This window comes from Crotalus tigris, unplaced genomic scaffold (genome assembly GCF_016545835.1).
Source record: "Crotalus tigris isolate CLP2741 ecotype Arizona unplaced genomic scaffold, ASM1654583v1 scf7180000017744.3724543626:3957646, whole genome shotgun sequence".
Lineage (NCBI taxonomy): Eukaryota > Metazoa > Chordata > Lepidosauria > Squamata > Viperidae > Crotalus > Crotalus tigris.
Window position 1 is genome coordinate 1,012,803 of NW_024096611.1, and position 144,179 is coordinate 1,156,981.

The 144,179-nt window shown below is 38.1% G+C and overlaps 2 protein-coding genes across 7 annotated transcripts; one reads left to right on the top strand and one right to left on the bottom strand.

The window, feature by feature from the left end:
• Nucleotides 1-536: 536 nt before the first annotated feature.
• On the top strand, nt 537-67,504 carry USP47 (ubiquitin specific peptidase 47). Of its 6 annotated transcripts, none has more exons than XM_039340310.1 (30): nt 539-835; nt 9,807-9,866; nt 15,561-15,764; nt 16,892-17,005; nt 17,693-17,831; nt 18,640-18,736; nt 19,804-19,949; nt 20,708-20,787; nt 22,792-22,941; nt 43,466-43,561; nt 43,657-43,809; nt 44,323-44,490; nt 46,029-46,160; nt 47,619-47,695; nt 48,461-48,516; nt 49,320-49,432; nt 50,370-50,474; nt 51,039-51,246; nt 51,440-51,555; nt 51,642-51,761; nt 51,959-52,117; nt 52,247-52,739; nt 53,941-54,116; nt 55,255-55,335; nt 57,223-57,338; nt 57,789-57,907; nt 59,285-59,415; nt 62,616-62,663; nt 63,356-63,486; nt 66,048-67,504. In XM_039340310.1, exons 1-30 carry the CDS (start codon nt 797-799, stop codon nt 66,220-66,222), a joined length of 4,002 nt encoding a protein of 1,333 aa, XP_039196244.1. In that variant the 5' UTR covers nt 539-796; the 3' UTR covers nt 66,223-67,504. The 6 variants fall into 6 exon arrangements, with proteins under 6 accessions (XP_039196241.1, XP_039196239.1, XP_039196244.1 ...); XM_039340309.1 differs by having other exon boundaries at nt 540-835; nt 52,244-52,739; XM_039340307.1 differs by having other exon boundaries at nt 537-835; nt 44,326-44,490; nt 51,959-52,739; nt 66,048-66,222.
• On the bottom strand, nt 67,502-106,393 carry DKK3 (dickkopf WNT signaling pathway inhibitor 3). Its single transcript, XM_039340313.1, has 8 exons — nt 106,059-106,393; nt 102,760-102,996; nt 95,211-95,348; nt 93,366-93,446; nt 85,788-85,880; nt 79,690-79,834; nt 72,470-72,626; nt 67,502-69,065 (listed from the first exon to the last, which is right to left on the bottom strand). Exons 2-8 carry the CDS (start codon nt 102,970-102,972, stop codon nt 68,840-68,842), a joined length of 1,053 nt encoding a protein of 350 aa, XP_039196247.1. The 5' UTR covers nt 102,973-102,996; nt 106,059-106,393; the 3' UTR covers nt 67,502-68,839.
• Between the last annotated feature and the right edge of the window lie 37,786 nt (nt 106,394-144,179).

The following is a 144,179-nucleotide window of genomic DNA, read 5'->3' on the forward strand; positions in this document are numbered from 1 at the left end:
ACGTGTTAGAAGAGTAACGTGTAAGAAGAGTAACATGTATAATTTCATTTAAAGAGTTAATGCTAAATAAAGCGGTCTCCCATTACTTGCACTTGAAAAATGTGTGCGTTTGTGCGCGCGCGTGTGTGTACAGATATAATTTAGCTCCCTAATTGTAACTTGCAACACATTGAAGACCTGCATAGTGCTTTTCTTTGAAGGCAGTGAGACATGGAAGCGTTGGTAGGTATCCTAACGTGAGAGGGAAATAAACTTCAATAAATAAATAAGACTACGCTTGTTCGCCTGAGAGGGCTAGACGTCATCCTGTTTATTTAATTAGCAAGCGAGGCTAACTTGCCCGTGTTTTTCCAGAGAGAGAGCGCCGCCCCGTCACCCACGGCAGCGGAACTAGCTGCACTCCGGATAAGCAGGAACGGTTCGGAGCCTCCGCTACCACGCGGGGGGGGGGAAGAGGGGGGAGAAACAGGTCGCGAGAGGCAGAACCGGGACCGCCGGGAGAAACGACTCCGGCGACTTCTCGCGAGAAAGCTGTCGTCGGCCATTTTGCCATTGATTGGCGCAGACGGCGAGGGGGAGGGTGCCTTCGCTAAGTGGAAGGGTAGGGGCCAGGCAGGGGAAGGACGGCGGTTAGAAAGAGACAAGCGGAGGGAGGAACATGAGGATGAGTCTCCCGCGACACCCTTCGCCGCCTTCTCCCTCCTCCACCTCCTTCTCTTCCTCCGGAGGCTCCTCTTGCTGACGACGACTCGCCGCCCGATTCCCCCGCCGGCCCTAGGCTGCTGCGCCACTGGCCATGGTGCCCAGCGAAGACAACCAGCTGGTCCCTAAAGAGGTGAGCGCTCCTTCGCGCACGCTTCTTCGGGACAGGCAGCGCGCTTGCGGGCGGCAAAGAGGGAGAGGCCAAGCGACGCCTCTGCCGCGCAGGAGAAGCCGGGCGGAGGGCGAAGAGGCGCGCAGGGAAGGCCTGTTTTGGGGGGGGGGGGTTAGGTAAAGGAGTGCCAGGCGGCTTGGCTGAGAATCCCCTCGCCACAAGCGAGCTGGCGAGTGGTGGAGACGGACTCGCTGCGAAGCCTGGCAGTCGGGCGGAGAGAAGCGGCTAGGTTCCAGCGAGCGGCATCTTAGGAAAGGCCTAGCCGCTTGGAGAGGCCCTGCGGCAGGCGCTGGAAAAAGGACGCTTGAGAGAACATTATCGCAAGAGGCGGCAGGCCGGAGGGTTTAGGGGAAGAAGGGAACCCCTTGGGTGAGCAGACAGAGATTAGGGGTTGTCATTCCGGCTAGGGAGGTAAGGAAAGACCTTTGGGAGACTTTCCGTTTTTCTCCTCAAGGGCAGCTTTGATGAGAAAGAGCAGTTAAAACGGAGAATCGTTTGCTGGCTTTGCGTTCACCCCAAAGAGATAGAAAAGCATCCTTGGAAGAGTTGAAGGCAATTATGGTTAATGAGAACTCCAAAAAAACAAAGCCACGGGCTTGCTCTCTTGGTGTTTGCAGGTGTTTTGCAGGTGTGGATAACAGTTGAAGGCCTGTTGGAAAGGGGAGCTTCTTTTTCAGTTAGTTTAAGAACTAAAGGATGTGAATTACAGTGGATAGTTTTTGTATTTTTAAAAAATATATGTTTATATTCTTGCAATTGATACCACATCAGTTAAAGTGAGCTTTAAGCTTATAAATTGCACTTATTTTTGTGAGTATCATTATCAAGGTTATTGATTTTATCCCTGATAGTTTTATTGACAATTCAATGATGTAAATAGTATTGGAGTCAGATTGGTCTAGTGGTTAAGGGGGTGGATTGAGAGACCATGGAAGCCTTGAGTTTTCATCCTGCTTTAGGCACAGAAGCTGACTAGATGTCTTTAAGCTAGACTATCTCTTTCAGCCCTAGGAAAAAGATACTGGCAAGCCATTTCTGATAATGTTGCCAGAAAAACTGCATGGACTTGTTCCTGCAGTCACTGGGAATCAGACTTGATAGATAGACCGTAACAACAAAACTGTAGTAGTAGTAGAAGCAGCAGCAACCACATCAGTGTTCCACATAAAACTGTAGCTGTCAGATTTTATCTTTTGAAGGGATCTTATCTATTCAACTTGTCCGCCATAGAATTACTATGAATAGTAAAGGATACTGTGATTTCTTCAGTGGCCTATAGAATGTGTGCTTAGTTCCCTGAGTTGGAATTAGGCTTAGTGCAGACATGTCAAACTCATGATGTTGTGCAACATATCGGAACTTTTTCCCCATTGCCGGCAATGGGGTGGGCACGGTTTCATCAGGACGTGTCCAGCCCGCGGGCCAGCAGTTTGACACCCCTGGCTTGCTGGATCTCATATTTGTCCCTTGTGATTGAAAGTTCATTTGAGAAGACAAATATTATTATACGCAACAATGTGAAATCACAGGTGCCAGTTCTTTAGCCAGTGTTGGCTTCGAATTCACTTTGAATTCTTCCCAGGAACCTAAAATGTCATAAGGTACTGGCGTAACATATATGCAGTTCCAAGCAATGTGACCTTTTGTAATTGAAAAAATGGAAATTTTCTCAATGCACAGATTTTCTAAGTGTTGTCCAGGCTTTTTGATATGGCACCCAGTTCCTGATAACCACTAGAACCACCACTGCCAATTTATGCCATAATCTTTCAACTTTGATTTTTCAGATCTTGATACATTGTGATCTTCTCCAATTCTCTCTCCTCTATTCTACATCCTTTGGTATTATCCACACTTTCTACTTTTCAACCATAATTAAATCTGATGTGTTGTGCTCTGAAACTTTATCAGTTTGATAAAGCAGAACATAGCAGAACATCCAGATTCAGCCATACTTTCATTCCATACAGCATTAATTTTGTGAACTCTCACGCTTCTTCCTTCCATTATATATTCAAGATGGTCAGTATTTAATATTTATTTGTTATGTATATGTAGGGGTGTGGGTCTATACATACGTTGTGTATAGTATGTTTAGGTGTGTCTCATGTATGTGAGAGCAGGCAATTAAATTTCATTCTTGATGTGTGCTGTTGTGCTTACAGTAAAAAAATGACAAAGGTTATCTTATCTAGACATGTAATATTTATTAAGAGATGGTTGGATAGTGTCATTGAGACAATGAACATGAATTTGGGCAAACTCTGGGAAACAGTGGAGGACAAGGAAACCTGGAATGCTATGGTCCATGGAGTTGCGAAGAATTGAACACAACGTGGTGAACAACATTATTATTAGATTTTTATCTTTTTGATATACAATATATTTGATCATTTCAGAGTGACAAACATATCTAAATTACTTGCCTCCTATTTTCTATGAAGTGTGTTGGGCTGAGAGATAATGATTGACCCAAAGTCACCCAGAAGGCCAAAGGGAGGCCTAGAGCTCATAATCCCCTAGTTCCTAAAACAGCACCTTAACCACTACATCAAACTGAGTCTCAGTTTACATTCCCTCTCCAACTTTATCATATAGAAAAATAATCAGATTATAAGCAATGTAATAATTCTCAGGAAAGCTGATATCCTGATTTAATCTTTTTTATTTGTAAACTGCCCAGGTCACTTAGGTGAGATGTATGGTGTAGAAATTAGATAAATACATTTTGTTATTCATAAGTCCTGGTTCCCATAAGCACATTTCAAAGAAAAAAATAGCGTAATCATCTGTAGAGGTCACTTGTACATCAGACTAAATATGTTGCCACTTTAAAAGAAAATGTAGGTTAAGTATACAGAACTACTGTCAATACCCTTGCATGGTAACATATTGGGTCAAATATGCAGAAATCTTATATTAGGTTTTGATATTGAAGCAACTTATAGATGTGTGACAGCTTAATATAGTAAGTGAATTTTACTGTAAATATAGTGTCATATTTATTTTGATACCAGAGAGAATGGGGGGATATTTAATATTTAGATGATGACACAACGTATAATTACAGTTCATTACTGGAATTCTGATTCCAAACTTATTAATGTATTTAGTAAAATACATCTGTTTTATGGCATTAATGTAAAGACGTTTCATAAAAAGCACATAAAGTAGCTGTTTCTGTAAACAGTAGTTTCCTGTTGTTCCACCATATGCACTATAATATTGTTACATCTTGTTTATCTTGATGTTGTAGTATTGTGTATTTCTTAAACTCTAGCCAGCATTATTCAGCATATTTCGGTCTATACCAGTGGTTCTCAACCTTTTTAATGCCGCGACCCCCCAACCGGTCGTAAGTCGAGGACTACTCAACCGGTCGTAAGTCGAGGACTACTCAACTGATGCAGCACCGTTTGCAGAATGGGACTTTTGGTGGGCTCAGCAGGGCAGAGACAGCCTGGACAATTCCTATTGGCTTTTGAAAGCCAATAGAATTAGACTCTATTCAAGAGAGTCTATTCTATTGGCTTTCAAAATCCAATAGAATAAAAGGGAGTAGCACAGCTAAGGAAAAGGGGGAAAAAATGGCGGACTGCATTGTTTGGCGACCCCCGTGAAATGGTCGTTCGACCCCAAATGGGGTCCCAACCCACAGGTTGAGAACCACTGGTCTATACCTTAATTCAACACATTGGTATTAAATCAATCTTCTCCAACTATGATTCATTCCAGGTGTATGCACTTCAGTTTCTAGAATTTTCAGCAGTGACCGTGCTAGCCGGGGACTTCAGAGAATTGAAGTCCACCCATCTGGAAAGTGCCCAACTTGGGTAATGCTGTACTAAATGATAGCGAGGACATTATTTTGGCTGCACTTTTAGTTTTAAAAGTAATGGACAGCTCTGCCTATAAAGTTTAAAACCTTAATAATATGTAATGATTATCTAGAGACATACATAGATCACAGATATATACTGAATGAGAGAGAAACGAATAATAGTTAAGCATTACTTGGTGTCCAAGGAGTAAAGGGATTGTTTGGCAGTAATTATAGATAACTAGCCTAGGCTGGAATGATTAATGGTAGAGTCTGGCTGTGATCATTGTGCTTCTAGTTATAAAAGATAGCATTTAGACTATCAATTTAAACAGCATGAGCCATGAGGATTTCAAATGCTTTCCCTTTTTTGGGAAAGGGATTCTGGAGAAAACAGGAAATAGTAATTTTCCCAAATCATAGATTTTGAAGAAATCAGTTACTTATATCTATAAATAATATAAAGAAAGAAATACTTTATAATGTTTCATAATGTTATCGTTCTGGTTTTCTTAATTTGAGGTAATCCTGCTTTAAAATTAATCCCATGTATGTTTATTGAGAAATAACATCAGAATTTATGAATTATAAATTCATAGCCAAATTATAAAAAATATTTTTAAATTCAGCAGAGCTTACACTATTCCATATTTGAATAATGATAGTGACAGGAAAAACATGGAGTGTGATGCTTTACTTTCTCCCTTTAATGATTGCTTAAGAAACATGGTAAAAGCTTCATAACAACCAAGAATGCTTTTATTTAATATATTCATGTGTAATTAATTCTTAAGCATTCGTTCAGAGTCCATGTATTAAACTTTGAATACCTGTTTCACAACATGATTGAAAACAAATTATTGATTTCTTTTTGAAGTTTAACTAATCCTGAGGTAGCAAAAGAAATACCACTATAAAGAAAAAGACACTTTGATATAACTAGTAACTACCATATATTGTAGCAGGGTTTGTATCTGAAAGCACCAGGGAGGTGTAGAATTGTTCTTTGCATCCTATGCATTTATGCAGTAATGGTGAAATGAGGCTAGTATGAATGTTTATAAAATAGACCCTGGAGAAGCATGTGATTTGTTATTTCTGTGTGTCCAGTCATACAGACATCATCTCTTTGGGTAGGAAATCTTCCTGTATTGGCCTTCAAGGATAGCTGAAGGGAGGACATGGCATCATGCCAGGGTAAAGATCTGATTTTGTGTGGTTAAATACTTCGAGTTTAGTTAAATATGTCATAAGGGAGGCAAAGTATCTGTTGGATTCACTGGCAATAAAGGTAGGAACTTGTCTATATCAAATCGGTGCTCTCTACTGCTTTGAACTGTTTAATGAGTGCTTTGGCCTGATAACATCCCATGCTTTGTAGAACACCTGGGTTATCAGATAAGAGTACACCACACACTATCCTCTACTTTGATGAGGTCTATCTCTAGTCTCAGAGTGGCCATTATAGACCCCTTTTTGGATTTGAAGAGCCAGTCTTAGAAATTTGGATTGAACAAGCTCTAATAGTGCAAAATTGGTGAAGAGGCCATAAAGAAGCTATCCAGTTGGCTTGGCGTCAAATGATATGAATGCTGCAGGTATATGTTTTGAGAAATTTAAGGATGGCAGATCATCGTCTACATAAAGTAGAACAGAGTGTCTTCCAGCAAGTTTTGGAGAGTGAAAGTTGTGTTAATATAGAAATTGAATAACAGTGAAGTTAATATAGAAATTGAATAACAGTGGGACCAATATGCAGCCTTGCTTGATGCCTTTCTCAGTTCTAATTGCAATGAGGTCCCTTTATATAACATATATATTAGATATAATAAACATCAGGCATTGAAGATTACCTCCAGTTTTTCCCATAATTTAGCTCAAAATACAAAAACAAAAGCTACTTTGAAGTTCGTGAAGGCAGCATGAAGAGAGGTATTGCAGGAGGATATTTTTCAAGTAGATGTAGGAATACTAGGCAGTAATAAATAGTGGATTGGTCTTCCCTAAAGCTGGCTTGCTTTTCTATAACTATATTTTCCTGTCCCAACCAATCTTGGAATTTTCATTGTATGTGTTTTGCATAGACTTTGCTGATTGTGTTGAAGAGGCTGATCCATTTATAACTAGCAGCATCATCCTTTTCCCTTTTTTTATATAGAGAGAAATGATCAAAAGTCTCTAATCCTTGGGGATTCAGCTATAGATGTCAATGCAGGTAAAAAGTGAAGCCAGAGTGGGGAATAGAAGCCCAAGTTGTTTTTAATGGATTTTGAAGAGATTAAATCTTCTAAGACCTTCTCTAGTCTTAGTTACGCATCAGAATTCTTGATCTCTGTCATTGTCGCTGGTGCGCATATTGGCAGATTTTCTTAGTTTGGCTAGGATGTCTACTTCCAACAGAGATGCCATGTAGAATTTCTGAAAATATGCCTTTCAGGTCCCATGGGGTATGTGACAGTCCTCTATAGAATGGCCATTTCTTTGGAAGCTTGATGTGACATGCCAAAATGAATTGGGTCCAGTTATTTTTTATTGGCTTCTTTTTTGTTATATGCCAGAAGTTGCTTGTAGTATCTCTTCTGCTGGAGGAGGTCCACTGCAGTTGTCAACTTAATATTGGATACATACACCTGTAATGTTAACAAGAGGTTTTTGGCATTAACACAGTCATTAAACCATGGCTTGAGTAGTGCTATTTTTGCTTCAAGGGCGCATTGTTACTATGAGTTAGATGCTGGTGGAGAGGTAAGGATGTTAGAATTTTCCAAGAGTGCTTCAGGAGATTCATCTGATATCGGGGCAAACTGAAGGCTTTGTAGGTGATGTGAAGTCACTAGCTCAGTTATTATTTGATTTTGAGCAGGGGGTCTACTTTGCATGGTACTAATTCCTTCTTGTTGGCATTAGAGAGGATTGGTGGCAGTCCTCAGTATGTATTTCTTGAGTGAAGACATTTAACTGAAGAAGGGTTGTCAAATTTAGGCATAACTTTTAGAATTTTCTAAGAAGAGAAATTTACACCCAGTTTGCAAATATTAATTGATATGACTTTCTAAGAGTAAGGTCCTATGGTTAATTATTGGTTGTGTAAGGTGCAGATGGCCTGGCCATGGACCAAATTGGGCAGGGACTGAGGGGAAAGTTTCTGGAGGGGTAAGTGTGGGCTATAACATCTAGTGATAAGCAAGGGGAAATATGATAGGATATGGGGTGGGCTGCTGTTGAGGACTGTGCTACAAGAATATTGTTCCTAGGTGCCTTCCAACATACACCCACTCTCATTCCCAAGCCCCGTTTGGCAGATCTCCAAAACTCTTAAGTTGTTGATTGCTGTTGCTGAATCTTAGATTTGTCTATAAGGCCACCCTTATCCATGACTTGATCTATGAATGAAAGAGCTGACCTGGTATATATCATTGAAATCAAAATAGGACCAAAATGGAAGGTTACCCTTTCTGAGATATGCCCTGTTGAGTTTGGAGTGTGGCATCAGCTGAGACTGCAGGATAGAGGTGGTGCAGTGGCAATGGTCATCCACAATAATTGAGAGACATTCAGTGGCACTATCCAATAGATTACTGGATGTGAGACCCTATTAGGTTGGGCTCTAGGATTCAGTTGGGATTATTGCTATTCTGCCAGTTTCCTTGCTGTGTGGCAATATTCCTTTCTGATTTCCTTAATAATATAATAATAATAGTAAAGTTGGAAGGGACCTTGGAGGTCATCTAGTCCAACCCCCTGCTCAAGCAGGAAACCCTGCTCAGGCAGGACAAATGGCTGTCCAGTCTCTTCTTAAAAACTTCCAGTGTTGGAGCATTCACCGCTTCTGGAGGCAGGTTGTTCCATTGGTTAATTATTCTAACTGTCAGGAAGTTTCTCCTTAGTTCTAGGTTCCTTGACTCCAGATTAGTGGTAGAGTTTCTCTAATTTATGGTCTTGAAGGACTTCAATTTGCCTTCTTCAGGAATGGACTTGAAAGTTCATGGGCCTATAGCAAGTCATACATGGCTAATATATAATAATAGTCATGTATGTGACCTTTTATTTCTGCCTGAATAGCGCCAAGTTGTTCAGAATTGGGGAGATGCTGGTTTCTCCCCTGTCATAGTCAAACCACAGTTCTGAACTTGTAGTTCTCTGGTGTCACTCACCCCTCCTTATACAGAGGCTGGAGTGACCTTTTATTTATATTAGTCCATACCAGACAACTAGTGGATCTGGTTGGGTTTCAGAGGGGGCTTAAGGTTATTCCAGACGGTCTGCTGAAGCAGTTGGCTTGTTTAGTGATCATGCAGTTACGATGATGGTAAAAAAATGAATGAATTGCTACTTCCAAGCAAGAACTGCCTGTACTGTTGAGAAAGCTGTCCAAACTCTTTCAAATGTATAGAATACTGGGGTTGCTAGTATGTTTTGGGCTTTTCCTGACCCATTTTGGAGATACACAAAAGTATTTTAGGAGGTTTAGTATTTCAAGTGGTATTCCAGTTTCTTCACTTATTTTAGTATATCAACTTTGGTAAATTTTCTATATCTTTAGCTTTTTAGTCCTATATTAAACGCCCATATATAGGTAGTCCTCGACTTCCAACAGTTCAAAGTTTCAACAGCACTGAAAAAAGTGACTTAGGACCATTTTTCACACTTATGACCATTGCAGCATTCCCATGGTCCCGTGAACAAAATTCAGACGCTTGGCAACTGACTTATATTTGTGACGGTTGCAGTGTTCCGGCGTCATGTGACCACCTTTTGCAACTTGCTGAATAGCAAAGTCAGTGGGAAAGTCAGATTCACTTAACAACCATGTTACTAATTTAACAACTGCAGTGATTCAACTGGCAAGAAAGGTCATAAAATGGGACAAAACTCACTTAACAAATGTCTTGCTTAACCATCAAAATTTTGGGCTCAGTTGTAATCGTAAATTGAGGACTACCTGAACTTTTTTGTAGAATTAAACCATTCTTCTCCCTTTTTTTGATATTAAATGTTCATTTGTGTGAGAAAATGAATTTTACATTGACTTACATTAGTTTTTTTAAAAGGTGAATTTTTAGGTAAATATTTGATACCATAATCATACTATTTTGTGTTTATATATCTTAGGAGATGCTTTGGAGATGCAGACAGAATATATTTGATGAAATGAAGAAGAAATTTTCCCAGGTAGTTAGTTGAAGTGAATGTTTAAAACAGTTCAGTTTGGATAGCATGTAATTAGCACTGCACGAATAAAATGGTTTGCAAATGCATTAGAGTACTAATTTTTAATACATTGTGGAAGATGATTTGGCATCTATTATATGAAACTCTAAGCTTTCATTTTAATATCTACAAAAATCAAAAGCATGGTTTTGAAACTTCTAATAAATGATAATTTGCATGATTTCAACTTCAAAAGTTATTGTTTCAAAACCTGTACTAACTTAAGGTATTCTGGATAATTTAAAAATTATCATTTTTTAATTCATTTAGTAAAGGTATTGCTCTAATACTGTTTTTGGAATTCTAGTCAAAACAGCTTACTTTGTTTTTTATATTAAGTTGTATTTTAGTTACTGGCAAATGTGAAGTATGAAATAGTTGACAAAAGTACCTTGTGTGTTTTATTTCTACTTTTTCCAAAGGTTAGAGTGCTTATATTTATATTTCAGTATACAAATACTTTTGCTCTTTCTGTTTGGTGCAGGACTTTTCTACCAATAGAATAGACATAATATATTTTTTAAAATAAAATAGCAATTCTCTTATTAGCTTCTTCAATGTCTTCTGTGCTATTTTTTAATGATTGGACTATTTTACAGATAGTCCTCATTTAACAACCACAATTTGGAATAGCAATTATCTCATTAAGCGAAGCGTTTGCTAAGTGAAATTGCAGCTGTGCTTATGGTCTCATTTCAATTTTTCTCTGCTTTTTGGAAGTTGTAAATATGTGGAATAGTTATAAAGTTACTTTTTCATCACTGTCATAACTGAACAGTCACTAAACAAAGACTATGTAATGAGATGCTTTTACTGCAGGGTTAATAGTTTTAATATGTCATTGCATAGTATTTCAAATTAGAAAAAATGAAGTATGAGGATGAACACAATCCTGAAATTACCCATTCTGAAAGGTACCGTAAATGCCGGCGTACAAGGCGACCCGGCGTATAAGACGACCCCCGTCTTTATAGCCGGGCCGCATTCCTAGAATGTCGTCTTATACGCCGGAAACTACCAGTATTTCCGGCGTATAAGACGACTCGGCGTATAAGACGACCCCCGTCTTTGGCGCCGATTTCAGCGCTCGCGGAAGTCACCTTATACGCCGGCATTTACGGTAATCCATATGATCAATTTTTAATAAATATGTGTTTTAATTTTTAATTCCCTCTTGTCTTTGTGTAATTCATCATTCATCAGTTCGTTCCTAATCAGAAAGAACGAAACAGAAAGGGGCCTAGGAGAGTACTATTTTTTTCAAAGTGAAGCAAGTCTCTGTATGTATAATTATCTTCGTTTTCAAAGTGACCATTTTGATAATCTAATTACATTAATAGCATTATTAGATTCTCAGAGAGAACTTTGTAATGTCTTACTTAATAACTATAAAACAACATGCAATTTTGGGCAAAATGGCTTTTTTCTAGATGATATGTTACTTTTTTTAGAAAGGACATAGTGATATTAAGTCTCAGTTAATTTTTTTCATTTCTAAGCCCAGCCTAAATGTGAAGATACATTATTTGACTTACTTAGAAGTACACTTGCTTAGTTCTGTAGAATCTAAAAATATGATGTCTTGCCTTTGGGTTTCTCATTTTCTAGTTTTCTGTTTGGATTTTTAATAATTAGTTTCTCATACTATATTAAGTTATTGACAAATAGCATTTTTTATTGTAGGCACCATTCCTCTCTGCAAGAAAAAAAGCACCTTTAAGGTGGTCCTCCTTATAAATTCTTCTGATTTTCAGAGAAGGCTTAGGGCAGGGCTTTTCAAACAGTGGTATGGGTACCACCTGTGGTACATTGGCACCTGGCAGATGGTATGTGAACATCCTAAAAAAGTGGTAGTGGGGGAGGGGAATGAGCTGAACCGTTGGCAGCACCGCACAAGTCTGAGCGAGAGATGGCTGGAGCTGCAGGGCTGTCAGGGCTCAGCGGAAGCGCCAGAATCAGCGCCAGTCTCCAGCTGGAGCTCGGCGCTGATCCTGGTGCTTCTGCTGAGCCCAGAAGACGTGCCAATCAGCTGGAATGTTGCAGCATCTCCAGGGTCTTGTGATTTACATTCAGATGCTTGGCAACTGATTCATATTTATGATGGTCACAGTGTCCCAGGGTCATATGAAGTGACCAAAACCTGCTGCAACCACCCAGCAGACAGGGAGAATAAAAACCAAATACCCTCACCCCACCCCCGCTGCCAATCCTCAGCAGAAATGCTCACAACAATGGAAACCTTAGACAGGAGGAAGAGCGCCGCCGGGTGGGCAGGCAGGCGTCTTGCTCGGCTGTGGCTTGAGGGGGCACTTTTTTCAGTGCCATTGTAACTTCGAACAGTCACTAAGTGAACTGTTATAAATTGAGGACTACCTGTACTTTATCACTTTTTTCCTTTCTTTTTTTTGTCATCAAATTTCTGACACCTTGTTAGGCGGCTGGTGGTACTCGGATATTGCCATATCCTAAAAGTGGTACAATGGGTGAAAAGGTTGAAAAGCCCTGGCTTAGGGAACTTCCCAGTGAATTAGTGGACAGCTTGATTATGTACCTAGTCAACCTCGCTCCATCACTATTCTGTTCTGTTCTGTTCTGTTCTGTTCTATTTTCAAATGGTTCATCAGATTTTGGCTTTTATTGATCTTGATCTTTCTCCTTGATAGGATGGGGAGCTCCGAGATATGAAACAACAAAATAAACGCCTAGAATGATGTTACCACAGAACAGTGTTTCTCAACCTTGACAATTTTAAGGCATATGGACTTCAACTCCCAGAATTCCACAGCCAGCAATGCTAGCTGTGGAATTCTGGGAGTTGAAGTCCACATGCCTTTAAATTGTCAAGGTTGAGAAACACTGCCACAGAACAAAGAACAAATGCAATGAACATGAAATAAATCCAGATCTATGCCTTACATGATTGTGGTTAGGACAGAATAACATTGTTATTACTCAATCCTATTACATCTGTAGACTACTGTCCAGCAGCTTTATTCAAAACAACCTGGGTTTTGATGAAACGGAATACTCTACCTTGAGTGAGTTAGATTCTTGCCCCTATTAGCTCAACCAAAGAGAACACAAGAAGATGGATTAAAGATATGATGAATGTCTCTCAAATGGAACTCTCTTCAAAGAGGCAGTGGTATACTCCTTTCTTAAGAGACTCATTCCACCCAGCCATCTTGAACAACTTCTGCCTGATCTTTCCTTTTTAGAATAGATGTCAAAGAAAGTGATTCGCTTTCTTCAGAATGACATAGATGCAAAGTACTTGGATCCATTCAAGATTTAAGATTTGGGATTAAAGATATGATGAATGTCTCTCAAATGGAACTCTCTTCAAAGAGGCAGTGGTATACTCCTTTCTTAAGAGACTCATTCCACCCAGCCATCTTGAACAACTTCTGCCTGATCTTTCCTTTTTAGAATAGATGTCAAAGAAAGTGATTCGCTTTCTTCAGAATGACATAGATGCAAAGTACTTGGATCCATTCAAGATTTAAGATTTGGGATTAAAGATATGATGAATGTCTCTCAAATGGAACTCTCTTCAAAGAGGCAGTGGTATACTCCTTTCTTAAGAGACTCATTCCACCCAGCCATCTTGAACAACTTTTGCCTGATCTTTCCTTTTTAGAATAGATGTCAAAGAAAGTGATTCGCTTTCTTCAGAATGACATAGATGCAAAGTACTTGGATCCATTCAAGATTTAAGATTTGGGCATGGGTAGAAAATTGGTAATCTCCTTCTGAGTTGTCAGTATTGGTTAGGATTTAGAAGTGCTGTTCTGAAGAGTTGGTCACCTTGGTCACTGAGCAGGGGGTAAGGGGAATGAGAGATGAAATCATTGGCCATTTCATTGTGGTGAGTTCCTAGTTCCACCCCCTCCCTTATATTGACCTCTGTATGAAACTTATGGAATCTTGGCATATGTAAGGTATCAAAATGTAGGTTAGGGGTGTCAAACTACTGGCCCACGGACCGGATGCATCATGCCAAAACGCGCCCACCCCATTGCCAACAATGGAAAAAAAGTTGTGAGTAGTGCTAACTGCACTACTCTTGGAATGGGATGAATTAGGTATATTCATTTAGGCTCTTGTTATCTGTTGGTTGCATTCTTGCAATTCCTTCTACATGATCTGCCTTTGAAGACATCTCAAAAACTTCATGTGGTACAAAATGCAACGGCCTGCTTGAAGATGAGACCTATTAGAGCCATGTTATATTATTTCAGCAACTTTATGGCTGCCACTTTGTTTGCAGGGTTAGGGTTAGGGTTATGATTTGAATCTTGGATATTTTTGAGACATATACCCATATAGAATGTGCCTGCCTAATACAGTCATGTCCCCACTCTTTGGGAGATAGATGGAATGGAGACCTAGAAACAAGCTTACTTTCTGAAACAATGTGTCACCCCAGAGTTAGGTTGATTAATCACCTGCAGACTAAACACCTTCTTAACAATCTGTATCATTTACAGTATTTTGAGTACTTCATATAATTTTCTCATTTATAACGTGATAACAAATATATGTATAGCAACCAAAATCAGTGTGTTTTCTTATTAAAAAAGACTTTAGGCTTTTGTTTGCAAAAATAATAGATTGTTAAAAGGCCAGGTAATAAGTTAAAGCTCTAAGTCAGGGGCGTCAAACTGCCGGCCTATGGGCAGGATGCGTCATGCCGAAACTGCATCCACCCAATTGCCGGCAATGGACAAAAAGTCGCGATACGTCGCGACACGCGACGTTGTGAGTTTGACATCCCTGCTCTAATTCATTCTTAGTATAATACTATTAATAGAGAGCAGTGATGGTGAACCTTTTAGAGACCGAGTGCCCGAACCGCAATCCCAAACCCATTTATTTATTGCAAAGTACCAAGGCCACATCAGTTTCCGGCGTATAAGACGACGTTCTAGGAATGCGGCTCGGCGATAAAGACGGGGGTCGTCTTATACGCCGGGTCGCCTAATACGCCGGCATATACGGTAGAAACTTAATCCAGCATGGAGTTTTAATATAGAATATCTGTGCTACATTTGAATATGTCATAGTCATGAACTGAGTTTATGCTTCAGTCTTCCTGCCAGCAGGCATGACTTTGTGGTTTGTTCAGCATTGATTTCTGACTTGTGTCTTCTTAATATATTTGTATGGGCTTCCCCTATAATAATTTTGTGTGCGGAAAAAACTACATTAAAGAAGAATTCATTTTCATTTGAATCTAGATTTGGTTTGATAGTATAAGCTATGCAGATTCTATGTAATAGTGTCTATATTTAGTAAGCATTGAAGCAGCTGCATACTGTTCCAGTCAACATTTCCTAACTGACTTTGAATATAATCAGTACAAAATTTTGGTTTTATAAGAATTGATGATATAAAATTGGTTAACAGATATTCTGATTGAAGCTGTAGAGCTTGGATGATATAGTTTTTAACAAGGACAACTAGGACCGAATAGCTGCATTCAAGGGAACCTGTTGATGTCCTTCTGTTTTTGAAAATCATTCATATTATTTTGTTTAGATTTCTTAAATTGAAGTGTTCCATCTGTGTTAAAAACTGAAATTGCATAGTTAAGAGAAATGATTTTCTAAAATAGAACATACTTTTGTTATCTATTTGTCCCTTTCATTTCAGATTGAAAGCGCTGCTGATGAACTTAGAGTGCTTTGTATAGTACAAGATACTACTAATGCTAAGACAGTGAATGAGCGCATCACATTGAATTTGCCAGCTTCCACACCAGTAAAAAAACTATTTGAAGATATAGCCTCCAAAGTGGGCTATGTTAATGGAACCTTTGATTTAATTTGGGAAAATGGAGTCAGTGTTGCTAATACGGTAAAAATAAAAATCTATTACTTTTAGACGTTTGGGGAGAATACTTTTAAATGGCTGATGTACAATATTTTGTTCATTTTCATGGTATTTCTCATATTACTTTGTTTTCCCTTAATAATCCTTTTTTGTTCAAGATTGCCTTTTGTTTTCTGTGGTTGGAAGTGATGTAGGAAAAGATTTTAATGCCATTTTTTCATAAAATCATAGCACAAAAGATAACAGATAAAATATTTATTTTAAATTATTTCTTTAATTCATTTTTATTTTCTGACTTAATTGTTTTCTGAAGATGACAACATCTGCCCCAATTTTTTCTGATATCTTAAAAATATAATGCTTTGCATTAATGTGGGTATAAACACAACTAAAGTTTTATAATCCTGTAGTAGTTTTGCTTGAAAGAACAAGTAGTGCTTTTTGTTAGAAAGCATTTTTTAAATCAAGACATAGAAAATAGTTGGTAAACTCTACTGAAAATATCTATCTTTTAAAATGGGTTTCTGCCAATTATCTTCTTAAATTTACCTGTTCCATACCCTGAGTCAGTCTATCTATGATGTAATACCTGTAACATCTTTTATGAACTGATAAGAATGGAATAAAGATTTATTTATTCTATTCTATTCATTTTTATTTTTCTATTTTTAATAAGATCAAATTAATGTTCGTATTTAAAGCATAAAATAATTAGGAAATTGATGAGTTAAATGCTCTGACCTGTAGTTTTATTCTTTTACCTTCTCTTTAAAGGCCCTAGTTATACTGCACTTTCAATACCTGTGAACTTTATTTTTAGTATTTAAGTCCCAGTATGTTACCATTTAGGTCATTGGGAGCTTTATTAAATAATCATTCTAAATTAAATGACAGGCAAGCATATATTGTAATAAATGTTTAAATTGTTATTAATTTTTGGCAGAATCTTGAGAAGTACGGAAAATATTGTGTTATCTGTCTCATTTATGCTTAAGATAAAGAAAATTTGTTAATTGACAGTGATATTTCAGTATATTTATATTACTTCTATAGAGTTAAAGGAAATATGCAGCTATTCTTCTAATATCTGAATTTGGAAAATGTATAATCACAATTCTATGAAATAAACAATTTTATTTTATTTACTGTAGACACCATTGGATCCTTCGAGTGATAAATCTGTTGTTGATGCTGGTTTTGAGCCTGGGAAAAAGAATTTTCTGCATTTGACAGATAAAGATGGAGAACAACCTCAAGTAGTAGTGGTAATGATATATTCATTTGCTCCTTCTATGTCTTACCATGTTAAGATTGGTTTTTGTTCTGAGTGTTCTAATGTTTATCTTCGATTTTCATAGCCAGTAAGTAAATCCTTTCTAAGAAACAAAACTGGTCTCGTTCTCAAACATGCACTACAAAGCAGACATTTCTAATACAGTTGGAACAGCATTATGTGTCTTCAGACTGAGCTCGTTAAATAGGAGCTGCTTGTTCTGACCTTGAAACAGGAGTTTCCAGGGTCAGGATGTTCAAGAATTGCAGTGTTGTGCACACTTTGGCTATATAATGCATTTTAGAGCTAGACCAAGAACATGCAATTCTGTTGGCACTCTCCTGGTACTTGTTTTGCCTCTTGAAATCTTAAGCTTAATCGCTCTGTTAAAAAAAATACCAAACTTTTTTATCTCATGTGTTTGGAGTTCTATAGATAGCAAAACTAGTATATGCACTTCTTGCAATTCTTACTCTTAAATTCAATCTACATTCAGCTCCCCATCTGCTTCTGTAACTCATTTCCTTTTTTGTGTCTTTTGTGAAACTACCTGTAATACCAAGGATGGGATTACTATTGTGAAATGTCTTGTGAGACCATGGACTTTCTTTAATAAGCTATTTTTCATTAGTTAACTGTAAACTTGGAGATACATTAATAGATGTGTCCAATGTTTTAGGAGGAGCCTGGTGGATCAGATGACCACAATCCTGATAGATTTATAGGTCCTCTACCAAGAGAAGGTTCAGTTGGCTGTTCCAATGATTACGTCAGTCAGAATTACTCCTATTCGTCAATTCTGAACAAATCAGAAACAGGTATGGAGATGTCTTTTGTCCTTTTCCACTGGATATAGCAATATTATAATACTATTTTAAAACAACTTATGATACTATCTTAAAAAAATTTAAGTATAGGCAAAACGAGTTGTAAATCCCACTGTTCGTGTAAGGTTTTGAATGAGAAATAAGGGTTGCATAACTGGTGGAACTATAATTGCTGTCAACTATAGTTGCAGATGTGTAAGGAGACAAAATAACTCCTAGACACGGTTGTGGTTTATTTTTTCTTCCTACAGATTGTTACAAGTAATCTTTAACTAATGGGGTAATAGTCCTTACTTAGAAGAAATCCATTTTCATACTCCCCTACGCAGTTCACCTTTACTGTTGTGAATCTAATAATTAGATTCTAATAACTAATACTCTTTAAAATGCAATCATACTAGAAGGAAATGAAATTTGCTAGTATCTAGTATTTTTTCTAAGTTGTAAAGATAAGTAAAGATAAATAATTAATTAGCATTGAAGTGACACATCATACTGTGCTAAATTACAAAGTGTTTAATATCCTAATCCAGCACTGTAGTTTATTCAGATGTCCTGTTTAAGCCATGGTTTTGCTTATATGTTTCAGAATTCTGAAGAAATGTGTTTTTTGAATATCCAATAAAGCTTTAAAGTATTGTTGTTCTGAGTAGTTATTAATAGCAAAAATTTTGATTTTGAAAATTTGCAATAGAAATAATAATCAATATGCCCAATAATGCAATGTTAATTCTTCTTAAGTCTTAGTGTTATTGCTTTTTAAGATGAGCATTATTACTAACGTTATACTATTTTTTAGGATATGTGGGTCTAGTAAATCAGGCAATGACCTGTTATTTGAACAGTCTTCTACAAACTCTTTACATGACTCCTGAATTTAGAAATGCATTATATAGGTAAGTAGATGGATTTGATTAATTTTGTTATTGCCTTTTCTTGAATTATGAAAGTCTTACTAAACACCTGAGAGACTATTGCAGTTACAAAATATTTTCCTACCTACATAGGTATTTGTAATCTATTCAGTGTTCTAATGTTAATTATTGTTGAGAATAGCTCCACATACATACATACACACACACACACACACACACACACACACACACACACACACACACACTTCTGGACTTAATCCATACTCTTTAAAGCAGAGTATGACATAATAATCATCATTAATTTTCAAGGCAAGGATTTCCTGGAACATACCTGTAAAACTATTTGATATGTCATTAGTTGTAGGACAGATGCAGTGATTTATAGGGAGATTTCCTTTGCAGTCTTTTTTTCCCCTTAAACTTAAATGTGGATTCATAGTAGAGTTTAAAATTGCAGAGAAATAATAAAAATAGTTCATAACAAATAATTATAAAAACTAAAATCTTGTTGTTATAAAAGGATTTTAAAGGACTTACTACAGTCCTATTGTAAATATTTCCTGTATTTTATAGTTCAGTTAAAATTGGAGTAGGTTCTTATTTGTTATCCACTATGTGATTATGTAGCTATATTTTGGAATGTAGGAATGGAGGTATGTCTATGGAGATTCTCAGTCATCCAGCTCATGGTTGTCCTAAAAGTGCTTTTTTCAAAAACAAAGTCCAGCTGCCTTTTGAAAAAGCACCTTTGGGAATGTAGGTAGTGTTAACTTTTGCAAGAATATCTCTTAAGAATGCAGTATGATTTGATGAATGATGGCATCTCATAATATTTATACTAGAAAATGTTCTGAGTATGGAATGGGGATTATCTCTTTTAAAAAGTTTTAATATTGGGCTATAAAGATCATATATTTGGTCTTTAGCTTTTTTCAAATTGTATCTTGAAGAAATATTTCCATATCAACTTTCCTTTCAGATATTGTTTTTTACTACAAATGAATGTTAGGAACATTTCATTTTCAACAGGATGCTCTAAAATAATTTCTTTTTTTCTGTTGGTACTAATGTTTGTATTTTTTTAATAGATGGGAATTTGAAGACTCTGAGGAAGATCCAGTAACAAGCATCCCTTATCAGCTTCAAAGATTGTTTGTTTTATTGCAGACCAGCAAAAAGAGAGCAATTGAAACTACAGATGTTACACGAAGCTTTGGATGGGATAGTAGTGAGGGTAATGATAACCAAATACTTGGTTAAATTATAATTATATTAGGACATATATTGACTGACAGTTCTGATTATTAGTTATGTACTTGGTCAGGATATGAATGATTCCTACTTGGTCATATATTAGCATTCCTGTATAACTGGAGTAAGAAAAAAGCCACATATCTATTATACTGTCATATCTCAAAAACCTCTGATTAATAGCATTCAAAAAGTATCAATAGCTTAAAACTGGCTTGTGCATTTACCCTTATTTACATAGCTGTTGAGAATCGACCAAATTTAATAAATTATTATTACAAACTATTAGCCAAAATTCTCAGTTTACAATAACAGAATAATAAAAGTATAGGAAGATAATTTATAGTTTAATATTAGAAAAGATTACTTGACAACAGTAAGAGTTGTCCAAGAATAAATGGTGGACTTTTACTTTCTGCAAGCAGGTTGGAAGACATTTCTTGAGGATGGTTTAGTATGTTTTCCTGCATTAAGCAGAGTTGATGGCCTAATTTCTTGGTTCTATTATTTAGTTTGCTTAACATCGTGACAAAGATGTTAAACTATAGTTGTGAATCGCTGTTGTTTTTTAAAAAAATAATGTTTGAAAATAATTTTGAGGTCAGCCAAATGACATAGGTAGAGAATTTTCAGCAGTAAAATAAATTTAGCATAATGTGCTTTTGTAACTGGGCTAACAAATTGCTGTGATGGGATGTATGCTTGTATTAATTAAATAAGGTCACTTTTGTTTTACAATAGCATGGCAGCAGCACGATGTGCAGGAACTCTGTAGAGTCATGTTTGATGCTTTGGAACAAAAATGGAAACAAACGGAGCAGGTATAATATTTTTGGGTTTGTTCTTGAGATCACAAGAAATAACAAATAATTAGAATAGTTAATAAAACAGTGCTATACTAATCCTAGATTTAAAGGCTAGTTTTAAACATTGAGGTGAAATGGAAAAATTGTGCATTGTTTATCCAGAACTGTTGAAATTTGAGGAATTAATTTTGTATACATTTTATATGAAGTGTCATTGTTTTGCAATATAATACTCTGAGAGGCATCTTTAAGTGGATTGTAGTCTCTTTCCATCACGGGAAAGGAAGAGTTATGTGATCCTTCTGGAACTTGTATCTTACTTCCTTTCTTCAAGTTGAAGTCTCCTGGTAAAATCTCCTTTACTCAGGAGCCATCCTAATTCTTTTGAGGTTGTCTTTTTTTCCCTCACAGCCTTTGAAATTCAGTCTATCTTGTAAAAAAGATATAAAAATATATAAAAAGAACTTTGTTATTCCTTTTTTTGTGTTTTTGCCAAAAGCTGCAACTTGCTACTTCCAGACTTGTTCCTATGGGTCTCATAGTGCTTCTGTATATATATGCCTATAGAGACCTCCCCCCTCCACTACCATCAGTTTTCAGATGTGAAATCTCAATACTTAATGTGAAAGCAAGCATTGTTGCTGGAGGAAACAATTGATAACATCAGTTGAGCACTAATGGGCAATTCAATTCAGTTGTGATATTGCTCACAGAAAACTCTGGTAGTCTATGCTATTCAGCACTGTCTCCATCATGCTGTGCTTCAAATAGATGATTTCCATTTAACATATTTACACTTCTACAAATGCAAAATAGTGTCAAAGCTGTTGTCCAAAGGAGATCTTGCAATATCTCCTACAATATCTTCTACCTGATCTTAATCACAATATGGACTCCTTGCACAAAGTGGTCTTTGATCTTTAATTAAAGGTGTCTGAACCAGTCAGTAGACTGATATTTAGCTACTATGCAGAAGTTCCTTAAAAAGCTATTACTTGTGAGTCCTTTATATTCATGAAATCTATATATGGGTAGTTCTTGACTTGCAGTCATTTGTTTAGCTACTATTCAAAGTTACAACAGCACTGAAAAAAGTGACTGGAGACGGGTCTAGATTCTTTATGGCAATTCAGCATTGAATCTGGATCACATGACTCCTGCTTTTCCCTTTTTGTATATATCCATTATGTCAATCTTTATTAATTTTCCACTGTTTCTTGTCCTGCTCAAGAATGTATACATTTTGAAATGTATATATTTGAGTAAAATATATTTGCTTATGTATTTCAAGTAAAAGTATGTTAAAATCATTTTATATATGAATATGAACTGTAAAAAAGGACTTAAAATGTGAACACCATATGTATTCATGAATATATATGAAATTGATATGGGCTTTCAGGGGAATTAGGCATTTATTTTTAATTAGAATTGAAATAAGCAGAATTCTCATTAAACACGATTAAGACAAATTGGATAAATAAATATCTGCCATGAAATGTTCAATTCTATTTTCAGTTTAAAAAGTAACTGAAAATAGGCTGATATAATGAATACCAGAGCAATAGCTCTGAATTTTAAATATATTCTATTTTTTTTGTTTAGTTTAAAGCAGTGGTTCTCAACCTTTCTAATGCCGTGACCCCATAATACAGTTCCCCATGTTGTGGTGACCCCCAACCACTTATACATCACCGGGTGCCAGGGGCGTGGCCAAAGAAAGGGGGGAAAAAATGGCGGACAGTCTTGTTTGGCAACCCCCATGAAATGGTCGTTTGACCCCAAATGGGGTCCTGACCCACAGGTTGAGAACCACTGGTTTAAAGAATGCTATTAATAAGCTTAAGGATGAAAGGCACAATTTAGAATACATATCCTGAACTACTATTATAAAGTATTTTTTTGCAGTTTAGAATATGTTAGCCAGCTAAACTTAAATTCTTCAGGAAATAACGCTTCATAAAGGTTAACAAATTTGTTTTTGGAATATTGAAATATTTTTTTTTTCCTTAAATGCAGGCTGATCTCATAAATCAGCTCTACCAAGGCAAGCTGAAGGACTATGTAAGATGCCTGGAATGTGGCTATGAGAGCTGGAGAATTGATACTTACCTGGATATTCCATTGGTTATTCGACCTTACGGCGCCAATCAGGCCTTTGCTAGTGTGGTGTGTATGTTAAACTGAATGCTACTGTGTCTTTCTATATAATAATGACACAGTACTGTCACTTCTTTAAAGGTAAGCATCATCCTGGAAACTCCATCTTGGGTTGTCCGTCTTTGTGCAGTAGACCAACTAGCAAGCTTTAGAACACCCTTCAATGAGTTCTACTAGTGCATGTTTGGGAAAAGGAAAGCAGTCGATTAACATGTGAAATCTTAACATTCCAGATGCAATAAAACAACCCATCTTCTGCCTTTCTTGTAGAAAAATGTACTTTTGAAACATATTATGGGGTTTATATGAATTAATTATTCTGAAACTATTGGTAAATATTACAGCAAATAGGAAAGGAATTCCTATTTGGAATTCCAGATAGGCTTTTGATTGGATTAGGGAAAGATAACTTTAAATTGGCAGTATTAAGATGCCTCTGGAATATTCACTAAAGTCCCAATAAACTATTATGCATGGAGTTTGAGACCAAATTTTCTCTGATTGGACCCATATTACCAAATCAGTAATTGAGCACTATCTAGTTCCCTCCAACCTCTCATACTAGCCATCTTGCTTTATTCAGGATGCTTAGACTGGGATAACCAGTGATTATCTGTTTATAAGGGCGACTCATACTGACTAATATAAGTGAGACGGGAAGGATTACTTTGAATTGAAAATAGACACGCTAATCACTCCAGTTTTCTTAACTACCTTCCCATCATGGCACTATGCAGGCAACAAAGGGTGGATTTAAAAAAAAAAAACCTCACAGTTCTTTGAATCAATCTGATTCCTGTTGAAAACATGGCCAGATCCATACAGTTTTCTGTCAGTATTTTCAGAAGTTTGCCATTCCGTTTTACCTAGAGCTGAGAAAGAGTGATTAGCAAAAGTCATTAGATGTCTTTGTCTCCAAGAGAGCTGGTACATTTCCCTGTCTGCCTTTCTGAATTGTAACTTTTTAATGATATTCCTAAATTGATACTTTTTACAGTGTATAACTTAAATTTGATTTTTTTTTTACCAATAGAGTTTGTATGGTTAAGGTTTCAAAACAAGACTTTATAGACAGCTTTAAAAACAAGGGAATTAAATTAGTATTTAAATCAGTGGTTCTCAACCTTCCTAATGCCGCGACCCCCAACCATGTGGTCGTAAGTCGAGGTCTACCTGTATTTCCCTGCAGGCGGGACAGGAGGAGGCGCACACACTCCACCTCCTCTCCTGCGGCTGGAGCGCACACTGGGCAGGCCGAGGGTGCATGAAGGCCGTCGTCCAGCAACCGCCTTGGCCCGGGAGCACCGCACATGCATGGTGCCGCCCCCTGCACCGGCCGAGGCATAGCTGGCAAGCGGCAGCGACGGCGCAGGCCGACTACTGGCTGGGCCGCCAGCTGGCCCAGCCCAAGACAGGTAAGCCACCCGCCAGGCCCCACGCACGCCAGCAACCCTCCCTGCACCTGCCGCTGCCCCGCTAGCCTTACCTTGGCCACTGCATGTTTGGTGCGGCAGGCAGGCCAGGTGCTCCTGGGCGGCCATGGCACGCGGCAGCGAGGGCGTAGGGCGACCACCGGCTGGGCCACCAGCTGGCCCAGCCCGCCGGGCCCCACGCACGCCAGCAACCTCCCTGCGCCTGCTGGCCTCCCACCCCTGGCCCTCTTTTACTTACATTTAGTAGTTGCTCAGCAGGGAGGGGTGGAAACGTCCAGAAAGCTCACCTTAGCTGCAGACAACTTGCAACACCGTTTGCAGACTGGGACTTTTGGCGGGCTCAGCAGGGCAGAGACAGCCTGGACAATTCCTATTGGCTTTTGAAAGCCAATAGAATTAGACTCTATTCAAGAGAGTCTATTCTATTGGCTTTTGAAAGCCAATAGATTCTATTGGCTTTTGAACGCCAATAGAATAGAGTCTCTTGAATAGAGTCTAGTCTATTGGCTTTCAAAAGCCAATAGAATAAGAGGGAGTAGCACAGCTAAGGAAAAGAGGGAAAAAATGGCAGACTGCGTTGTTTGGCGACCCCCATGAAACGGTCGTTCGACCCCAAATGGGGTCGCGGCCCACAGGTTGAGAACCGCTGATTTAAATGATTACAGTGATGTAGTCTATTGAACAAATAAACCCACAATTTCTTTAGTTGTCTGATCTTCCAGTTGCATTTATTTATTTATTTTTAAAAACGAGTGTATATTTTATAATCTCAGTTAAGATACAAGATAGATATATACAGGCATAGATGCTTATTAACATGTTCTAGTAGGTTCAAGTTACCAGCCTTTTTTTTCAAGAATTTGAATCTAAGCAAATGCTAACTTCTTGCCTAATTAGGCTTTTGCTCCTAGCCCACTTTTGCTGATCTTGAACAGTTAGAGTTACAGCTCCTTTAAAATAGAGTTACTATTTTAAAGACAATGTTAGGCCTAGCCAAAACATGATGTAAAACAGCGGCTCCCAACCTTTTCTATACCCTGCACCCCTAGAACGCTTCTGATGTATTCTTGTACCCCTTACAAAAGTTCGAAATAACGGCAACAAATTATGCATATACACTATAATTTTGAAAACTCAAGTTTTTGCACCCCCTAGAATATTGTTTTGTACCCGTAAGGGTGTGAGTACCCCCCGTTGGGAACCCCTGACGTAAAACAATCCAGCCAAAGTTTAGTTGTTTATTTGCGCATACCATATAGAAAGAATCTTGCAGGCTAAACCTAAACTATTTTACCCTAATGAATATGCACTGGGAGATTCAATTAGGCAGATTCCATGCCAGACGACCAAGAGATAGCAAACTTGTAAGTTAGACAGGAAGTTGAAAAATATCCTTGAAGATGACAAAGGCACTCATTTCTGTACTGTTGCCAAGAAAATGACACTAGTCCATGATAACACCAGAAGCCAAGGTCACCTTGAAATAATCTTTACTAACTAATCAGTTGTTAGATAGCCAGTGGAGTGCGATAATCTTTCTGATTTTAAATAAACGGTATGTAGAAACCTTTATGCTTTATTAAGTTTGATATGCTATGCAATTTAGCAGATGCTACATTTTTATGTATATAAAACCACTATAAAATATTCTTATAAATAGGATATTTAGGGCCTCCATATTCTGATTAGTTTGTTTTTAATGGAAAATTATCTTGGATAATGAGAGCTAGTTGAATAAAATGCTCTGTTGGTGTTGTCTTTCTATTGGTAAAATATTAAGGGCTGGTACTTCAACAAAGAAGCAGTTTTGTTAAATAACATAGGGTTCTTTTTTTTCTATATTTATTCTAACTAAGGAAAAAAAATTCCTGATATCAAGTACCTTACAGATAGTCCTCGACTTATGACCATTTGAGGTTTTGGTAGCGCTGAATGAAAGAATTAAAAATAGGTCCCTGAAATTATGGCCATTGTTGCACCTCTGCAAAATTTGGGCACTTGGCAGCATGCCCATAGTTACAGTTGCAGAAGCCCCCCCCCCCACACACTTTTTGGTTCCTTGTAGTCAGCAGCTTCTGCTGCCCTAGCCAGGCTTTACCATCTTCTTGCTGCCTCTGCTGGCCAAGTTTGTCTGACTTGGCCCTTTGTAAGGCAGCTGCTGGCTACACAAGGTCACACATGGCTGTTTCCTCACAAGACCTGGGGAAGATATCCTCCTGTGGCCAGTAGTTGTCTCACAAAGGGCCAGGCTAGACAAATCTTTTAAACAAGTTTTATTAGTTTTTTTCATTTTACAAACAAGTGCTTAAGAATCAACGTGGTGGCAGGGCAATCAATTGTCCAAAAACAAAGTCATACTCATAAAGTTCAGATTAAATCATTAAAAAACCCCTCTCTATTCCCTCTAATAACATATTATATTCAAGTTCATGTATTTCAATATAGCTAAGTCAATCAAAACAATCATCAATAACATTTCATCTAAATCAGTGTTTCTCAACCTTGACAATTTTAAGGCATATGGACTTCAACTCCCAGAATTCCACAGCCAGCATTGCTGGCTGTGGAATTCTGGGAGTTGAAGTCCACATGCCTTAAAATTGTCAAGGTTGAGAAACACTGATCTAAATTAATCCAAATCCTATATTAAGCTTTACTATTTCAATTGCTATATTCCATATTGCTAATATAAATACATAATTAACACTTCAGGTGTCTCTCCATTCCCTTTTTCCTTAACATAATAAACAGTTATTAATATCATTTCTTCTTTTTTCTTACTCTTCTTCCATTACAAAATAGCTATCATTTCTAATAAAAAAAATATTAGTTCAAAAAAGAAAAGAGAAAAAACAAACAAAAAGAAAAACAAAGACAAAGACAAAACAAGAAAGAGAAAAAAATACCTTTCTATTTCTATTATACTTTATAATCTATCAATCCCTCAATATCTGTGTCAAACTCTTTTAACCTCCTCCCAAAATTACTATATCCACAACAAACATGTTAATACATAGACAAATATCCTCTTATTAAATTCAAACCTTTATAAATTTCTATTCCATGTAACATCTTATTTAACTGTCTTAAACCATAAATCAGTCCATATCCTGTAAGCCATATAAAGCTTAAGTCACACTCTTAAATCTTATTCTAGCTTTCTTTTTATGCCAGACAGGTTTCCATAACAACGCCTCTATATCAATGAACAAGTCACTTTTTATGCCTTGTAGTTTCCTTTGGGTCAAACAAAAGTGTCCCCTTTTCTGTTTTAAAGACCTGGCTCCTTTGTTAGTAATCCCTTGTTGTTTTAAAGAGTCAAGTCTCCACATCTGAAACTGTTGAATAGCAGGCTCAATTATGTCCAAGTTTGTAGTTAATAGTTGCTTATCCAAGCTACCATAGTTCTCAGTTAGTTGAGCTTATCTGTCCATTTCTGTTGATTTTAAAGTTGTAAGTGGTTTAGTTACAGTCCTTTTTAGTTCCTCGGAGATCTCATCAGCATGCATATGAAGTAAAGTAGAATCTTCTTTAACCTTAGTTGATTGCGCTTCTGTTGTTTTTTGGTCTATATAGAATGTTCAGATAGAGTCTGGGGGTCAATTTGTAAATTCAAAGCAGGATTTCTGGTTTTTATTGCCATAGTACACTCTTTTATTTGCAAACATATTTGATCAGTAGCTTCATAAAGTTTTTCCAGTATGAGTTTATAGTCAAGTTGAACATAGGGTTTCTCCATTTCAAAAATAATTAGAAACAGTCTGTATCATTTAGTAGAGGCTGTGTTCAAGGAACATTTAATCAGTATCCACCCCCACCAATACAGCTGTTAAATTTCTTTGTCTTTCTCCTTTTATGGTAATCTGAAGGTCAAAGTCAGTCTCACCATCAGAAAAGGAGACAGTTGCAAGTTTGACTTTTTCCACCAGGTGTCCTCAGTAAAATATAAAATCTCCTCCCAGAGACCAGAAATATCATTAATAAGATCAGAAAACACAGAAAAAAGAAGAATTCTTCAGATGTAGACTAAGTCCAATGTTCGATTCAGTATTAACAAAAAAAATCCCAAGACCCCAAAGTGAATAAAAAAGAATAAAAATAGAAAAAAAAGTCACTTTAAATTAATTCAGTCCATTTAAGCTTCTTTTTCCCACACTCACAAACACCGCTTTCTTAGAGCAGGAAAATAATTTCAAAAGTGCTTTTTACAGGCACAGAAAAAAAAAAAGGAGAACCCAGAGTGGGAAAGAAAAAAGTCTCACCTGGCTCACCCACGGTGGTTCCTGTGCTTAGATGTTCTTCTGACTTCTGGTTACAGCGGCAAGGTGAACGGCCATTTTACTGACTGGTCTTTTTACTGTTGGCCCAAAGGAGCAATCTCGGGCCGTGGAAGAAGCTGCCGCTCTCCCACAGACGACAAGGACCTCCTCAGCTGTAGTCGCCCCTCCAGGGCGGCTTTTTGACCCGAATAAGGGTCTACCGGCAGCGGAGAATCAGCTGGCAAAGAGAGCAGTCTCTTCGCGCAGCTGTAGGCACCATGATCCGGAACCAGAAGTCCCAGGCTACACAAATCTTGTCAGCATCAGGAGCAAGAAGATGGCTAAGATCAGCTGGGGCTTTTCTGCTTGCTGCCCCGCAAGACGGGAGTAGGGCAGCCAAAGGAACAGAGATGGGGGGGAGATAGGCAGGTGGCGGGATTTGAAGATGAGGCACTTACTAAGACTCAGGACTAGGAGGTACCACACTCAGAATAGCTTGGATTGGAGTGGGTACTTACTTAACAACCCACAATTTTCAGTTAACGATGACAGCCAGGAGTAGTGGGATTTCTGTTACTAAGCAGTGAGGTCACATGACATCGCACTTTTATTACTGCATTGTTAGCGACAGAAATTCCATTCCCAATTGTGGTTATAAGTTGAGGAGTACCTGTTTTATTCCTGTTCGGAGAGTATTGCCTATTTTCCTTACAATTATCCGAACTTGAGACTCAATATTATGTGCTGCTTTACCTACTGTGTTAATAATCGATTCGTCTGAAATATTAGATTTTTCCTATATTAGATTGCAAAGGTGATCCTCTATTTAGAAAAATATTTTAGTTGTAGTTTTCAGTATTTGGGAACTATGGAGGATACTTGCTTTTAGAGAAAGGAAAAGTCACCTGTTTCTAAATGGATTTCTCTGAAGGTAATATCCTCCATTAAAAAGGGTAAATAAGAATTTGACTCAGAACAAAATAATCATAATGGGATTGACACATGCGCTAATAGGGCTTGTGGAAGGGAATGTAAAGCTCTTTTGAACTTGCTAGTGTGTTTCTGAGGGGACTTGCCACAGACGTCACTATCCAAAATAGAGGATCTATGGAGGATACTACCTTGAAAGAACTCTAGTTAGAGGTAAGTGATTTTCTATTTTTTAAAATGTAATGAATGCTATTAATCTGTGTTGCCCTTTCCCAAAAGCCAATCTGGTCATTGTTTCTAATTGTCATCATAAATATTTACAATTTGTAATAGTATTTTAAAGGAATTTTTTTATAATTCATTTTATTTATTTATTTAGTCAGTTTCCTGCTGACTCTTCAAAATATATCTTGGGTTTTTTTTTTTAACTATGATCCCCAAGGGCCCATGTACTCATAAAACGGAATATTTTGATACCTGTTTTTAAGACTGCTGATTCAAGGCTCTTTGCAGACTTTGCATTGCTGCTTTGTAGCTAAAAATAAATAAATAAAACAATGACATAAACCTAAAACTCATCCTTGGTCCCTCTGAGATCTTTAGAAATCACATTTGAACTATTTTGAAGTTTTATACAAAATTCCAAATGTGATGTCTGAAATTGCATTCTGCTATATGAAATGCCAATGAAAACTGCTCAAGGAAGAACATACAGTAGTGGCCAAAATTGTGGAAACCTTTTGGGAAAAGTATATTTTTGAGGTTTGATAGCTAATTATACCACTTTTGGGGGGAATAGTACCATAAAATTATATATCAATGGAAAGAAAATTTAATCAAGAATGTAATGCAACATAGTTTGTTCAATTATCTGTACTGTATTCTATGAAAAGTTATAGCCAAATAACCAGAAAAAGAAAGCACAACTTGCTTAGGTTGATATCAGGTAGCTTTCCTTCATCTGATTATAGCCAATGAGCATGAGTGTTTAGAGAGCCAATCAGGTGTCAGCTGGTTTTGGCAATGAGCCAATCAGATCACAGCAGGATTCAATTATTGATGTCATGTATTGAAGCTGAGAGGAGGACATTTGTCAGTGCGTTATCTGATCACTGTCAAGTTGGTTGGGGTTTTTTTCTCTTTCATTTAGTGAGCTTGTAAAACATAATAAAATTAAAGTAATGGTGCAAAGAGTTGACTGGTTGCCCAGAAAGCAATGTAAAATAATAATATTAAGTGAACAAGGTTACAGTTATAAAGAAATTAGAAGAAAAATTGGTGGAAACTTAACCAAAGGTGGCATTTCTACTGTACACTTTTCCCAAAGATTTCCACAATTTTGGCCACTACTGTATATATTACCATATTTTTTTTCTTTTAGTTCTAGGTTGTTTGAAAATGGTCCAACAAAGTTGAATGTGGAAAAAAAAATAAACCCCATTCAGATGCAAGCTCAAGCATCTGTTTTCCCCATCACAGACTGCAAATTGTATTAAACACATGAGGAATTGCAAATATTATTCTAAAAATGTAGCCTAAGCCATCTTTAATGAGCCATAACCCTTGTAAAATATATCTGGCAGTCATTCAGCAACTGATCATTATTTTTGCCTTGAATACCTTAGCTGCAAAAAAAATACAATAAACTTTTTCTGTTTTGAAATAGTAGCTCTGCTGCATTAAATATTCTTACCTACATATTTAATTTGAATATTTTATCCTTGAACCTGAAAAATAATCTTCCAGATATTTAAGTTAACTTGCTCTAGTTTTCTTTATTCTTAAATGTACATTTAATCCTAAATGTAGCATTGAAATACATCTATTTGTCATTTGTATTTAAATGTCATTTTAGAAAAGATAAAACCTGTTTTTTGCTAATTAATATTTAATAATTATTCTGATCAATAGGAGTTTGCAATGCCCTTTTTAGACCAGTAGAAGCCATAAAAAAGTCAGCTTCATAGAAAACTATAATGTTGGAGGGTGTAAAAGTCCATATTAAAAGTCTTTTAATCATGTTGATAATATTCAGGTTAAACCAAAGTACAACCAAGGTATATCATCATTTTATTACATCTTGTTTTCATGTTACATAAAATAATTAGCCCAAAGGGTTACATTTTACACACAAATAAGAATTAATCATCTACAGAATAGGCAACAGGAGTTGTTGATCTATGACTAAGGTTAGCCATGTAAAAGGATTTAATCTGACAGGTACTAAACAACAATCTAAATACTTGCCTAAAAATTTATCTAGAACAAAGGTTACAAACAACTTTCCAGTTTTGGAAATATATTTGTGTAAATATTTTAAAATATTATAGTCCTTGACTTATGACCACAATTGCCAGCGGATCTTCTTTCACTAAGCAATGCAATCATTAAAACAATCGTGCTCAATTTTACAATCTTTTTTGCCATGGTTTTTAAGAGAATTACATGATTGTTAAGTAAATCTGGCTTTGTTGGAAGCCCCCTGTGACAATCCCAAACAGTGATCATGTGACTCGGGAAACTGCAATTGTCATAAATACATGCCAGTTGCCAAGCACCTGAATTTTGATCACACAATTGCAGAGATGCTGTGGTGGTTGTAAATGGAAGAATTAGTCGTAACTCATTTTTTCCAGCACTGTCATAACTTTGAACAGTTTTTAAACAATGGTTCTAAGTCAAGAACTATTTGTAATTGCTCTAAGTACACATTGTTAAGCATATTTAGATCTAATCTAAAAGGAGAGTGACTAGACTTTTGAAGTGGCACTTTGAATATCATAGAAAAATGGTAGAACTAAGATGAAATTGCAGTGGTAAATCTTACATAACAAGATAAGATTTATTACAATGTTAAGCCAAAATGTGTAAACTTTAGTTTGTTAAACACATGAGGATTAGTTTCTACATAATGCTTGCTTTATACTTTAACAGTATGGTTGTTTGAAGCATTTCAAAGAGATGTTTCAGAAAAGATCTGTCCTGAAAGTTTTAAAGTCCTCCAAAGCCAGCTTACTTTTCTCTCATCCCATTTATGTTATCTACATGGATGAGGGAGTGGAGGTGGGCGGGGGAGAGATAGGAAGAGAGAAAGAAAGTTTTTGAAGCAGCAACAGTTGTAGTGAGTATAAAGGAGTATAAAAGAGGGCAGAGGAAAGATCTGCCACCAAGACATTGATCAGATAAATAAGGCATAAGTCTAGGCAAAGACTGAAGATAAAAGAGGGAGGAAGAGAAGCACATTCAAACTTGTAAGATTATCCAAATACAGTATAGCTATCCTAAGAGCAATATCTGTTTCTTAGTTTGGTCTAAGTCACACACTGACTTCAGAGAATATAGATGCTGTAATTTTTTTTTTTAAAAAAAGTCTGCCTCTCTGTCACAAAACTTTTGCATTGACTTATTTATTGCATTACAGTAATTTGTATAATTTTATTATAAGACAATAAAGACTGTTAATTTTGCTCTTGTAATTAAATCATCGGTGTTATTTGAATATTGTTTCCCATTAAATATGAGTGGTATTAAATCTGCCACTAATTCTACTGGTTTTCAAATGGGACTAATTTCAACTAATATGATCTGTAGGTGAGAGCAGTACAGCAAGGTGGATCTGACTAATTGCACTTGATTTAAGGAAGTAAATACTTGGTTCTGACTGTATATTTATAGTGATATTTTCATGGACAATTAAGAATATAAAACTAAATGAATTAAAAAAATTACACTATTATAAAATTACAAAGCTTCTAGAAATAAAAAAATACCAGAATGAAATATAGGATTATTAGGAACTATGTAAATAACTATTTTTAAAGGTGATCTGTAAAAAGATTAAAGTACTTGGTTTAAGCATAATTTTCTCCTTGGTAAGCAGTAAAGCCATTAAATAATGCATTACCATTCATGAATTTTGATCTAGTTTTAGAAGTTCTTTAGAAGCATCATTTCTTTTTTTGTCTGTATATAAATATAGCCCAGTATGGTTCCTTGTTGACTTGCACATCACACAGAAATTACATAAATTTCACATGCCTATTTTTTCAGCCATTCATATGTTATTTACTTTTTAATTAAAGAGATACAACTTTTGTTTATCTATCTCAATATTACTAGGAAATGTTATTGTATGCACAGCTTCAGAATTGTAGCTAGCAATTTTTTTCTAAAAATATTTAAGCCACAGTTACTATCAACATTTCTACAATATGTGTAAGAAATGTGCATTTTGGCTTTAGATTTTTCATGTGTATAATGTGGGTCAAACTTCAAATTGACATGCCTTCTAGAATTTTCAGCAGCAACCCATTTTGATAAAAAAAATTGTTTTGCAAAAAGTGTTTTTTTATTCCATGGTTTTTAGATAAGGTATGCATTTTCTAGATTTTTTGTTTTATTTTGAAGAGCAATCTTAGAAAATTATAGCAGCATGTTACTTTTTTCTTTAGCCTCATGACCACCATCCCACCTCTGCCCCACCGTTGGAGTTAGGAGCTTTTTTAAAAAGTGTCTTCTGTTTCAGCAGTGACAGAATTCTTATCCGTGTGAAAAAGCGAGGGCTGTAAATCTTTTGTTTTGTTTGTTCTTAGTGCTTCTCTGAGCTCTCAGAAATGGAGGGAGAAGGGGTGAATTGGAGGCTTTTTGAAGACCTTCCCCTATCCTTGATCTCCTCCCAAAGTGGGATCCATCAAACAACATGCTTTAGATAGTAATCTTATAAGCTGTGCACCAGTCATTTTGAAATTGGTGAGTCTTCTGACCATCTAAGCCCCCCTTTTATTTATTTAGACACCAGAGAACAGCTGGTAATGAGAAAAACTGAATTACAGGATTTTATTTTTTTTAAAAAAGATAACATTTGCCTTGAAATTACACAGTGATAGCAGGCTAATTTGTCTGTTTTCACTTTAAGTAGGTTGGGAATCTGTTTTCCTCTTAACTTTCACTGTAATCCGGTTCAGTGTTTTAATAGTTTTGAATCTCAGAATTGAATTTAGACCAACGCTAAACTTTCTTCACCATAGTCATTAGTATCTTTGATATAACTGATTACTATTTGAATTTATTTTCATTATTGAAAAGATTTGTTGTGGAAAAAGGGGTTATTGCATTGAAATCTAGATGGACATTTTGTTAAGTGCTTTTTTTCCAGTCACATTTCAGCTTTGCAAGATAGTAAATTACATATTTAAAAGATATTTCAAATATTTTAATAACATCCTTTAGCATCCATTTTTCAGACATTTTTCCTAATAAAAAGATAGCAAATTAATACAAAAATGCTGAAAAAAAGCCATGAATTAAAATCTTCCAAACATATATTTTATAAATGTGGTAAGGATAAGCAGTATTGGTCTAATAGCAAAAGGAATACTTTGGTGTAAAAAGGTAAGCTTTTCTATAGAGAAACTTCTGGAAATAAGATCTTTCTCTCTCTCTCTCTCTCTCTCTCTCTCTCTCTCTCTCTCTCTCTCTCTCTCTCTCTCTCACACACACACACACACACACACACACACACACACAAATGCATTATTATCCTGTGAAGTCCAATTGGTGCTCTCTGAGCAGTGCTAGAAGGGAGTGGGGTTTGCTGCCTATTTATATACCCTTGACTTCTCAGTGTTGCTGGGGATATTATTTTCTCCTTAGTAGTTCCTTGATTAGACCGTTGTTTACTGCTTATTTGTCTGGCATTAATCCTGCTGTTAATCCCTGTTTATCTGGGGTTTGATTGCTGGCAAGGAGGTGTTCTGATCTTTTTGTTTACCTTTTTAGCTTTTGTCTTCCTTGAACGGTATGCAGAATTTGTTTATCTTGTTTATGTGCTTATTGATGGCTGATTTGTCTAAATGCCAGGCTTCCCAGAATTCCCCTAGTCTTTTTAGATTTAGCTTTGTCTAGGAAACTGGATAAATTGGCCATGTGTTGTGAAATTAAGAGATTTCATCATGATGTCTGATTGCTAGTTGGTGTTCATGGATACTCTGCTAGTCTTCTACCTGCCTGTCCAACATAGTGACAGTCTTTTGATATACTTAAGATGTCTTGTAGGGTTTTAGTTGGCTTGTGTGTTATGATGCCATGTGGTTGTAAATAGTCTGTCGGTTGTTTCTGAGATGTTTTTGATGTATGCAATATTATCCTTTTTATAGCTTGTATTGGCTGTATTGTAATGGATTGAATGGTCAGACTCTGATAAAGTTTCACGGGTATCCATTTTCTTGGAAGATATTGTATAGGCACTCTTTTTCCTTTTCTATTATTCTAGGTTGCTGCAGTGCATTTGTACTTTTCCCACAGCTCCTCTTATGGAAGGTTGGGGTTGTTACTTTGGTATTTGAGCATGTGGTTAGTATAGATGGGTTTTTTTGGATAAACTTCTGTTTCTAATTTGCCATTATTTCCTCTGCTGATAAGGATATCTAAGAAAGGTAGTGTATTGTTTTCTTCTTCTTTTGTGAGTTTTATTTCTTTGAAGATGCTGTTGATTGTTTCATGTGTCCCTTCGTCCCTTTTTATTATGAAAAGATGCCATCTACATATTGGATTCATATTTTTGTTGGAAATGGTATAATTTCTAGATGCTGCAGTTTCTATTATGAGTCCTGTAAGTGGTGGTTCCATTGGTGTTTCTATGATTTGTTGGCTATATTTGTCTATCAGATTGAAAATAGGTAATGAGGCAGAGGTTGACAAAGTCCATGATCCTGGCTATTCTCCAGCACTGGAGATGGAGAATCCACCAATGGGTTTAGACTGTGTTCCTGCCCAATCAGATCAAGTCAGCCAAATGTGCTACGCCTGTCCTGGGCTAGGGTGTCCCAGTCTCGACTTGATCTTGCCCAGGACAAACGTGCAAGTTGGCTCTTAGACAGGTACATTACCATTGGTGGATTTTCCATTTTCTCTGAGTCTCCTAGGCAGTGCTGAATTCAGCGCTGTTCCAGACTGACTTCTAACATTACAGATTCCCTTTTCCCACTCTCCCTTGGCAGAAAAGCTCCAAGTTCTCCATTGCTTTTAGTCTCACTAAGACTTACTTTCCTCTCTCCCCATACAGCACTGGGATCAGTGCTGCAGCTCCCCTGCCTTCCCTCGTTTCTGCTCTTAAGCCTGTTAATCTTCTTTTTTTCATTCAGAGGAGCCTGCAACCGCAGCTCCAACAGCCGGACGCATGGGCGCTATCTGGGAATCGGCCGCTCTCCGATCAGCTGGGAGGCGGCCATTTGAAGCTGCGTGCATTCGGAAGGTGCTCGGACGAGCCCCTCTCGGCCTCTAAACATGGTGGCCACCTTCTAGGGGGTTGCAAATGCCCCGTTTTTGCTGGCAACCTCTCTGAGGCCTGCAAGAGCCGGATCGTTAATTTCCAAGCTTTTGAGGCCTGACTGCCATTCTCCTCACGCGGCCGCCATTTTGTGGACCGTGTGGCAGCTAGACTCCTTTCGCCCAGGAAAGCAGCTGGAGGAGGGGGCTCCCTCCTCCACCCCTCTGCGCCCAATTAATCATTGGCCTAAAAAGGGGGGACAGGATCAGACAAACCATAAAAGGGGAGATATAAGACAGATCCAGCACCCTCTCCTTAAATATTCGAGTCCAGGCTCCGGAGCACGGCTGCCATTTTGGGTGGCATTTTCCTCTGCGCCTCTGCCGCGATACAGGCCTTAAGGCCTTAATCCTACACAGACCAATTAGAAACATGTGAGCCAGCACTCCTCAAGACCAGGAGTGCAGTCTTTAGAGCACGGCCGCCATTTTGGGAGGCATTCCTCTACTGTTATACAGGCCTCAAGGCCTTACCCTCACAAGAAATTCCTCAAAGTCCTCTAGGAGGTAGCACCCTTTTCCATTTCCTTTCTCTTTTTGCCAGATTACTAAAGCTTTAGAGAATATACATTCTCCTTGCCTATTTTCTTTTAAGATCTTGAGCCGGTTTCTCCAGGCCTGGTCAGCTCAGTGTGGGCAGAGACTTCGCTGTCTCACAGGCCCGTCCATCGCGTAAGCCGCATTGCCATCTCTCAAGCAGCTGTCCAGGCAATACCGTGCAGCCACAGATGCAACCGTCACTCAGGGGAGCAGGGAGACCAGTACGTTCCCTGCTCTTTACTCCTTTCCTTTCTCCCAGCCTACGCCGCCTCAAACAAACCAGGGGTACCCTCTCGTGCACCTGTGTTTATCCTGCCAAAATGGAGGACAATATGGTCCCTAAGAGCAAGGACACCTTACCTTCTTCCTCGGGCTGGAAACGGCTCAGATCCTCCAACCAAGAGGCCGCTGGCAGGATCTCAGCCAAGGCCAAGGCCATTTCTGCTGGGAAAACCTCCAAAATGGCGGAGAAGCAGGCCAGCAGGAGACACCAGGCCCTGGAGAAAGAATTCTCCAAAGCACAAAAGCAGGCCAGGGTCAAGGCCAAACAGGCCAGGGCCCCTCCTTTTGACTTACCCTGGGCACTTCTACTTCTTCCCAGGGGGTCTGGTCACCTGGAGAACCTCTCACTTCTACTGTTGCGCCTGGTCTAGACCACGATGTCTCTCAATCTTGTACCAGTCCCACAAACCCTGAAGCCACCTTCACTCCCACGGCCGCTGGACTCAGGACAGCAGAACCAGCCAACCTTCCCCCGAGGACCACCTCCAGGCGCTAATTGTTCAGGCGGTAGAGCGAGCTCTCGAGGCCAGGTCACAGGCACCCAGGGCTGAGTCAGTTAGTTCTCTGCCGATCCCTCAATCAGCTACCGCGGCATATCATGCACCTTCCTCCCCGTCCCAGTTCTCATATTGCAGGACTTCATCCCTTCATGAGTACGATCCAGAGCTAGATGCCCCATGGTCAGATGACGATGATCTTCCCCAGAACCACCATCGTTTGGTGGTCTGTTTAATCCTTCTCTTTTTCTTCCCCTGCTCCGCAAGGCCAACTCCACTGCTCATGTTGGGCCCAATTGCTTGGCCCCGGCAACAGCAACTGCACCAGACTTAGAGGCGGATCTGGTCTTCACCGAACCGGTAATAACCCAACACCATGTGCCCTGGCCGTCCCTTTTTCTCAATGCGGTCCGGAAACAGTGGGCCTCCCGGGCACCTTTCCCCTCCCCAATGGGAATGACAAAAAACTGTTCAGCTTTGCCCAAGATTTGGCTGATGCCCTGGAGGTGCCCGCAGTGGACGAGCCCCTGGGTCCTCTTGTATCCCCCACCGCTATCTCGGGATATATCTGAAGCCCTGAAGGCAGAGGATCGCAGATGGGAACTGATGTTCCACAGAACCCATCAAGCTGCAGTGTGGGCTATTAGAGCAACCACCTCAGCATCCTTTTTTACTAGGTCCTCTCTCCTCTGGCTCCAACAGCTCCAGGCCAGGATTCCCCTGGAGGATATCCGCACACATCAGGACCTGAGCAAACTAGTAGCGGCCATGGAATATGCTTCCGACGCAACCCTAGACGCAGCCAGGTTTTCTTCCAGAGCCTTGGCATCTAACGTGACAGCACGTCGCATGCTCTGGTTAAAACACTGGCATGCTGATGCTAAATCCAAATGGCGCTTGTCAGCAGCTCCATATCAAGGAGGTAAACTGTTCGGGGAAGCCTTAGCACCTTACCTGACAGAAAATAAGGACAAACATAAGGTGCTCAACCATCTCATAAAGCGAACCGACAGACGGGCCAAGTCTTACACCCGGAGACAGTCCCTTCGGTCTGGAGCTATTCCCAGCTATACCCAGCCCAACCGTCCCTTTCCTGCCAGGCAAGACAGGCTGCCTGACAGAACGTTTTCCAGACCCAGACAATAATTTCAGGGCAAGCGGCCCTTTCGAGGGGGTGGCCGCCTTTTCCGACAGTCCAAGTGACTCTCGGGTGGCTCCTCCCATAGTGGGAAGGTTATCCTTCTTTGCCCGTCAGTGGGAGACCACCACCATAAATGCCTGGGTCCTGAACACCATTCATCACGGCCTGTCCCTGGAATTTGTCTAAAGCCCTCCGGGACGTTTCATATCTTGTCCTCAATTAAGAAATCCCACAAAGAAAGGTCTAATGCAAGAGGCCATTCGTCACCTCTTGAGCATAAGGGTCATAGAACCGGTGCCGCTGGGTCAGAGAGGTTGGGGATTTTACTCTATCCTCTTTGTCATCCCCAAGGCCTCGGGGGGATGGAGAGCTATCCTAGACCTAAAAGGGTTGAACTATCATCTTGCATACCGAAAATTCAAGATGTAAACGCTCCAGTCCATCTTGGGAAATGTAAGAAAGGGAGACTTCCTGATGTCTATTGACCTCATGGAAGCATATCTTCACATCCCCATCTCTCTCAACCACCGCCGGTTCCTACGGTTCACCTACAGGGGTCACCATTACCAATACAGGGCACTCCCATTTGGCTTGTCCTTGGTTCCGAGAGTCTTTACCAAGATCCTGATGGTTCTGGCCGCTCACCTGAGACTGGTGCCTGTCCGACTCCAGTGTTACCTGGACGACACTCTAATCCAGTCATCGTTGATCCAGGCCGCTCAGTCGGATCTTGGACTGGTGATAGGGGTGCTCCAGAATCATGGGTTCTCGGTAAACTTTGCCAAGAGCCATATGGTTCCTACAACCAGACTATTGCACCTAGGGGTCGTCATAGACACGGTTGAATGCCGGGTCTATCTCTCCCAGGAATGCCGGGATAGCATCCAGGAGTTAGTCCTCCAAATATGCAGGGAATGAACGGTGACGTTGGCCATTCTCTCCCAATTACTAGGGAAAATGATTTCAGCCGTGGCAATTGTCCCATGGGCCAGGCTTCATTCCAAGAACCTCCAGTGGTTCCTACTCCCCTTCCAAAGACTCAACATCAGTCCCTTCAGTCGGCGGGTAAGAGTCCCTCATCACCTTGAGAGGTCTCAAGTGGTGGCTCTTGCCGGCCATGCTCAGAGGGTCCTATTTCAAGGAACCCTATTGGCTCATCCTTACGACCGACGCCAGCCTGTTCGGCTGGGGAGCGCACTTCGGTCACAATAGGTCCAAGGCCGATGGTCCAGCTCAGACCTCTGTCACAATATCAACTGGCTGGAGCTCAGGGCTATACACCTAGTGCTCCGTCACTTCTGCAGCATGTAGCGAAGCATCACATATTGGTCCTCACAGACAATGTAGCGGCAAAAGCCCATGTGAGTGCAAGGGAGCACCTGATCCCATGCACTCTTGACCGAGGCCCTATTGCTGGGCTTCTGGGAAGAGACCAACCTTGTCTCCATCAAGGCGACCACATATCAGGGGAGGCGGACAGACAGGCGGACTTCCTGAGCAGGTCGACAGTGGAACACTTGGAATGGCGCCTGCATCCGCATATCTTCAGAGAGATCTCCAACAGCTTCGGCCTACCGATAATAGACCTTTTTGCCTCCCCAACGAACATTCATCTACCGAGGTTTTTCTCCCATTTCCCTTCCCCAGGAGCAGAAAGGGTGGATGCTCTCAGGTGTCCTTGGCTGGAGGGACTGCTCTACACCTTCCCTCCTCTCCCTCTTCTTCCGGTGGTTGTCCGCAAGCTCCTTCGGGAAAGGGCGGAGGTTCTTCTAGTGGCCCTGTACTGGCCGCGGAGACCTTGGTTCCCCAATCTCGTGAACCTCTCCATAGTGCCCCCATGGAGGATTCCTCCGGATTGGGTCTCACTCAGCCAGGGGACCCTGCTTCATCCGGATCCTCAATGGCTCCAGTTAGCCACCTGGCACTTGAGCGCAGGATCTTATCCCAGGAGTCCTGCTCGCCACGAGTCATTACCATGATCCAGGCCTCCCATCGGCCCGTTACCAACCGTATTTATGAGGCCACCTGGAGGAATTTCTGTTCGTGGTACACAAACCATCACTTGACTTTACAGGTCCAAGAATCTTAAACTACCTTCTGGAGGGCCTAGAAAGGAGCTTGGCTCCGAACACATTACCCAGACAAATTGCTGCTCTCTCCACCCTACTTACCTGTGACACCGCAGTATCTCTTGGTCAACACCCATTGATTCGCTCATTCATCAAGGGTGCCACAAACACAAAGCCCCCTGTGGTGCATAGGTACCCCTCGTGGGAACTGCCGTGGGTTCGCCAGGCTCTCACCAGGCCTCCCTTTGAGCCTCTCAGGATGTGTGATTTGCGATCCTTATCTCATAAGTTGCCTTCCTGGTGGCAATTATTTCCGCGCAACGGATATCTGAGATAGCAGCACTTTCCACTAGGGATGACTTATGCATTTTTACCTTTGTACCGAAGGTCAACTCTCTATTCCATAGGGCTCAGGAAATTGTGCTTCCTTATTTCTGCCCTAATCCATCTCATGCTCTGGAATGGCAATGGCACCTTCTGGACGTTCGTAGGGCACTCAGTTGCTACATCACACAGATGGCTGCCTTCCGCAATTCCGAGGCCCTCTTGTTTCCTTCCGCCCTTCTTCCAAGAGTCAGAAGGTATCTTCCTCCACAATTGGCAGATGGATCAGAGCATGCATTGCGGGGGCGTACCAGTCTGAGTCTTTGCCGGTTCCACGACATGTCACGGCCCACTCAACCCGTAGTGCAGCTACTTCGGCGGCTTGGGCCACTCAAGCGTCCATTGAGGACGTTTGTAGGGCGGCTACGTAGTCTTCACCGTCGCCCTTTATACGACACTATAAACTGGACAGGTTTGCCTCGGCGGAGGCCTCCTTTGGTAGGAGAGTTCTCCAATAGGTTGTACCTCGAGATAACACACCGGACCAGCCTGCTCCCCTCCCACAGGGACAGTAAGCTTTGGTATGTCCCATTGGTGGATTCTCCATCTCTAGTGCTGGAGAAGGGGCGTTGTTTTACCTGAACGCCTTTTCTCAGCACGAAGATGGAGAATCCACTCCCGCCCTCGCAGGTCATTTAGGCCTAGGGTTAGATTCATGAGCCAACACATCTTGCTGTCAGTCAATGGCTTCGCCCACGTCGAGACTGACACCCTAGCCCAGGCAGGCATAGCACGTTTAGCTGACTTGATCTGATTGGGCAGGAACACAGTTTAAACCCATTGGTGGATTCTCCATCTCCGTGCTGAGAAAAGGTAAGGTAAGGTAAGACAACGCCCCTTTCAATCTTAATGTTGGGTGTGTTGTGTGGTACTGCTGCCATGGATTTTTTTCACTAGTTCTGTGTCTGTAAAATGTTCTGTGACATCAACTGAAACCATAATTTTGTCTTGTTCTGTTATTAGGTCTTTGGTTTTCTGAAGATAGTATAGTTGAGTTGATAGAATATTTCTTCCCTTGCTTCATCACTTGTGTCTTGTTAGATAGCATGGATGTTCTAAAGGGGACATAAGGATAATTGACATGCTAAGTAGACCTCTGCATGTAGTTTAGTCTCACGTTGGGTAGGGTTTTATAGAAAAGTACTTAAATAAGAAAAGAATCAAATTATTTTGGTAAGAGCAAGAGATATTCTCAAGTCATATCTTATAGGAAACCAGTTGTGTTTAAGGAAACTTGTACAGAGAAATACATTCAGCACTTAAATGTTAAGTTTTCAGATTAATGTGGAAATATTTCCTAGAGTAGATATAATTTTAGTAATTAAAAATGTACTGTATATTTGTTCCCAATAAAATAAAGCCAGCTTTAAATCAAGTGGCTGAGATATGGAACTGATGGATGGATGATTTGCCTATGCCACTGTGATTTAATGTGATGTGCAAGGTAACAGATTTGCTTTAGATTATTTACACTATCTAAACTTGGAACCATCAGTTATTTAATAAATAATGTTTTACAGATCATGATTTGGCTGCTTACTGAAGGGAAAATATAAAAGAAGAAACTTGTTATCTACTTTTCTTCACGGACATGTGTTATAAAATTCAAGAATCGTTGATGTCAAATTATTGCATAATGTGTAAAGTTGGTCTTTTAAAAATTTCTGATTAGGAGGAAGCTCTACATGCTTTCATTCAGCCTGAGATTCTTGATGGTGCCAATCAGTATTTCTGTGAACGATGCAAGAAGAAATGTGATGCAAGAAAGGTAAGCACATTTTAACCTAAATAATGAGGTGGCTGTATTAACATATACGAAATGCAATTCATCTTTGACAATTGGTTTCCCTTTGTATCTTGCAGGGATTGCGATTTTTGCATTTTCCTTATTTGCTGACCTTGCAGTTAAAAAGATTCGATTTTGATTATACCACTATGCATAGAATAAAACTTAACGACCGTATGACATTTCCGGAAGAGCTAGATATGGGCTCATTCATTGATATTGAAGATGAGGTAATAATCAATATATATATGGATTATGTTTTAAGAAATAGCTTAATTGACTGTAAATTATAAACTTATTTCATATCAGGTTAATTTGAAATTTATTCAGAAAATCAGGATCAGCTGCCGTGTAGTGTCTTTTCTTTCACTTTTCAAACTTTTTAAATGTAAAACCTAGATTTTGGTTGTGACTGCTATGCATACATACAGACACATGTGCAGTAGTGCAAGGTAACCAATCAATAGGGGGAAGATGCAGACCTTATATTTCCTGAAATGCCTCCTTGCTGTTGTGCATTTGTAAAATGTGCTCATCTCTAGGTATTTGTGTGTAATAAGAGAGAACATATGAATCCATCAATAGCTGAACTAACAAAAGTCTGTAGAATATTTTTACAAAGGAATTTAATTCTCATGTTGTACACAGGTATGCGCTGTTGACTCCGCTTTACAATTTCAATTATTTTGTAAGATGTACAAATCTTTATTGTTTATAAACTAATCCTTATGACTTGTTTTAAGAAGTCTCCTCAAACAGAGAGCTGCACTGATAGTGGAGCAGAGAATGAAGGCAGTTGTCACAGTGATCAGATGAGCAATGACTTTTCTAATGACGATGGCATTGATGAAGGAATATGTCTTGAAAACAATAGTGCTGCTGAAAGAATTTCAAAAGTTGTTAGTGAAAAGGTACCTTATATAATCTTATGCTATTTCAATACGCGTATTGAAATTATTGCATATTTACATTATTAGGATTATTATTATGTATTGTACAAAGTAACACAAAATATTGTTTGCCTTACGAAAATTTGTCAGTAAATTGATAGTACACTGTTAGCTGGTTTTCCAGTTAATTGCAAAACGACCTGAGGGGAGGCCACTAAAGTTTAGAACAACCCCATGGCCATATACAGCTAGTCCTCAACAGACAAATATGTTTTAGTATATCAGTTTTGGTAAATTTTTAGCCTTTAGCCTTTTAGTCCCATATTATACTCCCATATACAGATAGTCCTCAGCTTATAAACAATTCATTTAGTGACTGTTCAAAATTACAACAGCACTGAAAAAAGTGACTATATTTCACACTTACAACCATTGCAGCATGGTCACATGATCAAAATTCAGATCCTTGGCAACTGATTCATATTTATGACAGTTGCAGTGTCCTGGGGTCATGTGATCAGCTTTTGTGACCTTCTCACAAGCAAAGTCAATGGGGAAGACAGATTCAATTAATAACTGCATTACTAACTTAATAAATGCAATGATTCACTTAACAACTGTGGCAAGAAAGGTCATAAAATGGGGCAAACTCACTTATAACAAATGTTTCACTTAGAAACATAAATTTTGGGCTCAATTGTGGTCATAACTCAAGGACTACCTGTAATAGAAATAGCCTTATGTCAATTGTCTTGTCTGTCTATCTGTCTGTCTATCTATCTATCTATCTATCTATCTATCTATCTATCTATCTATCTATCTATCTATCTATATCTTACAAGAGACATTTTTACCAATAATGAGAACATGAATTACAATGATTTTATAATAATGAATGTCAATAGCTGATCTCATCTGTAGGAAAATTTTCTAAAATAACAGCAGTTATTTTGCCTATTGTAGAAAAAGGAAAATAGTATTAGCCAACAATTCCCAGCAAGGGAAGAAACAAAAGCATAATATGGAATGTTGACTTTTATGGTCATAGCCAACTTGCTGAAATACATTCTGTTGCCAGAATATTATTGGTGAGAGTACCATAGCAAGATGCTTAAAATATAAATAAGATGACAAGAAATAAAAATGTACAGATATTATTGGAAGTAATAATATAGGTAATAAAATGAGCAGGAAATATTAGAATTAGAGTGATTTGGGGGGATAATTTAATATTTAATTTTTATAAAATGTGTTATTACTTCAATATTCTTATAAATGTTCAGATTTGTTTTGTTTCTTGTCAGAGGAGCTAGATATCTCACAAAATGTGACTGCGTTGAATATGTTCTCATATTAATGGGACAAGGAACAAGAGCGTCATTTTAAATGTTAGTATTAACATTAGAGGTTTTAAGCACAAAACAAAGGACATGAGATATGAATAGCATGAAAAATAAAATAAAATACTTTTAAAAGAATTTTTAAAAAATTAAGTAACTCAAACAGTGATACAAATATTTTTTGACCAATCTGTATTTGCTATTTTCTCTATCATACAGAATTCATTACTATATGAATTATTTTCTGTTATGGTTCATTCGGGAAGTGCAGCTGGCGGTCACTATTATGCATGCATAAAATCCTTTAGTGATGATCAGTGGTACAGTTTCAATGATCAACATGTTAGCAAGGTAAGTTATTATAGTGATCTCAACAAAGATCCTGAATGCCTGTAATGAAACAAAACAGCATATAGATTTAAATTTAAATTGAATGCAGATTTAAAAAGTGGCATCAGCATCTCAGCTCTTCAAAGTAGGCCAGGTCAGGAAACAGATTCCTTGACAATGGCTGAAACTTTATTTTTATTGAGATAGGCTGTAATAACAGAATCTTGAAACCCTGACTAGATGTTCCTTTTTCTCCTCCTTATACTCCAGGGAGTTTAGAGCCAGTTTGTATTTCTTCCTAATGTTTTCTTTATTTGCTGAGGGTAAAGACATATATTTGTAACAGTCACTACATGGTTTCTCCAGGCTCATTTTTGTGGCTTTAGCATGGTTAAAGAAACCTCAAGATTTACACAAGCTAAGGACATCATTAGGAAGGGGGAAAAAAAATAAGCAGGCAGATTGAAAACAAAACATGTTAATTATCTGCTGAAGGAAAGGACGGGGAAAAGGGAATATGATTCTTCAAGTTATTACCGTGTTTCCCCAAAAGTAAGACTCTATCTTATATTATTTATGTCTCCAAAAGAGGCATTGGGTCTTAATTTTGGGGGTATCTTATATTTTTCGTGATACCTGCCTCGCCTCACGGTGGCAGCCCATGTGGCTGCCGGTCCACTTCTGTGGGTGCTTGCAACAGGAGGCCGCAGAAATGGTTTCGGGAAGAGGGAGGAGCTGCGCCGGAAGGACAAGCAACAGGAAACGGGGCTGCCTTTTCCAGAAGGGAGAAGGGAGACGCAGGGCAATGCAGGCAGAAAGCAAGTGCTGTTCTCTGCTCTGCATCCCTGTGCAGAGCCGCTACGTTCGCCGTTCTCCATGAGACAGATGACACATGGTTAATGGCGGCTGCGCCTGAGCAGGTGATCTGCAGGGCAAAGCTTAAAGAAAGCCCCTCCAGCTGTGCACAGCGGCAGTGGAGCCATTCGCCATCACTCCCCCCTGGCTCCAAAATGACAGAGGGGGATCGGTCCTACCCCGCCCATCCCATCTGCTGTAGCATAGCAGTCTGGCTCAGGAGGGGGGTGAAAGGTCACCGATCAAGGAATGGCCTGGTGGGAGGGCCTGAAGTACAGCTAAGCGGGTGTGGGGCAGCTCCACCCCCTCCCCCACCTGCCTCACCTTGTGGCAGCAGCACAATGTGCCATGCGGCCTCCTGCCCCATTGTGGCAGCGAGGTGGGACGGAGTGGACAGGATCCTAACTAGGGCTTATTTTTGTGGTAGAGCTTATATTAGCCCACCTCCAAAATATCAGGGTAGGTCTTAGTTTAGGGAAGGGGCTTATTTTCAGGGAAACACAGTAGTGCACAGAGAAATAAGACTTCCATGAAGGACTTTGTTATGTTTCCTGGAATATTATATATTAAATATGCAATGCATTTAATTACATTAAATGTGTATCACCTTAATTTTCCAATTAGATAACTCATGAAGACATTAAGAAAACTTATGGTGGAACATCTGGAAGCCGTGGCTACTACTCCAGTGCTTTTGCAAGGTAGCAGTTTGTACTTTTGTAGCTGATTAACTTTGTCCTCTTAATGGATTAATACATTTATTTATTTTAGTAAATAATTAGTGGACTTATATGTCGCACATTCACAGATGATTCTGGTTTGTTTACAATGCAAATATATAAATCTTTAAAACCATATTTATAGCCATTTAAAGACCAGCAACATAAAATCCATAAATACCTTGACTTTTGTTCAAAATGAGGAATAGAAAGTACCTCAGCCTGTTGAAAGCAACATTCAGTCCATAGCACAAGGTTGGGGAGCTTCCGTTCTGAAGACCTACAGCAGATTGATAGGCTAGATGCTCTAGCTCAGGAAGTCAGCCTTAAGAAGCATGTATATATTGTGGCCAAGACCAGACCAGCTGCATTTATAGGCTGCCTGGTGTAGCACCTATAAGTGCGCTTCGGTTTTCATTTCCAGCATTATCCTTAATTATTTGGCACTTTGAAATGGCAGCTGCATTTTTATCATTCGGTGAAAAGTGAGGCTCCAGATCTTCTGCCTTGAGAAATGGGATGTAGCTTATTTGAAGCAGAGAAGTCTTGTACCTTTAAGACTTATTCTTTGAGGTCTATAGAAATGCTTCTGGATTTGAATAGTGTGCTGTTTGATCCTTTGATTATAAAGGTTGAGTGCATATAATTACTTTTACTAAGATGTAATTATACATTTTGTTTTGGGCTATTAAACTCACATGTATTTTAACATGCAAGATATAATTTTTTTTTATATCACCCCAATAGCTCGACAAATGCATATATGCTTATATATAGATTAAAGGACACAACTAGAAATGCAAGTAAGTACACATTCCATTATTCACAGGTTGATTATGGTTTTAATAATATTTCTGTTGTGATTAAATCACCTTGCTTCTATAAAATCTAGCTAGATTGCTTTTCTCCAATTCATGAGAGGAAAAATATTAATCCAAATTAATGAGAAGACGTGTATAGATTTTTTTTCTCTGTGAATTTGATAGCATGCTGCAGGAAATAGTTTTTATGAACATGGGTGCTGGTAAAATAACTGTTGGAAGTGTATTTTAGTTCAGATTAGCTGTTTTTGAAGAAAGAGTGTTTTATTTACTAAATCTCTTGCACTAAGCTAAAGATTTTATTGTTTGATATGTGCAGTGCATATTTCTACAAATAAGTAGTTTAATATGCATGAAAATGCATATTATATAGACTATGCATAAAGTGTCTATGTGTGTGTGTGTGTGTAAAAGGGAATAAGTGGGTCCATTTTAGCAGTGGGTCCATTTCACAAATATTCCTAGACAGCATTCCTTAAGGCAGGGGGTCCCCAAATTTTAGTGGTGGCAGGCAACAGAGGGGGAATGGTTTCACTCAGGCAACTTAAATGCTGCACATTCACAAATGAAGCTTTGCATGCTCGCCCGCTGCTTCAGCAGCCCATTTCTCAATAGGCCATGGCCCAGAAGTGGTCCATAGCTCAGGTTGGGGACTCCTGCCTTAAGGAGTATACATAAAGTTGTATGTGTAATTTAAAGTAAGATTAAGTTACAAAATAACAAAATACCGCAAAACCAAGTTTTTTTTTTTTTAAAAAAAGCTCACATTCTTATTGCATTGATAGAGTTCCTAGAGGTCAATGAATATCCAGAGCATATTAAACGATTAGTAGAAAAAGAAAAGGAACTGGAAGAACAAGAAAAGAGGCAGCGTGAAATAGAACGCAATACTTGCAAGGTATGTTTTGACACATTCCACCTGAAATGTTTGCTTAGAACAAGATGAACAGATGATTTGGTACATATTGATAGATGTATCAGAATCATTTACATATTCTTACTTGGCACAGTGCTTACAAATTATTTCTAGGTTGTTTCTAGGAATCCATTCTTAATAGAAATTGATTGAAATTTTCCCTCTCTGTTTGATCATGGATCAGTTAAGTTTGAATGATCTAAGCCTGATAAAACAGCAGCCAGAATAAAGTTACATACTTGTATATTTTCCTACTCTTATTTTCCCAACCTTGGCTTTGTAATTTGGACTTTTACATGACATTCAAATGAAGAAAGTTTCATTTAAGGTTTCTAGCAAACTAAGTTGAAAACCTAGCTTGAAGGGAGAGCAAGCTGGAGAAAACTGTTTATTAAACAAGGTTTATTCTAAACTGGGTGGAGAATATTAAGTTTCTGATTTTCAGCATTAGTCCGGTTCTGATTATATGCTGCATTGATATAACACAGTAAGCCAATATGTATTCTTTCATATCATATTTCACTTGATATGAATTTTAAAAAAAAATTTCTTTACACTTGGCTTATGTTTTTGATGTAGTTTTGAAATTTTGAAAATACATACTTTTAGAACCTAGGTAAACTAACTTAATACATAGTATTGGAATTTTGCTAATCGAATACTGTGTTTCATTTCTTCATGACACCTTTTGAACAGAATCATATGTTCATTGATATAATATTAGATATAATTTTTTGTTTTTGAAAAAATCTTTGAAATGTAAAAGCATATAAGATGATTGTTTTCCAGATTTTTTTTCTTTTAATTTAATTTAATTCTAACAAAAGTGTTCATGCACAGAACATTGTAATTCTTTTATTAAATTAGAACTATCAAGTACATTGAAAAATCAGTTTGATCATTTTTCTGTCAATTACAGATAAAATTATTCTGTATGCATCCTGTAAAACAAATAATGATGGAAAATAAACTGGAAGTTCATAAAGATAAGACTCTGAAGGAAGCTGTGGAGATGGCTTATAAGGTACAATACTTTACAGGGTAATTGCTAAATTGATCAAGATCTCAAGGACTACATGAAACCTCAGTGTATACATGGGGTTCTTTTGATGCCATTTGTCTGCTTATTGTTGCCTTTCTGTTTGCATTGGACAATAATAGAATGATATTGGTTATTTGAGTCATGAGCCAAGTATAGGGCAGTTATAAAAATCATTTAATAAATATTTTTCAGTACTTAATATTACTGTAGCTGTTGTTGGTATTCTTTATTAATTGAAAGCCATAACAAACCCATTGTGGTGTAATAATTAAGGTATTAGATTAGTATTTAGACTCCTAGAGGGAAAGGGGGATACAAATATAACAACATTATTACATTTGTGGCAATCGTGCCAAAGAATCTTGCCAGATCATATGTTAATGGACAATAAACATAATATTGGCATGTAGTTCTTAGACTTTTTATTTTTGTTAACAAACATGACATGTCCGGAGAACTTAAAATTAGAATGTTTTTCTTCAATTTTGACTGAACACTTGAACAGCATTTCAATAACACTATTTTTCATTTTTCTATGGCTTATAGATAATGGATTTAGAAGACGCAGTTCCTTTGAACTGCTGTCGTCTTGTTAAATATGATGAGTTCCATGATTATCTGGAACGATCCTATGAAGGAGAAGATGACACTGCAATGGGAATCTTGCTTGGTGGTGTTAAATCAACATACATGTTTGATCTTCTTCTGGAAACCAGGCAACCTGATCAGTCTTTCCAATGTTACAAACCTGGTGGTAAGTGACACTTTATAAAATTGTGATTTTATGAATGCACAAGAAAATTATTTTTGATAATCATGCCTTATAGCATGTATCTTATAGTAAGTATATTATCTTTAAATCAAGTATTTATGAGGCAAGTATCCTTTTTAACCTTTTTTTCTGTTTGTTATATCTTCTTCATGAGTTATATTTATTATTTTGGCAGAAGTCATGGTAAAGGTTCATGTTGTCGACCTAAAACAGGACACAGTGGCTCCTCCAATTAGTGTCCGTGCTTATTTGAACCAGACAGTTACAGAATTCAAGTATCTCATTTCAAAGGTAAATAATTTGCACCTTATTCTTTTTTTCTCTCTCCTTAGTATATTAAAAGCATTCATTTTATCTTGCTTTTCCTGTTACCGCAGGCTGTACATTTACCTGCTGAAACAATGCGTGTTGTTTTGGAACGTTGCTATAATGATTTGCGTCTTCTCGCTGTGGCCAACAAAACACTTAAAGCTGAAGGCTTTTTTAGGAGCAATAAAGTAAGATATTTTTTCTTCTAGTTTTTCTTTCAGAGTTTACTATATGTCAGAGACAATAGATTTAATATAATTTATTTATTCAATAGGAGTTTCTTGATTTACAGATGTCACATTTTTTTCTGTGTTTATGTGCTTAAGATAATTTCTGTAAGAGGTTATGATTTTTCCTTGTGGATTTACTCTGTTTTACATTTTAGGTATTCATTGAAAGTTCAGATTCTCAAGATAGACAGCTGCCGTTTACAGATTCTCAGTTATGGAAACTCCTAGACCGCCACGCAAATACAATCAGGCTGTATGTTTCATTACCAGAACAGTCTCCTGGATCAGTGTTCAGAAGGACAATATTTCAAAAGGCGAGTGGAGATTCAGGCAATTTAGATGCAATTTGTGAAGCAGGGAAAGGATCTTTACTTAATACAAAATCTGTAGAAGCTATCCTAGAAGAGAGCACTGAAAAACTTAAAACCTTGTCCTTACAGCAGCAGCAGCAGGAAGGAGATAATGGTGACAGCAGCAGGAGCACAGAGGCCAGTGACTTTGAAAATATCGAATCGCCTTCCAATGAGGCAGATTCATCAGCATCAACAGAAAACCAGGAACTCGAAAACCAAATTCAGGTTTCTGATACAGAAAATTTCCAGTCAGAAGAGCGGTCAGATTCAGATTTGAACAATGACAGGAGCACAAGCTCTGTGGACAGTGATATTCTTAGTTCCAGCCACAGCAGTGACACATTATGCAATGTCGATAATGCCGCTATAACCTTGGCGAATGGACTTGATTCACACAGCATAACAAGCAGTAGGCGATCAAAAGCCAATGAAGGGAAAAAGGAAACATGGGATACGGCTGAAGAGGATTCTGGAACCGACAGTGAATATGATGAAAGTGGGAAAAGCAGGGCAGAAGCACAGTTTATGTACTTCAAGGCAGAGCCCTGCGTCGCAGAGGAAGGCTCAGGAGAGGGGCAGAAATGTATGTATGAAATATGGTAATGTGTAAGGTATTTTTCTAGAAATGTAGATTGCTTGTTTATTTATATTTACATATGTTGTATACATTCCCGCAAGATACATTTATATAAGCAGGCTTGCTGTTTGTTTGCATAAAATGAAAGATGGTTCTAGATGCCTAGATGTAGGCACTCCTCAATTTACCACCACAACTGGGACCAGAATTTAAGTTGTTAAGTGATGCAGTTATTAATTAAATAATGTGAATGTAACGTGTTTGGTATATAGTTTAACCGTTGTTAAACTAATGGCCATAAGTTTAAAACTACCTATATAGACATACACATACATTTAAGGAATCGGAATAGAATCAAATTAAATGCCAAAAGAAAAAAGAAAAGCTGCATCATTTTCCTTCATCAGCAGAGAATGCTCTGATATTGAGGCTTTCATTTACAGTATGACTTCCTCTATTGATTAGAAAAACTTTGGGGAATATTACCAGAAGGAAACTGTTTCTTCTATCTGATCCACAAACAGAAAATAAGTTCAATCATTTTTTTTTTAATAAATAGAGGAAGCTGTAAAAAATGTAGGAGGCACTTCTGTTAATATCACTTTGGGGAACTAAATGAAATGCAGAGTATAAATCAATAACCATTAAGGCAAATTAACTCTTTGGCAATATATTTGTTGTGGGAGAAGATAGATTTTTGCCAAAAAATTTTTAACAAATCCATTGTGCATCTGTAACACATCATGTGCAGTTGCTAAACATTTTTCTAGAAATGTAGATTGCTTGTTTATTTATATTTATATATGTTGTATACATTTCTGAAAATTTATAACAACATTGAGTATAAATTAATGTAAAAAGAAGGCAGTTTCAAGATGCAGTTTAACTGTAATGCATACTTTTAAAACATACTTTTTCTTAAATGGACCTTTTCAAAATATTAAGTAGTATAGCTTAGTAAATTATTATTTATAATCTCACAAATGCTCCAATCATCTGCTGTACAATTTCCTTATATGTGAAGTTACACAGAATACAGTGTTAATGGATATGATAAATGTCTCTGATCACTTGAAGTCTTATAACTTGAAAGCAAGAAAATGGAATATGTGTATCTATTAATTACATAAATGAAATGGTATTGGTGATTATATATATGGCATTAAAACTGAGTTTGTTTTTCAAGTTAATTTTTTTCTTGGTTTAGGGTTGTTGATTCATGTTGATAAAAGAATTACACTTTCTGCTTTCAAACAACTCTTGGAGCCGTTTGTTGGAGTTCCATCTTCTCAGTTTAAGGTCTTTCGAATTTATGCCAGCAATCAAGAATTTGAGAGTGTCCGATTGAATGAAACTCTTTCATCCTTCTCAGATGATAACAAGGTTAGCAAAATATGTTATTGAATACTAGTGGAAAGCATTTAGAATGTAATGATTGGCCCAGTTATTTTTCAAGGGACTGTTTTGTTGCATTACTTGCGTTAATATAAAAGATAGTATTTACCTTTTTAACAATCTACCATCTGCAACTCAATTAATATTTAATATTTTGTATACAAGGCAGTGCTCATTTAACAGCCACTCGTTCAGTGACTGTTCAAAGTCACAGTGGTGCTGAACAAGGATACCTATGATGTGTCCTTTTAGTTGCAGCCATCACAGCATCTCCATGGTCATATTGTGATTTGGGCAGTCGGTAACTGGCTCTCAATTACAACTGTTGCATTGTCCCACAGTCACATGATCACCATTTGTGATCCTCACTACTTACCATTGGTAAGTGAGAACCACCTGTATATTTTTTAAATCTTCCCAGTGCACTGCAGTTACGGAAAACTTATTGCAGAGTTTAAACTGTTCTTTGTTATAATTGCATCATTGAAATTTGGATGGGTAATAAAAAAAAGTCCCATATCCCATTTTAATGAAAGACCAGTAGATGCTGCTTTCCTAATCCCTGCATTTTGAACTACCTTTTTTGAACTCTCTTCTGTAGTCGTGCTGTCCAACTATTTGAATCTGGAGGTTTTGTTTTGTTTTTTTTTCATTTCCAGTCAAACAAAAATACTGTCTCACTGGTTTCTCACCCACACCTACATACATACCCTATTACTCACCTTCCAATGGTTCTCTTGACACTGAAAACACTTTAGGAGAGAGTTGTTAAATTGTAGAGGGATGGTGGGAAGGTGGTTAAAAGTAATCAATATTGTATGTATTTAGTTAACATTTGTCCTTGCCTGCATCTCATTCTTTTTCCTGTAAAGTTTTTGTCTTCATTCAAGAGTGATCCAATATTTTTATAGGAACAGAAGTGTACAGATGCTTATGCTGACAATTTCTGAGATGCTTATCCATAAAGACACCCAGTTTGCTCAAATTTGATTATTGAATTTGGAAGTGCATTACATTCTTAGACACAAACATTTACTGATTGTTTAACTGCCAGCATTCTGTGTTAAGGATAAGAGACAGGCAATCTCTTGCAAGCTTTTATTTTTTTTTTCTTTTTAATTTCAAGATAACTATTAGGTTTGGAAGAGCACTGAAGAAAGGGGAATACAGAGTCAAGGTTTTCCAACTTTTGGTGAACGATCCAGAGGTAAGTAAGATGTGAAACTCCTAAAACATCTTGAACAATGTAACTATTAAAAAGTGATCCTTCTGCACCCACTATAGCCAATAGCTAAGAAGTAAGATTTAGCAAAAGCTACACAGCTCCAATATGGGCATCATATTACTAGCAAGTTTTAGAAGCAGTTAATAAAATAGATTCTCTGGGAAATATACTTTTATACTTTAATGCACAATTTTTCCTATATGTATATGTATTGTTCTGATGGGACATGATTCTTTAAAGTAGCAGAAAACTTGTTTTAGTTGCCAAAGGAAACTTCTGACAACTGTACAAAAAGTAAGGGGCATCCCATTTTCATCTGATTTTTGTTAGCCTCGTATGAGGAGGATATTCTGATATTCCGAAGTTTTCCCCACTTCCTTGTGAAGATATTTAAAGAATTCTGTGGGAGAAAATAGGAGTGAATGTTAATTAAAGCAATAATTGGAAAGCATTTTTAAGTTAAAAGAAGATGTATGTGTCTGCATGAACTCAAACATAAAACTAGTTGCTAGAAAAAAATGTGTGCAAAATAAATAATTATTTCTAACTAAGTGATCAGAATAAAATGTATTTTACAGAAAGGAAGTTGCAATTATTTGAATCAGAAGGAATCCAGACTATCAGGTTTTTTGATATCTGATTTAAATACCAGGTTATCCCTGTTAATATTTACCAGCTATACAAAATCATTGTTAAAGGACGTCTGATGCACAGGAGTATTGAGCCTTTTTAGAATATCCTTAGATGGAGTGGAAGGTTGAGATGTACTATTAATCAGATTTAATACATAATATTGGCACATAAAACATTTTACACAAGTTTTTTATCTATAGAGCAATCCCTTTACTTCTCCTTAGACAAACCATAATTAAAATTAGAAGTTTCTTTGATTACTAAATTCTAAACCAGTAAAGCATCAAACCAGAGTCTCTGGCCACAAGGGCCTTTTGGCACCAGTTGTGGCCTCACTTAGAACAGGATACTCTGTCATGTCATGGCTGTATTTTTGAGATTTGCTGTACATGGAATTGTCCTCGGACACTTGAAAACTTCAGCCTGTTACAGTCTGTTTCTGAGGACAGTTTAAGACTCTTCCGATTACCTGGAAGTCTTATGTGGCTCAATACCTGGATATTTTAGAGGGCACTAATATAAAGTATATTCTGTTCCTCAATCTGGCTAAATAGGGAGCTTCTCTTGAAATGTGATGCCAAAAAATGCAGAGGTAGGCATTCTTGGTGGATGCTCTCCTCTTTTGAAACAGTTTACCACAAGAAAAGAATGCCTTCCCCAGTCTTAGCACCTTTCAGAGAATAATGAAATAATTAAAAACAAGGGTTTTTTTCTAGAAGGCCTTTGATGATGCAATAACTAGAAAAATAGCCACACTAGAACAGAACAGAGCTAGAAGGGACCTTGGAGGTCTTCTAGTCCAGCCCCCTGCTCAAGCAGGAGAACCTAAACCAGACATGTGACTGTCTAGTCTCTTCTTAAAAATCTCCAGTGGTGGAGCACCCACAATTTCTGGAGGCAAGCTGTTCCACTGGTTAATTGTCCTCACTTTCAGGAAGTTTCTCAATATTATACCTTCAGTTTTGAATGGTTTTTTATTATATTGTGTGTTGTACTGATCTGGAATGAGGAGATTTACTAGTCAAATAAGTAATCCACACTTACTTTGTGTGTGTGTCCTGATACACTATTGTAGATATCTTCCTTTCCCCTTCAAACGCACACGGACACTACAGAATTCACTGCTGTTTGCAGGCAAAAAATCTTTGTTGATATATTTTGTGCAAAGGGAAAGTACGGATACTCAAAATATGAAAGCTTTCTAACAGGTTATCCATTTAAAATGTGTTTTCACAGCCCTGCAAGTTTCTTATAGATTCAGTTTTTGCTAAGGGAATGACTGTGCGGCAATCAAAAGAGGAGTTACTTCCTCAGCTCAGGGAGCAATGTGGGCTGAATTTGACTGTTGACAGGTAAACATCATTAACATGAATCTCAAAATTCTTATTTTGACAATTGAAAAAAGTTCTGAGATACGAACTGTTGACTTTACCATGTTTAAAAAAGGAGATACATTTATTTTCTTTTGATTTGTTGCCACAAATAAATCATTATAATCATGCTTTATTTTATTGATATTGCTCTGTTTTTATTTCATAACTGAAATAAAATTTATTGACACTTTCTAATATGTAACACACCATAGTAATCTTTGCACCAAATTTTAGTTTTGAACAACCAATAATTCCTTGGGGGGGGGGTTCCTTATAAAGTGAAGGAACGTGACTGAAAATTTTAATTTGTTGCTTTTAGCTCTGGCTTCTTTAGTTCTTTTGATAAAAGCATAATTTATACCTATTTCAGGAAAACACTGTATCAAAATTAAATGTGGTTGTGACTTTTAACTACTGTTTTTTCAATAGATTCCGCCTAAGAAAAAAGACCTGGAAAAACCCAGGAACTGTGTTTCTGGATTATCATGTCTATGAAGAAGATATTAATATTTCAAGTAACTGGGAGGTTTTCCTAGAAATACTTGAAGGTATCAATACTTTGAAATCAGTTATTTTAATTAAGCTTTACAATGTTTTTAAATTATATAAAAATTAACCATGTTGTCTTAAAAGTAATTTTTTACAAAAAAAATTACACTGCAATTCCTTATACATGTAGTGAAAAATAAATCCAAAGCCTGATGACAAATGTTAGGGTTAGATTTAGTAAAGCAACAGAGTGTGTTTCTAAAATTTTATTGTAGCTCAGAATGTAAAGTTGAGAGGCTTTATGAAAGCACTTGGCTTCATGTAGAATGCCTTAGACTAAGGATATGAATCTAGTAAAAAATACAGCATTATCCAAGATCTGAAGAAGACACCTAGATTTTAAGCATTATTTTCCATAAAACATCATTTAAGATTTTCTAATCTGCATTTAGGTCCATTGTCCCCTAGTTAGTTATATTTTTACTAGATCTCTAAACCCAGTTCTTGGCTTGGAATTTGCCTAAGAAAAGCTGTTTCATCCCTCCCATGAGAGAAAAAGCAAACCGGATAAAATTGGAGCTGCCCCTTCCTTTGTTAGGTGGTTGGATATTGATTATTTATTTAGTGGATAATCTCTTTTTGCTACCTAGAATGTTGGATCAGATTGGTTTTCCTTTAACTCTTTAATATTTCAAGCTCTGGGTTGATGTTTCTCCCCATTTACTACAGATAGCAACAATTTTTGTATGTAATCACCCGAAAACTCAGCAGCAGTACAAATGCCTAATTTATACAAAACAACAAAACAAGCAGTAGTCTTTTTCTTATTCATATTTGTTCTCAGTCTTTCCCTCTCTCCCATCCTCCTTAGTTATATTAGTCATGACAGCAGATATGGAGCTTATGCTTGCAGTTTTATTAAATAATTAAAGTAAATCATTATTTACTTTTCAACTTCTATTAAAAGTTTAACTATTTATGTTTTCTTTACAAAAAAACACTAAGCCAAAAGGGTTGGTGGTGGAATATTTGAAACAATATGATATAAAATGCTGTATATACACTCCGGAATTTCAGTTATTTGATTCTAAGCTTGAAGAAGTCAAACTGGCTATTTTGAGTTTAAAATGCTTAGAATGAAGTACCCAGATCCTGAGCATCACAGTTATTTGTTTTCATATATAAATTTAATAAATATACTAGATTAGGAATTCAAATCTGAAATAAAATTTAAAACATAATTTTTTGGTAAGACTGTCCTAACCGAGCTTGTCGATTTTTGTTCTGCAAACGTTTATTTTTATTTATTTATTTATTTATACAATCACAATTAACAAGACAATTTTCCCTCTTAAAGAAAATGCTGTAAATAAACATTTAAATATCTCTTCCTGAAATGTTTTACTGGACACACTTACATTCCAAATGACTTTTAGGAGCAGAAAAAATGAAATCGATGTCACAACTTGCTGTTCTGTCAAGAAGATGGAGGCCATCAGAGATGAAGCTAGATCATTTTCAAGAAGTAGTTTTAGAGAGCAGTAGTGTTGATGAATTAAAAGAAAAGGTAAATCAACCTCATTTATATACATATCCGTGTCTTACAGAATTCATAGTTACTTTCTTTTGTGAAACTTTAAAAGCTTCTAAACCACAGTCACAGTGATCATTAAAAGAACATTTTGGGGTTTATTGGCAGGTCCAACATGCCGTAGTGTAGCAAGAATTATACAAAACATATATATGTTTTCTGAGGTTTTTGCGGGTGTTTGTATGTAGGTCTTTGGTTATTCGGGTTTTCTCCCGCGTAAAATTGGAAGTGTCTTGGCAACATTTCGACGAAGCCGAAAACACCAGCCTGAAGATGACGAAAGGGACTTCGTCGAAACGTCGCCAAGACACTTCCAATTTTACGCGGGAGAAAACCCAAATAACCAAAGACCTACATATAACCAAAGAGCTACATCCAGTCAAATGTGGGTTATTCATAAACAACTATTAAACTATGTTCCAACAGAATGTATGAACTAGTTTTCTTTAGTGATATAAAATACCTGCTTAATTTATTCCTAAAAAGATATAAGTTAGGTTTTTAGAGTACATCAGAATGATCACTTCTACTTCACATAATTTAAGGAAGCAAGTCTAAAGAAACACTTTTCCAGCTTAATTTTTCAGTGTTTTAAACTGCAATTCACAGCAGCCCTAGTGGGCAGTGCAAGTGGGAATTGTAGCCTAAATAGATGAAGAAATTCAACTGAGGACTATTGCTTAGATAGCCATATGATAATGTCTCATTTCTATCTGTATTAGGTAGAGCTAAAGATTTACCATGAATGAGTTCAAGAATGAAAGATCCAATTGCTATTGTTTATGAGAAAACAATATGCTCCAAAGTGCTTTCAGTATATATTTTATTCCATATTCTACATATTGTAATTTGACTATAAAGGATTATATCTGTTACGCTTTAGGCAGTAAAAGTTAAATGTTCAACTTTAAAAGTACACTTCATAACCCATCACCTGTTGAGTCATCCTTTTAGAGACATTTCCTTACCTAAACAGAGCAATAGATTGATCTTGGGCAGGCAAAAAAGCAATGGGAACAGGAACAACTTCCAACTTCCTGCTGGCTTCCTCATTGATTTTGCTTGAGGGAAGCTGGCAGGGAACATTGGAAATTACAATCACGTGATTTGCAGCTAATCATGATGACACTGCAGTGACCACAACTTTGTGAATAAAATCAGTGTGAAGATCCTTGAAATTTCAATTACATGGGAATAAATGGGTCCTGGATTTTGCACAAATTCTTTTAAGTCAGTGGATTTGAGATACGTTGATTAAAAAATGTTTGGGCTACTTGAGGATTACAAACAGAGTTTTAGTAATATATAGATTATAATACCAAAGGTGGTAGGATGGCAAGAGCTAAATGAGAATTTGAACAGAAGAAGCAAAACTCTTATCTCAAATTGTTGTGGACTCTTATCTCAAATTGTTGTGGAGACAGGGTTGATAAAAGTCGAAGCAAGAATCTGTATAGCTTCCTTAAGGCTTAATTGCTTTCCGCAAGGCCTTGCTCCATTAATTCTACAAGATAACTTTTCCTCTTCGTGGATCAAGGCAGTCAACCTTGCCAAACTAGGCTTTTCATCAGCCTCAATTCTCAAATTGGACTACGACCAAGCAAAACAAACCTTGCATCAAAGGGTAGAGGACATCAAGAGGCAAGTGGACTTAGGTATAGCTCCGCTGTTTCTGGCTCCATTAGATACATGGTTATACCTGCCAGGTATCTTAGTCAGTTGGAGTCAGTAAACCGCCGGAAAGCATTCTCGCTTGCATGGTGCCATGCATTTCCATCGCCTGTCTTGTACGGCAAGTACAAAAACACACCACTGTCTGAAAGACTCTGCTCCTGTGGCTCAGGAGAAGTGGAGACCATTGGACACATACTCCTTCGATGTTCCTTCTACAGAGCCATTCGGGAAAACCATATCCTCCCCATAATCGATAGATATCCTGGTCATTTAGAAAGAATCTATCTCCAGTGGCTGCTTAAGGATGGGCAGGCAGAGATCACGGCGCAGGTGGCCAGATTCTGTGCTGCAGCATTGGGGATTCGCCAGAATCATAATCATTTTAGATCCTTTTAATAAATCTTTTAAAATTGATTTTATTACGTGTTTTATCCAATTTATACTTATTGTATTTTTAGTGTCAGGTCAGTAGGTTTCAGTTTCTGAAGATAGCTTGTTTTTGATATACTGCCTGTAAAATTAGGCAGACTTTGGTCGCCCATTGATTGCACCCATTGATTGTGATGTTTTGCTATGTCCTCTTGTGATGGCTCTGTCTAGTTTTGTTTTATTAGGATATTTGATTTATGTGTGGCCTTTGGCTGTAATGAATTGAATTGAACTCTTACTATGCTATATAAATTAGATAAATACAATTCTGCTTACTTTTAAGACATTTCTCATAGAAATGTAAGTCAGAGTTAGAAGGATTTAAAGGCCATCTAATTCAGTGGTTCTCAACCTTTTTAATGCCACGACCCCCCCCCAACTGGTCGTGAGGACTACTCAACCGGTCGTAAGTCGAGGACTACTCAACTGGTGCAGCACCGTTTGCAGAATGGGACTTTTGGCGGGCTCAGCAGGGCAGAGACAGCCTGGACAATTCCTATTGGCTTTGGAAAGCCAATAGAATTAGACTCTAGTCAAGAGAGTCTATTCTATTGGCTTTCAAAAGCCAATAGAATAAAAGGGAGTAGCACAGCTAAGGAAAAGGGGAAAAAATGGCAGACTGCGTTGTTTGGCGACCCCCATGAAATGGTCATTCGACCCCAAATGGGGTCCCGACCCACAGGTTGAGAACCACTGACCTAGTTCAAGCCCTGCTCATTTCAGAATCTGCTAAAGCATCTACTACTTATTCTTTAAACATTTATGTTTTGTTTGAATAATGTATATTTTTTGTGTGTTTTGTTCCTTCTGCTTTTTTCTGTTATTTTAAAAGCATTAAAATGTGTATAAAAAGCATCTATCAAAGATGACATCTAGCCTTTGTTTGGAGACTACTAGTGAACTAAACGCGATTTTTAGATTATATAAAAATCTAGGAATCTATGTATCAGTTCAGATACCAATTTTTGTACATAATACAGAATGTAAACTTTGAAACAACCAGCAAGAATATATGAAACTTCATATACCATACCTTTTGGAAATAAACTCATTTTGATACATGTTTTTCACAGCTTAACGCAATAAGTGGAATCCCCTCAGAAAATATTGAATTTGCAAAGGTAAGTTATTTATTTCTTCAAGCTGCTGAAAGTGGTTCAGATTTCCTCTCAGCTGAGATTTGTTCAGAAAATGCTGATCAAATACTAATGGATATCTCCCTTTTTCTGCTATAATACCTGAATCCTCTGAAGGGGATATTGGTGAAATTGGGCAGGAGAAGAGGAAAAGACATTGTCTCCTATCAATTTTCTCTCTTCCAAGTAGACTGAAAGTGCTTGTCTCTTTAATATATGAGTGGGTAAAACACCCATCAATTGGCTAGACCATTTGATTTAATTTTTAATTTCATATAGCTTTGGTAAATGTAATCAAGACCTGGCTGATCACATACATCTCTTTGAAGTTTAAGACTGCATTCTTTTACAATACAGAAGCTTGACTGAATGGTGAAGTGACAAATCAGCTTTTCCTAGGAGGATTGAGGGAGATTGAGGAATGGATTTATTACACCTAACTGAAAAATGCAATCAAGTCGTATGTTTGAGAAATGATTGATTTGGAAATAGAGACATAAATGAAAAACAATGTTGATTATGATCATAGCACACATTTTGAGTATATATAATTGTGCTGGGCCATAACATATATAGGTATGATTATTGTATGCCACCAAGAATTGCCATTAGTGAGAGACGGGTGACCATATAAATCAAATAAATAGGTATTACTAAGATGCTGTTTTCCTTTCTAGGGCAGAGGGACATTTCCCTGTGAGATCTCTATTCTAGAGATACATCAAGATTTGGACTGGAATCCGAAGGTCTCCACACTGAATGTATGGCCTCTCTACATCTGTGATGATGGAGCAGTGATATTTTATAGGTATATCCTTTTAGGTTCATATGTTCATATTAGTAAAGTTGGAAGGGACCTTGGAGGTCATCTAGTCCAACCCCCTGCTTGGGCAGGAAACCCTACACCATTTCGGACAAGTGGCTGTCCAGTCTCTTCTTAAAAACTTCCAGTGTTGGAGCATTTACTGCTTCTGGAGGCAAGCTGTTCCACTGATTAATTGTTCTCACTGTCAGGAAGTTTCTCCTTAGTTCTAGGTTGCTTCTCTCCTTGATTAGTTTCCACCCGTTGCTTCTTGTCCTGCCTTCAGGTGCTTTGGAAAATAGCTTAATTCCCTCTTCTTTATGGCAGCCCCTGAGATATTGGAATACTGCTATCATGTCCCCCCTTGTCCTTCTCTTCGTTAAACTAGACATACCCAATTCTAGCAACCGTTCCTTATATGTTTTAGCCTCCAGTCCCCTAATCATCTTTGTTGCTCTTCTCTGTACTCTTTCTAGAGTCTCAACATCTTTTTTGCATCGTGGTGACCAAAACTGGATGCAGTATTCCAAGTGTGGCCTTACCAAGGCATTGAAGAGTGGTATTAATACTTCACGTGATCTTGATTCTATCCCTCTGTTAATGCAGCCTAGCACTGTGTTGGCCTTTTTGGCAGCTGCAGCACACTGCTGGCTCATATTTAGGTGATTGTCTACTAGGACTCCGAGGTCCCTCTCACAGTTACTACTATTGAGCATGGTGCCACTTATGCTGTACTTGTGCATTTGGTTTTTCTTGCCTAAATGTAGAACCTTGCTTTTTTCACCATTGAATTTCATTTTGTTAGTTAGTGCCCAGTGTTCAAGTCTGTCCAGATCCTTCTGTATCTTAGGCCTGTCTTCTGGAGTGTTGGCTATTCCTGCCAGCTTGGTGTCGTCTGCAAATTTGATGAGTTCCCCATCTATCCCTTCATCCAAATCGTTGATGAAGATGTTGAAAAGTACTGGGCCCAGAACAGAGCCCTGGGGCACCCCACTACACACTTCCCTCCATGTAGATGCAGTTCCATTGAGGACCACTCGCTGAATATGGCCGGTCAGCCAGCTACAGATCCATCTGGTGGTGGTTCTGTCTACCCCACATTTTTCTATCTTGTCAAGTAGTAGGTTGTGATCTACTTTATCAAATGTCTTACTGAAATCCAAGTAAATTATGTCCACAGCATTCCTCTGATCCATTAATTTTGTCACTTGGTCAAAGAATGCAATAAGATTTGTCTGGCATGATCTATTTTTGACAAACCCATGTTGGCTTTTAGTAATGACTTTGTTTGCCTCTAGGTGTTCGTTGATTCGTTGTTACCTCCTGTATATTGAAAAACCCCGCATAAATTTCCAATGTGAAAAAACTGATTGTAGAAAAGTGGTTTAAATAAATCAGAAATGAGAAATGGCTCAGGAAGAAACCCATATATTGTGCATTTTCTGACTGCATTAGCTTAATTCTCTATTATCAGAATTTTGCATTTCAGCTGCTTACTTAGATAAGCAGAGTATAAACGTTTTACTCTTTAGGAGTGAAAATTTTAAGAATAAAACATTTTACTCTTAATGTTTTCAAGATACTTGTAGCTGTAGGCTAGCACAATCTAAAATGATTTAGGTTTTATGCCTGCCACTAGATTTGAAGCTAAGTAATACAGAAATAATGTTCAATATAAATGTAATCAGTATGCAAGAGGCGTATGTGCCTGACTGCAAGGTTCTGGTAAATGCTATACTCTTCAGAGAAGGGATTTTTAACAAGCCTCTCATAGCTTTTACTGAACAGGAAGACTCAGCTCAGTGCAGATGATCTCAAGGGTATCCAGGGTCTGACCCTTGGAGAGTTTTCAAGGCGATGACCAGCATCTCTTAATTCACCCAGAAGCAGATTGTCAGCCAAGGTGGTTCCTGTTGTACTGGTGTCACATGGGCAAATCTAGGGTGGCCATTATCCTAGGTAACCATATGCTGTACCAGGTGAAGCTTCCAAATAGTATTCAGCAGAGTCCTACTGAATAATACATTGCAACTGCAATGTGATGGGGGCATTGGCGATTGTGTACAGTGCTCCCTGATGCAGGAATAGTACTTTAGATATAATTATACAAAGGCCCTACTAGCCATGGCCTCCATACGCTGTTCAAGCAGGAGTTGTGAATCCTAGAAAACTTCCAGGTTATATATAAGCCTGCTGTACTGAAATAATTTTAAAAGCTGCCTGTATTTTTACAAATATGTGCAGATTATATAGCATTTGTGGGATCAACCATTTTACATTATTGACAGGAATAATGTAGTTTAGAAAATGGCCAGTTATTTGCTTAACCTGCTCCTTTTGGATCTTTTCCAATTTCTCATCTTCTATGAACTGGCTGCTCTGAAGTATATTCTGAGTGTTGAGTTGACATTAAAAGCTGTGAATTATGTGAATAGGGGTGATTTCATCTTGTCCAGAAGGTGATTTGTCTATTAGGACATCAAATATATTGATACTTACTGCCTGGTTAAAAATATGTAAATTTGTGTTTGTTGTAGAATTTAAATCCTTTTTTTTTTTAACCTAAGGGATAAAACCGAAGAAATGGTGGAACTAACTGAAGAACAGAGAAATGAACTCATGAAAAAAGAAAGCAGTAGACTTCAGAAAACTGGACATCGTGTGACCTACTCCCCTCGTAAAGAAAAAGCACTAAAAATATATCTTGATGGAGCGCCAAATAAAGATTTGACTCAAGACTGATATTTATTTCAGCATTTTCTCTGGGAAATTTTTCTTAAGTGTGAAAAAGGTACACAACTACTGTGTAGTGCCATTAAGGTAAGACATTAGGTATAAAAAAAAGGCATCAGCACTGATTGGTAAAGGACAGGCCAGTCCAGTTCAGTGCCCAGTCAAGTCCCTGTTTGACTTGGAATCATGTTGTGCACTGTAGTCAAATGTACTGTAAAAAGAAAAGGGATGTGCAAATAAAAACACAGAAAAGCAAGGTGGGGTGGGCAATTGGCAAAAATTGGAGATAATTGTGCACATAGCAGTAGCTAGTCAACTAGCCACAGATAGGATATTCATAGCTTAATAAAAGCTGTGCAAAGGCCATGAATGATTTTTGGTTTTTTTTTCACTGATACACACATTACCTCATAGATTTCTGAAGTAAATGTGACAGTGGTTTTTATAAAAGCAAAGTTGTGGAAATGGACTAAAAATGTGATAAAATTGGCAAAACTCATCCCTTAAAGCTTACAGGTTTAACTTAGTCTCATTGGATTAATCTTCCATGAAGCAAGACACGTGGAGAAAAAGTATTTTTAGTAAAAGTTACCATTGCCAGCAGGTGGTGTTTATTTTGCAGAAGTGTTGTAACTGATTTTTTTTTTGTTAGATTATGAATAATGGCAATGTCACTATTCTGTTCAATGTGTAAATACTATGTTGCTCTCTTGAGTTAGCCGAAATACATTTCAACTGCTTACTATGGTATTTCTTTTCACATATCAATATTCACTGTGTACATTTAAGAATATAGCTGGCTATTTAAATTTGTATCCCTTTTGTTTTGGGGGGGCAACGTTGGGTACTTAGATTTGTAATGTTTCCTTGTTAATGAGTTCCAGGGCTTTTTGTTTGGTTAGCTACTTATTTTTGTACATTTTTGGACTGGGATTCTTTAGAGTTTGCTTTTTCTAGCATCATTACAAATCACACTTTTGGAGTCGATTCATAGTTTTTATATGTAGCTTTTTTTAAATGAATGGCCTTCATTTAACACCTCCCAGTATAGTTTGCAGTAGTTCAACATGTGGTACAGATTGATGCAGTACATATGATTTCATTGCAAAGCATATATGAGTTTTAATTTGCTACGTAAGAACAATTACAAACAATACCATAGAGGGGTTTCTTTTTCTTTTTGAAAATGCTATCTAATTTATATCAGTCAAAGGTTTTGGTAAATGTTCCATGCCAGATGCTGTTTACAACCATGAACATGCAAATAAAACATTTGTTCATTCGATTGTTACTTTAATCACACTTTGAAATTTATTGTAATAGTCAAAATACAGGATCGTTTTGCAAGAAATTCTTATGTAAATGGAAGAAAAGCCTTTTGAACTGACTTCCAAATGTTTCTTTGCTGGTGGATCTTAAATTGCCATGAATATTTGCAGCTAATTGTGGAAGGATGTCACAAGTATTTGAATATGTGAAGATTTATTTTGCACAGATGTCAGTGCTGCACAAGATTTGAACAGTTTGTGATTAATTTCTTTTCCAATTCATGAGGGATCCAGAATCAAGGTGTATATATATATATATATATTCAGGGAAAACATGAACAGTTCATAGTGAGGCCTTTGAGATAATAACCAAAGGTTGGGGAATAGAGACAGATGTGGTAGAGAAGGCCAGTATGCACATTCATTCCTACAATGTTTGAAACTGTCACTCCAACAGAATTTTGACCAGAACTCCAATATATTCTTAAGGATTAGACAATGCTGCTAAAAATGTAAGTGTTAAAAATAGATTTATATGGTATAGTAAGATAGTTATTTAAAAGAAAATCAAGAGCTCTAATCTTCCAGTATTCAGACACACACACCCCAAAAAAGAAACTACTGTAATTGCATTTTCCCCTTCATGGAGCTGCACTTAAATTTGAGAATACTGTGGAAAAGTTATACATCCTAAAACTCTCGGTGAACACTTTTTATACTTGTGTATGTGTGTGTGTATATACACATACACACATATACAGACAGCATGATCTCATGTTTTACACATCTATTGCCAATAGGAGAGTTTCAACTTTATTGTAGTACCTGTTCATCGAAAGCAGTATTTCAGGACAACTTACCCTGTTTCAGGCATATGTTCAGGAAATGTTCATTCCAAACCAAGATATGCAGCTCATACACTATCACTTCCACCAGGTGTAGTCAATATAACTAATTCAAACAGACTCTCCTGATATGCTCTGCATATACTAGACACCATCCTGTAGGTTCTAGTCACAAAGTACACAGCATCATTCAGTATTGTTGAACTTTAAGAAGCAAAAAAAAAGCTGGATTTTTTTTAAAGGAGCAATATATACAAGAAATACATAACTCAAACCACCAGTCTTAAACTGAACCCTAATTCTTAACCAGCTCAAAACGGTACTTAAAATGTAGGGATCTCTACCCATTATATTTAGCTTGAGCTTTAGAAGAGTAATCTATTTTCATGAATCTATGCAGTGGAGTTAACTGCATTTCTATGCAGCAAAGAGGAGGTCCAGGTATACCGTGTGTGTATGATAACTCTTGAAACAGCAATAATAGTGCACGTAAGATCAGTTAACTTGCTAGACTTATATTTCCTCTCCAAAAAAGTCACTAGCCATAGCTAATTTCCCTGAATCAGCCACTTCATCTTCCAGTTCTTTCTGCACTTCTTTGATCAGTCTCTCTTCATATTCACCAGGAATATCTTGGGTTACAAAGTCTAGAAGTGATAATTCATCTGCTAGTAGTTGGTTTTTGTCCTCACTTTGGGTCTTGTTCAACGATAATTCACAAAGAGATTCGCTGCTATGACTGGAAAAAACAAGTTCCAAGTTTCAGCATTATATATTAGTATTAGTTGGACAAATGTGTATATGATTAAAAATTACATGTTTCAATGTACCTACATTTAAACAGTCTGACAACATTTACACTGGCTTATGTCCTTTAAATGTTCTTTTTACAGTTCAGACATCAACCTTTTAATCGTAAGTACATGTCAATGAAACCTGAACATGAATTAGCAGTTGGACTGGTTATTTTTATGATTTAAAGCACAGAAAAGAAGCAATACAGAGAGCCTGGTTTTTTGAATTCTTGCCAGCCTCTTAATAAAAGTTCTGCTTTGGTTCATGTACAGTAGTGGCCATAATTGTGGATACCTTTTGAGAAAAGTGTATTTTTGAGGTTTGATGGCTAATAACACCACTTTTTTTTAAATTAGTACCATAAAATTATATATCAATGGAAAGATCATTTAATCAAGAATGTAATGCAACATAGTTTGTTCAATTATCTATACTGTATTCTATGAAAGGTTATAGCCAAATAACCAGAAAAAGGAAGCACAACTTGCTTAGGTTGATATCAGGTAGCTTTCCTTCATCTGATTGTAGTCAATGAGCATGAGTGTTTAGAGAGCCAATCAGGTATCATCTTGTTTTGGCAATGAGCCAATCAGATCACAGTAGGGTTCAGTTATTGATGCCACATATTGAAATTGGGAGGAGGACATTTGTCAGTGTGTTATGTGATCGCTATCAAGTTGGTTGGGTTTTTTTGTGTTCTTTCATTTAGTGAGCTTGTAAAACAAAATAAAATTAAAGTAATGGTGCAAAAGGTTGACTGGTTGCCCACAAAGCGATGTAAAATACTATTATTAAGTGAACAAGGCAACAATTATAAAGAAATTAGAAGAAAAATTGGGAGAAACTTAATCAAAGGTGACATTTCTATTGTATACTTTTCCCAAAAGATTTCCACAATTTTGGCCACTACTGTAACTAAGTGGGGCCTAGCAATATTCTGTACTTTTCTCTAAAGGATTAATTGGGGGTGACTTCTGATTTTTTTAATTTGGCAGCTTTTAGTCTTACATGGTCCACTTCATCCCTGTCTTGACAACCCATATCTGCAAATAATAATCCATCCTGAAAAGCTGAACTGCATGACAATAGCTACCCAAATGAAAACTGCATCCATCAATTATGGTCCTTATTAAATCTCAGTGCAGCAACTCAGACTGATCTGTTTACTTCACAGAATAATAGGCAACGCCTCATTTTTAACAAGGAAAGAGAAATCTCCAGTCTCTGCCACACTATTCTTGAAACCTTCTTGTTTTATATTTTCTCACATTACATACTCCTGATTAGTATCAACAGATATTCAACTGCATTTTCATGATACTGGTTGGCATCAGGATGAGGTAATGTAAGCTATTATGTTGGTTTCTTGGAAATTTTGTGCTAGAGCAAATACATGGACTTCAGAATTAAATCTTAGACAAGTTTTTAAATCATTCTACACTAGATGTGAAAATAACTTTAGAACTTTAACTTTGTAAAATGTAGACAACATAATGAGCAACAGAAAAAACAATTCTATTAATATAATGAATTAACCATGTTAAGAAGGAATCTCTTTACACTCAATGGCTATGGCCTTCAAATGGAATTGTTACTACTAATTTACAAGTGCCCTGGCAATCACATACTAATCCTGCCAAGCAACATGATATGATCTTCATGACCTTTGTGGACAGTGGTGCAAGTACATAACAATAGCGATCTTCCATCTGGGACTGACAGTATATTCAGAAATTTTATACCAGTACAATAAAATCATATCTGTCAGTAATCACCACCTTTGACTCAGTTTGAAAACTTAGGGCTATGAAGCCTTAGTCTGATCTGTAACCCAGTTATATTAATAATTCCCTGCTGGGCTACTTTCAGCCTGCCATATCATGAACTGAATCCAGGCTTATCTAGCAGCCTAAACCCCTGCAGTACATCTCCACCTCGATTCCCCAAGGGCATTCAGTACAGACATAACTACAGGAACAGGCTAAGTGTGCTAAACCCCAGGTTATAAAATTCTTCTACATTCCTGAATTACGATTAATCGGGTATCAACTACCTTTCAATGAAATATTTGTATAGTTCCTAAGCAAAGCAAGCTGGTTTGGTGTAGTGGTTAAAGGCACAAAACTAGAAACTAGGAGAGTTGAGTTCTAGCCTCACCTTGACATGAAGTCAGCTAGGTGACCTTTGGCCAGTCACTCACTCTCAGCTCTAGGAAGAAGGCTGCAATGATAAACCAATTCTGAAAAACCTTATCAAGAAAACTGCAGAACTGGTTCAGGCTGGCACAAAAAAACCCTAAGTAAAACACACCAAGACATTCTCACAAAAAGACAATGATCACCTCTTTGACCATCCTTCTACTATCAGACTGCAAACTATAAATGTGACAAGTATCTGAACTTCTGTTATATAACAACAATCTAGGTAGGTTTAGGACTATGTAAATAGAAAAAGGGTATTTTCCTTTTATTTTTCTCGTTTTGCAGAGTCATAAAAGTGGAAGGTCAGATATCTAAGTCAGAATTTTTACAGATGGCTCTCCATCCTCTGAAGACCTCCACGAGGCACCCTATGTCTTTGGTTACAGCTTTCACCATTGGAAACTCCTAATATTTAACCAGAGTGTATTTCTATGTAACTTCAATGCTTTCTGTTTTTGTCTTCGTGATTGTTTCTCCTGAAAATCAACATTAATGAAAACTTTCCTTGAAATACAAACAGAAAGAACTTAGAAAGTGGCAGGGCAAAGAATTAAATGTCTTTGTTCTATTACAAACTCCAATTCAAACTATACACAACTGCTCTTGATTACTGCTAGTTACAAATTTTTGTGTGTCCACTGTATTCTTCCAAAACCTAACAGCCTTAATGCTTGTAGTTGGGAACAACTAGATCTGATGCCCTTAAGGAAACATTTCAAATATACATGGCCTAGCCACATCAAGGTTTTGTTGAGCTATTCTAAAATATTTCATCTCCTACTAACTTCTACTACCCTCGAACAAGAACTTCTACCAAAAGATAATATTTCATTGACTGCTACAGGCAATTTAACTCTTAGGATTTGGGAAACTGTATTTCTTATGGGTATTTACCTTACCTTTTGAGTAATTTACCTTGGTTAATTTTCTATAGCATTTAAATAGTTTTATGTTTGCAACTAGTAAGGAATAAGTCTGATTTCTGCTTTGCCTTGACTGCCAGCTTCCAATACACTTGTAAAGTCTTATGCAAAATGCTAAATTAAGAGGCACAAAGGTGTTCCTCAAAACTAAAATATTTAGTCTGATCTTAATTTTCCAATGAAGTTCTGGGAAGAGTTTAATTCTTTTTAATCTGAAATTTTACCTTTGCTTCTGACAAATCAACCCATGAGCACATGGGCAACGATCAAGAGCTCCATCTGGTTCCAGCTCCCAAGTAATTAGGTTGAGAAGCCCATCTGAAGGATTATGGCAAGGTTCTCTCTCACCAGGGAAGGCGGTGCATATGGGGAACAGAAGATCTGTCGAGATAAGTTGGAACAGCCTGGTTATTTTTATTATATGCTAAAGCTGAATTATTTATATTATTCATGTTACTTAATTTGAGTCACTTTTCAAGTTTCAAGCCCTCTCCCCAAACTGGCTTATAAGATGACCCAAAATAAATACTAGTGTTTGTTATTTCCCCTAATAATAAACATTCCATCCAAAATGCTAAACATCAAAAACAGTATTACGAAAGGATAGCTTAAAAGAACATTACGCAAAGCCACTCTTTAAGGATTTCTTAACTATAATAATCCTAAAAAACTTCAGTAGTATCTTCCTCCTAAAGCAGTGGGAGAACGATGCTTCTAATTTCTTCCATTTTGCACAAAGGAAGATTGTGTGTATGTGTGTCAGTACTATTATATTATTAAGGCCTTATCGTAATCTTATTATATCACTTTTAAGATTACACCATAACAAGCTATAACTGCAAATTAATGGGAGATATTTTATCCAACTATTATTAATTTCAGAAAAAAGATTTTGAATTTATTTGAGCTATGAATGCCATGCAGTATTTATGACAAGGAAGCTCAAAGGAAATCTTGCCCTGAAGTGCCATTGACACATACACATACACACATACTTAACTTCACAACTGCTATGCAGCCTTAGATACTGAAAATGTTCCTGTTACAAACAAATTTATCTGAATCAGAATTGGAAGCTGCTCTTTAAGCCACTAAATCCAACCCCTGCTTAGGGTGGGAGTCTTTTAAGCTTCTGTTTGAAATGAAATAGTATCTACCGCTGTTTGGGTTCCTTTATCAATTTCTCACTCTTAGAAAGCTTTTTCTAACATTAAACTGGAAAATGCCTCTCTGTGACTTAAAATATAGAATTCTGTATCCCACACTGTGAAATGAGTAAAAATAGACCATAACTTTCTTTTCATCTACTTGAAGAGGTATTCCCCCTTCAATCACTTGTTCACAAGCTACAGACATCCTGATCCTTTGATCTTTCTTTGCAGGATTTAGTTTCCAGTTCCCAATCATATTCACTGCAGTTCTCTGAATTATTGGAATTCTGCTTCAAATGTGGTGCCCAGAAGTGAACGTAATATTTGAAGTGGAATCTAACCAAAGCAGAATTGAGGGCAAAGATTACTTTCTGTGGGATTCTCTATTTCTATTGGTGCAACCTAAATTGGATTTGTCACTTTGCAGCTACCTTACTCTGCTGACTAATATTCAGATCTGCAATTAACTACTTTTACAAGATTTTTTTATATAGGTATCCTCCGTCCTATACTGTATAATTGATTTTCTAATTTCCTTAGGAAAACCAAAGTTTCCCTAAAACTAAGTGCAAAAACTAAATTTTGCACTTATATCTGTTAAATTTCACTCAGTTCTTCATAACACATTGTTCCAATCTATTAGGAACATTTTGAATTTGTCTACAGTATTCACTATCCCATCCAATTCAGTATCATTTGTAAATTTGATAAGCATTTGTATTCAAATCTTAGTAAGCATACTAAAGCATCAAGGATCCAAGGCTGATCTTTATGATACCTATTGGCTATGTTTGATAATGAGCCACCGGTAAGTACTCAGTAAATAAAAATAGTTCTCGACTTACAACTGGTTGCTTAGTGACTCTTTGAAGTTACAATAGACTGCCCAAAAGATATTTATCATCTGGTTTCAAAGTTATGGGCACTGTAGTGCCCTCCCATCTTTGTTTAAACTTATGACTCAACTGCAGGAATGCTGCAACCCCCTTATTTCCCCCGCCCATCCCAACTGCTCCCAACCTGGCCATTAAGCCATACAAGGGAGCCTAAAGCTGGTTGCCAGAAGCTATCAACACATGGAAGAGTTAGATTCTGTAGGGCTAGGCCTACTTCCCATCCAACCTTAATGACCATCACCACTTGCAACCAAAAAGGGCAGACCCCATGAGTTGAGGACTACCTGTACAATTTTCAGGTTAGCATCTATCTGCTTAACTGTCCATCCAATCATCCAGTACATGCTTAAATAGCTTGCTAAGTTTCATGACACAGCTGACTCAATGAAATGCTTTACTGAACTTCAGCTATGCCTACAGCTTTCTGGCAGTTATTTCAGAAATAAATCTCAAAAATTGTGTCAAGATTAATCTAGCAAGGTATGTTATTGACAAATCCATGATGACTTCTGGTAATTGCCATCATATTGGCAAGGTGGTTACAGATCAAAATCTTTATTCCTCCTCTAGATTCTTCCCAGATGTCAACGTCAGATTAATTATCATGCAGTTTGTTGGATCATTCTTTTCCCCTTTTTTGACGATAGAAATAAGATAAGATAATCTTTATAAATACATACTGTCCTTTGGTTATCTGGCTTTTCATCAGTTCTTCAGGACTTCTCAAAGATAACATATGAATTTTCACTTAGTCTATTAGTTCCTCCAGTAACCTAGTATGCAATTCATGTGGTCCCTGAGAATGGACTTCACTTCCTAATCATATTTCTATGAATTTTTCTTCTTTCCTCCTGCCCTTCACATTGTCTTGTGGGAACACAAAGAAAACTGAACCAAAATAAGAACTGACTAGAATCTAGATCTATCTTTCCTTTGTTACTTGTTAGCATTTTGTTTTTCTTGCTGAGCAGCTAGTCTATTGATTCTTTTTCCTTTTATTCTGACAATAGATAAGCCGGTCACAGATTCAGGATGGTACAAAAATTCAGGCCATACACAGACCAGCTCTAGGTTAAACTTTCTTTCTCCTCTGTTGTTATAGACACTAAGAAGGCTTTTAACTTTCCATTTCCACTTTGAACGAACTTTCTGGGAAACGTTCCAAACTTGCACCTGTTCATCTCTATCTGGGCTATTTCACTCTTGGCTGTTTTCCCGGACTGCATTTCTTACTGAGAAGCTAAGCTTTACTCCTATTCATGAAGGATGGGGAACTTAACCAGGATATCCTTTTGCAGATAGTGTGCCTAATTCCACTGGATATTTGTATGGAGATAACTAACCTGCTACTTCAGGATGTTTTTGCCCCTGAACTTTTGGACTAAGAGAGTTCTCTTTCCTTCCTGAAGGGTGGTGCCTGCCCAACTGCCACCACTGGTGTGAGCCCCGATTTTTAGAGGTTGGCTTTCTCCAAGCTAGTACCTATGTATTTATTTCTTTTCTCCTCTCTAGCCTTATTCCTTCACATGCACAATACTACTATGATCAGGGATCTACAACATGGGACTTCTTGGAGCTCTCTATTTCCCTTCAATATCCCTTTCTTTATCACTTGTCAGTGGATGCTCCCAGTTGCTGAGCAGGACCGGAAGGCTGTTGGATTGTACTGGTGGCTGCTTACTTTAGTTGAGCTTCTCTCAACATCAGCAGGTGTGATCCTGGCTGGTCCCAACTGGAGCCTTGTGTAAGCTGAGTCTACTGTGGCCTCAGCTGTTCCCCATTTGGCATGCTCAGCTGCTGCTGGCAAGGCCATAACTACTCATAATATAAAAGCCTTTTACTTTCATTCATTCACCTGACTGCCACCCAGTTTATTGGCTGAAATTTCCTCAGATCCACAGAGTGATTTAACCTTGACCGCAACCTGAGTCCCATGCTATACAGAGTTCAATTCTCTCTCGCCTTGCCCATGGTTTTAAAGTTAAGCTGTATGCGAATGATGTGAGGGATAAATGGAATCAATGAGTATTGTCTTCCCACAAAGCCTTTTTTAATTATTACAATCTTTTGCTAATCTCTGAGTTTTCATATACTGACAGCGGCTCCATTATGCTGGCCTATGTGACCTGCTTTGTGATCTCTCTTTCTGCATTCTTGTTTTCAAGCTTCACTAAGCTTTTTGAGTAGCCACTTCCTTCTTTAGGAATTTCCATCTGCTTTTTTTTTTTTTTTTTTAGGTCCAAGATTATGTTTGACTATAATCAGTTTCAGCTTGCTTCCTTCCTTCCTGAATCTTTGAAATATCTACAATTTGTGTTTGGAAGCTATCATCCATGTATTCACCTTGGCTGGATAGGTTTATAACATTGCCAAATTAATTCATACTTCTTAGCAAGGATGGATATTCAAACATGCAATATAACTCTTTGGTAAATGACCATCTGTTCAGTGGCCATTAAAAATTATCACAGCACTGAATGAAGGGACTTACAATCCATATCCAAGTTTACAACTGTTGTAGCATTCACCCCATCCCATCCCCATTATCACGATTGCAATCTGAATGTTTGACAACACTTCATACTTATGATAGGTTGCCGAGAGTCCTGCAATCATGTGGTCGCCATTTGCAATCTTCCCTGACAGCTTCATCTGGTAGGCAAGGTTGTAAGCCGCTGCCATTTCACTGGTTCCTGGAGGCTGGATTTTTGGATTTTTGCTAAGATTGTAGGCAGACCTTTTTCAGCCAGCCTCTTTTGAAAGTGAAAGAACTACTTGGCAGAGAGAGTCCACCTGCACAAGGCCAAATCAATCTGGAAAGCAATGCTTTTGCTGTCAAATGTGTTGGCTGAAAGGATCCTTCTCTGCACTAAGTGTGGGGAGGGGACTCCAGTTCTGGACCAACTAAACTTGGATCCCAAAAATCCAATCCCCATTCAGTTTGCCAACGCAAGGGGTTCCCTTCTGTGCCAGAGAGAAAGAGCTGCCCTCCTTTGGCAGGCATCTCTTTCACTCCATCCCCTCAATAACCCACATGGTTGCTTAACCACAACTGGGGGAGCTGGGATTGCAGTTGTTAAATGAAGTGGTCATGTGGATATCTTAATGACCGCAACAACTTTCAATCAAAATTCCGGGCTCAATTGTCATCAATAAACAAAGACTACCTTTTGTTGACACAATCTGCTTACCCAGATTTCTCTTTCTGGGCATCTTCGGTGGACTGGAAGGATAGTAAGAAGCTGTCAATATACTAAACTTTCTCCCAAGAACTCTAGAGTAATGTAACTGTGCCTGTTCTTTGCAGTATCTCTTGTCCTCACATATGTCAGCAGGAAAAAATAACTGTCACCAGACTTGATAAGATTTGAAAAATATTCTATCTATACTTTTATTCTTGCTCTGGCAGACAATAATTTCACAAGCCAGTGGCCCCAAATGCCATACAATTTCTTACAATAGTAAATCACCAGCTATCACAACTCTTGCCTTTATCTTCGTTTAGGGCATAGCTATCTTCTGGAGATTTATGATTCTCCTCTTCTTCTATTGTCTTTTTCTTCCTCTGAACATTCAGTCTATTTCATATGAGGGCCTGAAAGCCATTATTGATTTCCAGTAGTGAAGAATAGGCCATATCTCTCTTGCTTCTGCCTGTTACTTTCATTTACTGCACTATGGAGCTCTATTTATCTGCCTTTTTATGGAGGAATGCTTCCATTATACATTTCTGCCGTGGAACTTCTTTTTGAACTGATCAATCCACTTCACATTTTTACAAGTGAAATATTATCTCTCATTGATCCAATTCTTGGACTTTTATTTCAAGGAAAGCAACAAGCATTATTTGATGCAAATATATTCCAGTTTTTTTTTTCAGGCAGCAAAATATGCTATAAGCAATGTGGGTCAAAATGGAATTTCTGTCCATCTTCTTAAAAACCTTTCTACTGGCTGTATACTGTTTGTTCTTGTCCTTTTCTCAGGTTAAGCACAAATTCTTCATTGTGATAGAATCCCCTTGAATTCCCCTGCTGAATTCCCTAAGCCAGCGGTTCTCAACTTGTGGGTCGCAACCCCATTTGGGTTCGAATGACCATTTCACGGGGGTCGCCAAACAATGCAGTCCGCCATTTTTTCCCCCTTTTCCTTAACTGTGCTACTCCCTTTTATTCTATTGGCTTTTGACAGCCAATAGAATAGACTCTCTTGAATAGAGTCTAATTCTATTGGCTTTCAAAAGCCAATAGGAATTGTCCAGGCTGTCTCTGCCCTGCTGAGCCCGCCAAAACTCCCATTCTGCAAACGGTGCCGCAAGTTGTCTGCAGTGAAGGCGAGCTGTCTGGAAGCTTCCACCCCTCCCTGCTGAGCAACTACTAAAAATGTAAGTAAAAGAGGGCCAGGGGTGGGAGGTGGGAGGCTGGCAGGCACAGGGAGGGTTGCTGGTGCGCGTGGGGCCCGGCGGGTGCGTTACCTCCCTTGGGCTGGGCCAGCTGGTGGCCCAGCCGGTGGTCGGCCTGCTCCGTCTCTGCTGCTTGCCAGCTACGCCTCGGCTGGCGCAGGGGGCGGCACAACACATGCGCGGCGCTCCTGGGCAAGGAAAGTCCTCGACTTACGACTGGTTGGGTAGTCCTCGACCTACGACCGGTTGGGGGTCGCAGCATTAAAAAGGTTGAGAACCACTGCCCTAAGCAAATCCACTAGGTCTCTCTGTTTACTCACTCTATTTTCCTGTAAGGAATCTGCTCTTCGCTAAAATGAAATCTTAGAAGATCTGCTCATTTGAAACATGATGCTTACTTGTGAAGAATGTTACATTAGATCATCTCTCTTTGATACAAAGCAGTACTTAAATATTAACAACATTTAATATCTTAACAGAAATACAAACACATATGCAAATGCTGTAACTTGTTCTGCTAATTATCTAGATCAGTGGTGGCGAACCTATGGCATGGGTGCCAGAGGCGGCACTTGAAGCCCTCTCTGTGGGCACACGTGCCATTGCCCCAGCTTTGCCTCCCCCCGTGACCCCCTCCTCTCCAGCAGCCCCTCTGAAGGAGACTCGCTCTCGAGCATGGTCCACACGGAGCAGCGCAGCCAAGGACATGGCAGCCAGGCAGCATAGACAAGACTCTGCCCTCACACCCCATCATGCAGTTGATCCTGCAGTGCGCAGGCAGAGGGTGTGGCCACCATAGCACTGCTGGGCTGCCTGGGAGATCTGCGGCGGGCCCTGGAGGTGGTGAGTGGTCCTGGGGGGGCAGAGCAGGGGCAGGCAGGGGGGGGGGTGGAGCGGGGGCAGGGCCAGTTTTTGGGCACTCGGTCTCTAAAAGGCTCGCCATCACTAATCTAGAGGAAACAAGAGGAAAAAAATTAAATATAAAAGTAACTGACCTTTTGTAAATGCACAGCACAAACCCGGATTGCAGTCATGTTGATTTTCACAAATTGTCCCATTTTCTCCTTTTGAGACAGCTTTCATGCACTCACCCCATACACAGAGCTGTTGTCCACAACACTCCACATCCCGAGAACAGTGCTTAAAAAAAAAAAAAGAAAGAAAATGCCCACCGGAAAAACTTACTGGAAGCATTCTGATCTGATCTAATAAGGATCTACAGCAGTGATGGGATTTAAATAAGTGAACAACCAGTTCTCTGTGTGGATGCTGCTTCCGGACGTCCATTCTGGGCCTGGACAACAAAAAATTAGCTACTGGTTCTGCTGAACTGGTGCAAACTGGCTGAATCCCATCACTGAACAACAGTGAGATTTGGAAAAATTGAACTTGGGTGTCTCTCACTGTGTACTTATTTTTCTCTCAACAACAAAAAAAAAGGAAATGAAATTTACAGGCAAACAGATATAACAGCAATGCATGTCAAATCTCAAATCAGTCTGGAGATTTTAAAAGTGCCTGTATTTTTTATTGTTTTAGAAGAGAACATGATGAAATTTGCAGTGACACTACAATGTTAGTGCAGTGATACAGAGGAAAAATATTCAAACCGTCATCTGACAGTCTGTTTATGGAAAAGAGAAAAAATGTTCATAAAATAATACCCAAAGAATATATACTGCAATGAATTAATGTAATATGCTATTTTAATTGCTAAACTGATTTAAACATTTACTATAGTACAAGACAACTGTGCACAATGGAAAGCAAGTTATTTTTGAAGAATTTCAAGCAAACAAGAATAACGATGATGATGATAATAATAATTTATAATAATAATAATTGGAAGGGACCTTGGAGGTCATCTGGTCCAACCCCCGGCTCAGACAAGAAACCCTATACCATTTCAAACAAATGGCTGTCCAGTCTCTTCTTAAAAACTTCCAGTGTTGGAGCATTCACCGCTTCTGGAGGCAGGTTGTTCCACTGGTTAATTGTTTTGTCAGGAAATTTCTCCTTAATTCTAGGTTGCTTCTCTCTTTGGTTAGTTTCCATCCGTTGCTTCTTGTCCTACCTTCAGGTGCTTTGGAGGATAGCTTGACTCCCTCTTCTTTGTGGCAGCCCCTGAGATATTGGAACCCTGCTATCATGTCCCCCCTCGTCCTTCTCTTTGTTAAACTAGACATACCCAATTCCAGCAACCGTTCCTTATATGTTTTAGCCTCCAGTCCCCTAATCATCTTTGTTGCTCTTCTCTGTACTCTTTCTAGAGTCTCAACATCTTTTTTACATCATGGTGACCAAAACTGGATGCAGTATTCCAAGTTGGCCTTACCACTTGTAAAGTGGTAGTAACACTTCTATTCCTCTGTTAATGCAGCCTAGGACTGTGTTGGCTTTTTTGGCAGCTGCAGCACATTGATGGCTCATATTTAAGTGATTGTCCACTAGGACTCCAAGATCCCTCTCACAGTTACTCCTATTGAGCAAAGTACCACCTACTATACCTGTGCATTTGGTTTTTCTTGCCTAAATGTAGAACCTTACTTTTTTCCATTATTGAATTTCATTTTGTTAGATAGCGTCCAATGTTCAAGTCTGTCCAGATCCTTCTGTATCTTAAGCCTGTCTTCTGGAGTGTTGGCTATTCCTACCAACTGTGTGTCGTCTGCAATTTTGTTGAGTTCCCCATCTGTCCCCTCATTCAAATCATTGATGAAGATGTTGAAAGCACTGGGTCCAGAAGAGCCCTGGGACACCTCACTACACACTTCCCTCCATGTGGTTCCATTGAGGACCACACGCTGAGTTCGGCCAGTCAGCCAGCTACGAATCCATCTGGTGGTGATGCTGTCTAACCCACATTTTTCTATCTTTTTTTTTTTTTTTTAATTGAAATTTTTCAAAAATTTTACAAATAAACATCCCCCCCCCTCCCAAACCACCCCACCCTCCCCCCCCCCCGACTTCCCAGAACTGAATATAGGATTATTTAACAAATTTTAAAAAATAACGTTTACAATTTATAAGATAATTAATAAAAATAATAAAGGTCATAATAATAATATATATAATAATATATGTAATAATAATATGCATAACATAAGCTTTAAAATGAATAATATATACTAAAAAAGAAAGAAAGAAAAAAAAAGGGAAAAGAAAAGAGAGAGAGAAAGAAAAAAGAAAAAAGTAGACGAAAAATAGAACATATATATAAAAAATATATATATATAAGTAATAATACGTAAAGAAAAAAAGGAAGAAAGAAAGAAGGAAAAAACAATCATTACAAGTTATAAAAAAGCTAAATGTTATTTTTCCATATCCAAATTATATTGTATGAAATTTATCCATTTTTCCCATACTGCAAAAAATTTCTCTTGAGATTGCTCCTTTAAAAAAGCCGAAATCTTTGCCATTTCTGCCAGATACGAAACTTTGTGAAACCACTCTTGCAAAATAGGCAAGGATTCCTTCTTCCAATATTGCCCTATTAACAGCCTAGCGGCTGTAATCAAATTTAACATCAATATAACCTCCTTAGCATCACAATCAGTAACAATACCTAATAAAAATAATTGCGGAGTAAATTTTACCCTCCGTTTAAAAATTCTTTGGATATTCCACCATATCTTAATCCAAAAAGCTTTTATATGCTTACACGTCCACCAAGTATGATAATAAGTAGCATCCAAATGTCCACATCTCCAGCATTTCGGCTGCAGATTAGGTTACATAATGGACATTTTCTTTGGATCAAGGTGCCATCTATAAAACATCTTATAAAAATTCTCTCTTAAATTTTGCGCTTGTGTGAATTTAACATTTCTTATCCAAATAAGTTCCCAGGTATCCATTGAAATCGTTTCACCATTATTCTGTGCCCATTTAATCATACAATCTTTAACTAATTCAGGTTCTGAGTCCAATTCCACTAAAACCCCATAAACTCTCTTAATATGGGTTGGCCTTTGATCTCTTACTTGTTTTAAAAGAACTTCATCTTCTCTGAGCCAGCCCATTTTACAATCCATCTTCCATCTGTCCACTATTTGTCTGTATTGGAACCATGAATAAGTTAAATTTTCGTGCGTTAATTCTTCCAAAGATTTTAACTGCCAATCTTGGCCATCCCATCTAAGTAACTGTGCATAAGAGACCATGTCCATATTAACCCCTTTCCTTATGCCTTCTATGGCATGCCGAGGTATAGCCCATAATGGTATTTTGAAGTCACTTTTATAATACTTTCTCCACAATCTAAGCAAAGAGATTCTTATAATATGAGACTTAAAAACCCAATCCACTTTTTTATTAAATATTAAATAGGCATGCCATCCAAAAAGTAAGTCACAACCTTCCAAATGAAGTATTTCTATATTTGTTAAATTCACCCAGTCGCTGATCAATGTTAATACTACAGCATCATAATACAATTTCATATTTGGTACCTTGAGTCCTCCTCTCTCACGAAAATCTTGCATTATTTTAAGTTTCACCCTTGGTTTTTTCCCTGCCCAAACAAATTTATTAATACCTTTTTGCCATTCATCTAAATTACGTTCATTCTTTAAAATAGGTAACATTTGAAACAAAAAAATAAACTTTGGCAGGACATTCATCTTGATAACTGCAATTCTACCCATAAGGGATAACTGTAGATTGTTCCAATTTTTTAAATCCTTCTGTACCTCCATCCACATTTTTCTATCTTATCAAGTAGTAGGTTGTGGTCTACTTTATCAAATGCCATACTGAAGTCTAAGTAAATTATATCCACAGAATTCCTCTGGTCACTTGATCAAAGAACACAGTAAGATTTGTCTGGCATGATCTGTTTTTGACAAACCCATGCTGGCTTTTGGTAATGACTTTGTTTGCCTCTAGGTGTTCGTTGATTCGTTGTTTGATTATCTTCACTGATTTGTTGCTTATCTTTTCCAGAATCTTCCCAGGTATTGAGGTCAGGCTGATTAGTCTGTAGTTTCCTGGATCCATTTTTTTTCCTTTTTTGAAGACGGGAACTACAACAGCTCTTTTCCAGTCCTCTGGTAGTTCCCCAGTCCTCCAGGATCTTTGAAAAATATAGTTCAGTGGTTCTGAGATCACATCTGCCAGTTCGTTCAGAACCTTGGGGTGTAATCCATCTGATCCTAGGGTGGACAGGTGCTCACTTACCATTTTCTTGCCGATCTTAACTTCTGTTTCCAATACTGTTTTTGATAGTTTGGACTGTTTTTTTTCTTTTTGTAAAGACAGATGAAAAAAATGAGTTAAATAGTTCTAGTTTCTCTCTGTTGCTTGTCACCTTCTTGCCACTTTCTCCCACTAATGGACCAATCATTTCCTTAACTTTTTGTCTTGTTTTTTACATGTTGAAAGAACCTCTTTTTTTGTTATTTTTGACTTTTGTGGCAAGCCTTAGTTCATTTTGAGCCTTAGCATTCCTCACTTCATCTTTGCAGGCTCGGGCTATAATAAAGAATAGTATTTGTGACAGGAAATATTGAGTTTTCCCTTCTAGATCCTAGGCTACATATTCTGTCATTAAATATCTTCTAAAATATTTTTCAGACTATTTCAGTGCAATTTGAACTATGTTCTTAAATAAGACTAACAAGATATCTTCATGAATCACATTCTAAGGTAATAATCATTTTAGGCCAATTCAATTTAAAATTTTAAAAGGACGTTGGATTTTTCAAACCCTTAATCTACTTAAGAAGATAGACAATTGTATCAAAATACGAAGATTCTAGTTAGAAAATAAAAACTAGACCATGAGCTGTATATGAAAGCATATGAAAGTAATTGAAGTTTGTCTAACTATAATTACAGTTCCTCTTGAGTGTCACTAGATAAAACTCCAATTAGTTTAAACCAGAATAAAGAATATTTCTCCTTATGTCCTAGAAGCTTCATTTTATCTGAAAAGACCCCAATTTATTAAAAATTGAATTAAAACAGACATACACTTTCCCACTCTGGATATTCTGTAGCGCATGGATTTCCACTATCAGCATAGCGATTCCTGAGAATTTATAAGTCTATATACCTGGAAGGCATCAAAATTTGGTGGTTGATCTAGAACAGCAGTTCTCAAATGGTCTGGGGAGACCATTTCATGAAATCCACAAAGTCAAATAAATAAATAATTTCTCAGCTTTAATTTCTAATAGAGAAAATATTATTAGATATAATCCACATAAACCAAATCTCTTTGGAGTCTTAAATAATTTTTAATAATATAAAGATGTCCTGCAACCAAAATGTTTGAGAATCACTGATATAATAATAATAATAATAAGTTGGAAGGGATCTTGGAGGTCATCTAGTCCAACCCCCTGCTCAGGCAGGAAACCCTATACCATTTCGGATAAATAGCTGTCCAGTCTCTTCTTAAAAACTTCCAGTGTTGGAGCATTCACCGCTTCTGGAGGCAGGTTGTTCCACTGGTTAATTGTTCTAACTGTCAGAAAGTTTCTCCTTAGTTCTAGGTTGCTACTCTCTTTGGTTAGTACCTGTTGCTTCTTGTCCTGCCTTCAGGCGCTTTGGAAAATAGCTTGACTCCCTCTTCTTTGTGGCAGCTCCTGAGATATTGGAATACTGCTCTCATGTCCCCCCTCATCCTTCTTTTCATTAAACTAGATATACCCAATTCCAGCAACTATTCCTTATATGTTTTGGCCTCTAATCATCTTTGTTGTTCTTCTCTGTACTCTTTCTAGAGTCTCAACATCTTTTTTACATCATGGTGACCAAAACTGGATGCAGTATTCTAAGTGTGGCCTTACCAAGGCATTGTAAAGTGGTATTAATACTTCGCGTGATCTTGATCTAAAACATATTTTACATTTTACAGAATTGGGTAATAAAGTGCAAGTATTCAGAAAACATTTTATCTATGCTTTTCCAATTTTAGAAACTGTCTTGTTTATGCACAAAATTGTCAGGTTCTAGAACCTTCAGGTGAGACATTACGCGTAGGCATAATGCAACAAAGATAGCCTGATATTCAATCTTCTAAAATTTAACCCTAACTTATCAACTTATAGATAGAAAAAAAAGTGGATAAAGATGAAATGCTCACTGTGTGTTGAGATTTGCAAATGTGACAGTTGTACATCAAATCAGAGAATGCACAGTATTTTCCAATTTCACAGTCTTCATCTATTATGCATTCCTGAGAAAAAGAATAACAAATCTTCAGTAAAAGAAAAGTGTGGTTATTCAGTAAAACTGCATGCGACCAAAGATGCATTTTTGCTCCAAAGGCGCCTAGGATAGCAGTGTCTCAATACTGCATTACATAACAAGAGTAACAAAACAATCCTGGTGCCCCAAAAAGAATTACATACAGTGTTTCTATACAGCCCATCTGATCCTAATGTTTCAAAAGTGCTTTAGACCAGTGTTTCCCAAACTTGACAATTTTAAGGCATGTGGACTTCAACTCCCAGAATTCCACAGCCAGCATTGCTGGCTGTGGAATTCTGGGAGTTGAAGTCCACATGCCTTAAAATTGTCAAGTTTGGGAAACACTGCTTTAGACTATCTCTTTGATGAGTTTTCTCCAAATTACATGCCCCAGACTACAGACCAAATACATATAAAGTGCACATTTCTTCCAACATGAAAACAAGAAAAACTGGTCTGTATATATGGCTCTCCCTGACTGATTGCCTAACATTGTACTGGACTAATTTATTTAATCATATAAAATCAAACATTCCAACAACACAAAAGAGTCTAACACTTTGGTACACTTTTTTCAATACATACATCAAATAAATAAAAAAATACAGGCAGTCTAACAACTGGTTGAAGTTACAAATTTTTTAAAAGCTACTTACAACCCATCTTCAAAGTTACAACTACAGCTCCCCCTCAACTGCAGTCATGTGATGGGGAGGCACTAGGCAACTGACTTATATTTACAGTGAGCTGTAATTACATAACTATGTGTCAACTTTGAAAATGAGCGTGGCTGCAGCCATTTTCCTACTCATTTTCGGTTGGCACATAGCATGGAGGGAGGGGGGTTTACCAGATGCTTCGCTAAACAGATTTTCTCCCGTGGGGACCAAGGTCATCGGCTACTCCCAGAACTACAGGCTGGGCATTTTGTGAAAAGCCCGCCAAGAAGTTGTATCGGGAAATATAGCATGCATAGCTTTAGGGTGGATTTCTTAACTTTGTATTGAGAATTGTTACTGTCTATTCAGACTTGGTTTCATTTTTGACATGCCGATACTTTGTATCAATAAACATGTTCTTTGAGGAACTTGCAAGCCTTGGAGTTCTGCTTTATTTGTCTCTGTCTGTTGGAACCATGACACTATGATTTGCAATGCAAAAACTGCCCATTCAGAAAATTGATTTGTTTAATGGCCATGTGATTCACATAACAAGTCCAATCACATGGTGCCTCAACTTTACTATTGCAACAACTTAGACCGAAACTCAAGGCTCAAAAGTTAAGAACTATATGCACATAGCAAATACATTCCACAGTAACTTACTGTACTGAAGAAAATTTTCCCTAACACTGATTTAGTGATTAAACTTCCAAGTTATACCAAAAAAGTGAAACAATTTTCCCCTCATAATTTAAATTTGACCAAGAATTTCACTGAGTGATCAAAGTTATTGATTCATAGTTGCATAAACTGAAGACTGAACCCTGAAGACAAACCAAGGAAATAATGGATTAACCAGACCCAAGGTGTCTTGGATTTTATTAAACAAAGAGTGAGCCTCTCCACCCATTTCCTGCATCCTTATTATGAACGAACAAAGGCTGTGCAAATACGCTTACATTTAGCAATCCCTGTGACAAGGTGTTATCAGAACTGAAGTCCAACAGTTCTGGATAAAACAAGGCTTTACCCTACTGAAGAGTGGCTTCCCTGTTTGGCTCTCCTTTTAAACTTCTACTCCTATTACTATTAGCCTTACTTAGGTATATTTGAGTATCTATGGCTTTCCTAGCCATGCTTCCACAAAGTAATAGTTACTTCCAAAAGCCCTCCTCCCATAAAGTCTGATTTATATTCCTGATGTTGGTTCGATGGCCAGCATTCATGCTGTCGGTCTCAATATGTAGCTCTCTTCTGACAGGAAAAAAAAGCAATCACGTCTGTTTTAATTCTTTGCAGCAGCTCCTTCTTGTCCAAAAGTCTCCTGCTGATAGCTATTAAGTTTTCCACTCATTCTGCTTGGCCCATCTGAAGACTAAATATTTAATGTGTTTTTTCCCTGCCTTTCCTTCTCTGATTTATTTTTTTTAAGGCACTATCTTGAATATTTGAATATGGATTGAATATGGAAATATGCTATGTTTCATGTAAGAATCAAGAGTACTTTAGCTGTAAGACCTTTTAAAGAAAGGGTTCCAGCAAGTCTCCATGGAAAAATCTACGAACCATGTAGACAGCATAAGAACTGCATACATGGATAAAAGTCAAATGTCTTCACTAAAAGAAGCAAAAGTAAAGACACCCTCAAATCAAGCTTATCTCCTGAAGACAGCATCCACAGAAAAGATTCATCACATCCTTCTTCTAAAAGGTTTCTACAACTTCCCAAATTGATTAACTCCACTAAAATTCTTGGCATCCTCACCCAAATGCTAACCACGGCCGATTCCTATTTAGCTACTAAGATCATCTGAGCAGTTGCCACCTGCTGAGGCAGTATTAAGTATACTACTATCATGTTTTCCTGAAAATAAGCCCCACCCTCCAAAAAAGACCTACCCTGATTTTTGGGGTGGGCCTAATATAAGCCCTACTCCAAAAATAAGCCCTACTCCAAAAATTAGGACCTCACCAATCCATCCCACCTTGCTACCGCAATGGGGCAGGAGGCTGTGCAGTACATCACACCGCTGCCATATCGCGCTGCTGCCACCATAATGAAGTGAGGCAGAGCTGTCCCATGAGCCCCGTACCCACTTCCTTCAGCCCCCCCCCCCAGCCAGGCCATTTCTTGCTCGGTGACCTTCCCTTTCATTTCCCTCCCGAGCTGGTCTGCCATGCTCCGGAGGATGGGTGGGATAGGCCCGGTTCCCCTCTGCCATTTCAGAGCCAGAGGGGAGGGGTTTTTTTCTCACGGAAAAAACAATCTTGCGAGAAGTTGGACGGTCTGACTGAACTATTTTTAGTCCCACAAACTCTGTTTCTCTGCAGCAGGAGAGAAACGCGCCAGAGCTGGAAAGCAGGTTAGTGTTGAATTTTTTTGCTTTCAGGAGGAGAATCAGCAGGAAATGGGGCTGCCATTTCCAGAACGGAGAAGGAATATGCAGGGTGATGCAGGGCGGCAAGCAAGTGCTCTTCTCTGGTCTGCATCACTGTGCAGAGCCGCTCCATTCCCATTCTCCCCAATGGCGGCGACAGAGGACTGGTGGAGGGAGGTGTCGGGGGAGGCTTGTGCCACCTAGTCATGGCACAAGCCACAGGAGAGTTGGCGGAGGCAGCAGCAGCTGCCGAGCAGGTTATCTGTTGGGTGAAGCATGAAGAAAGCCCCTCCAGCAGCGCATAGCAGCAACATAGCCTTTCGCCATCACTCCCCCCTGGCTCCAAAACGGCAGGGGGGGACCGGGCCTACCTCACCCATCCTCCATAGCATGGCAGTCCGGCTTGGGTGGGGAGTGAAAGGGAAGGTCACCGAGCAAGGAATGACCTGGCTAGGGGCGGGGCTGAAGGAAGCAGCTATGGGGTGCATGTGGCAGCTCCCCCCCACTCCAACTGCTTCGCCTCGTTGTGGCAGCAGTGGTGCAATATGCCACGTGGCCTCCTGCCACCAGCGGTTGCACAGAAGTGGGCCATCAGCCATGTGGGCTCCTGCTGGATAGGGCTGTTGGTGCCGCCGCCGTGAGGCGAGGCAGGTATCATGAAAATTATAAGACACCCTCTGAAAATAAAACCTAATGCCTCTTTTGGAGGCAAAATAAGACCGGGCCTTACTTTCAGGGAAACACAGTATTGATCAAATTACAAGTGCAATTACCGTGGCTTGATCTAACCTGGATGGGTGGATGGATAAAACAAACTGCTAGTCACAATCTAGAAACCAATGAAAAACCTGGTCTCCTTCTATCAACTGTGTTCAATCCAATGCAGTTCCACAAGTGAGACAAAATTATGTTAGTGGTTGTAATCCAGTTGTGAGTTATCCCTTTCAGAAAAGGAAAGCAATGAGAATGATGACTTTTTTTAAAAGACTTGTTCCAAATGTTTTATCTTCTGGTTAAAAATAAGAAGTTGACTTTTTAGATCCTTGCAATGCTACATTCCCTAAAATATAGAACATGAAGAATATTTCCAAATTTTATGACTATCTTTTTTGTTCAACTGCTGGGCTGCATAAACATGTTGCTTATTATGCTGATAATATCTATAGCAGCATGTCGCAGAATCCAGGTGTGGAAAAAATCCTTTTTCCTGTGAAGATACACCAAAAAGTTATGTCTGATTAGCTTTGCTAAGTTAGTGACAATAAAGCCAAATGTGGAGTTATTAACAAAATGATGTACTGTTTAACCAATAAGACCAGAGTTCTTTTCTCTCAACCATTAAACTGAATACATGTTTTTGTTATGTTAAAAAGTTGGCCCTTACTTCCCTGCAGTATAGGTTAAGTGTCAAAAAAGAGGTTTCCATCTTATTTCTTAGATCGGAAGAAAGGACACCCTCCATACAAACACTAACATTTGTAAGACAGAGTCATAGTAAATAATAACAATAATAATAGTAATAGAGTTGGAAGGGACTTTGGAAGTCTTCTAGTCCAACCCCCTGGTATAGAAACCCTATACCATTTCAGACAAATGGCTGTCCAGTCTCTTCTTAAAAATGTCTAGTGTTGAAGCATTCACAACTTCTGGAGGCAGGTTGTTCCACTGATTATTGTTCTCGATGTCAGGAAATTTCTCCTTAGTTCTAGGTTGCTTCTCTCTTTGATTAGTTTCCATCCATTGCTTCTTGTCTTGCCTTCAGGTACTTTGGAGAATAGCTTGACTCCCTCTTCTCATCTAGTAGATGAGATGTTTGTCGTAAAATCCTAAATATCTGGTCCAGTCTAACTCAAAAACATTTTTTTAAAAATCAACATACCAGTTCTTTCTGCTCAGATGCACAATATGCACACAATAGTCATGGAAAGAACACTCAGTACGCAAGAATGAATCATAAACAGAATCACTTTGTCTCAGAGAAGAGAAATCCATTCTGTTGAACTGCTCTATGAAACAAATATGACAGTATCTGCAGGCAATTAATAGCAGATCCTGTAGTCAACAAGAATTTGGGGCCCTCAAGAGGTATCCTTCAACAAATATAAAATGGAATCCATGTGACACCAGAGCGTATTTATAACATCTGATCTAAAACCTTTAACTTTAAAATGTAAAGGCTTTTTTTTTCTACACATGCATTACCCATGCAACCCTGTTATTATGATTTACATGCTTTCCTCTGTTAAAAACCTCATTATCACATTCCTAAACAAAACACAAAAATTGACGTGGTGATAATAATATTGAGAAATAGTTTTTGTTTTTATTGAAAACAATATTTAAAGGAAAATTAAGACACATCCTTACAGGTAGGGCAGAAATGATCCTAAACATGACAACTAAGAAATAAGCCTATTTCAGGAAATACGGATTATGTTTACATAAAAAATGTATAACAGAACAAACTACTTGTAACTGTATGGTAAAGAAACACAAAGGAACCAAGTAGAATGTTATTTAACCCTTTTAATATACACCTTTATCATACTGAAAGTAATTTAAAAGTTTCCTGTTTGGTAATGAAAGCTAGTGGGCAGACAATGATGACATGTGCATCATGATGTCATCAGAGAAATGACATGACTTGTGAACTGCTGTCACATATTAAAAATAAATTATATAACTGGGCCTCTTCCACAACAACAGTAACATGCACATGCTACTAATGTGATATCACTGTGGCTTATACTATGATGGTATCAGAATCACTTTCATTACTGTATTTACAGTAATCAGAGGCTAATGGAGTCTGTGGTGCTCTCTGAACTGGGTTGTTTTCTTGCAGACATTTCATTACCTGACTAGGTAACATCTTCAATGCTTCAAGGGAGTGCAATTTAAAATCCTCTAGCAACAGTCAAAGGATGGTACAATCAGCTGTAATTATTTTTTCCATGGCAAGAACTGTTTTTTTATTTCTCCTCCATGTCCTATCCATCTTAATTACATTCAACCAAACATGCATCTTTCTAAAAAATACATGAATGTATGGTTTTAATTTGCTGTTTTTAGTTTCTATTGCTTCTGTTTCAGCACTGATTTGTTAATTACTTTGAGAGTATATTACAGCAGACTTGGCTTCTTGTTAAAGTGAAAACAGCAAGTAATAAAACATTTTAGTGTGATAGCATTATTTTTGCTGGACTACAGCAGCTGCAGTTTTCAAAATTGTTTATACCTGCAGATTTGAAATCAAATTTGAGGTAAGCAGTAAGCAATAAATGCACTGAAACTTTAGTGCTTTTTCCATCAGTTTTAATACCATACATAAGTTAATAGTTCCCAGGAATTCATATACCACTACACTCCTAATGATTTATTTATTGGTGGATATTTACCTATTTATTTGAAAGAAAGATGGGCCTGAGTTAAAGATGAATCTCCCCAAGAAAGGCAGATTAGACTGAAAAAATAATTCTCATAAAATCTAGTACAATTTTCCTATTTTAAATTATTTTAAGAAAAAATAGCATCTCTCAAGTAAATTAAAGCCTAAGGTACATATAATTTAGCTTCTTGGGGGGAAGACTCTCAAGTTATTTCATTAAAACCATTTCTAATAACTTTTCTGGTGATTGATCTTCTCACATGTAATGAAATACGCTTAATTTTTAATAGGCCCTAAAAAGTCTATTCTTGAAATGATAAAAAGGTGGCAGATATCCGATTCACCAATCTTATCAGTATATGTAGAAACATAAGATACAACACAAGTTTTCTCAAACATCTCAAAGATAGTTGTCTAAACAGTTATCTACTACTAACTTTCAAGAGAATTCCAAATAAAAAATAGCATGATTAAATCTATATAAAAACATGTGAATGAAAGTTACACAAGTTATAGATTTAAGGATGGGTGATTATTCTACAACATTTTCTCTGCTTATCACGGAACCCAGAGGAAAGCTTACTGGTTATTTTGTAATCAGAAGCAAGGAGTACAAATCTAATTTCTGATCACGTCTGTGTCTTGTATTAAGTTATTATATTATTCCATATTGCCTTAAGCAATACTGTTTGCACTAAATATTTCATATCCATACAATCAGAAATTACATATCAAAGCCACAAGCAAGCTAAAATCAATATTAATTATATTGCAATTTTCCCTCCAAGTATCTTCCATTTGCAAGACCAAACATCCCAATAATTTAGAGAATTTCGTGATAATTACTTTAAAACGCATGGCAGTATGCCTGGAAAAATGGCCTATCTTATAAATTACAGTCACCAGAGTAGCCTATAAATATAAATAATGTATATTATAATGGACTCAAACAATCCTATGTTTTAGTTATGCCATATAGGTTTTGACAACTTTTACTCAAGAAATTTACTGATATGTTGTTTTTCAAAAAAAGAATTACTTACATGATTTCTCTTTCTGTCTTCTTGTATTGATGTAATAATAGTCTCAGAGTAGCTAGTAGATCCAGTTTTATTATCCGTTACCTAAGAGAGTAAAACAAGTACACAGCAAAGCAATGATTTTAAATAATGTTCCAGTGCTTTTTTTTATTTAGCTCTATGAACAGAACTATCACTTTATAATTATTATGAATCAGACACTTTGGAATTGTGTCATGAAACTGGTGGAATTTGAGTTTGGAGCAGAGAGATGGGATTTGACCTTAGTCTTTCACAGAACACCAGGCAGTATCTCTAGACCAGGGGTAGGCAACCCAAAACACTGAAACAGCCACTTGGACCCGTTTCCCACAGAAAACAAAACACTGGGAGCCACAAAACCCTTTTGATATCTAAAATGAAGATAACACTGCATATATCCTTTTTTACCTTTATTAATCATTTTAGATGTCAAAAGGGTCTCTCTCTCTCTGTGTCTCCCTCTCTCTTCCTCCCTCCCTCTCTTTCTGCCCTTGGTCTGCCAGTCCTCTTCCCCCACTCTCTTTCTTTCTCTCTCTCTCTTTCCTCTCTCCCTCTCCCCCCCTCTCCGATCTTCTGCTCACCTGGCAAGCTGGCTTCAAGCTATTCTCCAACAAGCTCAGGGGTAGGCAACCTCGGCTCTTTTATGACTCATGGACTTCAACTCCCAGAATTCCTGAGTCAGCATAGCTGAGCTAGATAGCTCTCATCTGCCCTTCCTGCTTCCTGCTTCCTGCAGAGATGCAGCAAAGGGAGGAGCCCCACCCAAAAGCTTTTCAGCTTGTCGGAGAACACCGTGAGTCCACTCTCTTTTACACACAAACACACACAGACACAGAGACAGACAGAGAGAGAAGCAGGGAAGCGCAAGTGTCTCTCTCTGTCTCTGTCTCTTTCTGCAAATGGCAGAGGAGGCTGGGAGCCATAGGGGAAGGCTCAAAGAGCTGCATGCGGCTCCGGAGCCGCAGGTTACTGACCTGTGCTCTAGACGAAGTATTATATATAAAAAATCTGAAGGAATTACATGTTAATGAAGTTACAAACATAACCAGTATTTGCAAAAAAAAAAAAAGAAGACGACTAATCTGTCATGAAACCGATTTTACTACAGAGAGGGATCTGTGGCAATCCAAGACTGTTTTTTACTTTTTTTAATGATGTTGAAAAGGGGTTAATAGTGTGCCCTTTAGATGTGCTGCTTAATGCTGGTCAACTCTTATAGGCAGTGGTCTGTTTCACCTGGAGAGGCTTTTTAGAGCAGCCTGCAGAATCTATGAAATATCTCTAATCTATATTTTTAGAGGAAAAATGGCCAAGGTTTAGCTGTGCAACTTTCTGCTATTTTTTTAGAAAAAAAAATAAAGCAGGAATCAGTACATTAGGCCTCTGAGGAAAAACATTTCACTTTTACCCTTAGAATGTGTCAAAATGCCCCCAATATCCCCACCACTGCCATTATTAAACCTTTCTCTTATACAGCTTTTGGAGCCATGCAGCAAGTAAGAAGTATGCAGTCAGTTAAAAAATGTTGCCCACAGTTGCTTTAAAAGAGCTTCTGGAGATCTCACCAGAAACTGGAGGGCCAAGCCACAAAATTTTATTAGAGTTATGCAATAGTTTAGATTTGAAGCCAAAAAGGTGCTTCAAAGTATATAATAAAATAAGACTCCAAACTCTGCAACTTCTTAAACCAAACATATCTTTAAAAAACTACAGATGGGTACTTTCTGAAATTTATACTACCAATGCATCTGGTGAACACTAAGTTGAAGAAAATCAGTGAAGACTATATGAAATACATATACAAATGCATAAATAAAAACATTTCACCTTATCAATTTCTTGATGTCTATGTATAGTTTTATTTCCAACTTTTGTATCTGTGTAGGATTCATTATGGTAATTGGCAGGAAGCTTCTGAAATTCAATTCCCATTATCTTTTTAGAGCCATCTTCTTCTGCTTCCATCTAGAAAGATTATATTTAAAGTTACAAATACCATACAAACATTTACATCACTAAATATATATTTCCAGATAGACTCAGCTTTGCAAAGAACGTGACTAACTTCATTATCCATGCAAAGTTATTAAATTTATAGAGCAATATACACATACACAAACCTCATTCAAAACTTTACTATTTGTGGTACTGTCTGCCACATCTGAAACTGCAGAATATTTATTTTCCAATACAGAGAAGTTTGTTATGCAGTTTTGGTGGCAGAGGATATGGAATATCCTTTTGAAAGTGAAAGGTGATCTTTTGGAAAGGAAGAACAAGTTGGCAGCAATAACAAATTTCAAACCAGAAGCAATTTTTTCTTAAGATTCTATTCCTAATTATTTTCTCTGGAGACTGCAATTCTTTCTCCAGTATTCTGAGCTTCTATGCTACATCCATGGTAATTACTAATTAAACTTCAATTTCCTGATGCTATATTGCCAATTTAGTAAAACTACAGAGCTATGTTATCCTTATGAATATGAATAGATATAATCAAAAGTTGCTCTCCAGCCTTTATACCAAAAATTAATGTGTATGGATTACAAACAAAAATATTCTTTCATGTAGATATTTGAGATAAACTCAAGAATATGAAATACATATTTATATTATTACTTCAATAATGACCATGATAAAACTAAAAATATTGCAATTTATACTTTTCATCATAGGAGGAAAACACATTCGACGTGGAGTTAAATAAAATGTTCATTCGTGAAAGACAATAAAGAAAAAATATAAAGAAACAGGAACAGTCTAGAATATGTTTCTTTGACAAATGATTACAAAGACTTTTACAATTACTTGTCCTCTCTGCTATCTTATTCAATCTTTGAAAAAGAACAGCTGGCAATGCTTGTTATTTGAGCTCTAGGACAAAATAGTCTACACCTTCTCTTAAATCTTAGGTACCTCCCCTAACCCAAAAAGCAAATGAACATATCATGTTTGCCTTTAGCAAATACATAGAAAGCCAATCATGAAAAAAAGAGCTGCTTCAAGGTAATCAAGAGTAACTACTCTTCATCAGAAAAAATCTGATGCTGCTTATTTTGAGCCATCTGAGGCAGGAACACAGCCACATTGGTCATCACGATGTAAAAAAGATGTTAAGACTCTAGAAAGAGTACAGAGAAGAGCAACAAAGATGATTAGGGGACTGGAGGCTAAAGCATATAAGGAACAACTGCTGGAATTGGGTATGTCTAGTAGTTTAATGAAGAGAAGGACGAGGGGGAGACATGATAGCAGTGTTCCAATATCTCAGGGGCTGCCACAAAGAAGAGGGAGTCAAGCTATTTTCCAAAGTGCCTGAAGGCAGGACAAGAAGCAATGGATGGAAACTAATCAAAGAGAGAAGCAACCTAGAACTAAGGAGAAACTTCCTGACAGTTAGAACAATTAACCAGTGGAACAACCTGCCTCCAGAAGCGGTGAATGCTCCAACACTGGAAGTTTTTAAGAACAGACTGGACAGCCATTTGTCCGAAATGGTATAGGGTTTCCTGCCTGAGCAGGGGATTGGACTAGATGGCCTCCAAGGTCCCTTCCAACTTTATTATTATTATTATTATTAGTAGTAGTAGTAGTAGTAGTAGTAGTAGTAGTAACCTAAGGAGTTTACTATCCATCTATAATCTATTACCAAACACTCATCTATAAAGCTCTTCATGGCTTGCCTTCTAGCTACAGTATGTCCAAGACCATCTCCTGTAAGGAGAATTGCCCTATCCTATTTGCTCATATTTCCTTTCAAGAGATTAAAAACATATTTTTTCACTGTGATCTGCCAGGTATAATTTTGAAATTTTGCAAATAAATAAACAAATTACAATTTTTTATTCTCACTGTACTCACAACTAAAAATTTACAATTTAACCAATCACAGAGGAATAAAATTGTTGGGAAGGAAAAACAAAATTATCATAAAATGAAGGATCAAATCTTAATACAAATGGCACACTCCAGGCCAGATCTTATTGGCAACATAGATCATTCTGCCAAATACCAGTCAAACTCTGTTCATAAGAGAACTGTCCCATCTTTCCCTAACTGCGGAGTTAATTTTCAGTTTGGGGGTTATCCCACACCACATTCTTATGACAGGCAATGGGCAAATCATGTTAAGGCTGTTAGGCAGTCAGTTTTCAGTTTCATTTTACAGTTGTCAAACAAAAACTAAGCACAAGGCTGAAAACTGTGAGCAAAGTAAGAACCTTGACTAGTACCCACAATTCCGCTTTAATACTTGAATTATTACTTGATCTATAAGAATCAACACATTGATTACGCACTGATACAAAACTATATGTACAGGGCCAGTATAATTTCCAGGAGTTTAAATCAAACCAATGAAGGAGAATATTTGTAGCTCAGAATTGAAATGAGGGGTCCTATGGTGCTCTCTGAGCTTGCTTGTTTTCTTGCAAAGGTTTCATTGCCCTAACTAGGTAACATCATCAGTGCTAGTGATAAGCATTGATGATATTACCTAGTTAGGGTAATGAAATCTTTGCAAGAAAACAAGCAAGCTCAGAGAGCACCAAGGACCCATTAAATCAAACCATTATGTTCTAATTTATAGTTTAGTGAGAATGTCTGTATCAATACAGAGATTCCCTTTATTATAAGTCTATCCGACATGAAAGAAAGGCTTCGTTCTTGCTGTTGCAGCTTTTCGTAAGATAGAAAGGAAGATGGGAGAAGAAGATCAATGCAATTCTAGCTTTCTACAGCAATTAAAAATTCTCAACACGTCAATGGAAAGAAAGTACATTGATTCCAGTGACATTTGTCCAAGTAGCACAATGTGCCAGTGACAGAAATCAGAAGCAGAATCACACCAAGGCTGGCTGTTTCCCAGAGAAACACAAGATTGTTTTATAAACAGGCTATGTTTAATCTCTAAAATGAAGCACTGGCACCACCAGTGCCCAGACATGTCTTCTGATAGGAAGCTGTTTAGCTTCATCCCAGATGCCTGCCTCAGACACTGTTTCTATCTGCAAGTGAGAGGACACTCTGCTCTTAATCAACAACACTCACTGTCCACCAAATCCAAGCCTTGACTCTAGGCCCGGAGACAAACTGCAGGTTCAAGCACAACATAAAGTTGGAAAACAGAATATTAGGGAGAAGAGTTAACTGTGAAAGTACAAAGTACTAGATCTCAGAACAAAGGAAACCACAAGTACATTCTTTTCAGCCTGTCAGGAAAGCAAATTCGAAACAGCTGAATCACTTTCAGCTATGTAAATAAAAGCTGGGCTACACCAAGAATATCAAGAATACTGAAGACAGACTTAACAGCTTTTTTGATCAAAATAAATGAGTGTGTCAGGAGAGAGCAAGAGGAATAAATCCATGAACAAATTATTAAAAAAAAACCTTTGAATTTACACAGCAGAATCTTGTCTTGTCTTGTCTCCATTCCCTAAAAACATGACACTTTTCAAAATCATGAAAATATTTTCCCCCAGAGTGTGGCCAAGGGGAGGGCAGGGAAAAAGAAAATGGATAACAGATACAAATCTGCTTTGAGATTCAGGATCATCAGAACAAATACCGTAAATGCCGGCGTACAAGGTGACCCGGAGCCGGGCCGTATTCCTAGAACGTCGTCTTATACGCCGGAAACTACCAGTATTTCCGGCGTATAAGACGACTCGGCGTATAAGACGACCCCCGTCTTTGGCGCCGATTTCAGCGCTCGCGAAAGTCGCCTTATACGCCGGCATTTACAGTACTTCTTTTCAGAAGCCCAGACATAAACAGTCAAGCTGATTGGCAGATAGATAATTCACAATGAAGAATGAACAAATAAACAAACCAGGGAAGCAACAGGGAAGAGGAGGGAAGCATAGATCATGACACTCAAAAACAGAAGAAAATGAGTTTCCTACCTAAGTATCATAAACAGTGCACAAATTAATAGGGGTTGACATGTCCAAGGGAGATATTCAGCAATATCCCCTCTAGCTGATTTCTAGAGAAATAAATAATAGAAGAACAGAGTTGGAAGGGACCTTGGAGGTCTTCTAGTCCAACCCCCTGCTCAAGCAGGAGACCATATACCATTTCAGACAAATGGTTGTCCAATCTCTTCTTAAAAACCTCCAGTATTGGAGAAACCACAACTTCTGGAGGCAGGTTGTTCCACTGATTAATTGTTCTGTCAGGAAATTTCTCCTTAGTTCTAGATTGGTGCTCGCCTTGATTAGTTTCCATCTATTGCTTCCTGTTCTGCCTTCAGAACAGGTTGGCCCCCTCTTCTCTGTGGCAGCCCATTAGATATTGGAATACTGTTATCATAATATCCATGGCTATTCTATTTAGGCTACAAAACTGTCTGGAACCAGTATGAATGTGCCAGGCAATCTCTATGTGATCGTCACTATCTCCCAGTCTGGTTTCAATCCCAAGGCAAGGTGCTGGTTTTAACCTATAAAGCCTTACTTTAAGGCAGAGGTCCCCAACCTTTTGGGCACCAGGAACCGGTTCCATGGAGAGAGATTTTTCCGCGGACCGGAGGGGGGGGTGGTTTTGTGTGCTGCCTGCAGCCCGCAGATGGGGCTTTGCTTATTTGTGCAGCCCGGTTGCTGGCATGCTGTGGCCTGGTACCGATCCACGGACTGGGAGGTTGGGGACCCCTGCTTTAAAGAATACCATTCCAAGCAGGTTACGCCCTAGAAGTCTCTCTTTTCAGTGTCAGGCAAAGGAACATTTAATTTTTCAGTCTTTCGAATAATGTTTTAGTGCTGTGTGACATTTTAACTCCCTCAATTTATGTGTCACTGTTTTTTTTTTACTTTTGACATCTAGAAACCATATAGATAGATCCATGAAGATCTATCCCTAATCTGTTCTTTCAAGTCTCTCAATGGAGCATTCATTGCCCCGGTAACTGAGTTCAGCCACCTTGCTGCTGGTTGAACTCATCTGTTTCCCAGCATTAGAGCCTTACTTCCTTACTGATGTTTTTACCCTGCATAGTTATTATTTTATTATTTTCACTACGTTTCTTTTATATGTTTAATATAATATTTTAGTATATATTTGCAGTTATTTTTAACGTATTTGAATTGTTGGAGTTTATCTAAAATCACATCAAAGGGGGGGCTTGGTTTGTTTTTAAATGAGAAGTGGCATACAGAAGTTTCAAATAAATAAGAAAATCCAGAAAACCGAGTAATGACTTCTATCATGAGAAATTATTTTGCTGCAGTTGTACCATATTTTTGAGATTCAAGAAAATGGCTTAATTATTTGGACCAATTACATAAACATTATTGCATAAGAAGAATTGGTTAGCAGGTTACTAAAAAAAAAGTTTAATTGAATTCCATGGGTAATGTAGGCTGCTATGAATTTTGTAAAACAGTAAAATCTAAACCATACTGAAGCCAGACCTAGGTCTCTTCCAAGCTCTTGTTTCAGCTTATGCCGCAACTATTATTTTCTTAGCAGCTAGGCTCCAATAATTAATTCCAATGTATAGAAGAGTGGGAGGATGTGGTACCCTGCTGTTTGGACTGGACACCTTGCAAGCTGTTGCCCAAGCATCTCAGCCCAGATAGAATTTTCTTGGCTGCCTAAGACAGGTTGGCATGAGCACCTGACAGGAGCAGCTTAAGGACACAATGAGCTAAGCCCCCCCCCCTTCCCCCTCTCTCTGCCCCATGAAGATGAATAATACAAGTCTAGCATTCAGAAGTAAAAAAAGCAAGCATTTAAAAAGACATAATTAAACAACAACTAGAAACTTAACTATTTTATAAAGTGTCTATTTAACAGGATTTACTTCTTCAAAGAGTGTTTTGTATGCAGCTTATTTTTCTGAGCTTGACTAGTGTGAAAAGGATGAGGCTCCAAATCAAATCAAATGGGATTGGAATTCATTAGCTTGATGTGCACATTTTGCTATGTCAGTTTAGTTTATTTAGATGTGGATTATATGAACAAACCACTGTGTTTTGTAAACCAGAATTTATGCTTCCAGTCCGGTCCATGCATAGTTAATCGTAGGTTGGCAAGAAATCGTATCATTTCTTTCCAAAATGGCACATTCAGAATATTTGTGGAAAGGTATTTTGGAGGGGGGGGGATATGAGATACAAGATTATTAGACAATAAATATCTCCTATATCAGAAAAGGGGGAAAACACAAAGATATTTCCAAAATCCAATATGCACGTATATTTAATTAGTCTGTAAAGCAACAAACCTGCCACTAATATTTAATGAAGCAGATGGACTTCCTTCACAGTTACTGATTTAACATTAGAAGATCAGCAACAGGAAAATGTGCCAAATTAAATCTCTCCATTTTTCAACACGTAAAATGCTTGAAAACTCTGCATCAATTTTTCACATCATGAAAATAGTTATGGTAATGAGGATGGGAAACAAGCTCAAACTATACTCCACCTTAATATCACTGGCCTGAAAATATGTATGTGATTCCAGGGGAAGAAAAATGAAAGACGAGCAGAAAGTGATTTTTTTTCTTTTATATAAAATAAAAGCATAGATAAGAAAACAAGATTAGGTATAAATGAGGATCAAAAATTTCTTCTTGTAAGAGATTTGCAATTAAATTTCTACATAAATATGACAATTCTTTTGGTGTGTATTTTAGAGTTACAGATATTCTGTATTCTGCCTCATTCTCTCCACCCTCTTTGCCTTTGACATTTATTAATTCTTTTGACAACGATCAGATTAGAAAATGCTGTTACATTTCAGTCCTTCAAAAATGCACAGTGACTATAAAGCATGCCCTGAAGTATGAATTAACTCCTGGAGGTCTAAAACTATATAAATATTAGTGGAATAAAAAGAGATGTTGATAATGATAGTGATAAAACATTCATACCCCTAATGTTTTATACTCTCTCTTGCTCGTTGTCTAGGCCAGAGGTCCCCAAACCCCAATCCATGGACAGGTACTGGGCCACGGCATGCCAGAAACCGGTCTGCGCAAACAAGCAAAGCCCCATCCATGGGTTGCAGGCAGCACACAAAACCATGCCCCCTCCGGTCCGTGGAAAAAACCTCTCTCCATGGAATCGGTTCTTGGTGCCCAAAAGGTTGGAGGCCTCTGGTCTAGGCAAGTCACTCAAATTAATCTATGCAACCATACTAGGCTGAGCAGGTAGAGTTTCCACCATTTTATTACATTATTCTCACTACGCAGACACGTGCCTTTTCTTCAAGTATCCAGTTAAAATGGTAATCATTTCAGGAGCACTGGTATATTATGTTTTAACTTTATTGTTGTTAATCTAAACCCCCTAAAAACCATAGTCTGGTAAGGTTCCCCATCAGCTTTAAACATTAAATTCTTTCCCCAACTCTTGGGGCAAAGTCTTACCTCTTTGACTGCATTGGTCAGCTTATACTGAGTGTCCTCCATCAATTCCTCAACTTCCTGGAGCATTTCATTCAGGCTAGTTTCATCCTTTGGAAAGCTTAGGACTATCTCCTGGGGTTGCTCCTTTTTCTTACTGTCCAAAGTAGGAGCTGAAAAGACCAGGCCAAGAAGAGCCAGCAAGAACAGTAGCCTTGTCGAGCCAAGCAGAAACATCCTCAGAGCTGCTACAATAAGTCTCTAAAGGCAAAGACCAGAAACAAAAACCTCAATCTTTTTTTTTTTTCCCAGTGACAGCACGTCTTAAAAGAACTTCCAGATCCTCATTACACATATTAGATGATCAGTATTGAAAGCCAAGAAATGACACATTCATGTTCTAAGAATTTTAATCTAGCTGGATCTTCTGCTCATTACATTAAGGGTAACCTTCAAAAATGCTGCAACACTGAAAATTTCTTTTCAGAATTCCAGCTGTGACAAAGTACTCAAATATCTTTTTTCTTTCCCATCTCTCTTTTCCCACACCTGGATACATATAATATCTATTGCAGAGCTTGCCATTCAACATTAAATTCTTTTAGAGGATAATTGTCCTATAGGTTCTTGCCTCCCTTGATTCTTTTGATGATTTCTGCAAACCCTGGGGTTTTCCCAAGCCTATAACACCATCCTTTTGCATGGATAGTATAGTTTTAAAGTTGTTGCATGAAGCAATATCTACAGGTAGTCCTTGTTTAGTGACTGGCTCATTTAATGACTGCCCAGAGTTTCAACAGTAATGAAAAAGTAACTTTATGACCGGTCCTTGCTTTGCAGATCTGCAAGCAAAGGAAAGCTAAAAGTAATATCATAAGCACATCTGCAATTTCACTTGGCAACTGTTTGGCTTAACAACTGAGTTGCCAGTCCCCACTGTAATTGCTAGTATACAACTTTCTGTATACAACCCCTTTCTAACAGCAAACCAGCTTGTTTGATTCCCCAAGCTTCTGAGTTCCATTAACTAGAAGAGGTTTCAGCCTATACTGGCACATAAAAGGCCAGTTAGATTTTGAGGTGGAAATGATGGGAAATCCCGTTAAGGAAGACTGCATCATCTTTATATTATGAAGTACCTTCTTAAGATAAAGCCTAGCCATCTTTGAGTGAATGGCGCCAATTTGGCTACATAAGAACAAATTCACTCTTTGAGGAAATGAGTAGTTACTGCGGCTTCAGGCTGCAGGGTTGAATTATCACTCTGATCCACAAATATAGAGGACAATTGTACTGTATTTAAGTATTTAAAATGTACCAAATGTTCTTTTTTAAATTATAAATGCTTAGAAATATTCCTCTACAGTTTTGCTGCCTGCTTACATTTTGATTAGCATTTTAGTTGCTAAATGAAAAAAAAAAGGGCAGAGACTGTCCTATCCTAAAAGCTAATTTCTTATGTACTGTACATTTTCTATATATGGATATTCTCCAATTTCCATCTCCATGGAAGTAACAGTATGTAGAATTGGCTACAAAGAACTCTGCAATCAGGGCAATTACAAAATATTCCAGATGTATCTGCTTTTGAATCCATGTTAGTCACATTTCTAGCTCAAGAATCATTGTTTTTCTATGGACAACTCCAACCATACAATCATTCCCCATATATGTAGCAAATTGAATTGATACTTGAATCTGAAGTATTTTGACCCACTAGTGAAGGATTTAGTATCAGTACCAAAGTTTTTAATCCAAAATATATGGTGAATGGATTCAAGTACCAACAAGCAATTTAGGGGAATTTCAATAGTACCTGATGCAGATGGATAATTTATTCATTTTTATAATTATTTATATCTTATTATATTCTCCCAAAGGAACTTACAAGCAGTATAAAGAATAATAAAATGTGCTCAATATTATTTAAAAGTAAATAGCAAACATCTATGATATTTTCCAGGGCACAGTTTTTGGGATGGAAGTCCAAATAAGCAGGCGTCTGAGATGGCTGCTCTCTTCCTCACATTCCCTTTAGAGAGTTCTCATAAAGATATCTATATATCAGTCATTTATCCTAGTATGTATGAAGAGAAAGTCAATTAGGCATAGTGATTAAGGCACCAGGTGCACAGGTGAAGAATTCAGATAGCTGGTTTATTGCTGAAGCCTATCAGACTGATAGTTGGGTAAGACTAGATTCAACTGCATTCACATAGGGATTCCAGACTATTTCCCCATTTGACTTCTCCCCCACCTCAGCCAGTCTCTCTCCAAACCTGACCTAACTTTGAGCCAGTCAATGTCTCTTAGCCCTATGAAGGAAGCAATGGAAAATCATTTCTGAAAAACATTGCCAAGTAAGTTGCAGAGACTTGCCTAAGCAGTCAGCAGGAGTCCACATTAATTCAAAGCCCCCCCCCTTGCATGAAGAACATTTTCAGGATGCATTACGAATTTACTGTGCATCACATATGCATAATTCATCCACATAGTTACATATAATACAGACCAGGGAAAGCTTCTAGGCAGTTTGGGGCCTCAATCTGTTCCTCCCCCAGATATTAAGCCCAGGAATTCTTACTGGAGTGAATTTATTTATTCATTCACTCTTTAGATCAGTAAAGAGTTTATTCATTACTCTTTAATTACTTTATTAGCAACTCAAGGTGAGTTACTCCCGCCTCCTAATTTCCCCGTAATAACAACCCTGCGAGGTGGATTGGGGTGAGAGACACTGACTGACCAGAATCATCGCTTGGCTTTCATGCTTACAATAGGACTAAAATTCTAGAGTCAGCACTTAACTAATAACTATACCACTAAAATTATTTTTTAAAAAAAGTATAAGGAGAAAAGGGTCGAAGTCCAGAAAGCGGCTCTTTGCCCCGGTTGCCCTGAGGTTGCAGCGACAGTCTCTTTCACCGTTACAACACATTTCCTAAACGCGCAGAAAATGAATTGGCCAGCCGCTCTTGTAAAAAGGTACCTTCCATCCAGCCCCCCCCCCGCCCCCCCGAAGGCTCCCGGCGCGGAACCCTCTGAGCAGCCTCAGCCCCGCCAAGAACAGATTGCCGAGAAGGCGAGAAGGATGCAAGAGCAGGCTAATCCAGGATGAGCCTCGAAGAAGCTTCCCCCAAATCCCAGCCCTAAGCAGAGTCGAGCCCAAAAGCTCCTCGACCCCCGTCCCTCCACTCCTCTCGAAGGGGACGCGTTCGCCGAGCGCATAGGGCGAAAGCTTAGACATGGGACCGATGAGTAAATAAAGAGCATTTTTCCATCGCCCAACCCCAGCCCGGTTTTCCACAGCCCTGCGTGCCTACCCGCCAGCCTAGAAGAAACCGGTCTTTTTGCCCTCCGACCAGCTCCTGGATCTGGAAAACGCGCGCTTAGCTCCTCCTAGGCCTGCCTCGCCAGTCTGCAGCCGGTCTGCCTGGTGCGCCTGAGCGAGGGATGCGTTGGTACCTCCGCACCTCCTCCTCTTCGCCGACTGACTGGGCCACCCGCCCTCGGGAGGGGACGAGGGGAGGGGAGGGCGAGGAAAGAGCCTTTGGGGAGGCTCGCGCCAAGGCTGAAAAAAGCAGCAGCAGCAGCTCCCGTGCGCATTCGCGACTATTGGCTGTCCGGGCAAAGACCTACGTACTAAGCCCTGGGAGGTGGATGGGATTAGGGGGAACTGCTGGTGAAGAAGGAAAGAGCCATTAGCAGCCCCTCCCTAAGCACACACACCCCGCCCGCCAGTTTAATTAGCTGCCTGGGAGCGGAAGGTGTTGTCTTTGCGGGACTGCACCCCAAAAGGACCGCGACGCGACGAAAGCGATGAGTTGCGAGGACTTGGACGGACTTGCGAGGTTGTTCCACCCCCACCCCCCATTGCGATAAACCACGTTTCCTTTGCGTGGTATAAAATGAGATTGCTTAGATTAGAAGACAGGAAGGGCGGGAGAGGAGTCGCTTTCTTGTACGGGGAAAAAAAAACATTGAATTTAATGAGCTTTACTTTTGAACGAGTTCGGTTAAGACTGCCGCTTTCTCAAAGAGGAGCTGGAAAGTGATCCGACTCTGGAACAAGCGTGGTCCTGCTTTTTTCCAAAGGGATGTAGACTTAAAGTAACATTTGATCAGTTCTACACTTAAAGGCAGAGTTTTCTTTTTAAGCCGAGGCACGCTGAAGCTTATGGCAGAATACATTTATTAGCATTTTTTCTTTGCCCCAGGCTAATGTGACTGCCAGTCTAACCATAATTTAAGGGCATTTGTTATTTTTAACTTTTTTTGAATAAAAACGCTCCTAAAGGAGGCTCAGGGCAGCAAATCTCTTGTTAAGTACCTACCTAATGCAGCATATATAGAAGAATCCTACTATTTAAACATAAGGCTTGAGCAACCTAGAGGCGATGCCAAGAATTGTGGTCCAACTCATTTAAAGGACATCAGGTTGAGGAAAGCTATGAATAAGGGACTAATATAAATTTACAATAGTTTGCATTGTGCATGTAGGCACACACCCATAAACTCACACCCTACCTAATGACTTTTGACTTTGAGAAAATTGGCACCCCTCTTCTATTTGCACAACATGTCAAGAGAATAACAAACAACATTTATGGAGCTCAGTTATGTTTTGGACTTTATTAAATTGGAAACGGAAACTGAAATGAAAAAAAAATGGTTCTGTGTGTTTTGTAAAAAAAAATCGCATTTTTCATTGTTATAGTCCAATCATGGGAGTTTTCCCACCAGGTCTTTATTAAATAAGATTGTTGTAATTCAGAGCTCAAACTCATCTTGTTCATTTTCTTTATGCTGAGCATTAATGCATAGACTGTGAACATTTTGCACCAATCTTTCTGTAATTTGTATCTTCCAAGTGACCCAAAAGAATTAATTTCCACATTTTTAATCACTCTAGCCCACAGATGTCAAACTCACCGTGTCACGTGACGTGCCACAACATATCGTGACTTTTTTCAAATAGCCGGAGTTGGAGTGGGTGCGGCCTCCGCATGATGCAACCAGCCCGGGCCGGCAGTTTGACATCCCTCCTCTAGCCAGTTGCAAAATCAGCTGAAATTACTGAAGGAGATTTTTTGTTCCAAATTTTTCTTCTCAGCTAGGCCTAAATTCAGAATTGTGAGCCACTTACATACTGAGAAGAAATATTAAACTTCTCTTGGAATAATTATCTGGCTGCCAAACCATGGAAACCTGGCAGCTGGAATATGGTCATAGGAAATTGTGACTCTTTTCATGTTGATTTTTTTTTAGATATGGAAGAAATTTGATGATAGCCAAGTTTGAACCATTCAAAATATAGAAGCAATAATTTTATGGATCCAAAATTTTTATAGACAAAATTCCAGTTGTAATACACTGATTTTTACTATTAGGAATGCCTATTGTACATTTTGATATGCACGTTATTTTGCACATCACAAGAGCATTTTGATCTACAGATTATTCTCTTTTTAATTATTTTCATTTATTTATATCCCACCTTTATTATATTGATAAATAACTCAAGGTTACAAGCATACCGATACTCTTTCCTCCTATTTTCTCCACAACAACCTTGTGAGGTGGGTTTGGCTGACAGAGAGTGACTGGCCCAAGATCTCCCAGCCAGTTTTCATGCCTATGACAGGACTAAAACTCCCAGTCTCCCAGTTTTTTGCAGCTTGCCTGGTGCCTTAACCACTAGACCGGGGTAGGCAACCTTGGCTCTTTTATGACTCGTGGACTTCAACTCCCAGAATTCCTGAGCCAGCATAGAGTTGAAGTCCACGAGTCATAAAAGAGCCAAGGTTGCCTACCCCTGCACTAGACCAAACTGACTCTCGTCCCCTTGGCATTCTGTGGGACAAGTAGCTAAGATAAACACTTGTAATGCCCAGTGCTAACGAATAATGGAATAAGATAAAATTTATCATTGGCATTAGAGAAAATTGGAAAGAAATGGTTCCTCTGCAGGCACAGGTACAAGCTCCGATACTTGCATGAACCTAAAACACCTCCACACACTCACCTCTGTTCTTCCAATGGAAGAAGGACCTCCACCAAAACACTGGACTTCGGTTTTTAGAAGAGAAAACACATTTGCTTGCTGCTCCAAGGATGACTAATTAATTTGAATGTTCTCTTGGAAAAAAAATATATTTTCTTTTGGCCTCAAGACAGATTTGGCAGCAACTAGCTCTATAATCTCTGCTAATCACAAAAGCTCATTAAATTGATAGCTGGTTCAGGTTTCACACAGAATATGTTAAAACTTTTTCTTCATGATATATTTTTTTTTACTCACAATTGAGTTACATTGACTCATGAATGTCTAGAACAAGGGTGTCAAACTCGCAATGTCATGCGATTTTTTTTCCATTGCCGGCAATGGGGTGGGCGAGGTTTCAGCGTGACTCATCCGGCCCGTGGGCCAGCAGTTTGACACCCCTGGTCTAGAAGGAGCCAGTAAGATTGGAAATTGCCAGGAAGTGAGGAATGTTCAAAATTCATCTTGAGGCTGGCTGCTCCTTTCAAGGAAATATATCCTTTATCTTAGGGGTCCTCAGCCCCTGGTCCGTGGACCAGTACCAGGTCGCGGCATGCCAGCAACTGGTCTGCACAAACAAGCAAAGCCCCGTCCGCGGGATGCAGGCAGCACACAAAACCACGCACCCTCCAGTCTGCAGAAAAACTTCTCCATGGAACCAGTCCTGATGCCCAAAAGGTTGGGGACCTCTGCTTTACCTGAACTGGAAAATGTATTGAAGTGTACTACTTATTTTTTATGATAAGGAATGAAAGGTAAGAGGGGCATAGATGCAGATATGCACAACTGCAGTAAGTGACTTGGATGAACAGGAAAAAAGTGAATGGGGATATTAATTGCTGCAGAGTATATGCCATAATCTTATCTGTGTCTTACTCTGTATAGTGAGGGGGATCAGATAGAGAAGCACAATGTAAGCATGCATCCCTACTTTCTCAGATCCTTATTGGTTGGGCATTAATGCTATGGTTACAGATAGTTCTCACTTACTGACCATAATTGGGATTGACAATTGTTTTGCCAACTGCTTTGCAGTTATAAAGTGAAAAATCATATGATCCTGGACAAGTTATAACAATAACCCCCGTCATTAAACAAATCATTGTGAATTTTTAAGGGCAAACATGATCTCAACTTGCAATTTCCTGCCAGCTTCCCTACTGACTTTTCTTGACGATCACATGACTGCGGGATGCTGTGACTCATAATTGCATGCTGGTGCCAAACATCTAAATTGTGATCATGGGGAGCACTGACAACTGCAATGTCAAGGACCATTAGCTGTCATAACTGAACAATTGCTGAACAAGTGGTTGGTAACCAAGGACTACCTGTATGTTCTTGGTAAGAAGTTTTTAATATTGATTAAATTATATCTTCAGATATGGAATTCATCTGTCAGGAACCTCAGCTATATTGTGGTTGAATTGCGGAAAATTACTATGCACTCAGAAGAACTAAACTGATTCTAAACATTCTAAAGGAAACTTCTAAAGGAAATTTGATAAAAAAGAAAGATTGAATAATAAATTCCATATGCTCTAGATTTCATTCGTTGCTTAAAAGCTGATCTATATTATCTTGCATTAACTTACGTATTAGACCAAAAAGTGGTGCTTTTTTAATATATCTCTTATTTGTTTAGTGTTGAATGTTAACTGTTTATAATATGAGGGTGCTTCTGACACAAATAAAGAAAAAAATATTTAAAATTTTGTATTCTAACAATATAGAGTTTTTATATATATTATTATACTTTATATATTACACTCTTGTTTTTTTCTTTATTTTTTAATCTATTTTAGTAATTAGCTTATATTAATGTGTGTGGTTTTTTTTTACTAGCTTTTGTTGAACTGGTTGAATTGTATTTACACGTTTGGTTAACCCGTTTTTTGTTCTACTTTTACCTACTTCTACAAAAATCTATAAAATTATACTGAAAACACTCTACTATTTGCTACCCATGTAACTCTGTATTTCTTTTTTCTTGATATAACATTACCTCTAGTACCACAGTGCTGCTGCGACATTTATTTATTTAGAAAATTTATATTGCTGCCTACTCACACATGGTGACTCAAGATGGCTTACACGGATATAAAAACACCATATAAAAGAAGTAAAAATAATAATAAAATAATAACCCCCAACCCACAAACCCGGCGACAACTTACACTCATACCAGCCATTTAATGGGCTCCACCCCACTCTGTGTTCCTCAGGCCCATTGGCAGAACCATGTCTTCAGGGCCTTCCAAAAGAGTATCAGAGTGGGGGCCAGTCTAATTTCCAGAGAGATGATGTTCCAGAGGGAGGGAACCACCACAGAGAAGGCCCTTCTTGTGGGTCCCACCAGATGTGTCTCCTTAGGGGACAGAACATGCAACATTCATTGCCTCCCCACTCTAGTGGGTCGGGTAGATGTGACCGGCAAGAGATGATCCCTCAGATAACCTGGTCCCAAGCCATGAAAGACTTTAAAGGTGACAACCAGCACCTTGAATTCCACCTGGAAGCAAATTGGCAACCAATGCGGTTCCTGCAGGAGGGGTGATACAGGTGCACACCGAAATCTACACAAAACCATGCAGGCTGCTGCATTTTGCACCAACTGGAGTTTCCAGATACTCTTCAGGGGCAGCCCTATGTAGAGCACATTGCTGTTATCCTTTTAAGAGTATGAGTAGTATGTTTACAGTTCATACCCTTAAAAGACTTCTAGTTTTTCTTGAAAAGATAACAAGCTTCAAAAGTAATACAGTATTGTATTTTATATTGTCTTCTGTTTTTTTTTTATTTAGTCCTCCGTTACTGCCTAGAGTCACTGCTTTGGGATGGGCAGCTGTATAAATGCAATGAATGAATGCATGAATGCAAATATAGTACATTCCATGCACAAACAACTAGGTTAGAATAATCTATGTTCTAAAAGTTGCATGGTTTGGATGTTTTGATCTATATATGAAGCAATGCAGGACTACAACGTGGTTCTGGACAGAAACATTTTTGGAGAAGATAAAGAGTAAGGAATAATCAATATTCTTTGTGCCCACAGCCATCAGTGTGGCAACTGAGCGGACACAACAGAAAACAAACATGAGAGAATTGGGAAGGCCAGCTGTGCTGAGGTGTTGTACAGTGTCAGTGGAAAGATGAACACAAGAAAGCAGGAGAAGTTCAGGAGGCAGGTTAGATGATGGGACATGCCATGCTGGGAACCTCTGGCAAAGGGGGAGGTACGCAGGCTGGTTAATTGGCAGAGAGAGGGAGGACATTGGGAAGGTTCAGAAAGGGTGGAATATGCTGCAGTTGGACTTGGGCAACTGAAGGGAGAGAGGGAAGAAAGATGCAGTAGATCCAGGAGGAACAAGTCATGGGATATGCTGCACTGGGACTTGGGTGTCAGAATGGAGCAGAGAAGGGAAGGCAGAGAATGTGTTGAGAAATGGGGTTGGCATGCAGGCAGGCCAAAGGGATTGTGGGATTTATTTATTTAGCGAATGGCATATGAGGCCAAGGAAGATACAATGTTGTGCATGCAGTAGAAGTCCTGGCAGCCAAGTTATTAATCTGTTTGTTGCACTGGTGCACAACAAGAGGGCGAAATAGCTTCATGCCAGTTAGGCTGCAGCATTCTCAGAGGGAACTCATCTGGGACTTTCTTCCATGCTCCTCTGCCGATCGTGTCCAGGCAGATTCAGCACTGGTTCCAACTCCCTGCACAGAACACAGCCAGCAGTTTCCCACTGCCAAAATGGCCATACTTAACTTGCAAACAATGCTTTCAAACTGCTAGGTGAGCAGGAGCTAGAAACAAGAGATGGGAGCTCACTCTGTCCTGCGGATCTGGACTTGAACCACCAATTTCTCAACACATCCAATATCATTAAGCCTCTGCACCACTATGTCCCCGGAGATGTGAGAAAGGGGTTGGAACACGCTAGTCTTCCCTATTTCCCCAGCAAATCTCCCGGGGTTCTGCCTAATTTTGTTTCAGTCAAAACCTGGAACAACCAAAACATTCTGAGCTTCTGTTGAGCTGTGACCAATACAGGAAGTTAAAGTATGGATCAAGGTTTTCCATTCTACATGTATTTTGTAATCGTGTATTATGGGTCTGAATCTTTGTACTCATTTAAAGAGGTCATTGCTGTTTTAGAATATCAAGTGGATATTTAAAAATCATCAGATAAAAATATTCAAATGACTGAGACACTAGATAAATGAAGAATTACCACAGAGTCGCAGCACAAGTTCTGACTTCATTTCCAAAACCTGCCACGTTCAAAGTAAACAGGAAGTAATGATCAGGCAGTGTCTCATGCTTGATGCCCAATCTCTGGATTAGCAAAAGTTTCACTGATGACAGTGTCATTGCTAACATCTCTCTCATTGTAAGGCCAGTGAAAGCAGAGGGAGCCAAGCACTTCATTTCTTATCTTTGAAGTTAAAAATAGTGAGGCATAAATGATATTAATAGATAGCATGATAATCCAGAATGGCTGCTCCACAATACCCTAATAGGAACAGTCCTTCTGAATTACATTAAGAGAATGACATAGTGTTTCCTGTGATTGGTAATTCCATTTTAAAAACTGTGTGGTCATACTTTAATTCTTTAGAGTTTTCATGAATGCAAAAAGAATGTAGATATCTCATGTATAACCAGTGCTTTTTTTGTAAAAAAAAAAAAAAAAAAGTGCTGGAACTCACACATGTTATACAACCCGCCTTGCCAACCCTACAAGGTTCCATCCAAAAAAGCTGCCGGAACTCCGTTCTGGGCGTTCTATGACAAAAAAAGCCCTGTGTATAACTGGAAATGCACCTCTCACTTGATCACATAGTGGGGTAGCATTTTTAACAAGCTAGTCCCCATGTTGTTTTTACACTCATTCTTGCTATTTTGTACACTGTAGAGGGTCAATAATCTTATTCTTCCAATTGTCAGACACAAATGTAAACTTAAAAAGTTGCACAGGTCTTCCATAAACATTCATAATTTAATGCTTCTCCAGTTATATCAGCTATACCTACAGTCTTAAAATATTTTCAGTAAAATGCTATTATTTTGTGGTTTTAATTCAGGTCACCCAGAACTGTAGAAACAGATGAAGTCCTTGGGCTACCCCACTATGTGATCAAGTGGGAAGTGCATTTCCAGTTATACACAGGGCTTTTTTTGTCATAGAACACCCAGAATGGAGTTCCGGCAGCTTTTTTGGATGGAACTTTGTAGGGTAGGCAAGGCGGGTTGTATGACGTGCATGAATTCCGGCACCTTTTTTTTTTTTTTTACAAAAAAAGCACTGGATGTAAATGAGCTATGTATGATAATAATGAAATAGGACAATAATTCATGGCAAACTAGAACTCAGAATCTCCCATTTTCTAGCATGGTACCTTTAACCATTACACCAAACTAGCTGTCATCTGTTTTGATTTATTCCTTTTTTTTCTTTTCTTCCTCTTTTCTTCATAACTTTCTGTATTGTTATGGTATTTTTTTTTTTCTTGGTATTCAATTCATAAAAGCAGTCTTTTTTTTAAAAAAAAAAAAGAAAAGAAAAGCACACAGTTTTAATACTACAACACAGTGCCACCTGGTGGATTCTATGTACAAGGTTTTGATGCCATTTAATCACAACTTCCTGTTTACCCATATGATGGATGAATGATAGAATTATATGAAATTAAAAGGAGTTGTATGTATAAGTGTGCTTCTGTCTTTATTATTTGTAAATGAGAGTTGGGTATGTCAGAGGAAAAAAAACACATGCTCTGAATACTTCAGTGAAGGAAAACAACAAGAGATAGAGCCCACATTACATGAATGAATGTGAACTGAATACATAAGTAATTGAGCACAATGAGGTGGTTTGTTTATATAGAGACAATGAATGAAAATTGAATTACAGAACAAATGTCTTACAGAAGATTGAGTAGACTGAAAGGGAATCATAGTTGGATGAGGTGAGAAATTGTTAGGAAAGCCCAGGGCTTTTTTTGTCATAGAACGTCCAGAACGGAGTTCCGGCATCTTTTTTGGATGGAACCTTGTAGGGTAGGCAAGGTGGGTTGTATGACATGTGTGAGTTCCGGCACCTTTTTTTTTTTTTTTACAAAAAAAGCACTGGGAAAGCCACACTTTGTAATCTAATTTTAATTGCTCGCTAATCTTTGACCTGTCAAGCCCTGGCAATATTTATTGCCTTTTCTTATTTCTAGATCTTTCCTAGTCAGTCCCCAAGATTGTCAAAATAATCAAAATACTTTAATGGCAACTAATTTTAATCTTATCACTTGGGTTGTGATTAGCAATTACAAAAAAAACCCAACTGAATCTACAGCAGTACCAACTCAGCCCTTCTCACCAAGGTGAGAGCCGAGAAATTTACAGAACAGAAGAAGTAGAAACAAGGAGAGTTTGCAAGGATACAAAAAGATATGGAGAGGTGTAAACTAATTAATTCTCTTCCCCTATGTCCATCTAATTTCTTTTCCTTACTACTCTTTGTGCCATTTGCAAAATGTCAAAATGGAGTAGCTAATGAGTTTACATCCATAGAATCTCAAATAAAATCATTTTTTTTAATTTCAGTCATGAATCTAGCAGAAAATAATGATTATATAGTTTAGCTATCTGTCTAGAAAAAAACGTCACAAGCTCATTTGGGAAAAGACAATTCATTTGAACATACGGAATTCTGTTCACATGCCATATAATTGCATCACTATTGTTTACAACATAAAACATATATATTGACACTCTAAATGTATCTTGCTAGCATAAAAATGTAAGTATTCTTGTGTCAGAGTCAGGATCATGAGCTTAAATCATCTTACTGCAGGAAATAACACATAATTTTATACCAAATTATAAGTTATGAGGTTATGAGATAATAATTTGCAAACCTTAAAACATCTTGTCTAATTTATTCAATTAAAATTGAATGCTTATGAAGAAATTTAATGTCCTGTTTCTACAAAGAAATCTGTTCACTTTTTAGGCATTTGTATAAACCCACAGATTGAGAGACCTTTAAGAAAAAATTGGCTTAATTGGCTTAATATGGAGGATTTAGATTTATAAGAGAAATGAAAATTAACTATTAGGAAATAGCTTCGAATTATTGTTTAGCCCAGATAATACAGATGATGGATTTGAGACAATAAAGGATACTCCATTAGTAAGTGATGATGGACTAGGATGAGAAATAGAAAATGTCTATGAAATAAAATAAGAATATATTTGTAAGTAATATGTGTTTTTTAGGTATTATATCTTTTACGTAGTGAAATAAAGGAAATTTGGGATACCCGAAACTTAAATAATATGGATATTAAAGGTTAAATTGGAATACTGCAATTAAAAGTTAAAAATTAGGTAAAACTTAAAAACAGGATATGGATATGTATAAGCAAAAAATATATTGATAAATGTTTCAGCTGAACTTGTTATAATTAGAAATTTACTAGCCTAAATATGATATAGCAAATATTAAGGGAAATAGAGAAGGAATTTTTGATGATGTAACCTGAGATATGTACTAAAGATTTTGTTATTGAACTATTGACTACCCAATAACCACGCTGCTTTTTACATACTCAAATGTAAAACTGGAAAACCAATAAAAACTTGTTATAAAAAAAATGCAAACTTCTTGGAATTTAGCTTTGTTTTGTTTTATAATTCCAGTGACCATACATCTTTTATTATAAAGGACAATACTTTATTTCCAAAAGATGTCCTTTAGATTTGTTTTATTTTTATTTTTTAAAATCATTTTCTCCTTTATTATGTTCATTTAATTTTTACTGTACAAATGGGACCACTTAATACAGATGGTCCTCGACTTACAATAGTTCATTTAGTGACTGTTCGAAGTTACAATAGCACTGAGAAAAGTAATCTGTGACCATTTTCACCCTTATGATGGTTGCAGCATCCCCACGATCACGTGATTTACATTTGGATGCTTGATAGCTCATTCATATTTATGACGGTAGCAGTGTCGAAGTGTCATGTGACCATCTTTTGCGACCATCTGACAAACGAAATCAATGGGGAAGCCAGATTAACAACCATGTTACTAATTTAACAACTGCAGTGATTTGCTTAACAAATGTGGCAACAAAAGTCATAAAGTGGGACAAAACTCACTTGACAAATTTCTCACTTAGCAACATAAATTCTGGGCTCAATTGTGGTCATAAGCCGAGGACTACCTTACAGTCTTTCACATTCATGCGAAAAATATAGAAAACGAATTGTCTTTTTAAAATACATTTACATATACTGTTTGATTCCATGTATTTTTAGTAGATTATATGTTTTTGTACAGTTTTTCTTGGTTTTGCTCTTGAGTTTTCCTTTGTAAAGCAAAATTATAAACGATGAAATGTTTTTCCTGAACTTAGTTCAGATTTATCCCTTTTGGGGAGGATTGTTTTAAAAAACACTTTCTGAGAAAATATGGTCACCATACCTTTAACGGACTGAAAACCCTGTTTGCATAAAGAGGTAAAACTTCTTTCTAGACTTCTGTATCTGAGGTTAGATGAAAGTGGGAGAAATTTATTAGTAGCAGTCTAGTTTCTAATTGCCTTCTAGAATGTTAAGCTGTGGATATGAAACAGAGAGGTTCCTATGCGGTGGACAGGTGCCACGTTTTTCATCTGTCTTGCCAAAGTGTATCATCGTCAATCTGTGGCATCTGTGCTATGCAGCCTCTGCCTTCCTCTGTCTCTTCTTCCAAGGACCACAAACACTGTTGTCAGACCAGAAATAACTGTGAAGGCTAGCACTTTACACATCTTTGAATGACACCATCAGCAGCAATGTACTGCAAAGCCAGTACATATCTAAAAATTGTGCTGATACACAAGCAAAGTTTCCATCTGTTTGAATCAGAGTTCAGAAGGACAAATGATGCTTCGCTTCACTTCCAAAGCACAAGGGACTGTTGTACTGCTTTCAATTACCCACACTCTGCTTTGTGGGGTTTTTTAATTTTCCACTTTGGTGGGTCATGCTTCCTCCAACTGAGCACATGAATCAACACCCCCCCAAAAAATCAACAGTAAAAAAAAAGAAAGGTATTTTCCTCTTCCTGATAACAAAGCATGTTGTAGCTTCATGACTTTCCTGATAGGAAAGTATATGATAAGTGGATATTGATTCACACAGAATCATTATAATACCAAGTAGGAATGTGCACAGAACGAAAAAATATGCTTTATTTGTATATAGACCAAACACAATGAATCTCAGAACTTCAATGGGACCATTCAGCCAGGTCTATTCAAAGTGAAACCTAGTTCTCTGAGGGTGATCTGGGTTTTAATGGAAGTCTATCTGAAGAACCCTTTGGGGAAAATGGAACAAGACTAGTAAGATTCCCCCATCTTCCTCTATATGTCCTGTTGCCAGCCTGCTTGCCAATATTCCCAATACCTTCTTCTCTCTTGTCTCTCCCTAACCACCACTACACTTGCATTCAAGCATGGCATATATTTTATTACCTATAATTACTGTGCACACTCTTATCATATATACCCACCCACCCACTCACCTTACCTCACTACTTCTGTTTCCCCACTTCTTCCATGCAACCATTCTGCCTTCCTGTTCACATATGCCATCAGCCATTTGTTTTTCCCACTGTCCACCCTATAATATCCCTGTTGAAATAGATGTGCTCCAGATCCATGTATAAAACATGGCATAGAACTGGGTTTTCTGAGGTTTTCTGGCTTCTCCCTTGTTACATCAGCCTGCCCCATCAAATCTGGCAGAATAGGCATGTTGCAAGTACCATCAGTTAGGGACCTTAATTTGGTAGATCCTTAAAAACAGGCCTTCTGTGCTGCGATACTTAAGGATCAACTCCATCCACTTTGATATTCCAAAAAGCCTTTAAAATCTGGCTACGTTCTCAGTCATGGGGCTTCCACACAACCAGAGATGGCTTCGCTGATGAGGTGGCCATTTTTACTTTCTCCCAGCTGGGGTTTGTATTTCTCGCTTTTGTAATATTTCTAAAAATGGATTTTATATTTTCTGCTTCTATTTGTTATTTTTATCTATTTTATCTATTTACCACTGAGAGTTGCCTCTGGTGAGATGGGTGGGCATATAAATTTGATTTAAAAATAAATAAATGTGCCCTATATAGAGATAAAAACACATGTACTGCTGTTGGGCTAAACCTGCTCAATACTGCCTGATCTCTGCATGGAACACTCCGTGCATAGAACATTTTGCAAATCTTTAGCCAAGTGAATTAATATTACGACTCCTTAACTTTAAGCAAATGCTCAAAGCAGCAGATGCCTCATAAATCTAATGATGCAGGAGGTTACATGCAATGAAGGAGCTGATTTTATTTATGTGATCTGGCATCTCATTTTCCTTTGTTGTTATTCACCAAACAGGAACAAAGGAAAATCCTTCGGCTCAAATAAGAGACATCTGTAGGGGGTAACAAACCACCACAGCTCTATGTCGAGAAGGCCATCCTGCCTGTTAATAAGGAATATCTTTCCATAGCAGTTGTGCAAACAGCTGTTCTGCCTGAAGTTGTCACCAACCGCTCATGATCAAATGATCATAACACAAATGCTGCTGATAGCTGTAATAAGATCATTGGGATACAATTTCTTTCCATTGATGGTGTAGTAGCTATACCAGTCCCAGGTGTAAAGCCAACCCAGATGCATGTGGGGTTGATGGACAATCTAACCTACATCCCAAAAATAAAGTGGGGCAAAACCACCTAGCAGAAACATATTTAGAGATGACTCTTTCAAGCAAAATGACTCAAGCAAGATGAAAGATGACTCTTTCAAGCAAGAGTGGAATTTACACAGATTTTCAGATTAATTTAACAGAATAATAGAATAACAGAGTTGGAAGGGATCTTCGAGGTCTTCTAGTCCAACCCCCCGCTCAGGCAGGAAACCCTATATCTTTTTAGATAAATGATTGTTCAGTCTGCACGTTCAGCGTGCTATGCTCTAACATAGGGGTGTCAAACTGCCGGCTCATGGGCCGGATACGTCATAGTGAAACCGCGCCCATCTCATTGCCGGCAATGGGAAAAAAGTCGTGATGACATTGTGAGTTTGACACCTCTGCTCTAACACTACTAGTACAAATGGTTAATTACACAAATCACACAATTAGGTTCACACAACATCCTTTGCCTGAATGAAATTGTGATTCCAACACCTGAGGGTTTATACATCATAGTATATACATCCACAGCGTATCATATGGATCAGGCCATTATGTTTTTTTAACCAATGATCATAAAACAATTATGGCTTAGCACAGGAGTGGATAACTGTTCTGAGCAAAAGCCAAATTTAACATTGTTGGAAAACTGAGGCTGTGGGAGGCAGTGGTGTCCATTTTTATTTTTATAAATTTGCAAGTACTTCTTGTCACTTCTATCAAGTTTTTCACTTTTAAGCTGTTTTTCCTGATACACTAGTTTAAGGGTTCACACTATACTTTTTCATTTGTAACACACCTTAAAATGGCAGGGGATTACTTACAATTTTCAACTCCCAGAGTCAGAAGGGGTTCCTGAAAAGGATGGAAAACATTTTCACTAAGACTGCAAAAACACAAAAATGCAAGAAGTATCGCATAAACCCAAAGGAAACATGGTAGGTGAAGTCTGCAAAGCATTGCTTCTTGAATTCTTCATAAATTCTATACCGGTAGGGCCGTGGGAGGAGTCTGCATTTTATTTGTGTATCTAAGTAACATATGGGGGTGTTTATGCTGTGTCCTCCCCCCCACACACACACATACACATTGTGTGTCTGTGTGTACTGGGAAGCACAGAACAGACTACATTCACTGCTTTGGGATATCTGACCAGGAGGGAAGAAGGTTTAGAATAGAGCCCTCAGCATAATTTTGAGTCTTTGCCCATCCAATCTGGGGCAGGTAGTCCTCAGCTTACAACCATTCATTTAGCCACCATTCAAAGTTACAACAGCACTGAAAAAAAATGACTTACGTTTAGTCCCAGCACCTACAGCCAACAACAAAATTCAGACACTTGGCAACTGGTGTGCATTTACAATGGTTGTAGCATTGCACAGTCGTGGGATTGGTTTCTGCAACCTTCCTAGCTGGCTTCCAATAAGCAAAATGAATGGGAAAAACCAGATTTGCTTTATGACTTTGTGATTTACTTAACAACTGCAGTAATTCAGTTAACCATGGCAAAAGCCGCAAAACTGAGTACCAAGCACTTAATAATCCTCTTGCTTAGCAACAAAAATTATGGTCCCAAATGTGGTTGTAAGTTGAAGACTACTTAGACATTGAAACAAGACTACAGAAAGATGATTAGCAATTTTGGATATTCAAATTTAACAATAGAATTCAACCCAATGATTGAGGATGGTTAAGTATTCCAACTTTGTACAGTGTTTATAACTATTATTTTAACTCCAAAGATCAGCAACATATCGATCTGAAAAACTCCAAAGGATTTTTTGCCAGCACATTTCGAGTTAATAAGAATAAAATTCTAGCCTTATAATTCTACAAAAATCCAGTGGGTGGTGCCAAACAGTAGAATGAAAACTTAAATTTTCTCTTCTTCAAAGGTACATGAAAGCAAATATAAAATTCTACATTTAGTTTTACAATAATTACACCCAGGTTCTTCACCTTCAAAAACATGGACCATTGGATTATTTTGTCTTTGCTTAGCATACGATAAATTGTGAACTTTCTATTATGTATTGTTTAAAGGTTTTTAAGAATATTCTGCTCAGAGAGTTAAAATGTTTTATTCTGATAGGGTATCCTACAGGATTTACAGTATTTCACATACCTATGGTAAGGCTATATTATTTATATTACCCTTCACAATATGTACCAATGCAATATATATTTTGCCTAATATGGAGCAGCATTTAAATAAATATTGAATAGTTTTATCTTGCATTCCTCTGCTGTAGCATTGAGAAGATTTATAGCGTTATTTTACACATAAATAAGGGAAATTAATTTAGTTAGAAAAATGTGCATTAAGGATTGGGGATTCCAATTCCATAAATACAAGTGGGTTGACCTCGGAGTCCTAGTGGACAATCACTTAAATATGAGCCAGCTGCCAAAAAGGCCGACACAGTGCTGGGCTGCATTAACAGAGGGATAGAATCAAGATCACGTGAAGTATTAATACCACTTTACAATGCCTTGGTAAGGCCACACTTGGAATACTGCATCCAGTTTTGGTCACCACGATGTAAAAAAGATGTTGAGACTCTAGAAAGAGTACAGAGAAGGGCAACAAAGATGATTAGGGGACTGGAGGCTAAAGCATATAAGGAACGGTTGCTGGAATTGGGTATGTCTAGTTTAATGAAGAGAAGGACGAGGGGGAACATGATAGCAGTGTTCCAATATGTCAGGGGCTGCCACAAAGAAGAGGGAGTCAAGCTATTTTCCAAGGCGCCTGAAGGAGGACAAGAAGCAATGATGGAAACTAATCAAGGAGAGAAGCAATCTAGAACTAAGGAGAAACTTCCTGACAGTTAGAACAATTAACCAGTGGAACAACCTGCCTCCAGAAGTGGTGAATGCTCCAGCATTGGAAATTTTTAAGAAGAGACTGGACGGCCATTTGTCCGAAATGGTATAGAGTTTCCTGCCTGAGCAGGGAGTTGGATTAGATGACCTCCAAGGTCCCTTCCAACTTTATTATTATTATTATACTTACTCCTAAGTACAATTTCTCTTAGGCATCTTCATTTACAAAACATGTGCATCATTTTCTTTGCTGATAAAGGGTGAAAGGCTTTTGAAGACAGGCTTTCAGCAATGTTTTTGACAATGTGGAGTGGGTGAGCTTCCTTCTGGCAGCAGGAAAGGTCTGACTATCTATAGAAAATCAGCATTGGTTCCGTTCCTGTCTTTCCAATGGGGCCTGACCACAGGTGTGATAAATTTTATAAGGTCATTCAGTTCCAGGGAGATTTAACTTTTTCCAGAATAAGATTAGATTGCCTGGAATATTACGCCATGCTTGCCCTTTGCTGGGACAAAAACAGGTCAGATGGAACTTCTAAGTTACCTGTTTTCAGACAGGCAAAGAATAAACCAAACCCAAGACTCTAGGGTGCAGCGTCAGGGCGAGAAGTGACTTCTCTTGATTGAGACTTGAGCCATGCTGACATGTAATCGAATCCACACTGGATGCCTGAGACTTTCTTAAATTAAATTAAGCATAAGATATATCATTGACTAAGCAAGCCAAGTCAGCACATACTAAGTACAAGTGGAATTGTAAACAGAAAAAAAGTCCCAAGAATTGTGCACCACATCAGCTATGGGATAAAAATATAAAAAAGTTAGGAGACCAATAGGAGACCAACAGGAGATTGAGGAGATTGAATAGATCAACATGAGGTAAGTCCTCAAACTATTCTTTTTAGAATGTCTGACTGTTCTCTTTAGAATGACAACAGTCTTCAAACTGAGCTTTTTAGAATGCCTGCCAGGAAAGTGATAAATGTTTTAAATTTCAGTTTATTGTGATCAAAGATTAGTCAATGGGCAATGAGGTAGGTTACCTGAATTTAGCTGATATTTAAGATGGAAGGAGTGATAAGAAATAAACAAAGATCTTCCATTTAAAAAAAAATCTTACATTTCTTTAACCTTTCCTACCAAGTTAAAAGTCTGGGATATCCCAATAGGTATAGATGTTAACAGACGTGGGAGAAGGACTTTATGCCTCTGTCCCTATGTTGCTTTCATACTCTGGTATCTTGAGATTTTTGTGGCTTGGTTTCAGATACATTCAAAGATAGAATGGAAAGAATGAGTGCCTTAACCACAAGATCATTCACACTAAGAACCTCTGAATAGGTGTATCAGTGATGATGGTGTCAAGGTTCCGACCAATGGAATCAAATAAATCAGAACTCCGAGGCACGAGAATTCCTCAAAGAACATGTTTATTGGATACATGATGTTGGCACGGTCAAAAGTGAAATCAAATCTAAAATCCCCTCTAAAAGTTCAGAGTAAATCAATGTAATAATTCTCACACACGCCCCATTTAGGCATAAATCACATTCTCCAATAGAACTACTTGGCGGGCTTTCTGGCAAGATGTCCCTCCCTCTCCACTATGGTGTGGTAATAACCTTTGTTCCCATGGGATCTATTCATTTTTAAACTAGCAAAAATACCTCGTTCTCCCTCCCCCTCTTGTGGCAACCTAGAACGACAAAGATGTCTGCAGCCAGGTTCATTGTAAAGTTGACAGATGATCCTTCAAGAATAAACCTAACACAGAAGGTGGACCTGCCAAACATGTTTCATCAATAATGTGTGTGATGGTTGCATTTGGTGGAAATTATGAACATTTACTTGATGAAGTTCCTTTTGCATGCTGTTGTATAATCTTATCCTAATTTGACCTCACATTATTGCTTGACATTAGCATAAATTAAAAAAACATGCAATTACTAGCTAAGAACAACAACAGTGCTGTATACTCTTTCTACAGGATAGAAACAAGATGACACAATATTCTTGCCATCATTTGGCGGCACATCTTTTTGAAAATGAGGGGAGAGAATTTTCCCCACACCTCTTTCTTGCCTAACTTTCTTGTTGGGTAGGAATAGTCCCAGTTGAATCTCTCACTTTAGAGCAGGGGTTCTCAACCTTGGCAACTTTAAGACTTGTGGACTTCAACTCCCAGAATTCTGGGAGTTGAAGTCCACAAGTCTTAAAGTTGCCAAGGTTGAGAACCCCTGCTTTAGAGGGAATTTGTGTTTTTCAAAGTGAAGTGAGATTCTTTTGAAAGTAGAATTGGATCTGGTCCCTTCCACAGCTGTCTTGAATACTTCCAAAAGATTCAGAAATTATCTGCAAAGTATTTCATTTTCACTTTTTTCTGAAGAGGGGTTGGGGAGAAACAGAGGGAGAAACAGAGAAAAGCTGAATAACTGAAGTCTGTCTTCCATTCACAGGGATAAATTTACCAGCAGCTGTCTAGTAATAACGCTTTAGGAGTTGATTCTTGTTTGATGCTTTGCCGCTCATTTTTTGTTAACTGTCTTACTTAAATAGAAATATCTGAACAACTTTTGTGGGCACTAGGTTTTTTTTTTCTTGGAGGTGCAGGATCCACTTTATTGGATCAACCAAATGTAACCTGTCGCTTGCACAAACAACTGATCAACTGGCTTGTCATCTGAGCTTGACATAATTCAGTTCATATGTGATGCTATAGGAAAATGTGCTTTGCTCAGTCCTGCAGTATGAGAATCCAGCTATTTGTAGTGTAAACAGATTTGTCTTAAGGTAATATGTAAATCCAGTCTAAATTCATCCTCATTCTAGTTTCCAGTCTTTTTGCCAAGTTTCCTTCTCATTACAATCAGTTTGTTCACTCTATGATTCTTTTGCTAGAAATCATTGTTTTTAATGAACTGTCTTTTAATCTGCCTTTTCTTTAACCATAGCTAGGTAGCAGCAGCGTCATCCTGTTCATAACAAGCTTTTTGCTAGTTATTAAGATAGGCTTTATTTTGAATCAAGCATTGTCTTTTATTTTCACTACATTTGTAGAAGTGCCTACGTATTAACCATTTATCATTTAGATTATATCCATCAATTATGTTTGAGTGTGTTATTTGCGCCCATGTTTGTTAAAAAATGAGACAAGTTTTAACCCAACACTCAGGAAAGAGAAACTGATGGTTCTGATCACTGAAAATAGCCCGTCTTCTGAGTATTAAAAAACTCAATATAGCTTGATAAAAAATCTGCCATGTTATCCTCTCTCTTATGCTCATATATTATGCAGAGAAGCACAAGCATTTCATCCACATATTATAGAGCCAAATGGAAATAATATTACAGGATGGGACTTGCATTAACAGAAATGCAAAAATTTCAGAGATTTTGTTGATAAAATCTGAGTACGATTTCTACTTTTTTTGTCTCCAAGAAAAGTGCAGGTAGTCCCAATGGTGGAATTCAAATATGTGAACAACTGGTTCTCTGTGTGGATGCCACTTCTGGAAGTCGATTCTGGGCCTTGGCAACAAAAAATTAGCTCCCGGTTCTGCCTAAGTGGTGCGAACCGGCTGAATCCCACCACTGGGTAGTCCTCAACTTATGACCACAACTGAGCCCCAAACCTCTGATGCTCAATGAGACATTTGTTAAGTGAATTTTGCCCAATTTTATGACCTTTCTTGCCACAGTTGTAAAGTGAATCACTACAGTTGTTAAGTTAGCAACACGGTGGTTAAGTAAATTTGACCTCCCCATTAACTTTACTTGTCAGAAGGTTGCAAAAGGTGATCACTTGACCCTGGGACACATCAAAGGTAATAAATAGGAACCTGTTACCTAACATCTGAATTTTGGTCACATAATTATGGGGATGCTGCAAAGGTCGTAATTATGAAAAACGATCATAAGTCACATTTTTCAGTGCGGTTATAACTTTGAAAGGTCACTAAATGAACTATTGTAAATTGAGGACTACCCGTAAGCAACAGATGATACAGCTCAGATCATAATAGTGGCATCTGGTTGTGTTATGAGCATTCCCATTGACATCTTTGGCGCCAGGGGCAAAGTCTCATTGCTATAAACTTGCAGTAAGGAATGTAAAGGCCGCTCATCTTTCATCTGATAAGACGAGGGCAAGAACAAGTTTGCTTAGCTAGTTTTAAAACTTTCTAACCTATTTCTTTCCAACTGTTAATCTACATCAGGGGTCTTCAAACTTGGCCCTTTTATGACTTCTGGACTTCAATTCCCAGAACTCCTCAGCTAGCGTGCCTGGCTGAGGAATTCTGGAAGTCCACAAGTCATAAAAGGGCCAAGTTTGAAGACCCCTGATCTACATCTTTAGTATTAACTAAAATATGGAGAAAAAAGTGACAAAAATCCAACACTGTACAAGTTATCCTGCAAACTTTCACATGAAAAATGTGATACATTTAAAGCTAAGTGCCCCATAAATTATCAATCAAAAGAGTACATAGTAATTTTCTTGTCATTGAATCCAGAGCAAATCCATTTTTTAATTTGGTCTCAACAGCTGTTGTTACATACCTGATAAATAAACTCTCTCTCATACTTCACAAATTATATTCTTCCTATAGTCCACAACCTTATTTTACATATTTGCTTTGAAAAAAAAACCCCATTATGTATCCCTCTTGTTGCCATATCATCCAGAGTTTGCACTTGGATGGATGAGGCCACATTTAGTCATACAATCCATCAACTCCTCTGTAAAAAGCTACAGAGTTTGCTTGGGTCACAGCAGTGAAATTAATCCAGAGAGCAAAAAACCAGAGCATGTTTTTAGCTATGGTGTTTGCTGTTTAGGCAATTTTCTGATAGCAGGCATGTGGTACTGTGAAATAGTTTGCATTTCACAATCTAAGTTTTACAAGCTGCACCGTACACCAACCTATAAAAAGAGTTTGAAGCTCTTATGCAATGCTTGTGTTATTCTTTAAAATTGACTGAATTTGTGGGATGTAGGATTAAAACAGCTGTTTGTATTTGCAGAAAGGGCAGTAGATGGATTTTAAATTTATGTTGTTAGAAATTTTAAGTGCACAATTTAAATAACATAACAAATTTTGGCATAAAGAGATACAGTAATGTCTCCATTTTGAATATAACACTATTAGGTATTATATTACAGTTCCTTGGATAACTCTTTTATTTCAGCTTGCTTCCACAACTCTGTATATCATTGTATTAAATATATGTATATATACATATTAAGTATGATCACATACTTAAATAATACTTAACCCACAGTCAAAGCTAGTTTTTTTTAAAAAAATAAAGACAACTAGACTAGGTGTGAGTACGTTTTGTGCTTAAAAGTTCAGAGAAGTTGCATAGAGATTCAACCTATTTATATCTAATTGGTTTTAAATTCCCATCAGATCTAACGAGTCAGCAGATATTTCCACAGGACTATATTTTTACACAGCAAGCCTTGCTTCTTACAAGAGCTTCCAAAGTATCCTGTTTTTCTATTCTGAATAGCAACAGGGTTAGTTACCTGGCTCCTGTTAGTTGCCACAATATGAATCAGCATAGACACAAGTACCATTTTGAGGTGGTCTATCAAGAAATTGAAACTGAGTGGAAAGCAGTCTTATTTTCACCCTCTGCTCACTGGGTTACCTTATTGCCGCTCTCTGGATCTTCTCTGTGAAGAACCAGAGCCAGTGAGCCATTCTGGAGAACAATGTGCATTCTAAGATGAAGCTCTAAATTCATAATCCTCTTAGAGGTATTTCAGAGAGATCAGTGCCAGCAGCTCTGCCAGGTTCATGTTTCACCTAACCACTTTCCTATACAAAGAAAGATGGGGGACAATAATGTACTGAGGAGTACCCAATAGCTGAGTCTCTGCTTGTTCTCTGATGTAGTGCAACCCAGTACTAGGATTAATGCCTTGTGTGCTACTGGAGACAACTTGGCCTAAATTACAAGCATTCCAAATGACGCCCACATGCTTATTTGCAAGATGTTAAAACTAAGCATAGGAACAAGAAAAGGGCCAGCTTAATTTAAAAAAAAACAACAAAACAGCTCAGCTAGAATACATAGAGAGACTCTGTGCTATTTCCCATTGATTGAATAGAGATATATTTTCATCAGTTCACCAGTGAAAAATGTCACTCATTTTGTAATTATCACTATTAAGAAGGTAATCATCATCTTGTTTCTAGACTTTTGTTGTTGTTTTTGTATTATCACTATTATCCTGGATTTGTATAGATCCCTATCTCAGGATATTTCTCGTGAGATGTTTCTCTTGGTGAGGGGGAGCAATGGTTATGGTTAGTAATTTAGCTCCTGGGAATACTGGAGTATCAAAGCAGGTTTAGCTTTGGGGTTTAGCATCTTTCTGCTTTGTTTTTAAAAGACAGGAGAATGGCAAGAGGACTAATGGAAGTGAGAGGGTCCCAAGTGTGCTTAATTAGGGAAGAGACTAAGAGAAGTGGATAATTCCTGAATTTATGAAGACAGGAGTGGAAGTGATTGGACAAAGAGTGGATGGCAAAGGGAAGAGACTTGGTCAGATCCAGCACTATTGGTTGTGATCACACCAGATGAAACTTCTCATCCTTGAAAGTCATCACGAGACAAGTAAGATGTTGAGCTGCTGCATGATTTTTCCAGAGATTTCATCACTGCTGCTATTGAGGAATTGGCAGCTGCAAAACTGGTGATCACAGAAAAGATAGCAGAAAATCCTCTGGACTTCCAAGCCTCCAGTTGCAACAGAGAGACCACACTACAGACCAGATGGCCTTGGAGTGTTGAAAAGAGCCTTGGTGGCAGTCTCTGTTGGCCTGCAATCTTTTGGAGGAAGGTTGATGTTAATTCAACTTCAGACAGTCATGGATTATCTGGATCCTTTCTAGTCAGGTTTCAGGTCTGGCCGATGAGACAGAAACAGCCTTGGTTTCTCTTTGGTTATATAATCTTTGTTGGCATCTGGATGGGTCAATTAATTGGATAAATTATAATTAGATAGAGCCATTAGCCATCTTTTCCAAAATAAGGGTATGAAAATGAACAATTCACTAATCTAAAGCCAATCCAAATTACTTGATATTTTATCATAAGCCCTTTTATCATCAAAGTAGCATTGTGTTTCCCTTCAAGTAGGCAAGATGATGTATCTTGAACCAGGTAAATCTTTTATATAGTCTTGAACCAGGTAAATCTTTTATATAGTCTTTATAGACAAACCCATATAAAACTTAATGGGAAAAACAAGAAAATGTTGCCAAGTACAGACTACTAAGCAGGCGATTCAATTTGTGATGCCCTGTTTTTTTAATAACAAGTAGTTTGTTATGATGCTCTGTGTGCCTCTTGATAGAACAGATCTTGTTATTACTCATAACGGGAGGAAAAGAATAACGGTAGTCACCCTTGCTAAATATAATATTATTAGAATCCAAAGTGAGTCTTCCTTTATTTGGAATAACTACTGCAGCTACTTATATCCTGCCTGGCTCAGAATGTGTTCATAATTTGGTCCTTACTCATCTGAGAATTGATTTCAAATATTTGAAATAGTTTTACGATATTTTATTTTGCCATTTATGGAAAAAGTACACAAACACTTGTTTTTCACGGTACTAAAAAGGATCTAACTCTCCACTTCTGGAATCTTGAGCTTCTTTAGGTCAGAAAGTAATATATATGTTCCTGAGTTTTTGTTGGTCCTATGTGCTGATATGCCATACTAAGAGCATGGGTCCTTATAGCTGAAACTAAGTACTTTCAAAGGTTTGGGGGGCATTCTTTCCACTTCTAAGCCCACAAAAAAGAAATTTGTGACTACCTACAGTATAATCAGTGCATGTACCTATTCAAATCTTTCTATTTTATTTTGTGTTTATTTGTAGTTATATTTTTAAACAGCCATGTTCCCATTTCTTTGTTTTTATGATGAAACCCAAGGTATTTTTTTTCCAATTAAAAACAATTTGAATTACTGGGCTTTTTTTAAATTCAGTTTCAGAAAGATAATGTTACTTATTAACATATTGTATTAAAATTTTAAGATGAAAAATAACTAACAAGAACTAATATTTAGAATGAAGAGAAAATAAAAAGAAGGAAATAAGAACTAAGCCAAAAGTGCAAAACAAAAAAGAAAAATATAAAAAAATACTTATATTTTTTTTACAGCAGTTATAAGTATAAATCTAAATTAGGCCTTTACTCCATGGTTATAGCATTTCTTACTTTTTTCTATAATCTATTTTTCCAACCATCAATACCATGCATCATAATTTCAGGGGGGGGGGTTCTGTTCACTCACAAAGCCAATTTAATCAAAATTAAACCAGAACAATGCCTTATCTCTAATTTTTTTTAAAAAAATCGGCCATCTCCGCAAGTTCTATCATCTACATACCAACATATATAAAAAGCAGCAAATAACAGTGGCTGTTTCTTAATAATAATAATAATAATAATAATAATAATAATAATAATAATAATAATACGCTACCTTGGAACTCCTAAAGGAAATACAGCAGCATCTCTTAAGAAGTTGGCAAGCTAAGTGAAGTGCTTCACAGTGAAAATGAAATGCCTCTGTTTGGGAATAATCTTTTCTGACCTGGAGTTATAGGCAGCCAATGTGTGGGAAGTGCCTGTGGTGAGATCAGTAGCCATAAAAAAGGCATTCTGGTGTCCTTTTGCTTTTATTACTTCAAATTTTCCAAAGCTGACTTTCAAATTTGATTGATCAAATTAGCTTTGGTGTTAACATCCACTGTAACAGTTTCATGTGGAAGGGTGGGATGGAAGGAGAACTGGGTTGCTCTGTGTCAGCAAAACATTAGGAATACAGTAACACCTTATGCATTCAGTGAATGCCATTCAGAAAAGCTGAGCCCTTTTAATAAAATATGTTAATTGGAAAAGGTGCAACCAGACTCCCTCTGATATAAAATTATTACTGGATTTGGTAATGTATACTTTAAAAGATGATACCGGTAGCTCAGGGTTTAAACTATGAAGTTTTGGGGGCTCTCTGACCTTGGTTGTTTGCTTGCATATGTTTTATCACCCAACTAGGCAGCAGCATCGGTGCTAGTAAGGAGTGGGTTTGTTCTCAGTTTTTTCACAGTAGCTTGCTCTGCCAGTGTTGGTGGGGGTGCAGTTTTCCTTTCAAGATGCTGTTCGTGTGTCTTCCCTATTTTTTATTATGATGATGTCATCCATCTTCTGGATCCATACTTCTGCTTGATGCACAGAAGTGCTACAGTTTCTAGATGCTGCATTACAATCTCTGCTATTAGTCTTGAGAGTGGTGATCCCAAGCTACTGTTTTTAAACAGAGAGCAAAATCCACACTTACTAGCAAAAATGATGTTGTCTACTTGATGTCCCGGGAAGGGGGGGGGGAAGGATGATTTTGTGGGAGGAGGTAAATGCCTGCATGCACACATGCGCACCTACCATGACGCTGGCGGTGACCCTTGCATGCTTGTGCGTATGCACACGCAAGCCAGCCCCCTGTAGTGGGCTGCGGACCACAGGTTGAGGACCCCTGATCTGATTGAACAATGGAACATCTGTAAGCAAACAACCAAGCTCAGAATGTCACAGACTGCACAATTTGTACTTTTTAAAGTTCCCTGTATTTGTACTGCAGGAGAAAAGCCATATTAGCTCATGTAGCCAAAAATCAAAAGAATCTAGAAGCACCTTTTAAGGCTAACCATTTTTATTACAAGGCTATAAACTACAGGGTATGAAAGCATATTCCTTATAATAAACTTGGTCTCAAAAGGTGCTTCCACAATCTTCAGATTTAATATCTCATAGAAACAGACCTCTAGGTAGATTACAGATAGCTAAACGACAAATATCCAAATGGCCACTAGATGGCAACAACCCAGAGTTTGTATAACTTTGCTGCCTTGTAATGGTCCTCTGAATTTTCGCAACTCAGATCTGATAGCTTTATGGTTTTCAGTGAATGTGTATCTCTTGTTTGTAGTCTATGTTCTGTTACTCTTGCCTTTAAGGATAGGCTCAGAAAAGATTAATGAAGGGCTTTGTAGAGAGAAAATTTCATCACTGAGTCCTGATCTTGAAACTCTGCTTTTATCCCATGCTAGAGCAGCAAATACAGATTTACAGTAGTGATTTAAATAGCCTTACAACATCATCCAATCCTTGTTCTGCTGATACCACACAAAGATAGCTAGATGGTGCCATAAAGTGCTATTAATCACTAGTGATGAAATGGCCTTTAAAAGCACACATAGAAGGTATTGGCGTTAAGTCTTAGCTACTGTCATGGACAGTATTTTGAAATTTCTCATCTGGAATTCCTGCTTTGAAAGTGACTTGATTTTCTAGATCAGGGGTCTTCAAACTTGGCTCTTTTATGACTTGTGGACTTCAACTCCCAGAATTCCTCAGCCAGGCAGGCTGGTTTGGAGCTTTTTTCATGCTTTCAGATACCAGGAGCTGCTGCTGCTCCTTTTCACACATCTCTGCTATTTCGAAGCCTCCCTGTTTATCCCAAAGTCCATGAAGGGAATTCCTGGAATTTATTTGAACTGGGAGAAGCCTGGAAGGCTGCAAATGGTTAGAGAGATACATGCACATTATTAGTTCCATAAGGCAGACCAGACTAAGAAACCAATACCATATAGGTCAGATATCATATTATATCTAGAAAGCAGGAGATCATGAGTTCAAGTCCCGCCTTAGTCATGAAAGCCAGCTGGGTGACTTTAGGCCACTCACTCTCCTCAACCCAACCCACCTCACAGAGCTGTTGTTGTGGGAAAATGGGAGGAGAAATGTATATTTGTATATCTTCGCCTTGAATTCTTTGTAAAAATAATAAAGGTGGGATACAAATAAATACAATCATAACAGCTAAAATAACAGGAGTTACTTGCAAGTCTTGCCCCCCCCCCTTCATTTTTTCTTATTGTGAATTAGGGCAGGGCCTGTGGAAGATGTTTCTCAAACCAGTTTGTTGGAATGGACTCAAGCTGTGATTGTTTGATTGTTGCCTTGCTAACAGCTGTCTTCCTGTTCTTTAAGGTTATTCTCTATTCTCTCTACACACAGTGACACTCAGACAGACTTTTATGTCCTGAGCCTGCTGAAATGTTGCAAAGGGTCCCAGGCAGACCAAAAGCTACCCGGGACCAGACTGGCTGTCTCCAACCTTGTGCACATGCGCAAGATGAGAAACAGCCTCTGCAATCATTGGTTGACGTTGTCCGGGTCTTGGACACTATAAAAGGCCTGCGCGCCGTTTTGGCGTTGGTTGTGGATGAGAACAATAAAGAAAGGCTTGTTGTTACACCATGTGTCTCCTCTTAATGCCTCCAACCTGCGAACATAACACAGACCATCACCTTATTACTAAGATAAAGGGTCTCAACTTCACACCCTATCTATGAGATTCTGCCCGAAATGAGTATGTGTTTATGTACTGTATAACTTAATTATTTTTCCATCAAATGAAAATTGCAGAAGACTTTTAGCACAATGTTGTTCTGAACCTATACGGAACTCTGGTTATCTTTTAAAACAACATATGAAGAGTTTAGGTAAAAATCCAGCATCTATTATGTACAATATCTGACTTGATGCCTATGGAAAGCAAAACAGCAAAATATTGGTCCTCACCCCTGTAGTTCTTCAAAAAGTGTGCATAATACAGTATCCCTTCAAAGGGCAAAATATGATTCAGAGCATGTGCAGGCATGCATAGAATATGTCAGCTACACCTTAAAGCAATTGTTTTTTTTTTTTCTGACCTTGCACAGCTGCTTATGCTATTGCTGCCTGACCTTGGAAAAATATGTTTTATCTGCCATGAATTAGTTTAATCTATCTTTAAAGCTATCTAAAGCTGTATCCAAGTTTACATAAGGTAGCAAAAAGTGTCCTTAATTGTTAGACATCATGCAGGCGCTCCAGTTGTTTGTATGAGGTATGCAACACCCAAGATACCTACCTGTCCCCATCTATTCAAGGTCCAAAGGGAGCTTCTAATTGAGTTCACTTGAATGTAAATAAAGGTTTCCATGTGCCTGGCACTCCTGCTTTGTCAGTGAATGCACAATTTTCCTGCTCATTTTAAGGACAAGAATGTTGTAACGCAGGGGTCCCCAACCCCCGGGCCATGGACCAATACCGGTCCACGACATGCCAGCAATCGGTCTGCACAAACAAGGAAAGCCCCATCCACAGGATGCAGATAGCACACAAATCCATGCCCCCTCCAGTCTGTGGAAAAACCTCTCTCCATGTAACCGATCCCTGGTGCCCAAAAGGTTTGGGATCTCTGTTGTAAAGGATTTGTCAATATCGCCTTCCTTCTTTCCAACTGGAAAATATTGGAAAGAAATTATGTAAAATAGCTTCAAACTCTGTCTGCTAGCGGAATAACTCTCTGAAAACTGAACAAAACAGGAATCAATTTAATTGGCTGGAAAAGTTGGTAGGGCTTTTTTTGTCATAGAATGCCCAGAACAGAGTTCTGGCACCTTTTTGAGATGGTACCTTATAGGGTAGGTAAGGCGGGTTGTATGACGTGTGAGTTCCGGCACCTTCAAACCGGTCAGTCCTAGAAGAGATCAACCCCGACTGCTCTTTAGAAGGCCAGATCCTGAAGTTGAAACTCAAATACTTTGGCCACCTAATGAGAAGGAAGGACTCACTGGAGAAGGGCCTAATGCTGGGTAAGATTGAGGGCAATAGAAGAAGGGGACGACAGAGAAGGAGGTGGCTGGATGGAGTTACTGAAGCAGTAGACGTGAGCTTAAAATGGACTCCAGAAGATGGTAGAGGACAGGAAGATCTGGAGGAACATTGTCCATGGGGTCGCGATGGGTCGGACATGACTTCGCAACCAACAACAACAACAACAAATTTGAAATTATATTTTGCAGCAAGCTGTCACGATTATAGGAGTGGATCTTGTTCAGAAGAAGACAATTATTAAATTTGGTGGTGCACAAACTCAGATATGGTCTACATGGGTGCCTCTGGTATGATAAGATTAAAGTAAATGTTGAGTTTAAAAATCACTATGTCAGAGATGACCTTTAAGAAAAGGTTGTCCCTGAAATTGTCAGGATACACTTCAACTCAAGAAGCTTTCACAGCAGAAACAGCAACAGGCCAAGAAAAAAAGGTTAAATTATAATTATTTGCTGCTATTTTTATTTGCAAACCTACACTTAAGACTGGAGTGTAGCTAAATACAGCAGGTATAAACTTGACTTGGTTTGCCTATATAAAAATAAAGACACAATGTGAAAAGGGTGTACAACAAGGAAGTAAAGGAGGGAGTAAGAATGAATTTGAAATAGAATTATGCAAAGATGACAAACAAGAATTTATAAATTGCTGTTAAAATATGATACAGAAACTGAGCAGGTTAAAGAATGTAATATTAGACAATGCTATATTTTGGGCATAGTATTGGCATGGATATTTAGGGAAAATGTAAATGAGAAATGTTAAAGTTATCCTGTGAAATAATTTAAGAGAACTTTTTTTAATAAAATGATATTTAGATGGCCTTTGACACTTAAATGTACAAAAAAGAAAGGAACCTATTAGCATATGCAGGGCTTTTTCTCTCTCATAGAATGCCCAGAACGGAGTTCTGGCACCTTTTTTGGATGGAACTTTGTAGGGTAGGCAAAGTGGGTTGTATGACATGTGTAAGTTCCGGCACCTTTTTTTTTTTAAGAAAAAAAAGCACTGAGCATATATGGTGGACTTGTGAAATGGCCAGAAATTTTTGTTCAATGATCCACAAGAGGTTGGTGAAAATAAAAGGAATTCCTTTTCAGAAGAAACCAAAGCTGTACTCATTAGTGTTTAGGAGAAAAACTGAATAAAAAGCATGGTGTCTTATTGTTGTATATGGTCACTGAGGCAAGATTATTATATGTGCAAAAATGGAAAAAAATAATTTCACATGTTGAAGAACTGGATATTTAAAGTTATGAACTTGGCAGAAATGAAAAACTGATGTGTCTAATGAGGGTGGAATCTGCAGAGGATTTATTAAAGTCTGGAGTCTTAATTACAAAAGTGGAGAAAAAAAATCTTGATGTTAAAGTAGAAGGGAAAAGCTTGACAATAAAGGATTCTATAAATTTAATAAAGAGAGATAACAGAAAATTTAAATAGTGATTTTTGTTGTTGTTGTTGTTGTTAATTGTGAAGTCGTGTCCGACCCATCGCGACCCCATGGACAATGTTCCTCCAGGTCTTCCTGTCCTCTACCATCTTCTGGAGTCCATTTTAAGCTCATGTCTACTGCTTCAGTAACTCCATCCAGCCACCTCCTTCTCGTCGTCCCCTTCTTCTATTGCCCTCAATCTTACCCAGCATTAGGCCCTTCTCCAGTGAGTCCTTCCTTCTCATTAGGTGGCCAAAGTATTTGAGTTTCAACTTCAGGATCTGGCCTTCTAAAGAGCAGTCGGGGTTGATCTCTTCTAGGACTGACTGGTTTGAACTCCTTGCAGTCCAAGGGACTCACAGGAGTCTTCTCCAGCACCATAGTTCAAAGGCCTCAATTCTTTGGCTCTCAGCCTTTCTTATGGTCCAACTTTCACAATGTATAAGATATGATTAATGGATCTGTGAGAAAAGTGAAGGACTATATATGTTTCTTAAGTTAAATGTTTAGTTTTGTATTTGTGCATTGCATTTTTAGGTTTATTTTTGGTATAGAAATTTAATAAAGTTTATATAAAAATAAAAGTAGCCAAATTCCAGAAGGCAAACACTTTTATACTACAAATGCAGAAGGAAATGTAACGCCTATAGTTTAGCCTACTTTTAAAGGATGAGGAATGAGGATTGGAATGGAGATGGGACAAAGACATTTTACCGAGTTACAGCAAAGAACACAGTATGTGTTCCACCTTGCCATTCTGGAAAAATCTAATCATATTTGGATATAGGAGAAATAACAAACTACTGGCTAAATGAAGGAGTTAAGAAAAAAAATTCCAAAGCAACCAAATTTTTGTGCAGATTTGAGCTCAACATGAGGGAAACTGCCTTGAATGTATATGAGTCCAGTGTCAGTTCAACTGTAGGCCAGGAAAGGAAAGCTGAAGCTAATTACTAACATCGTCCTGAGTCTTTCAGCATGCAATCATATGCCTCATTCCAGAAAGCACCACACAAAAGGATCTTATTTTATTTATTTGCTCAATTTCTATAGCTGTCCATCTCAATCCAATCTACTCTGGGGGGGGGAAATATTGCAACAATTAAAACCATAAAAACACAAAAACCATTACGTATACATATAGACAGCTGAGAATGATCATAATAATCTTGATGGAGAGTGAAAGATACTACCTCGCCAACAACTACACACAATAGACAGAAACTAATATGAACATCCAAACAATTTATTTCATACTTTTTTCCTCCAAATTTTAAAGAGAATATTTGAAGGGGGAAAAATTGTAGAGTGGAAATCAGTTTCTCCCCAACCCTGAACCCTTACTGAATGGCTTTTAATGAATTTGCAAAACCCTAATAGACTGTACCGTATATAGATCAAACTCTACCCTTACTCCATCATCTCTTTCAGAAAGCTTATGTGAGAATACTGAATATTCTATTCAATATTCTTTTGAATAGATCATGGAGAAAATTGACAGAAATGTGGGGTTAACCCAAATTTCTCAACAGGATCCTCTAGAGATCTGTTGACACTGTTTACTAGAGTTTCTGGAGAGTGTATCTCATGCTAGACAAGGCTGGGCTAAAGATTCTGGGCAGCTGCAATGGTTTTTGTCCTATTGGGAATGAAGGAATTAAAGATTCACTGGGAAAGGGAGTTTCAGAGAGGCCATGACTGAGAGCTGATTTTATGGATAAGAGGTCAGTCCAAGAATGCTGCAGAATGAACTGGCTCTGGTTGCTGTCCTCAGCATTGATTGCAATAAGGAAATGGCTTGCTAGCTATTGGTGATATATACTTGACCTGGATGACATTGTAATAAATGGGATCAAAAGGTATGCAGTGATTCATGCAACAATTTTAAACTCAGACTGAGTGAAAGGATGAGAACTGGTGAGGCTGGAATTTGTTTTTGTTTTGTTTTTTTATGGCAGAGAAAGTTCTTTTGTAAAGTTGGTAAGACTGATGGCAGAACTTCAAGCCTGGGAAACAAGCAGCACATGGCCAGGCATTTGAAAATGTGGGAGGAAAAGGCTCCATATTTAAATCTAAGGAGTAATATATATTGTATCAGAAATAAAAATCCAGGTTGCTGATAAGGAAGAGCTTATGTATCTCTGCAAGGAATCTACTTATCTAACCTTCTAGCGGTGATTTGAGAATGTGGAATAGGGAGGGTATTTAATCACCATGTCTGGTCCAAAGTCCTGACGCTGAGGCTCAGCAAAGAGCAATATAAGATGTGATGATAAGATGTGAAGAGCAATATAAGATGATGATTACATCAGCTGTATTCATATGTGAATTAGGTGATAGGTTCTTTCTGATGAACCTATTGACCAAGGAAAATGCTGTTTTCTTCCTACCTAACTCTGACTTTGTTTATCCATGGATAGGAGGAATATTGGTAAATTTTAAGAACTTTAAAAATCCAGTAATTAATTAAAGCACTATACATGGGCAATAATCCACATACAAAATGAGAAAAAGGGGTCAGGAAGCCCCATAAAAATTAGCTAAGAATCCAGAATTATTTTCAAGAAAGGTAAAAATGCAAATAAGCTGGTTAGGTCTTGGAACCACTGTTTTCAATGGAGAGCACCCTTACTAAAAAAAAAATGTCTGTTGTAGGTGTTGTAGGTCTCAAGTTGACTTGTGTCTGTGCAAGGCAAATTTGAAATTATTTCCAAAATACATTGATTACACATTTTCTGGGGTATCCTGCTGGAATGTAGTAACAGGAATAATGTTTTTGAGTGAGAAATCTCTGATCCCAGACTACTTAGTCTAGATCAGGGGTAGGCAACCTTGGCTCTTTTATGACTCGTGGACTTCAATTCCCAGAATTCCTGAGCCAGCATAGCAATGTGATGGGTCTTGGTCAGGTGTGAGTTATCAGTGAATCTTGTGATAGGGAGGTCACCTTAGCTCAAAGTCATTGGGAGGTGAATTGCTGGTCAGGGGAGGTTGACTTGCATGGGTTGGTTGAGGGTCAATGCTGTCTCTGGTTGCCTGTGCAGTTGATTTGGATTCTGACAGGTTTGTAGGCTGGTTGTAGGTCAATGTGTCAGTTGATGGAAGTGCTTGTGGAATGCCAGGCTTTGATGAACTCGCGAGCGTGGCGGGTAGTAGCATGGCCGATTATTTTTGTGTTGTTCCAATTGAACTGGTGCTGTTCACAAGACTCACTGATGACTCACATCTGATCCATCACAAGACCCTCACTTGACACGCCCGCACCTGAAGCACTTATAAACAGAAGAACACTGAAACTAATATCTCCTAAGCTCCACTGAAGATGTTACCTAGCCTGGTAATAAAATGTTCGGAAATCAACCCACAAGCTCAGAGAGCGAACCTTCACCCTCATCCTACACCTGAGCTACAGATATTTGCCACTATTGCAAATATGAAGGAGGTCCAGAACAATGTGTACTGCAAATTTCTAGACCGGGGTAGGCAACCTTGTCTCTTTTATGACTCGTGGACTTCAACTCCCAGAATTCCTGAGCCAGCCATGCTGAGGGGAAGGGAGAGGTTTCCAAGATGAGCTATGCTGGCTCAGGAATTCTGGGAGTTGAAGTCCACGAGTCATAAAAGAGACAAGGTTGCCTACCCCTGGTCTAGACAAAGGTCTGTGGTTGGAAAGAAGAAACTTTTTGAAAGTTACTCTATAAGCCTAAGGATTTTTTTTTTCATCCCATTTTTGGACACTTGGCTTCAGAAAACCTATCCATGATGTGGTTCATGGTGAAATATCGTATGATCAATTTGGAGGGAGACAAAAGCAAGTGATCCACAGCTGTAAACAGCACAAGGTCTCGGTGAATACTCATGATTCATAACCACAATGCATGACCATTGAAAGGAAATAGTTCCAGGAGAAAATCATTATAGACATGAGCATAAATGTGATTATTTACAGCTGCTACTCTCAGTCCAGTTGGTCAAGACTAGAGAAAACTGAGTCAGATTAGTATTTTAGGGTACAGAAATACAAAATAAAAATGCATCAAAAAGAATACCAGCAATTCTAAACTGGTTTCCATAAGGAAATACGCTTTTCTTGTTCAGCTTGAACTTCACCTGAATTTCTATTTACAGCTGTGCTGCCTACTAGCCTCCTGGGCTTAGAGAATACATCCAGCAATGTAGGCAGTCATTTTGTGGGCAATAATTTCTCATCAAAAAAGTCAGGAACAGGATATATTCTTGAGCCACTTTCTGATGACTAACTGTCTGCCTAAATAGGAAGTATATTGCAAAAAGCTTCAGAGACAAGCCTATAAATAACACGTGCTGATGATTATTTTCCCCTAGAGGAGCAGATTCTTACAAGCTTTTAGCAAGAATAGTTACTAGAATTGAAACCAGAAATTATATTAAAATAACAAACAAACAAATGAAAGTTTTCCTTTCATCAGATATAATCTTCCACCACTATAGTGAGTGCATGCTTTTAAGATTTATGCATTTTGGCAAATTGATCTTCACCTTCTCTCCCTCAATATTTCTGGGAAGATATTTTTGAAGCCCATTCTTGTAGAATTATTCAAAAGCCAAAGTCCTGCATTGCTATGCATTCCTTTTTTAAAGAGTTTTTAAACCATGGTCATGGACCTGTAGCAGTAAGATATGCACCTGTTAAAATAATATTGTCCTGTGCCACTTCATTACTATATGTAAGTGAACATCGCCAATTGACCATTACTAGGATAGCATAATCCACAGGAAGCCTTTTTTCAAGAAATAAGCCATGTACAGATAAAATTAGTCATGGAAAAGATGAGAAAAATTGCCCTTATGAATGTTCTTTTTGTACATAGGCATTAGAGATACAGGAGCCAGATATTTTGATCATCCGGTCAATTGATGTTGACGGTACCTTGAGATAAGATTATTTATAAATTTATAAATTTTATAAATAAATAAAATAAAGGTAGTAAGATAGTAGCAACTGCCTCAGAGCTTTCTTTTGTGATAGATTGGTAAGAGATGACTTCTATTCTATGGGTTTGTCAAAAATAGATCATGCCAGACAAATCTTATTGCATTCTTTGACCAAGTGACAAAATTAGTGGATCAGAGGAATGCTGTGGACATAATTTACTTGGACTTCAGTAAGGCATTTGATAAAGTAGATCACAACCTACTACTTGACAAGATAGAAAAATGGGGGGTAGACAGAACCACCACCAGATGGATCCGTAGCTGGCTGACCGGCCGTACTCAGCGAGTGGTCCTCAATGGAACTGCATCTATATGGAGGGAAGTGTGTAGTGGGGTGCCCCAGGGCTCTGTTCTGGGCCCAGTACTCTTCAACATCTTCATCAACGATTTGGATGAAGGGATAGAGGGGGAACTCATCAAATTTGCAGACGACACCAAGCTGGCAGGAATAGCCAACACTCCAGAAGACAGGCTTCAGATACAGAAGGATCTGGACAGACTTGAACACTGGGCACTAACTAACAAAATGAAATTCAATGGTGAAAAAAAGCAAGGTTCTACATTTAGGCAAGAAAAACCAAATGCACAAGTACAGCATAGGTGGCACCATGCTCAATAGTAGTAACTGTGAGAGGGACCTCGGAGTCATAGTAGACAATCACTTAAATATGAGCCAGCAGTGTGCTGCAGCTGCCAAAAAGGCCAACACAGGGCTAGGCTGCATTAACAGAGGGATAGAATCAAGATCACGTGAAGTATTAATACCACTCTTCAATGCCTTGGTAAGGCCACACTTGGAATACTGCATCCAGTTTTGGTCACCACGATGTAAAAAAGATGCTGAGACTCTAGAAAGAGTACAGAGAAGAGCAACAAAGCTGATTAGGGGACTGGAGGCTAAAACATATAAGGAACGGTTGCGAGAATTGGGTATGTCTAGTTTAACGAAGAGAAGGACAAGGGGGGACATGATAGCAGTATTCCAATATCTCAGGGGCTGCCATAAAGAAGAGGGAATTAAGCTATTTTCCAAAGCACCTGAAGGCAGGACAAGAAGCAACGGGTGGAAACTAATCAAGGAGAGAAGCAACCTAGAACTAAGGAGAACCTTCCTGACAGTGAGAACAATTAATCAGTGGAACAGCTTGCCTCCAGAAGCAGTAAATGCTCCAACACTGGAAGTTTTTAAGAAGAGACTGGAAAGCCATTTGTCCGAAATGGTGTAGGGTTTCCTGCCCGAGCAGGGGGTTGGACTAGATGACCTCCAAGGTCCCTTCCAACTTTACTACTATTACTATTACTATTCGAATATAATATTTCCCAGTGGCAATAGGAGGAAGGGCAATTAGTTCAAATTTACTTGCATTTCTTGAAATTAGAATACTAAATGCTGGGAGATTCACTGGGGCACAGTCCTATAGCTTTTGATTTCAATCAATGTTTGCTTTTTTATAGTTAGTACCTGGATATAGTACAGGTTACAAAAATAAGATTTTTTTTCCATGAACTTGAGATCCAGAGCTGTGTATATAGTTCCAACTATAGTTTTGACATTTTAGAAAATGTGAAAAAGAAAAAAAAACAGCTTCACTCATTTGTTTCAGGATAATTGAAAACAGTCTAGTAGTTCATTCCAAGGGAATATCAGCTGCAATTAGTTATTATTTATGATTTTATTTATTTAAATATTCAATGTATAAATCTCAAAAGGAGATTTTTTTTAAGTAAGCTAATAGTGTTTTCTTGCTTGCCTAGTCACAGCAATGTAACTTCTGTATTCCAGTAGGTTCTGTGGTAAAATCAGTATTAGCAGGCACAGAACAGTAAGTAAATCCTCTTTTAATAAGGTTGGTAAAATCTTTTGACAGCAAAAGAGAACATATTATACAAACTTCTGTATGCTCCAGTATACAGGCCTGCTTCACTTATTAATTTTGGTTTAGTATTTTGCTTAGAGATGATTGTACTTTGTTCAATAAACTGTAGTTAAATCAAACCATTGTTTGGAATATTTATGAATCTGATTGATATGTGATTGAAATTAGCATCAGTTAGTTAAGGGGACAGTATTTTCTTTGGTCTTGCAGGAGGAGGAACTCTGAAGCTTACAAGTGATTAGATATCCATATGAGTTTAGCCATTCCTGACTGTAAGAATGGAGATCAACAGAGATGGTATTTTTCCTTCTTAGTGTGGAAAAATAATATTCATCTGTGAATTATTTCAACTCTTCTTCTATAACTTAATTTGTGTTAAACTAGGTAATCTCCTTTGTTGTTGTTAATTGCAAAGTCGTGTCCGACCCATCGCGACCCCATGGACAACGTTCCTCCAGGTCTTCCTGTCCTCTACCATCTTCTGGAGTCCATTTAAATTCACACCTACTGCTTCAGTGACTCCATTCAGCCATCTCATTCTCTGTCGTCCCCTTCTTCTATTGCCCTCAATCTTTCCCAGCATTAGGCTCTTCTCCAGTGAATCCTTCCTTCTCATTAGGTGGCCAAAGTACTTGAGTTTCAACTTCAGGATCTGGCCTTCTAAGGAGCAGTCGGGGTTGATCTCTTCTAGGACTGACCGGTTTGAACGCCTTGCAGTCCAAGGGACTCGCAGGAGTCTTCTCCAGCACCATAGTTCAAAGGCCTCAATTCTTTGGCGCTCAGCCTTTCTTATGG

What these genes read in the sequence shown, in the direction of transcription:
- USP47 (XM_039340305.1), top strand. Translation starts at nt 797, where the DNA reads ATGGTGCCCAGCGAAGACAACCAGCTGGTCCCTAAAGAG. An exon ending in TCTGAACAAATCAGAAACAG is followed by an intron (nt 17,832 to 18,639) that starts GTATGGAGATGT and finishes ACTATTTTTTAG; the next exon opens with GATATGTGGGTCTAGTAAAT. An exon ending in CTGTGGAGATGGCTTATAAG is followed by an intron (nt 50,475 to 51,038) that starts GTACAATACTTT and finishes TATGGCTTATAG; the next exon opens with ATAATGGATTTAGAAGACGC.
- DKK3 (XM_039340313.1), bottom strand. Translation starts at nt 102,972, where the DNA reads ATGTTTCTGCTTGGCTCGACAAGGCTACTGTTCTTGCTGGCTCTTCTT. An exon ending in TGACCAATGCAGTCAAAGAG is followed by an intron (nt 95,349 to 102,759) that starts GTAAGACTTTGC and finishes TAATCTTTCTAG; the next exon opens with ATGGAAGCAGAAGAAGATGG. An exon ending in TTTGCAAATCTCAACACACA is followed by an intron (nt 79,835 to 85,787) that starts GTGAGCATTTCA and finishes TTTTTTTTTAAG; the next exon opens with CACTGTTCTCGGGATGTGGA.